The 144179-nt window shown below is 40.9% G+C and overlaps 5 protein-coding genes, 1 long non-coding RNA gene and 1 other non-coding gene across 9 annotated transcripts; 2 read left to right on the top strand and 5 right to left on the bottom strand.

Moving 5' to 3' along the window:
- Positions 1–37613: 37613 nt before the first annotated feature.
- Positions 37614–92767, top strand: LOC105691074. The gene is made up of 4 exons (XM_048657945.1): positions 37614–38228; positions 82064–82837; positions 87975–88396; positions 90726–92767. The coding sequence occupies exons 2-4, from the start codon at positions 82699–82701 to the stop codon at positions 90885–90887; spliced, it is 723 nt and encodes a 240-aa protein (XP_048513902.1). The 5' UTR covers positions 37614–38228; positions 82064–82698; the 3' UTR covers positions 90888–92767.
- On the bottom strand, positions 82033–86896 carry LOC125501647. The gene is made up of 3 exons (XR_007279246.1): positions 83203–86896; positions 82709–82788; positions 82033–82169 (listed from the first exon to the last, which is right to left on the bottom strand). It is a non-coding gene; the product is annotated as an uncharacterized LOC125501647 (long non-coding RNA).
- An 11661-nt stretch (positions 92768–104428) lies between the features above and the next one.
- On the bottom strand, positions 104429–112543 carry LOC125501644. Of its 3 annotated transcripts, XM_048657918.1 has the most exons (8): positions 111652–112543; positions 111411–111576; positions 110137–110375; positions 109606–109832; positions 109144–109535; positions 108891–109083; positions 105715–105806; positions 104684–104819 (listed from the first exon to the last, which is right to left on the bottom strand). In XM_048657918.1, exons 1-7 carry the CDS (start codon positions 111792–111794, stop codon positions 105724–105726), a joined length of 1443 nt encoding a protein of 480 aa, XP_048513875.1. In that variant the 5' UTR covers positions 111795–112543; the 3' UTR covers positions 104684–104819; positions 105715–105723. The 3 variants fall into 3 exon arrangements, with proteins under 3 accessions (XP_048513874.1, XP_048513876.1, XP_048513875.1); XM_048657917.1 differs by lacking the exon at positions 105715–105806 and having other exon boundaries at positions 104429–104819; XM_048657919.1 differs by lacking the exon at positions 105715–105806 and having other exon boundaries at positions 104436–104819; positions 109144–109457; positions 111652–112535.
- A 169-nt stretch (positions 112544–112712) lies between these two features.
- LOC105691094 lies at positions 112713–114544 on the bottom strand. Its single transcript, XM_048657920.1, has 4 exons — positions 113797–114544; positions 113484–113705; positions 113151–113364; positions 112713–113037 (listed from the first exon to the last, which is right to left on the bottom strand). Exons 2-4 carry the CDS (start codon positions 113671–113673, stop codon positions 112899–112901), a joined length of 543 nt encoding a protein of 180 aa, XP_048513877.1. The 5' UTR covers positions 113674–113705; positions 113797–114544; the 3' UTR covers positions 112713–112898.
- A 144-nt stretch (positions 114545–114688) lies between these two features.
- Positions 114689–121071, bottom strand: LOC105691123. Its single transcript, XM_012409408.3, has 3 exons — positions 120501–121071; positions 118835–118967; positions 114689–115359 (listed from the first exon to the last, which is right to left on the bottom strand). Exons 1-3 carry the CDS (start codon positions 120739–120741, stop codon positions 115188–115190), a joined length of 546 nt encoding a protein of 181 aa, XP_012264831.2. The 5' UTR covers positions 120742–121071; the 3' UTR covers positions 114689–115187.
- Positions 121072–121399: 328 nt separating this feature from the next.
- Positions 121400–124098, bottom strand: LOC105691121 (formin-like protein 2). Its single transcript, XM_012409404.2, has 8 exons — positions 122949–124098; positions 122755–122844; positions 122607–122669; positions 122456–122521; positions 122313–122354; positions 122149–122220; positions 121939–122049; positions 121400–121819 (listed from the first exon to the last, which is right to left on the bottom strand). Exons 1-8 carry the CDS (start codon positions 123030–123032, stop codon positions 121655–121657), a joined length of 693 nt encoding a protein of 230 aa, XP_012264827.1. The 5' UTR covers positions 123033–124098; the 3' UTR covers positions 121400–121654.
- A 15314-nt stretch (positions 124099–139412) lies between these two features.
- Positions 139413–139484, top strand: Trnaq-uug. The gene has a single exon. It is a non-coding gene; the product is annotated as a tRNA-Gln (tRNA).
- Positions 139485–144179: the final 4695 nt, after the last annotated feature.

Raw genomic sequence — 144179 nt, 5'->3', positions numbered from 1 at the left:
TACGTACAAACGCGGTCCCACTCTACGCAACGTAGGATTAAGGGGAATTACGAACGATCAACGAAATACGGACGCGAGTTTAGAGAACCGATAGAAACCGCGGGGATGGGAGAACGAGAAATTTAGTGAACCGTTTTCACCTGTGTCTGTAGTTGTTCATTTTCGAGAAGACGAAGCGATGCGTTTAATTTTTCTGGTTGCTGGGTCGGACTGGATTTGGTCGATCAGTAATTGCGTTTAGTGTTTTACTTCATTTATTTTCTCGGGGGGGGTTGTGACAAGGGTGACTTGGAGTGGAGTGCAGGGTTCGAAATTGTAGAATCAGAACGCGTCGTCGCCCCTCTCTCGGTGGATTTTTCTGTTGTCTGGATTAAAGTAAAAAAAAAACCAAGGAGGAGGAGATGTAAAATCGTCGTACGTATAGGCGAAAAAGGTATGGTGAATTGTGCGACTCTCGCTCAGTGAATAAGAAGGATATGGGTCCCATGGTGGCACTATAGAATCGCTATAGAATCGCAAAACTCACTACCGGTATTATAAATTCAGACTCAAATGTACCGCGTTCTAATTTCACCGTGATATCGCTTAATGGAATCTCCCTAAATATCTTTTACTTCTTCGCTTCTTTAGCGCGACCCGCAACGCGGCGGAAGGAAAAAAATAATGAAACAAAAAAAAAAATGATGGTTGAGTAAAAGTAAGAAAGGAAAGAAAGAAAGAAAAGGAAAAAGAAAGAAATCCAACGACTCAGATAAAATAAATATACAGGAGATGGAACTCTCCAGGGTATCGCAGATGAGGAATAAAAGTATAATAATTTACGGACAGATTTTTTGTTGTATGGTAAACTTTTGAATTGGTAGAAAAAAAGAAGCGGGACATTATAATTCAGATCACCTTTACGGAATACGGCGTAGTCTCGCCGGTTCGAAACGGCGGTGATCGAAAAATTGAAAAAGAGAAAACATCGGAAAAAAAACAAAAAAAAACTAAAATAAAATAAGGCAACGTCGAATGGAAAAAGAAGAGTAAAGAAAATGAAATGAAAAATACAAAAATGAAGGAGGGAGGTTGAGGGAGTCTAAATAGCCGGTAGCGCGAGCATAAAAATAAGCCCTTAAAGAGGTCTGATGAATTTTAAATCATGCCGAGGCATTGAAATCAGAAAACGTAAAACGTCTCCATGCTTAGGCCCCCGGAGGACTTTCAACTCCCCTTTGAGTTTCCATCTCTTAATAATACAGGACCTCTAATACCCTGATCACATATTCTTAGGATGAAAAGTAAATCTTACGCGCGTTCTCCATCCAGCAAAGACTCTCATCTCATATATGAGAAAAGAAGCATTAATTCTATTAGAAAAAAAGAAAAATAAGAAAAAAAAAAAGAAAGAAATTTCTCGATTCCAAATTTTCAATTCTTAATTCACCACCCCCCCCCCCCCCCCCCCCTTCCCCCCTCTCCCCTTATTTCTTATTTATACACGTGTGCGATGGATTCCATCTTTATTCTCTCCTCCGATATTAATACGGTATAATAAATACGTATGAAGAGAGACGGCGTCGGGTTCTCGTATTTTGGACCCGTCAAAATTTCATCCGAAAAAAAAGAAGTAAAATCCAGAGTAGAGAGAATTGAAAAAAAAAAAAAAAATGACCAAATTTTATTCTCTCTCAGCTTTTATTTCGATCTCCCTTCATACATATAACAAGCGTGAATATCCCGTCTAATAAATCTGAAGTTGGCCGCTAGGGTTTTGATCTTCGACATTCGACGTATTTATTGGTAGGGGTGAGTTTTGGACTAGCGGCGTACGTTTTTCACCCCATGGGAAATCTTTTTAAACCTTTTAAATTCAGAGAGAGAGAAGGTACGGGGGAAAATGTGAGGAAATAGAGAGAGAGAGAGCGAAAAGCGGCAGTTCTCAAGTACCTAGTTTTATAGGGTGGAGAAGAATCTGCGAGCAAGAAAAAGGCATACGTCGATGCCGCTGGGCTGGCACCAAGGCGAAAGTACATATATTTAAAGTGGCGCGAGTTGCATCGCTGCAGTTACACACCGTCGTTGCACCCCTACGCGCCGAAAACCCCCCATCCCCATAAATATACCTCGAGTGGAAAGAAATCTGTTTAAAATATGTTCGCTTAGCGGGTCCACGGTGTACGGTGTAGAGTATTTTTTGGGGAGAACGGTCGTTTGCGCCGAGTGAAATAGCTAAATGCTTTTTGCCAAAGAGATTTAAAGTCCGCTGAAACGCTTCACCGTAAGCGCTCCGTAGACCTAGCTTCCGAAGAAGAGCGAGAAAAATTGAAACGAAGCGGCGAGGAAAAAACAAGAAAAAAAAAAAAGAAAGAAAGATGGAAGATGGAAGATCTGATAAGAAAAAATAATATCGAGGGAGGTTTTCAAGGGTTGACTGAACTCCGTGACGTAAGACAAAAAAAAAAAAGAGTAAGTCAGTTTTCTGATTTGTTTGTTATCAATTCGCTTTTTTCTTAGTCGAGTTGCGTTTTTTTTTTTTTTTTTTTTGCCCCATCTTGCGAAGCTCTGTCAATATAACTGACGGATAAAATGTACGCGCGGCTACGGATATCTACTTTGGCATATGTGCAACGCGAGAGTTGATCAAACATTTTATTTCTGATTTGGGGCTGTTTTCCTTTCGCTTCTTTGCCGCGGCACCGACGTCGTCCTGATCCGGTATAGGTTCGTGAAGTTGTTTCGCTTCGTTCGTTTCGTCTTGGTAAAAAAGAATCCGCACCACTTCGGATAGAGCCGAGTTCCGTTCGCTCTGGAGAGATCTGAAAAGATCGAGGACCCGTCCCTCAGGAAATATACCGCTCTCTGAAAACCGAAAAAAGGTTCGCCGTGTTTACACACGTTTACAAACGATTGTTGCACGAGCAAATGTGGCCGCCTACGAAAAAAGATAAAAAAAAAAAAAAAAACAAAACAAAAACAACAAAAAAGCCACTCGCCAATCGAACATCTCACCGCCGCCAAAATTTTTATATTTCAAGTTCCGTTGTAGAATCCGAAGAACAAGCGAACCGCGTTTAAAAAGCTCTAACGAGAATGGGGATGATTTTATTTCGTCGTGTTCGAAAAGTGAGAAAAAATGAGAAAGTTCTACAAGATATTTTATTCATTTCGTTCCGCTCTCTATATTCTCATCTCTCACTTATCGGATTTCCCCTTTTCTATCTTCGATAGGAAATCGGTCACTTGTTTTCCCATAAAAAGACAAAAAAAAAAAAAAAAAGGGAGAGATAGAGCGGAGCTCTGATATCTTTCGCTTGTCGTTTTCGTAGTCGTGCGCCACTAAATGTACGAAAATAACGACGATACCCGCGCCCGCTGACCGTTTTGATCTCCCCCATGGAAAACCGATGTCCGGTCACTGGTCAGTTTCACCCTTGAGCTTGACTTCCCCCCCCCCCCTACACATCTCTCTCTCTCTCTCTCTCTCTCTCTCTCTCTCTCTCTCTGTGTACAGACAGAGCCGCTTTTACGACGCATAAATATCAAGGGCCTATCCACCCCCTCAGCTACCCTCTCTCTTTCTATATTTCTGTACTTCAGATTCCGGTCAAAAACCACCCTTCGCCACTTTTGCGGCGGGTGTATTATCGGTGATATCTTTCCTGGATTATCATCATTATTATACAGCTGTACTATTTCTCGTTTCTCTACAGTTCGGATATGCTTATCAAAGATCTGCATTAGAACAAAGGGGATGATTACTCCGCTTCACCCTTGAAAATCATCAAGGGATCCTCCTCCCCTCCCCCCTCCCCCCTCCACCCTCCACCCTCAGCCCCCTGACCCTCGAAAACTAAACGACAATTCGAGTGCAAATTGTCCACTCACCGGTACGGTACGGTGAGTTGACAAAACTCGTAGTTACGGAAACGATGTAAAAAAAAAAATAAAAAAATAAAAAACACCGCCCGAATTTCAAACCGGAAGAGAGAGAGAGCAAAAAAAAAAAAGAACAATTTTTCTCTATCGTATTTAAAAATACTTGGCAAAATTGAGTCGTTCGAGAGACCGGAGAATATCTCGATGGGGGGAAGGAAAGAAGAAGAAAAAAAAAAGGTCACCCTATGATAGTGAATGTAATTTTTTTTTTTTTTTCTCTCTCTTTGTCCCCCCGTTGGAAAAATATGATACGGTTATAATTCCGGTAACCTTTTCTTCGCCGTTATCGTCGTGGGGTCTATGAAGTAAAATTCAGCGAGTGAGAGTGGAATCGATGTGGATATCGCATATTGTCAGGCCATCATCGTCGTCCGGTAGTTGGTAGCACGGGGTCTTTGGGAGTAACTTCGATGAAAGAATCGAGGGAGAAGGGCGAGCGTTCCTCGTCTTCGTCTTTTTCGTGCGAGTGTCGTCGTCGTCGTCGTCGTCGTCGTCGTCGTCGTCGTCGGTCGGTCGGTGGTTCCAATAAAACAGAAAACCACTCACAGCCTTTGTGTCGTATATAGAGTCGCGAACGACTTGGAACGACTACGGGGCAAACTCGAAGAGCGTTCGTTCTTCTTACCTAGTGGGTTCTTATCGGCCATCAGGTTTTATATCCCTACGAACTGCCTCGGAGTGAACGAGTGACGAAGAAGAATATAAGAATAGGAAGGGGAGGAGGAGGAGGAGGAGGAAGAAGATCTGACGAAAATAAAGGGAGAGGAAAAGAGAAAGTGACATCTCGTCGCGGCCGATCCTCCTCCTCCTCCTCCTCTCTCTCCCCTTTACCGTATCCTCGCGCCGCACCACATGCTACACGGGACGTCACAGTGGCGAGGACTGCGGGTGATTTGAAGAAGGGAACCTTCCGAGGGGAAGCGATACTACCACTGAATACGATTCTCCTTTCCCCCTTCTTCTTCTTCTTCTTCTTCTTCTTCTTCTTCTTCATCTTCTTTTCTTCCGTAGCCGCATGTTTCACAAAGATTCTAAGAAGATTGCACGATGCCGGGCGTTTTATTGGCGCGGAAAATGTCGGTTAATAAAAAAATCTAGATCACGGATCGCTACCGTCGAGTGGCGGTCGGTCGCTGACAGCGAATAAAACGCCGACAGCTCATAACTTCGCATCAAAAAATCCAATCCGAACAGATCGGTAGATCCTGACGCGAGCGACAAAAAAAAAAATGAAAATTCTTACCGAAACTTTTCCGTCGACGTCTCCGCAAAAGAACTTGAAAAAAAAAAAAACAAAAAAAAAACGAAACGACAAAAAAACAGATTTCATTGGGGAAACCGTTTAGTTTCTAAACCGGAAGTTCGCGACGATCGTCTTTATTATTTTTCCAACGAACTTCTCGTTCGTCGCGTCCTCGTCGCGTCTTGTTCCCACTAGCACGACACATGGCGTTTTCTACGCGAGTCGTTTGCATGACGGTCCCTTCCGACCGCGAACTTGAACGCGCTCCGTACAACGACCGAGACTATATACCATGCAATTATTCACAATTGCCTCACCCGTAAATGACGGATACTTAAGAAACTGTTAATTATTGTCAATCCAGCGATAATAAGACAAGTAAGACGGGTACGAGGGGGGAAAAAAAAAACAAAAAAAAACAAAAAAAAAAACGAACACTTTTTACTACATTGTCTTGTTAATCATAGAGACGTTCGTTCGATAGGGTCTGTAAGGAAACTGAAAAAAAAAAACAAAAACAAAACAACGATATTTCCGTACCCACCGTTCAATTAAATTTCGCGTCGGACGATCGTGGGAAATTCGTATTAACTTCATCGCCGAGAGAAAGATTTGAAAGAAATAAAATAAAATACCGCGATGTTTGAAAGAGCCCCGGATCGCCATGTGTCTTACTTAAACTATGAAAAGGTTTGTTACCTTAACAGGCGAGGGTGAAGAAAAAGAGAAAAGAAAAAATATTGAGACATGTCAGTTCCGTACCTTTTCGGTTTCTCAGTTAGTCTTGTTTCTTTTTTATTTATTTTTATTTTCTTCTTTTTTTTTTTTCTCCGAGCGGGGAGAGGCCAAAATATTTCCAAAACTCCAGTACCTACCGTAACGAATGAAAATAGATCGTGAGGAAATCAGTCACACCGCGTATTTCGCTTTGGGAATAAGGAGAGATCTTTTGTCACGCGCCTAAACGACGACGGACGGACACCTGAAAGCGGACGTAATGTCCGAGCGGGTACGAGACACGGTGTAAACTTCTACCTATGCGCTCAGGTTGGACAACGTATAATGTGGTGGTCCCATAGTTTTCAAAGGAGATACGGCAGGACTGTTCGCGGCGACGATAAGTCATAACTTTCTGAGAATCGATGGGCTTCGAAAGTCGAATGAACGAGTAAAATGGAGTCAAAAATCGGGATCGGTTATCGAGTCGGAAAATAAAATCGTACGAAAAGTGACCCCCCCGACGATAACGAGGAGTTCGTGCGTAGGGTGGAAAAAGATATACACATCGGGACGGTGGATACAGGAATAAACTCGTGTGGAGGAAATTTTTTTTTTCTCCCTCTTTCTTCCTTCGCTTCTTTACTTTTCCTCGCATCGTCGTCTATTCGGACTATTCGGATGTCAGTCAACAAATGTCCCGTGCTTTTCACGTGACATTGAAACATCGAGGACGAAGAAAAATTGAAGAAGGAAACAAGCTGCCGCGCCGCTACTGCTCCCGTTTCTTCCAGTAGTAAAACTGGAGTAGAAGAAGAAGTGGAGTAAGAAATAGAAATGAGAACGAAGGGGGAAAGAGAGAAAGCAAAAAAAAAAGGGAAAAAATCCGCGTCAGCATAGTTGTAGGAATCTATCCATCCTACGGTAACCGTATACGAAGAGACAGTCTCTCTGTACTACGGAGAGATAGAAATCCGATGAAATTCTAAACTGGAAATGATGACGACGTAGTTCGCCGAGAAAAAGAGTTCGTGTTGTAGATTAAAGAACGACGACTGTATCCCGCGAGATGAATTCGTTTCGATTCGTTATTTGGAAACCGATTCTACCGCCGAACCGCTTCCTGCGTCACACGCACGCACGCACACACACACACACACACACACGCAATAGCTCGCGGCTGCTGCGATCTTCGCTCTTTTTTCTAGCCGTGTTCCCTGGCGGCACGCGAACGAATAATATCGGAAACTTATACCTCGCGTTACCTGTCTCTCTGTGTGTGCGTCTGTCTACGTGCACCGCGCGGCTTGATTTTATTTGATTTTCCAGACGAGGAAGCACGGACAGGTCTTCGGTTGTCGAATTATTATACACAGGGAACAAAAATAGTCCTATCCTCGCGCCGGGGGGAACACCCCTCACAATCAGTCGCTGTATAATTCGTGATTTTTCTATCAGTTCGCGATAAGCGGCCAGTCATCTCTTTTTGACGTCGATTTATTTCATTGGGAATACGAATCGCCGCGAACCAACCGACGATGGAATATTTCGATACCTGTTAATCCACACGTCGCCGAGACTACGTCAAAGTTGAATTTGAAAAAAAAAAAAAAAAATCATTGCTTTAATTGGGTTTAATATGCTTTTGTTACGTATTTTGATCTCAGAACGACGAATCTGAAAGAAAAAATGCTCTACCTTTGAAATTGACCGAGTTATCGCCCATTTTCAGCTTTTTGGGGATCAAAAATACAAAATGGATTTTTTCGTCTATCTTGGAGTAATTTGAGCTCAGCAATCCGACTCCGGAAGAAGAATTGATCTATCCGCAAAAATGACCGAGTTATCCGCATTAATTCGCATTTTTTGGCATAAAAATGGAGATATCTCGAGGGCAAAAAATACAAATTTTGGCCAAAAATTTTTATTCTTCAAAATGAATCATATGGCACTTTTTTTTTTGTGTTTTGACCTCAGGAAAACGAATCTGTTGTCCGAATTGAGCTACGATTCTTTCCCTTCGAGATATCCTCAAATTTGTACCAAAAAATGCGAAAAAATGGGGAAACCCAATTAAAACAATGATTTATTTTTTTGCTCAAAAATCGCATATATTTTTTCGGTTCTTCAAGAGTAATCTCACATATAATCAGCTCAGGAATGCGAATCTGAAAGCCAAAATCATCTGCTCATGCAATCGATCGACTAATCATTAGGTGGAAAAAAATTTTTACTTGATATTTTGAGGTAGCCCATTCGTTTTTTGAATAAATAATTAATCAAGTGGGGTACTTCCAGCGACAAAATTTTTTTTTGCTCAAAAATCATAGGAAACATCTAAAAATTGTCGATTGTGATTGTTCTTTACTCAAGTTCAATCCCAAGTCCAAAAAAAAGCATGTCATTTTTTAATTTTATACTAGGACAATGATTCACGAATTGAGAAACGAAGAAACTTGAAAAACAAACCGTCAGATATTGAATCTTTAAAAATTCGAAACTTGGAAATATATGATTGAAAAATATTGATTGATTGAAAAATGGTATGATAATATTCATGATTGAGATTATGCGCTATGAATGAGTATAATTTACGGATAGATGCTTTCCGGGTTTTTCATGTCTGCAGACAACCACGTCAATTACAATCTGAATATTCAAAATCTTCTCCCTTGCATTTGTTTCTGGTACAAGATTTTTTCATTCATGTAGAGGGACTCTATACTTGTCCACAGATCCGAGATACGACCTCATGGATCCATGTCGTCGATACGACGACTGGTTACGGTGGTTGATGCCTCGACTGGATCGTATCCGCATCGAATTACATAAGGTGAGGGGGCGGGCGGGCGGCCTCGGAGCACCCCCCTATTACGTTTCCTATTAAAACTATAATCTGACCTACGAAAATCAAGCAAAGCGTACGAATACAAAAGAAAAAAAAAAAAAAAGAACCGAAAGTTACGAGAGAAAAAAAATCACCACACACGAGATCGAGATGTATCAAATTTTTCACGGTAAAAATCGTGGCAAACGTCGATATTCTATGGCGCACCGCCACCTTTCCACTGTACCGAAACTTTTCGATGAATTTCAAAAATCCAAAACTCCGAACGCCTTCGTTTTTTCTTTTTTTTTTTCTCTCTCTCGGTTCTTTCAGACGTTTCGATGCTTGTCCTCGTTAACAAACGTGTGCCACGTTGTGGTAAAAGTAAGTGCACGCGGTGCGAGATAAGCGAGAATATTCTACGCTCATGAAATCCTTTGACAGTATAATAGTTAGTTAGAAGTCATTGTGTCGGTTAAACTTCAGGCGTCGTTTCTTTCGTCTTGGTTATAATATTACTAACTATGCATATAACCGCGCGTGGCCATACCGTACCCATATTATACGACGTGCAACAATCTATACACTTTAGTCGCTACTAAATAACAATGGAAAGATTTTTACTCCCGTCTACATACGTATACACGTATACGTACGTGAAAGTAGCCTGCACTTTGTTGTTCATAACGGACCTATAATGCAACCGAGGGTTCCCTGACGCTTCACGGTTTCGGTTTTTTATTTTTTATTTTTTTTTTTTTTGTTTCAATTTTTTCGTTTTCACTTCTGGATCCGTATCGCTCTCCCCTAATTTACCTTGAAGACGATAATTCAAATTGATTGCGACTTCTCGACGGAGGAGAAGAAGAAAACGTAGAGTAAAATGTGAAGAGAAAAAATGTTCCGACGCGTTTTTGACACGGAAGATACGTCAATGTTTGAATTTTTAATCAGAACTTTAGCGGCGCACCGCTTCGTTTCAGAGTTTTTTCTTATAGCTGGACTTTTTGTTTTGTAATTTTTGTATTTTTTCTTTTTTTTTGTTTTCGTTTTATCCGTTTTGGAATCGGCGGCGTGTATTCGGAAGAAGACCTCAGGGGTCGGAAGATATTTTACATTCTTCTTGCTTATGCCCTTTTTTTTTTCTTTTTTTCCTTTTTGGTAATGGCAGAGGAGGTGGTTTCAGTCCGCTTAAAGGCATAAATATTTTGCCTACAAAGCCAAATCCTTGTCCTTATGGTCGTACTAAGTCTTTTACAACCGTCTTAACGGTTTAAACGATCGCCTACCGTACGGATACATATGTATCTGTACATGTATATATATTAGTAATATACATGTAGATACGATAAATACATAGAAGATGTTACGAAGAAGTTACCAAGTTGAAAAGTTAAAGAACCTTTTCAACCATTATACCAACACCACCTGAATGCAAGATATTTACCTTATAGTAGTAATACTTTGTGTAACTACGAATAGATGAAAAGGTAGTAAAATTGTACGCCATTTACAAGCTCGAAAGTCACTTTTACACGCTACCTACTTTTCGTTCTCTCTCTATCTTCTGTCGTTTTTCAATACAATTCGGTAAATTTACTTTGAAGTTTGAAAATCGAACCGAAAATTTTCACCGTTGACGATTCAATTACCCGTTATCCTTTTCTATTTTTTTTTTTTTTGGAAAAATTTCGAACGGGAAACGCGGGATAAACAGCGTGAAAAATGAATCGGACACGGGACGGTAAGTTTTTGGGGGAAATGTTTTTTTCTTGCAAATTTTGCCGCCGTATCCTAAACGGCGTCCCCGACGACGTCCTTGGATGAGAAACTATCCGCCTGGGTGGTCGTGAAATATGGAGAGAATAATTGAAAAGTATCCGGTGAAGTATAATCGAGAGTCCGTATCAGGTGCATCCAGGATTCCGGCGGTTAAAAATTAATTGTTCAGTTGTTCGAGTTTTATCGCAGAAAACTATCGTAACACGTAATAACAGGAGGTATCACGAGGAGCGAATATTACCGGTCGATTGCGATGTGTTACTACTGTAACCACGTACGACTAATACGTACAAATGTAAATGTACATTTATGTACACTTGTGTAATTCATGCGATCTCCGTAGAAAAATTACAGGCCGACTGAAACGGCGCAGTAAGTCTAAAAGTCTGCTCGAAGGTACATTACGTTCGCGCGCTTGGAAAAACAGCTTTCCCCTTAATGCGCGGACATGCGGTAATAAAGCCGTAAATAAATTATCATCGGCCGTACCTGTCCTAGAAAATGTCTGTTGGGGAAAATCTGTAACGTAACGCGCGTGAAAAGTACGGGTGAAAAACAAAAAAAAAAAACAACGATCGTTCGACGAATCGATCGATGGGAAAATTTCCCACGAAAATTGTCAGCGGTAAAAAATTTCAGACAGTGTCAGGGTCGGGTCGGTCGCGAAAAATTAGCAACGTCGACCGTTTTGGAAGCGATCACATTCGAAATGAAACTGGTCTCGGTCCAGCGAAGTTTCCAAGTCGTATTTTCGTATCTCTCGACGCACCGCTGCAGTATACCCAGGTTGCGATTGCGCGGTATTACGTAGGAGTCGTTCCCGCGCGTTTATCCCCTTCTTTTTTTTTCCCATCTTCTTCGGATCTACGGAGTAAAACCACATAAAATGTCTGTTACTCAATACCGTGGAGCCACGCTACACCGTATTCAAACGACCGTCCGAAGACATTACGAACTGTGTCTTACGGTGCCCTGTAAATCACGCGTTTTGAGGACTGTGGTTTGAAAAAAAAAAAAAAAAAAAAGGGTGAAAGAAAAAAAAAGTTATCGTTTCGTTGGAGGGAAAATTTTTCATTCGATTCATGAACAATGCACCGCACTCCCGACGAACAATAATACGTGCGTTGAGATCGGAGGACGGGTTACAGTCGTGCAACGTGTAAGTCCAAGGCAATCCTCCTATGTCACAATTCTCACAACTGCAACGTGTGTTTCGAACGATAGACGTTTTCTTTGACTTTTAAAGACTCGCGGGGATATGCAACGCAGTCGTTGGAATTATTCGTCGATTATACGACGTTCGAAGGATCAACCGCGAAGGATACGGCGATATCGACGACGACGACGACGACGAAAAACGAGACGAGAACGTTTTTTTTCTCCCCCTTTCTCATCCCCTCGCTTACGCTATTTTTCGCTCTCATATTTTTTGGTTTTGTTTTTTTGTTTTTTTTTTGTTTTTTTTCGAAAGATTACACTCCTACGTACGGCTGTATACCTGCAACCGTCGATCGGGGCACGCGCGAGCGGAATCAATGAATGAATGAATGAAAGTAACGTGTCGTTTCTTTGGTAGTACAGAAACAGCGAGCAACGAGTCAACCGGAATGAAATATATATGTACGCGTTTATAGAGTATAACTCGTACGTACGTACACTACTGTATATATATATATATATAAATTACACGTACCGGTTTTCTGGTTACCCTACCTTAAACAGTTGGAACTGCGACGTTCTTCTCGTTCTTCTGTACGACATCGTCGTCGTCGTCTTCCGCTTCTCCGAATCCCGATAACTCGGTCAATCGATTCCGTTCCCCTGCGACGTAAGGAGAATAAACGTATAAAATTTACGGATCGCCAGATGAAAAGGAATCACTTATTTTCATCTAATTAATTGGATATGCAAAGGGTGAGTTTGAATTTCTAATGGAGTTTCGGTATAGCGCGTGCATTTTCGCCCGGTCGCACACTCTCCTTGTAATTCTCCGCCTCTCCTCGTCTCGCCGCATTTTCGCTCGGATCATTTCGTTTCCTCGTGACACGAGGCGGGCGGGGTAGAAAGAAAAGTTTACGAGGAGTAGGAATCCGGGGCGGGGGGGGCGGGGGGTGGGGGAAGGTTAATTCAATCGGGGGTAAATTCGCTCAGCGTCGAAACCTCGGGCGGCACGAAGAAGAAGCCCGGCCGCCCGAGGCCTCCGCGATTAGGAGACGCTATCCCAAACAATTTGATCTCGATAAAACAGCAGCTGGAAGTAAAAGCAAAAAAAAAGTAAAAGAGGAAAAGAACGAAACGCCGGGTTCCCGAGGCTCAGACAAATTGCCAGACGATTCCGGAACCGAATTACTTATAGAGAGGAACCCTGCGATCTAAACCTGACCTGAGAGACGACCCGATACATATATATATATATATAAACCGATAAGCGAACGACATAAACAAATCAACGTTTCTTTCAATTAGACTCGGGAATGAATAAAATCCATTGATTTCATGTACTCAACTTCTTCACCGTTTCTCGTATATGTAGTTACGTAGCTACCGCTTTTTTATTTTTCTCTCTTTCGTTTTCCCGTCTTTTTTTTTTTTTCTTCATTTTTTTTTTTTTTTTGTTCAAAAATACGTTCGATAGAAAGTGCAAGTTATTCGGGTCAACGGTGTTATTATTATCACTGATATTTTCGTGGAGTGTAATTATCGTTATCGGTCAGTTGTAAGTTCCAACGCATTAGGTACTATAAACGCTTGGATCGTTTAGGGCTTCTCTTCGTTTGTTGAACTATACCCGTGAGACAAAGACATTGTTCCCGAAGGAGAATTCGGTGCCAAAGACCCTTCGGCAACCGGACTCTCTTTGCACCTTGAACGCTACAAGATAAGGGAACGATAAATGAAAAGACAAAAATAAAAAAAAACAAAAAAAGAACGGTCATAGACGGCGTCGGTATCGCGTGTCTATGAAAATCACCGAAAATCCGTGCACTCTTTTCGAAGAGGGTTGAAAATCTGTTACGAAACGTCGGGCGATGTCAATGGACGTTGAGGGTATCGATCTTCCTGTTACACCCTACGGACAACACTGGTTCACCGGTATTCCGTATAGCTGTCGGTTAATTTCCGGGAATTGGCTTGAATTTCCGCGTAAACCAATTGTGCGGAATGAAGAAGGCGTTAGAAACTGGTTTTGTACGGTCAGCGGATACCTATCCAACTACCGGTTCAGTCGTACCTACCAAGCGTACACTCGAGACTCATCTCTTTTCTCGAATTACTTGGTCATCCGTGGCTAAAACGCACTGCCGAGCCCGTGCATCGCACCCGCTATAATACCGCCGCTATCTCTTCTTTGCCAAAGTGCCCCCGTCATACAGTTGCCCCAAAAAGTTTCTACCGAGCCGACGTCACGAACGTGAAACGCCTCGGAAAAATCCACGCGAAATCCCCGTACTCAGTTTTGCGGAATTTCGGCTCATCGTCAGAGACGAACGGGATGATCTTTGCGTTCGTCGGGGGTTTTTCGTGACCCCCGACGGAGATATCGTTGGGGAAAAAACGATCGATCGGTCGACCGTCACTTTTGGAGGTTACTGTATCGCGAGAGATGAATAAAAAAAAAAGGGCCCGAAGCTCCGTCTCGGTATTGGACGACTCGTCGATGATGTCGGGGTCGTATGAAACCATGTAACAGAAATAACTGTGTCATCCGTACGGACGGCGATGTTGTTACTTGTACGACTGGTGTGTACTACTACCGTACTCTCGATGCTTTTCTAGTACATATTCTCCACCTACATGAACAATACCGGGAGTAGCAACAACAACAGCCACCGAGTTGATTGGATCCACTTAACGGCGTGTATACGCCATGGAACGTTACCACCGTTGGCTGCTCTATGGTGTATGCCATGGCGGTACAAGTGTTGCATCGCACATTTGTAACGAGCGACGAACCAGAGCCAACCAAAAGCCGGATCAAATGTTACCGCTGTAAAATTCCCGAACTTTTCCGGTTCGCGGCCCCTTCAACGTTTCGCGAACGATCGTTTCTCGATAAATTTTCATCTTCTATTATCCAGCGAATTTCCGTTTCGCGATCTCATCGCCCGCCACTCGCGAGTACCGGAGTCTTGTTCGTCGGCCTCGTTGGTTCTAGTCCTTCGCTTTTTTCTGCCCAGAAATAGTGAGACGACCTTAAGTGGACTTTGCTAAGTAAGGTTGGGAGCGGGAGGGGTTATACTGCAGTGGCCTAATGACTCGAAAGGCCTAGATTATTTTATTATCACTCAGTCAGTGATTTTGGTACCCGTACGATCGTAAAATACTCCCCCTACTTTTCGGTTAATCAGATCCGTAGTAGAGGCGCCTACGCTCTTCTTTCGATCGGCGTTGAGTCGAGCGGAATTCACCGACTGAACGAACAAAAACGTTTCGCTGAAGGTTATTCGAATATCGAATAACCGGAGACGGATAAAGTGAAACGTCAAATTTATTATGAAAATTAGCTGATCGCTTTGCTCACGATTTTTGGTACGAGAATCAGACGTCGATAGACTGCGCCAAATATTTTTCAAATCGAATATAATAAAAATGATAAAATTTTCACTGTTTAGCATCAGGTGGTGCGCGTCCCGTGACGTATCCTGGGAATGGCGTCGGTCGCGTTACGCCGCATCGTCCTCGTAGTATAGTATTTCCCTCAATTAATTAAACCCTAACAAAGACTCAGGTGTTCCGTTGAATCTGACGACCCTTAGGAGGGTCGAAGGCGTCGTTTAACCCTTCAACGTTCCACCAATAATGCCAGGGCATTATCATACGGACGACCTACTTAGCGTTGAGAATAAGAATAAGGCTACACAGTAACCCCTTTTCCCCCAATGAAATTCTTCTTTTTTTTTTTTTCTTCCTTTTTTTTTCTTTCGCGCACACTGATTTCCTCCTCTTTTTTTTTTTTTTGTTTTTTATCGGGTCTCAGGTGTCGCGTGAAGGGGGTTCATCAGGCTCCTATTGTCGAACGAAATGAATTATCGTAAAAACCTAATTTACAATCGTGAAATTTTTTTTTCATTTTCACTTGATTGGACGATTATTTCGTGAGTTATTAAAAACGACGGTAAAATAAAAAAAAAAAAAACACAATAATCAAAAGTGGTACCAGAACTATTAAAATGTCAGCATCGTAGTTGGTTATCCTGTTTATCCTGTGGGAAAAATTACGCAGAACAGGATCTCCGAGTTACGAAATCAAAAAACTGAATTGCTCAGCTGATCGGAATTTTTGTAATCAAAAGCGGAAAATAAAGGAACGCGTCGTCGATGACGATCGCTATTTTATTCTCACGTTTCCGTCGAGATAAAGCACATCGGGGGATGTTGGTAATTGTCGTAACTGTCCTCGGAGCATACGATACATGAGATTGGTAAAGAAAGGAATAACGAAGCAAAAAAAAAAAAAAAATGAAAAAAAGAATTAAATTCTATGTCGCAACTTTATAAGAGGTAAAATTAAGTCGTTTGTATGCCGTTTGTACCATCGGGGTGCGCCCGGTAGTCGGTTCAGAGGATAGAAATGAATTATGAAAAAAGGAAAGAGAATGGAAAAAATATTGCGAGATCCGCAGTTATAAGAGGCGAGTTGACGGTGGTTGGGTTCGGTAGTAAGGAAGTGTGTTATATACGTTGACAATGAGATATACTCGACACACGCGACTCGATCGAGGCGTCATGATTTTTCTCTCCTCATTTTGTTATTTTTTTTTTTTTCGTTTTCTCTCGTCTTATTTTTCCTTTTTTTTTCCGCTCTCCACTATCGTTCGACAACAATCGATGATTGAGATCGTTTTGCTCTTGTGACAAAATTTATTTCGAACGATTCGCCGTTCGCGCGTTATACAGTGTTATATCATTATCATTATCGCGGTAGCCACCGTTATCTTGATGATATAATGAAATTATAAATTGTAATTCTATATCTGGGCCAAGGTTAAAATTACTCGACTAGATTAAATCAGAAACAATGCAGTAACTATCCAGGTAACGTACGAACACACCGAGTCATTGTGATACGTTCATAAATAGTTTATTATATATAGTTAAGGCAAGAAACTTGCAAATGGCATCATCTGCATATACAACGCGCACACGATATCGATACATGTGTTACATCCACGTACACGTACACGAGTACTAATAATCGTTGCGTGTAGTTTGCCGTACGAAGTTACTATGATAAATAAGAAAAAAGAAAAAAAAAAGAAAAAGAAAAAGAAAAAGAAAAAGATAAAAGGAAAAAGAAAAAATGTTAATTTTATTCGAGGTTATTGTTCCGGTTTGTTGGTGCGCGCCGCACTTTATACGTTGAGATTCTTACTCGGGTTAGATGTATTACATTTGTACAATCATATCACGTAAATCCCATCCTGCAACGGCACCTCACATCCAACACCGTTTTAATTTTTTTTTTCTCTATTTCTTTCTTCATGTCTCCTTCCGACTATTTATAAAGCCGCATAAATTGAACGCACGTATATATATGTGTATATTTTTTTCAATCGCTCTCTCCGTCTATCCATTTGTTTGGTTTTTTTTTTTTTTTTTTTTGTTTTTTTCTTTTTGTTTGTTAATTTGTTTCACACCGTTTTTCAACAACGAACATGTGTATCGGATGTATACACGTCTATACGTCGTAATTAACAATGAACATTCCGTCTAGTCTCTACCCGTATTTTGGTAACGTACTGTACGGTACAATGATGATTATTGTTAATGACATCTGACGCGCGGGTATCGTTGTCGAGGGTGTCGTACCTTGTCGAAATATTATTATTATTGTTATCGTTATTGTTATCGTTATAACGTAGACTCGTGGTGGATAGAGCGGGGGGGTTTCTGTCATTAGAAATTATATCTTAAATGATAATTGAGTTGGGTATAACGTATATGATATAACGTATCCTATACCGGCAGCGGAGTTATTCGGTTTTGGGCGGTCGTTGACTCGAAATAATTTTTCCATCGATCGATCGTAAATTGAAGATATATTTTGAATCTGAAAATTGCTAACTAGGAAATTTTAGTTTCGACAGTTTCTATCTATATTAGAGCAAAATTTCAACATCCAATTCGTAATGGTTACCGTCTTGGTTGAAATTTATAGCTCGCACTGTACGTAATACTATCGGCAATTTTTCATCCAGGGACACGTACGACGTGCACCCTTACTCACATGCAACTAGACGTTCGTAGATTAGATCGATTGCTAACATGGCTGGATAAAATTCAACAGAATTCGTTGTCCGTTCTATTTATTATCTGGAGATTTTTCGAGACGATTTTTCACGTTCTTCAGAGCCACGAACAAAAACGGTACGATGAAATAATTTCTTTGATTCGAGGTAAACCTTCGTTTCTATTTTTTTTTTTTCTTTTTTTTCTTCTTCAATTTTATTCGTTCAAATCGTCGACGAAAGTAGAGTGAAACGTTACGAGTTTTACAATTTTAACGGTACAAACGTCATGTGGTTTGTGTACGCGAAGTTTGATGTTAATTAAGGCCAAGGAGTGGAAAACCGCCTCGCTAGCTCTGCAAAGTGCACATTGAATAATGTTGCAATTCGCAACAAGAACTGTAATGATTTGTATACTACGGATATTGTAATAGGTGGATGTCGATTGATTTCAGAGAGAACGGCGGAGAAATTTTCTTCGAATTTTTTCGACGGTCTCGTACACCGACGTTGGACGTATTTGAGTTTTACTTTTCTGCGCTGTTCGTTAATCTCCGATTTGAATAATTTTTTTCTGCGTTACACGCGGATGAGGTCGAAGAACCCGTCGCGAGGGAGTATATTTGTATACACGTATCGGAGAAAGAGGAAGAAGAAGAAGACGCGGTGAAAATAGAGTAAAAAGGAGAGAAGCGAATAAATATCATGCAGTTTTCTTCTGTTCTCTCGAGAGTTTGTTGGGTCGGGTCGCGAGCTCCTATTATATGGAGAGGTAGCGAGTAACGTTATCACGCATTTATTATTGCCGCTGTTTCGTAGCCCGGGCTGCAATATATTCCGCGATACAGTTTACGAATTTTTCCTCTCTCATAGAAAAGGAAGCCGGGATAAGTTTGAGGAGAATTTTCGCCTCTTTTCTCTCTTACAGCTTCGCCGCTCGTCGTTTGGAGTCGCGAGAGTGCGGTGTGAATATTCTTGAAAATTGTGCAAACCGGGTCCTCGACCTCTTCGCTCTTTCTCATCCTTCTCGACTCCCCCCTCCCCTCCCCTCTCTCTCTCTCTCTCGCTCTCTCTCTCTCTGTATGTATTTCTCTTTCTCTCTTTCTCTTTCCCCCCCTCCCCTCGCTCTGCCTTTCTTTCTACTTCTTATTTTTATACTACTTCCAACGCCGCTATATTCTATTTGACTTGGTAATATCGGTGTTGGTATACCTTACGTATATCCACCGACACATTTTACGTTGCTCGGTGATATTTTACCATTGTGATTTTCCTCTTTTTTTTTTTTTTTCGATATTTCTTTTTTTTTTTAATGAGAAATGAAAATTTTAATCTCAACCGGTTAACAAGGGTGCAATGAATAATCGATTACGACGAAGCGTAATCATTTATAATCGATTCCAGACAGATGTTTTTCACGCGGAATGATGACAGTACATATCGTTCTTGCGGAGACTTCGATGCCCGCAATGATCGAAATCCTTGGTTGGTTCTTTTTCTTCTTCTTTGGTATCTTCTTTTCTTTTATTCAATAAGTATTCCTTGGCGAGAAGAGATACATATACATATATATATATATACATAAATCCATTTGTGATCGTGCAGTTCTCCGTACGTCCCCTCCCCCCTCCCCCCTCCCGCCCCCCGCCACCACCCCCTGATCAGCACGGTCAACCGTTTTTAATTGAAAAATCGATTATCGCGACGAATCGGTGATTGATAGTAGGTGTCGTTTCGACGGCAATTGCGCAGTGGTGCGAATTATCATTTTTGATACATGTGCGCGCGCGATGTTCTACGTACGTACATTATATATACTTGTATTGCAAATGATCGCGCTTGCTCCTGCCGTTGCCGTTGCTACTACCGCCGCCGCTGCTGCTGCCGCTGTTGCACTCCGACTCCAAGGTCACCTCAATCACCATCATCATCTCCCGAAGAAATCAGCCGACCGTGTCGTCCAGGTATACCTGCTACCTATACCTTTTTTTCCTCCTCCTTTTCCCTTTTCCTTTTTTCCCTCCCCCTCCCCCTCCCTTCCCCTCCTCCACCACCGCCCACCCCCACCCTATCTTCTCGACTCCACAATAAGGATTCTGCACAAGACGTGTGTACGGCGTGTGCAGGTTTATAAACCGTTAATCGTCGGGGATCCGAGGGAAATCAATTGCGGGGAGAAAAAAGGATGAGCCGACCGGCCGAATGGAAAAATGGAAAATCGGCGACACGAGCTGACCGACCCCTCGGTCGGGTCTCATTGCTGTGTCCTTGGAAAATTGACGAAGTGTTTCAAAGTGTCAATTTTCACCATCTTTGACCCAGGCTACCGGTTGCCCGAGCAGGCAGATAATCACGCGTGAAGAAGGATCGTACGGTGGGTGGAGGGTACTGTACAGTGTACACCTGGTAGCAACCTACCTACCTATCTACCTGCACTGGACCAACCGACAAATCCGATCTCTCGGTTCTTGTCTTTCGTAATGTTATGGTTCGAACTTCTTGAGGTGTTTGTACCGGCCCGTGCAGGCTGAGACACGTATTCCTCATCTCTCTCGATATTCCCTCATCTCGATCCTCCGACGTTATCCCTCGCCTACTCCTATCTCGCTCTCGCAGCGTACGCGCCTTCGGCTATCTGCTTCCTTATCTCCTCCTCCTCCGTTCGTTTTTCCTCTTTTTTTTTTTTTCTCTCTTCGGTCCTTTTTGTTTTTTGTCCCGTTCTTTTCTTCTTCTTCTTCTACTTCTTCTCTCGCTCCTCAGGTGCGGGATACGGGAGAGGCACGAGGCACACACGGGCAACGGGGAAACTATCCCTCCGTCGGGATTGACGGGCGGGAGGGAGAGGGGAGGAGGACCGAAGAAAAAAGAAAAAAGAAAAAGAAGAAAAAAAAAGAGAGAAAAAGGAAAAAGTAAAAAGGAAAAAAGAAGAGGGAGTGGAGTGCAGTGCTTCGAGTAAAACCGTCCTTGATCCCGGGCCACGCTTCGTACGTTAGCAGCCTCTCGTATCTCTCTTCTTCTATCTTATTTCTATCGCATAGTTTTCTATCTCGCTTTTCTCCACCTACCGCGACACGTGTTGCTCGATGACGTCATTATACGTATATACCCAGGGAGAAGACCCTGTGCAAGTTGGAAATCTCCCGCTGCAACGCAGCAATAGCAGCAGCGGCGGCAGCAGCAGCAGCAGCCACAACGGGCACCACCACCACCACCACCACCACCACCACCACCACCGCTACTGCAGGTAGTATATGATATGAAAGTTGTTACCCGCGATCTATGAGATCATGAGATAAACGTTCCGTAACGCGTTATTTCAACGTCGTTAATGCGTCGTACTTTGAAAACGGGGTTTCGATCGAAACTTTTGGAAGCTACAGCTTATGAGAAAGACGCCTCGTCGTTAAAATCCCACGTTATAAAGTCAGTCGAACTAACGGTAACTCGTATAAGAAGATTAGAAACTTTTTTAATTTTATACACACCCTTGCTCACCGAAACTTTGTGCTGTGAGGAGGAGAGAAAAAAAAAATAAAAACAAAAAACATGTCACGAGAAACGTGACGTAACGTGACTCGCCGGCAAATTTGAAAATCCGCCGGTCGGATCGAATCGTATTGAAATTTATCGGCGGTCGTAAGTTTCCCGTGGACATAGCTTAACAGTGTAAAACGTAAAACCGGTAGCGTTTGTAGGGATCGGTATGAAAAAAAAAAAGAGAGAGAGAGAGGGAGAGAAAGAGGCAGGCAGGCAGGCGTGGATTTATCTGTAGACCTTACCGAGGCATAACGTTATAAGCGTAATGCGTTAAACGCTCAACGTCGAGGTCACAGATTAACGTTATTATTTATTCTCATTAGTCCTGACGCCGTTTAGAAAAAAAAAAAAAAAAACAAAAAACAAAAAACAAAAAAAAAAACAAAGCAAACTACTCGACATCGTTGGAAAAGCAGCCGACTTAACCCGATGCAAATCGGCGACCGAAACTCCACTAACTCCTCGTGGATTACACCGTGTATCGTGTCTCTCACGGAATATATAATTCTAATGGTTTCACGCTTGGAGTGAACGAAAGAACAGAAGATGAACGAAAAACCAAGATCGGTACGTTCGACGTCGGATTTCTTCGACCCTAGAGCATCTCCGTTTAACACCGATCGGGTGGGTATTCTACCCTACTTGGTAAACCTCAGCAAAGAGTATAAGAAAAAATCAGAAGAAACCCCCGCGTGATTTTTACTCCGGACAAAGAATCGCCCGCCATGTCCCGTGCATACGAATACTTCACGGACGCCGCGCTACTCTTCGGTGACTATATTACCAACGAATAGTAGGGGGGTATTGGACTAACAAGAAGTGGCGAGGTACCCAGGGAGAGATTGTAACGTGGTGTGGCTCGGCGTACCGTTCAGCTTGTATTGGTTCTTAGGAGTCCAAGGCTAACACCTGCATCCAATCCTTCCACCACCGTCGCACGAACGGAGAAACATCGGCGAGACTTGGAGATTTCCAAAGAGAAACCCCCCCCCCCCCCCCCCCCCTCCCTTTACATACGAACGCGAAGAGATCCGATTTTCCTAACCACCGCGTGATAAAGAAAAACAAAATCGAAGACTCTTCGGGGTGGACTACGGAAATTATATTCAAAAGTACGACGGACTCCCAAGAGTATACAGGGTGAGTCTATTCTTCTCTACTAACAACAATGTCATCGTGAATAATCGGTGTTATAATCTCTCCTTCGTCTTCTTCTTCTTCTTCTTCTTCTTCTTCTTTGATATCCTCGCATTTTCTTTACCGCCCACGTACGGTACGGTACGGTACGGTACCTATATACGTATACGTGAGATGTCGTTCACTTCTGCTAACTACCATTTCCATTGGACGGGTGCGCGTGGGCCTCGTCAACTCTCGAGCGCCTCCAGCTGTTCGTTTAAAACCCACGCGCCTCCGCGAATGTGCGGTGCACCGCTTCCGAATAACGCTTTTTCTCGCTCCCCTTCAACCAACCAACCCAACCTAACCAACCAACCAACCAACCAACCAACCTACAACCGAGCGAACAAACCTACCTTCGGGTCGAGGGTACACACTTTCGGTGCCTTAGCTGATTGCGAGCGGTTGTACGGCTCTTGCGGGACGTTCGTTCTGGTTGACCAGTTCCTTATCTTTAACCGATCGTTAGTCTGCGCGGCGCTCACGCTGCATTCGGATCCAGCCGCCGGATCACGCTGCACACCACCGCTACCGCAGCACTCCACGGTTGCATTTATTGCTCCGGCTATGTTATGACGGTGAACAGTCGTGGCGGTGGTGGTGGCGGTGGCGGTGGCGGTGGTGGCATTGGACTCGACGAAGCACGCCCCGGCTGCTTTACACCGGGCGAAAGTAACGCAACCGGACCGACGATGCCGATGTCCATGTTCCCCTCCCCCCCCCCCCCCCCCTTCCTCGTACGTGTGCGCCGCCCGTGTTTCCTCGCCTGTACGTACGTACGTCGTAGTAAACGCTAATCTCTTCTACGTACTACCACGGGATAGTGGTTGGTCCCGGCGAGTAGTCGTTGTCTCTCTGTAGACGATGGCCGGCTTACTCTGAACGGTGTGTGTATATTGTCCGTACCACCCGACGACCACCGAGCAACGAACGACCGCCGGTGTGTGTGCGCGCACAGTGGTCACGGACTCACCTACTACCGTAGGTACGGTGGGGGGGGTGGGGGGTGGGTACCGAGAGTTTAACAGCTACCGAGAGGAGGCCGAGGCAAAACTCGTTTCTAGGTTACTACGAAACCGTAGTAACTCACTACCGAACCCCACGGTAAGAAAATTACGGGGTGACACCGCGAAACGTTTGCGCGACGCCGTGAGATATTCCTCCGTACAGTTTCGACACAGCTGGTACCGTTGCGGGACCAACTGTCTCTCCCCATGTTCGATGGGAGGGTATTGTCGCTCCGGATGTTGTTATTCGCCTGAATCGATTCAGGATGATCTCCGGAATCTCGTTTCGAAGAAGTATCTTCCGATGACGTGATTCCGTTGATCTCTCTTCTGGATTCGCGAAAGATAAAATTACAAGTTTCGCCTAACCCGAAGCGCGCTATAAGCTCATGCAGAAACGTTCGAAGTCCAGAGATTTCTACGGACGATCGTCCGTTTCCTTGGTGATTTTCACCGGTCTCTTTTCTACCAAATCCTTCGGGTTTTGTTTTTTGTTTTTTTTTCTTTCTTTTTCTTTTTCATCGTCATTTTTCATTCGGCTGTTCATCTTGTATTCTTACATACACTCGACCAGGTACCGGTGTATACGTGTCCCTAGATGCGCCTATGGTTACGATGACGACGATGTGTTCGTCCGTCTGTATGTGCCGCGAGTCTCTTTGGTTACGACAGAGGAGACTAACCGAGCTCCGTTATCGCTCGTTCCCTGGCTAGCTGACTGTACGTTCGACAAAGAAGTCCACCGTTGCCCTCGACGACGAGGAATAAAGAGGGAATATGAGAGAGGGAGAGAGAGAGAGAGAGAGAGAGAGAGGGACGATGAGAAGTAGGAGAGATTGTTCGTGATGAGGTGGTCAGACTGGTTCGTATCGCGGTGTGTGGAGAGCCCTGCCTCCGACGTACTTACACGAATGTCCACCCTCTCCGTCTCCCTCTAGCCCCTCCTCTCTCTCTCTCTCTCTCTAAGAGGTGTATAAGAGAGAGAGAGAGTCGCGTGTAGATGCGCACCGAAATTATAAGTGTGTGGAAAATAAGATAAAAAATTGAAGGAGGCGATGCAAAGATGCACACGCTTAAACCACTCGGCACGTCCGGACGTGTCTAGCTGATTGTGAGCTGCAGCGCGAAGGTTGTTGCAGCAGTAGAGAAGAAGAAGAAGACGAGGAGGCGGCGAGGAGAGGGGAGGGGAGGAGAGAGGATACCTTGTCGTGATTGTGTACACCAAAACGGCGTATGCGTGCATTTGATTCTCGAAGAAGTGTTCCTATTCGTTTTTCGAGTTTCTACTCGTTCCTTTTTTTTTTGTTTTTTATTTTATTTATTTTTTTTTCGTTTCTTTTTATCGTTATACTCTCCTTCTTCGTCTCCGTCTTTTCATCTTCTTTTCTTCGTCCGTCGATCGAGAGGAGGTCGACGTCGAGGAGGAGGGCGAGGAGGGCGGGGGGGGGGAGTCCGAGCGGGGAAACCTGGGAGAGTGGTGGCGAGTTTACTGGCGGCTTGTCGGTGTTGGTGGGTTTGTTTTGGTTCACCACGTCGAAGGAGACACTCTCGTGCGTGAGTCCCGTGGACCCGGTGCGTTATCCGTCGTCGGGTATCCCCCTCCGTTCGACCACGACGCCGCGTTAAAGTGGTAAAAAGATACGCGTGACAACCGCGTATACGTTCCGCGCGCTCTGTACCAACACGCCGTACAGCCGACGCTTTCGTACGATTTTTTTTGTTTTTTTGTTTTTCTTCTTTCCCTTCATCTTCATCGTCAAATTCGATCACACGTAGACTCCGCAACTTGGCGTACGACGATCGTCTTCGTACGATATTATTGATCAGATTCGATTCCCGAAATGACCTTCTTTCTCTGGCGACGCGAAAAAACGTAACGAGAACATGAGGGATCTGGTGAACGACGATATTCCGGTGTCAAAGGGCACGGGCGGGGCTCGGGGATGGAGCGACGATAAAAATGGTTGGGCGATTCCGAGCGTGACGTCGAGAGCCGGCGAAGAGAAGAAAAGGGGTTTTGTTTTGACAAATCTTTCAAGTCCTCCGTGTGCGCGAGACGTCTTTCGTCTGGGTCCCTCCGTGCCCACCACCAGTTGGCCGCAATGTTCTCTCGGTTTAGTCGTTTCATTCGTTTTGCTTGTTTCCATCGTTTTCTGTTTAATCTCTTTTAGTTCCCTACTCCCTCTTGTTCGCATCGCCCTCTTTACTTCCCTCGCAGCTTCTCCGTTGCTTAGCCCGTCGTACGCCTACCCCCGGGTAAAACTCTTCGGGCGAGTTCGTGTAAACACGAATGACGCGCGATACCACCGACGGTACCCCGAGGGCCCCCCCGAAGGGGGAGGGCACGGAGTACGCACTCGGCAACTGCACCGTGATCCGGGGGGAGGAGGGAGGGGACTCGTTGGGCCCGGGCCCCGAAAGGCCCCGGGGTATCTTCTGTTAGACGGAGTTTAACGAACCTCCCCGAACCTACGAGCGCGATACTCGAAATAAAAGTTTTGAAGAAAAAAAAATCGAACTGGAAGGAGACGGGGAATGGAACGAGAGGGAAGAGGAGACGGAGTAAAATGTAGCATGAGAAATTGGGGGAAAAAAAAAAAACAACAAAAGAACGAGTCGTCGAGGTCCCGATGTTCGCAAAGTTTAACCACAGAGACGTAGGAGCGAATTATATTTCTATTCGAAAAGCTTCTAAGGTGGTAGAGCGAAGCCAAAAATATGGAGGAGCGCTGAATCCGGAGTGAATTGAAATTTCATACTCCCATAGGGTAATGGAGACAGTTTCGATCATATGGGATCACCGAAGAACGAGGAGAAGAGGAGAGGAAAGATTTAGAAAGGACGAGCGGAGGCAAGGGAGGAAACTGGGTCACCGTGAGCTGGTTTGAATTGTGTTTTTTGTCGGACGGTTCCTTCGGTGTCGAGACGTCCCGCGCCTCCGCACCGACCACCCTCTCCCCTCCCCCGCTGTCCCGTTCCTTTTTTTCTCCCTCCTCACTGTTTTCGTTTTTTTTTTTCACGGGCTGCCCCCGAAGAGCTTAACTTAGCGTCTTCGTTTTTTTTTTTTTTTTTGTTTTTTTTCTTGCCCCCCTTTTATTTTTCAAGACTCTCCCGGTCTCCCGAGAGAAACGGAGGAGAGAAGAAGCGTAATTATGAAAATGATACCGTATGTGGGTATTATATCTATCTACCTGCCCGGGTCCCTCTTCTTCGGGGACGACAGCTGACCACAGACCATGGCAATTACTTGTAATGAAACGCCCGGAGCTCGATAGAAATCAAGAAATGAATTAGGGGAGAACAAGACGAAGCAGAAGTGAAAAAAAGGACCTCGTCATTCCGTCGCCTTTTACATCGTTCCCTCTTCAACCCCCTATTTCCACCTCCCGACCGCAAAAAGGGCTGTTCAATCCGCAATGGTACGCACGTGTAATTCGACTTCCGATACGTCGTCGTCGCACGCAGTCGGTGGTCGTATACGCGGTATTTACGGAACTATAGAAACTACATAACTAAAATTCTTCGACACGTGTACCAACCGGGGTTACACAATGTTAACTCTTTTGTTTGACGTGAATCATCATCATCATCGTCGTCGTCGTCGTCGTCGTCGTCGTCGTCCCACCGTCATCCACTGTAAACTCGTGTGTCAAACACACCTGAACCCTTCCGTTCCACCCACCTCTCGCCTCTCTTCCTACCGGCACCGCCGCGCATCCCCGACACATCGCACTTGCACTTCTCTCGATGTGTTCAACAGGTAAACGCGCTAGTACGCGAGTAAAGTGCCCGGCGTTGTACACGAAAGTCACGGGTGTGCTGATAGCGGCCCGTTGTATAGGTAGGTGGGTAGGTGTACGAAGGTACCGAAGCGGGCGTACGGGAAACTGCGTGCGTCGTTCGTTCGTTCGTTCGTTAGTTCGTTAGTTAGTATAGCTTCGCTGCCGGCACCCGTTCTCTTACCAACGACTACAGGCTACGCGAAGGGCTTCTGCACCATTGTCTCCCCGAGTCCAATGACTCACTCGACCAGATATACTGTTAAAACGTATAAAACATCGCGACACCGCTAATGGAGTGACGCCGGATTCCCCCCGTTTCATGGTTTGAAAACGTTCCGACGAACGAGGCACGTTTCGTTTACCATTCGTACGCGTTTGTTTTTTGTTTTTTTTTTCTGTTTTTCTGTTTTTCTGTTTTTTTATCAATTTCGCCGATCTTTTTGGACTTTACATCGTCCACGTTGCGACCGAGCTCTATAGACTCTGGGATCTCGATTCTCTCTTCCTTTCTCTCTCTCTCTCTCTCTCTCTCTCTTTATGTATCAAAGATTGACGTTCTGCCGTTTACAGAGGGTACTCGAAGTGCGCACTTGTTGTTGATGATGATGATGGTACGCGGTTGTTACGTATTTCGAACCGCGGTTAATCATTAGCGGAGTAAAACGTACGTGACCCAGTTATAAAGTGGCTGATAATTACTTGGCTGACGGGCGTACTGTGCTACCGTACTGTTCGAACCAACCCGTGCTACTATAACCGCAGCAAATCCGAACGCTGACTCCCTACCGACCGACCGAAAGAAAGAAGATGATCGTCGTCGTCGTATCCGTCGCGATCAACTTCGTCGGTTTTGAATGAGTTCGGAGAGTCGTTTTCGTCGCGGTCTCTCATCTGTACGTCAACAACGTCGCCGTTTTGACGTTCCCCGAATCCAGCGAGTCGTCTTTCTTCGGTAAGTTTGATGACGGAAAATCATTTTTCTTCGTCGCTCGAACCATTTTGCGGATCTACGAAAGACCCGTGATGCAACGGATCCGTGATGGATTCGCGTGGAACAACGTGAATCGTGGATCGATTTCAGCTCCGTTGGACGTGGAGACCCGACGCCTCGGGTCTTTTCTCTGTCCTCTCCGTACTCCGGAGTCGCGTAACTCTCCGTGACCGGACATAGAGCGTAGGGATTATCGAGGGGGTTTGTTTAAATTAAAAATGACCCATTTTTACTCCCGGCCAATGTGGAGAGCAAGGGGGTTGTCGGGGTGCACGTGGCTTATTACGCCGTTTAACGGTATTCTATGGGCTTACAAAACCACGCCGACGTACTACCTTCCTCTCGCCTCTGGAATAGGATGACGAAAAAAAAAAAAAAGCACAGAAAAAAAAAGAAAAAAAAGTCAGTCAGTCGAAGGTAGAGAGAGGTGGGGAGGAGCGAGAAGTGCGTTTCGTGCGAAGCGATTCGGAACGTCGACGACTATGACGAGGATGACGATCGCGTGAAAAGGGAAGGAGAAAAAATACACAGGTTTCCGATGCGCGTGATTCATCCTCGTATTTGCGGAGAGTGGAGAACGAGAACGAGAGGAGAAAAAGTGTGCGAGAAATAAAGACGGAAAGGAGGCGACGAGAGTAGGAAGAGGAAGAGGAAGAGGGAGTCTAGTTTGTCCTCTTTTCCCCTTTCCCCTTTTTCCATCCGTGAACACACCGGAGTAGCCCAGACCACGTAGTGTCGTGCTTTCTCTCTGTTTCTCCCGTACGTTCGGTTGCGACGACGACGACGACGACGACGACGACGACGACGACGTCGACTCATCGACCGTAGTGTGACATAATTACCCACCGGCCAGACACAGAGGTTACCGCACCTGACTCATTCATCACTTTCTTTTTGCTCGACTATTGCCCCCCTCCCCTCGCCCCGTTCTCTCTGATTTTTTGCTCATCGTACGTCGCCTTATAATCGATTACGATCATCGTCGTCTTTGTCGTCTTTGTCGTCGTCGTAGTCGTCGCTTTTTGGAATTCGTCGTTGCGCGTCATAGCGAAATGCAACCCTCCCGAAATAGAAGAGAAAAAAAAAAACAAAAAAAAAAAAAAAACGTCACGCGAACGAGGAACCCCCGTTCATCGTCGTCGTCGTCGTCGTCGTCGTCATCATCATCATCGTCGTCGCCATACCCCCTGGTCGAATTCCCGTGACTCGAGTTATACAAGCGTGTTTTGCGGCAGTCACGCAGCAACTGGTGGTGTCTGAAACTTAAACCTCCGTCACCGCCCGACTCTCGTATCCACATTTCAATACGGGGTGCACGCTGCGACCCCGTACGAGTTCGCAGGTGTACGCCGTACACCATTTCCATCCCCCTCATATCCCCCCCCCCCCCCATTCACACCGTTCGTACAATCGCTCTTGTAACACCGGCGTGTACGGTGGAATACATCGCCAGCAGGAGACAAGTGTGCTCTCGGTTGTTACGTTACTCTCGGCTTTAGGTACAGACGGTTATCCACCGTCCCGACCAATGACCGTGTTATTCTATTTTCCTTTTCCTTTTTTTTTTCTCCTACTTTTTGTTATTTTTTTGTCGGAAGCATAACTATACAGACCTCCGATCCTGACGGGGTATCTGCGAGAGTCCCCTCGTATACCAACGGGGGAACTCGGATCAAGGGGTCCCATTTTCCCCTCTTAACTCCCTCTTTTTATTCTTCTTCTTCTTTTTTTTTTTTCTTTCTCTTTTTGCTCGTACACCGCTTCGCCGTGCAACCGTGTTTGTTCTATGGGAATCTCGCAGGTGTTCGTACTCATGGGGTGAAAACGAGTGTATAACCTTTCCGACATGCGAGTTTTGATAGACAATCTCAAAAGGGGTCCCGGGGAAGGGGGTGTGTGTGTGTGTGCGTGTGTGTGTGTGTGTTTAAATTTCTTTCTCTTTTTGTTTTTTTGTTACTTGTTTTTTTTTTTTTTTCTCTCTTGCTTTTCTGCCATAAATTTTGCCGTAGACTAAAAAATTTTTGAAAACAGAAGAAGGGGAAACGGACCGCCGAACGAGGGCCAGTCGTTCGTAACGGACCTAAAATCCGGAGAATACGGGGAATAGAGAACTCGAACGGAACGACAAACGCATCTTCTCGATAGAGTTCGGGATAATACGGTTTTCTACATCGTTTTTGGGCACTGCTCCCGTGCAAGTATACCTACGAAACGAGGAGGGAATCGGGGGCCCGATGAGTCACGGACCATGCCTCACGGCGGAAAATGGAGGTTCTCATCCGAAACGTGGGATTTTCCCGAACGAGGTACTTTCCTCCCATAAATTCGTCCGAACAACCGGGAGCGACGAAACTCTTTCGGTTCTTCTGGGTCGCGAAACGGAGGCAATACATAGTTCGTTCGAATCCGTGGCACGATATCACGGCCACCGATGAGTCCGGATATAATGTTCCGTCGCGCTCGAATTGAGAACCGGGGCCTTGGGGTTCGGAGTTTGAGGTGGAGGCTACGTCAGGAACACGTGCAAAGAGAGTCCCTAGAGAGCGTTGGAAGTGAGTCCCCACAGTTCTCTTTGGTCCGAACGGTTTTGTGTTGGTCTTGGGGGTTTCGGGCCCCCCCCGTACCCCCTTCTTCTCCCTCCCGCCGCCGCTTCTCCCTTTCTCCCCGCAACTATACATAGTTTGTGTTTTTGTCTGTCGTAAGATTCCGGATACAGGAGAAGAGTCTGCCTTAAAGGCTTTGGTGGTAGGGCGGGGGGACGGGGGAGGGGGAGGGGAGAGGACTCCTCTGCTTCTACTTCTGGAGGGAGTCCCTGGTACACCAGACGACGGACTCCCTAAGTTATAACCTGGAAATAAAATAAGAAGAGGTAAAGAGAGGAGCGGGGGGGGGGGGGGGGGGGGATGATGAAGAAAAATAGAGGAGCACGGAAAAAGAGAGAAAGGGGAAATGGGATGGATGCGATGTGATGTTCAGGGATTTGTATTTGTGCATCACGGATCTTCTATCCCTTCTACGTTTTTATTGTTCGTGTGGGTTTGGCTCCCTTCGATGTTTCACCTCCTCCTTTTACCCTACTTCTTCGTCTTCTCCTTCTCGATCCGCTACTTCTTTTTTTCACTTCTTCCTCTTCTACTTCTACTTCTCCCGGCTACCACCTCTCCCTCCCTCCCTCCCTCCCTCTCTCTCTCTCTCTCTCTCTCCCCTACCCTCGCCTACGATCCGCAGGTTAGCCACCTGTTGACTAACCTGACCTGCTGCCGCCGCCGCCGCCGCCGCCGCTGCTTCTGGTGGTACTGCAGGCGGTTCGACAATGATGATGCTGCCGCGCTGCTGTGGCCGATGCAGACTGCACACTCTCTGCCCACACGAACCCCCTTCGGTTCGTTCTGACTGAACTCTGGTTTTTTAAACTAACCCCTTTCCCCGCTCGAACTCCTTTTCTCCCTCCCTCCCCATCGCCCATCGGCTCGCTTCTTCTATTCGATTTTAATCTTCATTTTACCTCATCTCTCTCTCTCTTTTCCACCTCACCGCAACGCGCGGGGTTAGAGACCTCGGACCACTCGAAGAACGTTCCAAATCTCCACGCCAGCATCTGAAATCAATGGATCCGATTAAATGTGCGACCGAGGAAATCGGAAACTTTCTTCTTTTTTCTTTTTTTTCTTCCACTTTTCGATAGGAAGTTAGAAATGGCGACCGACTCTTTTTTTTTTTTTTTTCTTTTTTTTTCGAAGGATTGAATCGCCGGTTTTGAATAGTTAAAAGGACCTTGACACGACTGGGAAATGTCAAGTGGATTATCGTAAGTAGATTCAATGATATTTAAAACTATTCCGGATACTATGAGGATAAAGTTTCAGTTATACCTACACGTGTATAACTCGCTTTCATAAATTATACATGCAAAAACCTATGTGTGTGACAAGTGCAACCGTTATTGCAACAACTCGTAACGTTTACTCGTACGGTTAACCGTACAACAACAACGCGTGAATCGTAAAAATTCGTTGAAAAGTCGAAAGTCGACGATGAGAAATTGGCGAATAAAAATAAAGGAAATAAATCCACCACCACCTCTTTCTTTCATCAATCTTTTGATCACCGGGGTTATCAAACGTCCGATTGCATAATCGCGAGAACTTAAAAGTGGATCGGGAATTACGCGTTCAGATTACGTCTGCGAAGAGCCCAGGTGGTTTTATCGCGGGGGATTATCGATAACTCCCGCGATCATCGATCGATCATCGCAATTAATCATCTCTCTATAGGTTCGGTGCAGGCTATTCAAAATAACCACCAATCTTATGACCGACGACTGTCGAGCATTTTGTCGTTTTTCCTCGATTTTTTCAACGCGTTTTCCTCCGCTCTTTCCTCTATTTTTCGTACCCGCAAGCCCCGTGTTGTGTATATATTTTCTTTTCCTAAACTCGTGTCCCCCGTGTGTAAGATCGTCGAACAGAAGCTACGCGTCGAGGCCACAAGTAAGTATAAGTAAAGTAGTGAGTAAGTTACAGTAAGTAAGTGAGTGAGAGTTTTCGTTATGGGTTCGAGAAGCAGAGGGAAGAAACGAGGAGAGATGAGAGCTGAGAGAAAAGAAGGAGGGATAAGAAAAGAAGAGAAAGAGAAAGAGAAAGAGAAAGAGGAGCACGTGTATTACGTTGGCCATGCGCGCTACACGCGACCCGAAACGTAAGCATGACCACGTGTTGTTGGGCTGGTCGCAACACGTGTCTTGGGTGCTAAAGAAAATAAATTACTGCACTCCGGCATACGTAGTAAGCTGGTGGGGTATATATACCTTATAACATCACCAGCCACTCCTACTCTTCAACTCTTTATACGCCATCGTCACCACATAGTTTCACCAGGGCGAACCGAATAACGATAACGTTAACGGAGAAATAAAGAAAACGAAAAAAAAAAAAAAAAACACCCACGAACATTTTCAAAGTCCGTTTTTTTTTTCCGTCATATTCTAGTTTTTTTTTTCTCTTTTTTTCTTCAAGGATCTCAATACGAGAAACGAAAAGAATGGGGGGGGGGGGGGGGGGGGGGCGGGGAAAAAAAAAAGAAGAAAATTACACTTTGAATCACGCGTCACGTGCCGAAGTAAGATGTGCTTGTTGTTGTTGTTGTTTTTTTTTTTTTTTTTTTTTTTTTTGGTTTTTTTCTCTTCTAATTTCTTCACGGTAAAAAGATCTTCAGGAATTCATGTGTGTGTACACGTCATAAAACAGATGAAAGATATGAAATGAATTTGGTCGTCTGTCTTTTTCCAAAGGGTTTACAGTCGTAGGAATTCTATGCACTTTACTGTTTATGGTGTTACGGAGAGTTATGTTATAAACTGTCATTTTGAAGAACTGTGGAGAAAAAGAGAGATGGAGATGAGAGAAAAAAAAAGGAATAGCGATAAATTGTCAGCTGTTTCTTTGAATCGCTCCATCTACGATCCAGGATCTTCCGCTCAGGTATTTCTGAACAATTAACAAGAGCCTCGGAAACTGAGGCATATATTTATTTATGATAATAACAACAATAGGCGACGGTGATAATAACGACGACGGTGAGTATTGTGCGGGACGAAGGAGCCGAGTTCTCACGGAAGTGGAGAGAAAAATATTACGACGATGATTACGTTGCGCTTACAGAACGCAGCGTCTTCCATAAGGATTCATACATATGAATCGGAGAATCCGTCGTCGTCTCCGTCTTCGTCGTCGTCGTCGTCGTCGTCGTCGTCTCATAGCCGAGAGTCTTCGTCAGATGCAGCTGCGTGCCGTGAAAAGCAAAGTTACTCACACTTCGGGTAGAGTCGGTGCGACAAGATACGGGAATATAAAACAAAATAATTGCGAAAAACAACGAGGGCGACGAAAAAAAAAACACATTCGTCCCAGCTTACATCTCGCGCGTCTCCGTCGGACGGTACCCCCACACTTCTTACGCTCCTAATTCTCACGGATTTATGGATAATAGGCACCTATGGTTTAACTTTTTTTTTTTGCTGCTTTTTTATTCTCTTTTTTTCTCTCTCTCTCTCTCTCTCTCTCTCTCTCTTTTCCCTTCAACCCTCCACGTCGATCGAAGATCAGAGGGAGTTCAGCGGAGACTCGGAGGGCGCCGATGAGTCATGACCGCAAAGGTGCATCGCTAACACCAGAAACGGAACCGTCGATGGACGCAGTGGTTCTCACGAGTGATGGCAAAAAAAAAAAAAATTAAAAATAAAAAATAAAAAAACAAAAAACAATTCGTAAGAAACTGAAAAATAATGTCTTTCGAAAAATAAAAATCGCAAGAGCGAAGAATCAGGAATCGAAAAGTCCGATTCGAAACATTGATTTTTTCCTGACCTTGGGGTGAGAAATCGGAAAAGAAAAACCAGGATCTGAACTTTCGGAAATGACAGCTGTCCTTCGAGATTCACGACGATCATCAACGTCGTCGTCATCGCATGCACATCGCATCGGTTTCCAGATACTGCAGTAACGGCTGCAGTCAAGGCCAGTTGTACTACGCTGTTGGTTCTGTAGTTCCTCGGTTATTTACTTATTGTACATATTCGTACATTCTATATACCTGGCTATGTATCAGTTTATCGTGTGTACATATCCCCCTCCTCCCCCCCCCCCTCACTCGCCTCTCCGTACATTAATTCTGCATGATCGGTTTGAAAACTCTTGGTGCAGTTCGAAACGATGCATTATCTCCGAGCGAATCATTGAAAAAGTATCGGTAAATACTCGGGCCCCCCCCCCCCCCCCCTCCTCCTTCCTCACCACTGTACACGTGAATAGCACGTATGTACACAGCTTATGTATTACATGTACAATGTGTACATACGAGATATAGCGTTAGCAACGTGAAATGTGCGCATAGATCTCTACACACCGCGCATAATTGCGTAATGACGTTAGCCGCGAGGCTGCAGTTCCAGTTGCAGTTGCAGTTGCATTTGCAGTTGCATTTGCTAAGTCGAAGTTGCAGTATATTACGTACGTATACGTATCGTAGGTGAACGTGTACGGTACGTACCTTCTCTAGTGTTGGTTAAAATAAAATCACAAAGTTTCAACGTTCTAGCGCGAGGCGCGCGCGCGCGTGCGACTGGTCTAGTATTATTCAAAGCAATGATCTCACTGCTAATGCCCCTCAGATCTCAAGATCTAGGATCTAGAATCTAGGATCTAGAATCTAGTATCTACATCTCCCGATGTCCAGTCTTTGCTTTCGCACGCACGTTACTTTACCCACACATTCGTGAAACGAGATATCAGCACCTCGTGCCTCGATATCCGCACTTTCGCACACCCCGACGAAAATAATAATCACCAACGGATAACAATTTTATAATAACTGCGGGAACTTATTACCTCATGCGCACACGCAACAAAGCTGCTCCTCGCACCGGGCGAGAACAAAGCTCGAATCAAGGCCCTATAATAATGCCTAGGTACGTACGTACAGTGAAATGCAATTGAAACTCCTTCGAGGCAAACTTGGATGATCGGGGGGGGGGGGAGGTGTTGGGTGAAAAATCATCTATTTGACTTTCTTTCCTTCTCTTCAATTTATTCACCTCCGTCGCATCGAGTTTCGCATATTTCGCGATCGATCGCTCTAGTCCGTCCAGAAAATAAAAGAAGCGAAAAAAAAAAAAAATTGATGTACGTTATAATGAATACAGTTTGTAGAAAAAAAAAAAAAAAAATACGGAAAAAAAATAGACGGCCGCGCGATGGCGGGGTATCCTGAAGGATGAGTAAAGAAAATAGGAAGAAAAGAAGAAGATCGTGATATCTTTCTATGGACTCCTCGTACCGTATGTATATACCATACGCGTTCGTGCGTAGCGAGATGATGACGACGACGACGACGACGACGACGACGACGATGATGATGATGATGCGTGAGCGTGTGTATTATACCTGCATCACGCATACGGAGATGAATATCAACGTCTCCGCGGTGTATCGCATGTATCGTACAGTACGTAATAACTTGTACAGAACAAATTCAGGGCAGAAACAATATTTCGTGCGAGACCCTGAATAGGGTGGATGGTAACGCTCCCGTTTCTTTTACGCCTATAAATATGGGAATCGTAATGGCGGTGGGGTATTAATATTACCGTAGTGTTAGTATTGCCACCACCCTATATATACAAATCTACGGAGTAAGGCAGCAGATCTTCTCCCGTGATGATAATAATAAACAAAGAAGAGACGAGGGAAAGTTTAAACTTGATAGAAGAAGAGGAGAATTTTTTTTTTTTTTTTTTTTTTTTCTTCTCTTTCAAAGTCTACATACATGTATAATGTATACGTACATATATACATGTACCATATAGTGTGTATATATTATATAGATATACGTATATATATACTGAAAGGGTCTCAGTAAAACAAGTTCTGGCAGAACCGGTTTCGTTTTATCTTATTTGCTAACTTGGTCGTTTTATTTTATTTATTTTTATTTATTTTCTCCCCTCTTTTTTTCTACTCTCTTTCTTTCTCTCTTTCGTTTTTTTTTTTTTTTTTTTCGCTTCGTAATATTTTTTTCAGTTTCCTTGTTTTTATTTCAACAATTCTTTTTTTCTCTCATTGGTTCGCGTAGCTCCAGCTTCGGTTGTTCTTCTTCTCATTCTTCTTTATACTTCGATCTTCTTTCTCTTACCATTTTCCCTCGGAGTTACCCTCGGGGTATACGCGGAGCCTCCGTCCTCGTCTTGATCTTCGTATTGGTAACCAACGACGACGACGACGGTTTTTCCTCTCTCTTCTTCGCGTCGCAGGTTCGAAACTCCGGTTATATTTATACCCCGACTCTCACTTGTCGTATGGTTTATATACAGCCGATATAAGAACACCTACCTACACCCATATCTGCCTCCTCTTCTTCTTCCTCTTCTTCTTTCTCCGCTTCTTTCTCTTCTTCTTTTCTTCTCCTACACAGAACACGAATTTCATATCGGAAGGGGGTGGGCAATGAGAAGGGAAGAGAAAAAAAAAGTCACCACTCTTCCCGAGAGTAAGACACACGTGCGATCGATATAATATTCTACAATTACGTTGTTTTTTTTTTTTTTTTTTTCTATTCTCATCATTTTTACTACCCGAATATGTTCGAAACTTTTTTCTTTATTCGTTCGTTTCTCTATCTTCGTCGCTTCTTCCACGATTTTTATTCATTATAATATACGTCTGTCGCTTCTGACCCCTCACAATTTGTCCCACCTTATACTTGATTCCTCTTTTAGTTTTTTCTGCGCTTCTTTTCTTTCAATTTATTTTCTCTTTACACAAGATCGGGTGTTTTTTTTTTCTTTCTTCTTTCCTCTCGTTTCTCTCGCTTTTCAACCACGTAAAATATTAACGTCGCGCGCAACGTGCAAAAATTCTTCTCAACAATTTTCAGAGCAGACCGGATCGCGTGGACCAATTGTGAAATTTTCTAATCATTCGGCCATTTTGTCCGTACAGTAAGAAAATGGTAAAATCGATCTTTCGATTGAATTACTGTAAATATGAATAGAGAGAGAGAGAGAGAGAGGAAAAAAAAAAAGAACGACAAGAAATTCATCTATCCGCGGCTATCTGCCAATATAAGCCTTTCTCTCGTCGTATGGTAATACCTACGTATACGTACGCGTGCACATAGGTATCGTGTACGTATACAGAGTCGGTTGGTTCGTTCGTTCGTTCGTTCGTTCGGTTGAGTTAGTTGGAAAACGTTCGTTCTTTTGCCGCGCTGCGGAGAGCCGAAGGCATATAATTTTCTCGGTGTTTTTATTGCAGGGTAACTTGTCTTCAGGTGAGCTGGTCCGGTCTCCCGGCGAAGAGGGGGAGGGAAAAGAGGGCGGCTGAACGGAGAGGGAAGAATCGGGGGAGCGTGGGCAAGGGGGAGGGAAAAGGCAGTCAGTCCGGTGTTGTGGCTCCGTTCGAAGCTAACCAACCAACCAACCTAAAGGCACGGCGACGCGGTGCAACGCAACGCGCAAGGTAAGGCAAGGTGAAGCAAAGCAAAAGCAAAAGCAAAAGCAAAAGCAAAAGCAAAAGCAGCGCCAACCCAACCGGCCCAACCGACCAACGAACAAGCGACGACGCAGGGAAGCTTAAGCGACCTGGCTGGCACCGGGCACGAGAGTACTACAGGCACAGCTAACGCGCAGTAGCTGGTTTTTCTCCCCCCCCCCCTCCCCCCCTCGTCCTCCACCCTCGTCCTCCCTGCTTCTTCATCTCCTTCTTCTTCTTCTTCTTCTTCTTCTTCATCTACGCTGCCTCATGACGCGCTCCGTCTTTTGCTCCTTTTGGACCCCTTCTTCGTCTCCTTCGTCCTCCTCTTCTTCTTCTTCTTCTTCTACTTCTTCTCGATACTCGCGCCGGCTTACCTCCGGACCTTTTCTACGCAAGGATTTTGACCCCCGCCACATACAGCGTATGCCCCGTACACCTTTCACCCTGTACCGATTTTTTTGACGAGCTTTTTTTACACCGTTCCCCTTTTTCCTCGTTTTTCTTCCTTTTCCTTCGTTGTTTTTTTTTTTTTGTTTTCTACATAGAATCGGCTGCCGATATCATCGCGTACGTTTCGCGTGAAGATTATAACGTGTTTCGAAATTTTCAAACTTATCGTATAGGTCGTTCGTTGTTGTTTTTCCGTCCTGTTTCAGTTTCAGTCTTCAATCTTATACTACTTACAATCTGACGAGATAACCCGAGTGAAATTATCTAATATGCGACCACAAAGGCTGTCCAGCTGCGGCCAATTATCTAAAGCGATATTGATATACGTTACGGAGCGTATGAACACTCACGAACACATTCGATCATCGTTGTACCAACACGCGTTTGAAATTATCTGAGAATCTATTCATCTTTTCATTTATCTATAGCGACCGAGTGTCTCACTCGGCGTAAGCGCTAGCTCGAGCTTACTGACTGTTCAGATAATTAGGCGATTGCCATTTTCCACCTCTTACTTCACTCGTATTCTGCACCTGCGTCAAATAATGACGTGTTTTGTATAATGTTGTACGTAATTGTTACAACCATTATATTATATTATCGCGTTGTGATATCCATTCTATTTCTGAATTCCGATGAAAAAATAATACCGTCGATATTTCGTTCATTTTTTGTACCCGTCGATTCGTTTGGCAAGAATTATTGTCATTTCCATCATCTATTCTATCGATTAAAATCAGGTCAAAATTACGCGCGTACTCCCATCAATGTATATCACTACGACGTTAAAAACTCCCTCATAACTTTACTAGGAAAAATTCACAGTAATAATAAATTTAACGATCCCACTCAATCGTCGACCGAATTGTTTGATGTATACTACTTATACGGATAATTTTTTTTTCTCCACGACGTGTACACGCCATAGGAATAAATTAACGACCGTTCACACCGCCGTGTTTTATATAGTATAATTATTTATTTATTCTTCCATTCATTCATTAGTTCGTCAAAGATTTACTCCTTTTTTTTTCTCTTCTTCTTCTTCTCTTTTTACCCCCATCGATTTTGTTTGTAATAAACCACTGTACGTATCGCATCGCGTCGGTTACATCGGCTGTACATTGCCAACGCGATGAACGTAAAATAAGTCGTATATATATGGATAATTAGTAAGTAAATAGATACGGTACATGGGTATTCGTACGTACGTACGTAGTACACACCACGAATCCGATTGCAAGTGCGCTTCCGTGGGTTCCGGATCCACGCAGAAAGAGGAAGAGAGACGAGGTGGAGAGAGAGAGAGAGAGAGGAACAAATGAGCTCATACTGTTGATCACTAATTACCCTAGCCACCGATTACATACAATTATCAGGTGCACAGTAGTTATGTGCATAGGTCTACACAAGGTATGGGTACATAGATACGTGTACATACATTATGTACAACACACATATATCTATGTATATTGTATATGTACTAAATCTAAACCTGTATCCACGTAGTTTCGTCTCTTTCTCTGTATCGCTCTTTCTCTCTATGGGTACGTGTTCTGGATTTACATGCACACCCGGTGCTTAGGTGTATATACGTATGCATAGGTTTACGCATGCACGTGTGTAAATGCATTTTACATATATATATATATATATACATATATATATATACGTGTATATTATATACATACGTGAAGCCAACGTGGATCGACCCGGAGGACAAGGTGAAACCGGTGTGTCCGACAGCATGACGCCAGTCGACGGGATATCTCGTCTCTTTGTCTCTCTCTCCTCCAGTTTTATCCCCCGCCTCCCTCCGGCTTCCCCTCATTTTTATCTCTTTTTCCTTCACTGTATTTATATGTACACGTATTTTTCCTTTTTCCTTTTTTTTCTCCTCAATTTCATTTCTATTTATTCATTTTTCGAATTCAACTCTCTCCACAGCCTTTTTATATCGTATCATTTTATACATCCTTTTTATTAATTCTTCCAGTTTAGTTTTTTTCTCCCCCCCGCCCCCCCCCCCAACCCTTTTTTTCATCGACACGAATTTTAGTTTCATAGACGAAACGGGGAGGAATGAAAAAATACGATGTCAACCAAAATTTGAAATTTTCATATCATCTTCGCCATTTCTGTTTCTCCATTCAACTTGAATGTATGGATTTCATCGCTTTCTTTCGAATCGGAGGGAAAACGAACGGAGACAAAAAAAGAGAAGGTAAATCGGAAAACTCGATCGAGAAGCGCGACGCGGGGTGAAAACAAGTAGGATATCATTTTCGCGCGGTCCTTGAAAAATTTTGAAACGAAAAGAGAAGAAAAAAAAAAAGACGACGACGACGACGACGGTTCGATTGATTTTCGCGAATGTCAACTCTTGCACCACTTTTCATCGTATATGAATTATATACCGAATCAAGGTATCCCAGAGTTTGCACGTAGCTTAGCTGCAACGCGCGCGCCAATTCTGCAGTCGCTCGATACGCTCGTTTGATTTCGTCATCGCGGATTATGACGCGCAGATATACACAAGGCATATAGGTATATATATATATATATATATGTTATACGTATTAAATTAGCGCGTACACACGTCTTATGGTGTTTGTACACGATGTTCAAACACCGATGTACCGCACGCGTGTACACACGTACAGATAGAGTAATCATAACGGGTAAAGTCGCGATAGCCGTAGAAATCAATTTATACCATCGGCATTAAAACAGTCGTACAACTGGATCGAACGTGAGCGGATAAAAAAAATTGAAGGAAACGAAGAGAAAAAAAAAAAAAGAGAAAGAATATCAGAACTGGAAAATATGGAGATAATTATTCCGATTTATTATCGTCGATCGATTTATGGATCTAAAGATACCGAAGGTTCGTCGTTATCTCCACATAATTTTGTTTTGTCGTAATTTTGTGATTTTCTTTTTTTTCTCTAATATCATTTTTGATTTCTTCTTATCGGGCCGAGTAAATTGAGACGGTGGCAGAAGAACGAGACACGTTTACGCGGTGGTTCTTCTCGTAAGTGTATATATATATATATATCTATATGATTCGGCGCAGTTTGATCAGCGGGCGTAGAACTCGTTGCGGAGGATCAGATCAAGGTGATACGAGATGACAACAAAGCTTCGTCTCACGTTGAGTGGAAGCGTCGTCCTCGTCGTCGTCGTTTTGAGTCTTGAGTCGCGAATCGCTAGTAGTAGTCGTAATAAGTAGCGGTAGCGACCCAGCCAACAAAAAAGTATCGAAAAATGAAGAGGAAACAAGAAAATGGAAAAAAACAAAACGGAGGGAAATAAAGGAGAGATTAACAAAAAAAAAAAAAAAAAAAACAGGAGGAGATAAAAGATGAAGACGCTTAAAACGACGCCTCTGCTACTACCACTTGCCTTCCTTCTTACCTTACAGCTTCTGCAGCTCACTCACTCAGCTGCTTACCACGTATTATAACCGTCCGAAGCGCCTCGTCCCGCAATTATTACGCCTAAGAGAAAAAGGAAGAAACGGAAGAAAAAACGAAAACGTTCCCTCGCATTTGTTCTTCAATTTTGCTTTTTTCTTCTTCATCTTTTTTTCCCTTCACTCCTTCTTTCTGATCATTTTCACAAATCTCTTTGGCAACTAACTCTTCGCGTCCGCTGTGACGCTATTACGCATATATATGTATATGTATATATCCGTGTAAGTCTAGAAAGAAAAACGAGATGAAAACGCTCCAACGATTACTTTCATTTTTACTTCTTTTTTTTTTATCTTTCTCTAGAATCACAAATTATGTACTCCGGTAAAAACGGAGGAACGAAAACAAAAAAATAAAAAACTAAAAAAAGGAAATGGAAATGGAAGTGCGTTCGAAGAAAAATTTTCACATCACGCGCGATTTTCAATTAAACGATGCAATTATATCGCTAATTTTGGTTTTTCGCCTTTTTTTCTTAATCAAATAAATTTCATCGATATCGGCGGATCACTCCGCCTCGGAGTCGGAGATGACTTTGGGAAAAAAAAAGAAAACCAAAAAACGAATACGTAGGAAGAAACGAAAAATTATCGAAGATCGAAGCGAAGGAGATAAAAAGGTCGACTACAAGAGATAGAGAAATAGTCGGTTTTTCAGCTGGAAAAAATCAAATTGCGAAGTATATAGTCGGTAGTTTTGTGTCGTTGACCCTGTTGAATGAACGACCGCTGAGGATATACAGGTATATTATATACGCGTATACATATTGTGTGAACACCAGGCGGTAGTGGCGGTGGTGGTGGTGGTGGTGGTGGTGAGTACTTGAGCTTTAAAGTCGAGGTGGAGAACTTTGTTGGCAAGGAACTGAACAAGGACCTCCTCAGCCACACTCAGCCGGGTCCTTCGCAGCAGCGGATCATTAACCAGGGTGAACCGCCAAATATTAAACTCGACAAATATATTATACCCATACCACGGTGAGTGTACCGCAAAACACATGTATATAAATGCATATACATATATATATACATATATATATATACGCATTGTACGTACGTCGTGATATTCCCGAGGTTCCAAAAAAAGGTAGAATTTTCTTTTAGTCCCAAGCAATTATAAATCCTCCCCCCCCCCCCCCCCCTCGCCCGAACGATTTCGATTTTTGTTATTTAGCTTTTCTTTTCGACGTAGAAAATGTATAAATGAAAAATTTCATTTTCAAAATGAATAGAATAACATTACACATATTCCAAGCGCGAGAGGTAGGTAACTGTGTGTGATGTTACGCGGGTATAATTAGCGTTTAGACAACGCGACGACGACGAGGAGCCAAATCGACGTGTCGAGACTTAGTTTAAGGCTTTGACAATTATGTGTAAGAGAGTTCGAATAGATACAGTGGCGACGATGAGCCGTTTAAGAATTTTCTCTTTTTTTCCCCCCCCCCCCCCCCCCCTCCCTCTCTCTCTCTATTCGTTTCTCTTTTCCTTCGTCCAACGATAAGAAACTAAATTATTATTATTTAAGCCGCATTTTTTTTTGACTAAATGCTTTCAGAGACGCGCATATATATGGGTATATAGATGCTATATATACGTGTGCATTAGCTAAGAGATTTTTCAAATAAAAGAAAATAAAAGAAACGGACACTTCATAATTCTTTGGACTCTCGCTGCACTTCATATTTTTTTTTTTTTTTTTTTCTTTGGTTTTGGCTTTTATTTTTTTTTTTTTCTTACTCTTTGAAGATATATTTCATTTAGTACGGATAACATATAATATTGTACAAGAACGGGGAGGAAACAAAAAAATAGAAAGAAAATCCAGGTACATACGTACAATGAGACATTTCACGTCAAACGGTTCACTTTTCTCAAAATTCACCACGTACTAATTTTTTTTTCAAATTCTCAATAATCAGTTTGTTTTTTTTTCTTCAAGTAATTTGTTATTTCAAAATGTGATGAAAAACGCGAACTTAAGCCAAAAGATAAAAAATCAAGGATACCTCGATGGGAAAAATTCGTAGCTCGATTTACTCGGGGGATTCGCGTTCCTGGGGTCGCGAGGGTTGTAGAAGTGGTCGAAGCATGGTTTCCGAGACCTCTCAAGACGTCGAAGAAGTTTCATCGAGTTCGAAAACTATTTTGAAAAATGTGGCCCGTTTGACCTGGAATGCCCCATATACATATCCGCTCGTAAGTCAAGACAATCTCGGACTGATTTCACTTCGTTTTATTGTTAGTTTATAAGATAGTTCGGAATATATCAAGCTTCACTTATATATTTCTTTTTACGATCGTTCGTTCGTTCGAGCGTGAACGAAATTACGCGCCAAAGTAATTATTACCCAATTATACAACCGACGGCAATTACTGTATAGGTATAGAAAATACACGTACACGTGTACAAATTAATACATACGTATATGTATGTATAACGTACCGCGCTCGTGTCTAAAGTGAAACAAACCTACATACGTACAGATATTTATTGGAATTATGGGACATTACGAAATTTCGCAGAAAACGAGCATAAGGATTTCACGATATCACCGCGATTTTTTTCTCTCTTCTTTTTTTCTCTCGTTTTTCGCGAATGAATCTTTACTGTCAAAAAAAAAATGAAAGGTGCAACGCGAAAGAATCGAGAAAATAAAATCGCGTGTTACGTGATATTTGGACTAGACTCTCTTCTTTTTTTTCCCTCTGCTTGAATTTTTGTCCCCCTCACTTTTGTTCCGTTTAATTATTACATTAGGTACAAAAGCCTCTGTACGTAACGTAGGTGTATCTGATCGGAGAAGAGCTTAAAATATGCCGTTTTACGGTTAAAACAAAAAAAAAAAAAAAAAATTAAAGGAAAAAAAGAAACTCGAATAAAACAAATTGAAATAAAAGTGAATTCAGAACCTGCGGACACCTGGGATGCGCGCATTGCGTGACGTGACAGAACGCCGCTACTTGTGTCCTCCGTACTGTACGAATGAAAAAGGAAAAGCTCGGGGTGGTCAATTCGGCCTGTGCTAGCGCGCGAGCGGCTGAAATAATGAAAGAATGAACAAAAAAAAATCGAAAGAAGAGAATTCAAAAAAGCAAGCAAGAAGAGCAACGCGGAGAACCGAAACACGCAATTTCCGGGCAAACGAATTGAACATGATATCGTAGGTGTAACTATACTATGAAAAATAATAGAATGGCTCGCCAGATACGATGGGCGTGTACATCGATTGAATCGTCATCCAGAATTGAAATAAGTAAGGCAATAGAAAAGTAGAATTCAGAAGAAGAAAAAAAAAAAAAAAAAAAAAGAAACAATTAACGAACGAAAATATCGTGGAACGGAATAAAACGTAGAGAAAGGGGTTGAAACCCCGATGAAAGGAACGGAAGTATCGAAAATAATACGGCGATATGGAGAAAAAAGAGAAGGAACCAAATATAATAAAAAACGATCGTCGAAAATAATTTTTCAGGAGAATGAAAACGATGGTATCATTAGAGGTATTCTATGCGCAGCTCGTATCGTTTCGGATCTAAACTGACGGGCGGATCAGATATACTATAAAGTTTTGGCGATTTAATGTTCAATTCCTTTTTTCCTCTCTTTAATCCTTTTCATTTTATTTTCAATTTTGTTGGTGGGTTTCAATAATTTTTTTTTTTTTTTTTTTTTTTACGGTGAGATTCGTCGGCGCAGATAGTATGGGGTGTACGTACACCGGGGGAAAATATAATTGTGAGCAACGTAGGGGGTTGACGGTATCAAGTATCAAGTATCGTGCAGGTAATTTAGAACGACCTATTACATACCGCATACCGTAGCTGCTTTTGTGCCCGATGGGAAACTAACGTAATTCAACAAAGATCAGATCAGATCCGATCCGATCGCTACCGATTTAATGCCAATTAGTGGAAAAAGGTTTGTAAGGCGGACAAATTGTAACAAATTACGATATCGCTGTACATACGTACACCCGAAGTTTAATTAAACAATACAACGTGTCGATCTCATTATTTTTTTGCCTCATCGGTTCTTCTTATTTTTCTACGTTCTTTTTTTTTTTTTCTCCCACATGCAAAAAATCTCTCCACCTGCTCCCGCTGCCGATGATGATGCGAAACGCGCAGTTTGTCGATACCGATTTATTTGATATTTTATTTTATTTTTTTTTTGCTTCGACGAAAGCTTTTTTTTTCTATTTTATCGTCCGGCGGTGTGTTCTGATTTTCGGTATACAGGTAAAATTATTCTTACGCGTATACGTACATATGTATGTGTTTAACGTACGTTCATGTGTGGGAAAAAAATTGATTCGCAAATTGCGAAAAACATCGCTAAAAACTTATACACTTGTACGCGATACATGGTGTGCTTTGGTGAAGGGGGAAAAAATATTTTTGAATCATTTCAAGGCCACCGATCATCGATATATATATATATATATATATGCCATTTCGGATCTTACCTTGAAATTCGCGAAATAAACGCGTTTACATAAAAAAAACTGCAAATCCGTCTTACGTATATTATATTGCGATCTTCACAGTTGCGTCACATCGCGCATCAATTTGCAACGAATCGAATTCTTTTTTTTTTTCCCCTTCTTTCGTCGTGTCTTTTTTTTTTGTTTTTTATGTTTTTTTTTTTTTTTTTTATTCAACATCTACTCTTACGTACGCAAATTTCGACGGTTTTCAAAGTTTGAGAGGGAAAAAAATAAAAAAAGAAACGGAAAAAACAAACTGACGAATTTCTTATCCCGTGGTTTACTCAAGTTTATGTACCGTACGTCGTGGTATAAATCTATTTACATTGGGATATAGGTACCCCCCCCCCCCTATCTGGATAGAGTTCGAGACACGCGCCTAGAATTATGATCTCGCCTCTGGCAGAGATCCAGAGAGCTGAGTTGGCATTTATCTGCAGCATTTTTAGTGCGGCGGGAGTCGCTCGCACTTTTCATAGAAACTCTTCTCCCGCATAACCGGCGTTGGTGGTGCGCCGCGACACGGTATAAGTGACGCGGTCTCTCCGTTGGGTGCGGACTTTGAGGGGAAAAAAAAAAAACGAATAAAAAAGAGAGAAAATTAAAACCGAAATAGTCGGAAAAGAATTGGGAAGAAGGAGTACGGAAAATGATGTGAAAATGAGCAAAAAAAAGGAGGAACAGAAATAGAAATGAGAATAACGCAGACGAGGAGATGAGAGAGAAGAGAGACGTGAGCGAAAGAGAAACGGATGGGAAGGGGGTGAGAGCTGCCCTTATAAACCAAGTATTACCCTATAGAGCGTTAAATTATGCGAGAGAAGTTTTTTACTACCGGGCGGTTCGCGGAAATCGCCCCTGGGTACCGGAAAATTCAGTCCCGGTTAAAAACCAGCTCTACCGCGCGCGCTGCTACGCTACGGGCTGCGGGCGTAAGTTGTAAGCCAGGAGTAGAAAAGGGTGCCCCTGTCTCGATCTGCACTTTATATAGCTCCAGATATAGAGGATTCGTAAATAAAACCAGAATCAAGGGGATTATTACCCGAAACTCCTTTCGAACAGAAAAGGAAGAATGGAAAAATTTAACATACAAAAACGAAGAACAAAAAATATCAACGAACGATCAAACCCATTGTCAGATTCTCCCCCCCCCCCCCCCCCTCCCCCTCCCCCTCCCCCTCCGCCGTCCCCTCCCACGCCTCTGTTTTTCCCAAATTTTTATAAAAAATAATTATACTCTCGCACATCGTTCGTTTTTCATCTTTCATGCAACGGTATTTATAGTCATCTAGGTACGTACGCGTCATATACACCGTATACGCGGTGTGCGGTGGATGAAAAAAAAAAAATTTCTTTCGTTTTTGTTTTTTTTTGGTCTCTTGTGTACGCGCGTCTTACCGATGGTTTGTCTTACGCTTCGTGTTTAAGAAAAATGGAGTGAGGAAGAGATGGAAAAAAATTGTGGGGCGGGGGGGGGGGGAAGGAGTTTCGGTGGCCCAATGATCCCCTTTTTTCGTACGAAGGGTTAAGAAACTTCTAGGGTTTTTTTTTTTTTCAACAAGGTATACAGTACTAATGTTGTTTTCTTTAATTTTTTTTTTCATATCGTCACCCGCATGACTATTTTTGGTGAGCAGTGCGTACCGTGAAAAAAATAGAAAAAAAAAACAAAAAAAAATTGAAGGTATAAGAAAGGAAGGAAAAAAATCGTTGTAGAGAAATAAAAAATAAATTTAAAGCCTCGACTCCGGGGTGCAACGTGAAATAAAACGAAAAAAAAAATGATCCTGTGTCTAGATAAGATTTTTGATACTTCGAATCGAGAATGATAGGGACGATGACGATGATTATTGTGATTATCGAGCGATAACGAAAGAAAGAGAGCTTTGTACGTAGTGAAATAATTAGGATTGGGCTTGCGGAGATGTTAGCGACCTTTAAACAGAAGAAACTTTATGGATTGCGTAACTCGGTGGACCGAACAGCTGACAGCTATACGACGGAGGCTGGTGGGGCCTCTCAGTCAGTTGTGGTCCCTATTTTCTTTCTTCATTTTAAACTTCTCATTCTCCTTCTCTTTTTTTTTTCCCCTCTCGAAAACTAATTATCATCCCATCAAATATAACTTAGGTTTGCTACCGTATTCTTAAGCCATCTCGGACGCCCATCTTTATTATTTCATGTTCCTCTTATTTTCTCGTTACTCGACCAGCAACGGCAGTAGCAGCTTCTCTTTTCTTCTCTTCGGCTTCTGATCCCCCCTACTCTCATTCTTCTTCTTCTTCTTCTTCTTCTTCTTCTCTGCCTCCTCCATCTTCTTCTTTACTGCTTCTGTTGCTGCCTGAGCTACGCGCTGCTTTTAATTGGACAACTATAGCCTCCTCGCGATCGTCGTTTTGGATTTTTAACTACCCAACTCTCGGCACCACGGGAGGGAGAAACGAAAAAAAAAAAACAAAAAAAACAAAAAAAAAAAAAAACAAACAAACGAGAGTCCCGCGGGGATAGAGACCGAAATTCGCGCGAAGCCGAGCCAACGAAATCGTAGAAGCGAAACGAACAATTTGCAAATCCAATAGGCCGAACTAGGAACGCTACTCGTAACAGTGCCGGAGTCTTTCCCCCAATCACCGTCGTCATCGCGATCATTATCCTCCGGCACTCGTCTTCGTGCTGCAAATGTGACGCTGTACATTCACCGACCAGTCACGCTGGTCCCTCTTCTCTTCGTTCTCTTTCTCTCATTTACTGTTTCCATCGCGAGCGCAAATGTTGCGCCGAGCGTATATACACCACGTTGGCTCTATAATATACACGGGGTACCGAGTATTGTGTTCATGTAGGAGAGACCAGTAACGCTGGTCTTTTTGTCCTCCTCCTCCTCCTCCTCCCTCTCCTCCCTCTCCTCCCTCTCCTCCTCATCTCTCTTCTGCTCCTCTCTTTCCATCCAACGCTTTTCACTCCGCAAACGTGACGCTATATTTAGACCAGTAAAGCTGGTCCCTCTTTCCTCTTTCCCTTTCTCCTCTCTCCTTCTTATCCTCATCTCTCGCTTCTTCTTCGGGGGTTTTTCGAAGCCGCATGCGTTGCAACGCACAGCGATCGCGGGCGGCTGCCAGCCTGGCTGGGCTGCTCTTCTGAGGGGCCCACGTGGCCCCCCTCCCCCCTCCAGCCCCCCTTTCCCTCCCTTCTCTTAAGAAAGGGACACCACAGTTCGTCACGCTTCTCTCTTCGTCTCTTTTTACTTTTTTCTTTTTTCTTTTTTTTTGTTTTATTCCACTCAACCCTTTTCCCCTCTCGAGCTCTCCGATCTGTTCTGTTGTTTGCAGGGCTTACAGGTCCGAATACTGTTGGTCATGTGGATGTGGGGAACCAGCGTAGTTCGTAATAAATTGATTCTTTTCTCCTCCTCCTCCTCCTTCATCTTCTTCTTCTTCTTCTGAGTTGTTTTTTTTTTTGTTGTTTTTTATTCTCTTCTTCTGTTACTCCACTTCCATCCACCCAGCCGATCATCATCGAGGTCACAAACATCAACGGTTGCGGTATCAAATCTGCCCCAGGAAACTAACCTATGCCTTACAAACGCAACGTCTTCGTCATCTTATCTGCGCGAGTTTCTTTTTCTTTTTTCATTTCTTTCTTCTTCTCCTTCTCCCTCTTCTTCTTCTTCTTCTTCGGGTTAAGGGAAACTAAAAATATGTACCAAACTACCGAAGAACGTGGTTATATCAATGCTCCGCGGAAAGAAAAAAAACAAAAAAAAAAAAAAAAAAAAAAAAAGAAGCACAAGAAGAAGAAGAAAATAGATGAAATAGTAAAAGTAGATTCGGATCAACTGGAACCCGCCCGTCTTGTGTCGGGGGCGTTATCGGTGCTGTCAGTTCGTCGTGGAACCGAAGTCGAAGTGACGAGTCTGACATACGCGGCGCGCAACGCTCAACTCGCGCGCTCCTTTTACACCGATTCACCACATCTCAACAAATTCAAATAACACATGTTACCCCCCATTCGTATTCGCTGGTACAGAGTGCACGTATAGATAGATAAGCCCAGATGCGTTTAACTTCGTTTCCCTAAGCCCGTGATGAAAATAAAAGTGGTCTTCAACTTTTTTCCGACCATACGGAAATGGTATCGAACGATTACAGTTTCTATGAACCGGCGTCGTTATTAGTGGAGAACTTGAGCGGGGGTGCGGGATTGCGTAGTACGCAAGGGTCATGCCACAGATAATGACACGGAGTCCTCACTATACGTATATATATATATATGAATACGTGACTCGGCCTCGTAAAGTAATTTTTCTCCGATACAAGACACGAGAATAGGAGAAGAATCGCCGTTGGACGAAAAACGAAAAAAAAAAAAACAAAAAAAAAAACAACCTAAAACCGTTGAAAAAATAAACAGCGAAACGCAAAAACTAACCCCACACTCTGGAAGGCTTACGAAAAGAAAAGAAAAGAAAAAACGAAGAAAAAAAAATATGCTACCGCACCGAGATCCTCCCGGTACAGTGTTGAAGAGGAGTCGGTCGGTTACTCCCAACAATATACAATATACGCAACTCTCGAAGACCTCGGTGCAGAGTATTAAAAATGAGAGCGCACCTGTACCGCACTCTATCCACCCGTACTGCGGTGCACGTCGTTTTTGTACGAGGTGTACGTACACAACGGGAGGTGCGAACTCGGTACGCGCTTACGCGTATCCCGTGTGTCCCGAGAGATTATGTAAACATAATCGCGCGTTTACCGGCGTAGCGTAATACGCGATCCGATGAAAGTGAGCTATCGAGAGTTTGCGATAGGCAAAAAAAAAAAAAAGGCGGAAAATCGCGAAACCGGAGCGGCTAGCGCGCTCTAGACTGCGGGGGTCGCTGAGGGGTGGCGGTCGACTCGGTACGACGACGTTGTTTCGCATCTCTTTGCCCCCCCCCCCCCTCCCCCCCGCCCCAACTCGATCCAATCCTCGAAATCGTCGGCTTCTTATTCCCTCCGTTATCCCGGAGGATCGGAGGACGTGTTCGTGTCACTGACCACTTCTGCGATCACGTATTACGCTCACGCTGTTACGACCGTGTGGAAAGAGTGCGCCGGGTGCAGTCGAGAGAGGAGTAGAAGGGCCGAGGGGAGGAGGAGGAGGAGGAGGGAAAGGAGGAGGAGGAGGAAGAGGAGGAGGAGGAGATATCGTAAACCGTAAACTTAGCGTACGATTATACGCATCGCGTAAACAAAATCGTAGACGTTCCAGCTAAAGAGAGTAACTCACTGACACGAGTGAGAGGGAGAAAAGGAGGAGGATAGGGGAGGGTGGTGTGACACTCGTATTATATCCATGTACTATACGTGTACATTGTACACGTATACACAGCATAGGAATCGTGAGACGGTGAGCGAAGATCGAAAGTCAGCGAGCGTGTCCATGTGGTAAGGAGTAAAAGAGAGACTCTCTCTCTTTCTCTCTCTCTCGACTCGAGTTAACTCGACTGCGCTCGGTCTTACGTTAGTCGGAGTCAGCTTCGCGAGGTGAAGTTCATTGGCTCCTCCGCGGGGACTCTGTTAAACCCGTAGAGAGGAGCGCGAGTTGCGAGCGGCCGAGGAACACGACGGACGACCCGCAACACCGTACCGTACGCACGACGGGGTCGTCGGGCACGCACCGCCCATACGTGTATGCGATCTTAATGTTTATACGCGTATTAACCGCGCGCCCGCTCGACCCGCTGCCAGCCAGCCAGCCAGCCTGCCCGACTCTTCCAGCCAGCCCAGCCCAGCCAGCCAGCCAGCCACCGGCAGCCGAAGGCTCGACATGTGCGTGTCCGTGTCCCGAGCCCGTGGGTCGCCTCGTATCCATCGCCCCATGTGTTGGGTAAGGGAGAGGAGTAGGCGCTCGCGAGAGTCGACCGTTCTCGGGACCCCGGGGACTCCGGTAGCCCAGCTGGACGAGGGATTCGCCTCGGCTGTTGTCTTCCTCGCCGCGCGATCGCCGAGATGAAGACGAAGCTCCGATCGTCGGATCGAAAAACGAGCCGTCGAAATATCCGAATGCGGCGAGCGGTGTCCAGATTTTGGCGTCCTCGGTACAACGATGAGAGCCGATAGCGATGGACAAAGAAACGACGAGGTATCGGCGGCAGCAGCGGTTGGAAAATCGCGGACTTAGCTGAGGTTCATCCTAGGCACGCTGTTGTATGGTAATACATGTTTATCTCTTCTCCGGAGAGAGGCGCGCGCGCGAGCTACCCGTTTCTTCATCTTCTCGTTCCGGTCACTCTTCCATCTCTCGAAGAGGTCGGATTGGTTTGTTTTGCCGTTATACTCGATGCAACGGTGCCCCCGAGAGGATCATACCTACGGTATAATTGCATCCTGCGCTTATTCTCCACCTTCCCAGTCAAGGAAACGAACGAGGAGAGAAACAAGCGGACTGCATATCGATAAAGCGACAATAATTTCTCAGATACACCGTTCCGCTTCTTACGTTGCAACGCACATGACGGGAGTGGGGGGGGGGGGACTCGGCGGGTCGTCGTCGTCGTCGTCACCTCAGCCACCCCTATTAGTTACAATAAGCCAATAAGTACGTAATAACGGATAATATAATAAAAGAGCAAAGGCTTGTTTAGTTGTACGTGACCGAGTAACAGAAGCACGCGCCACATTCAACGTCCAATTCTATCTCCTCAACTAGCCTTAACAACCATCGCCACATTCGGTTTACCACCACCACCACGACCACCACCACCACGACCACCAACACCGTCGTCGTCGTCGTCGTCGTCAACATCGTCATATCTTCATCATCGTGATCGTCATCGTCGTCGTAGTCGACATCGCCACTTGACATCGATGCGATGACATCCTAGTTGCGATCGACCGTTTCGCCGTCAACTCGTTGAAAAACAATCGTCAACCGATACGAGATAACGTCGAACGGTGGAGAGATACATTTCTATCTTTCGCGTCCCCGCATAGGTGTACCCTAAGATCGGTAGTACGACGACGAATGGGGAGGCACATGCCACAAGTGTAGTGTCTAGGCATGAATTTGTATCGAGTTACCGTACTCCTCACGGTGTACCATGCGATCGAGAATATTACGGATCGTACACCGATGACGGTGTACGTCATATGGGTTTAGGTTCCACCCAGCCCACCACCACCACCACCACCACCGCCACCACCACTGTTCGTGATTCTCTATGGTTGCATTTACTTTTCCATCTCATTCTGCCGCCGCCGCCTGTGAATCTGTTCGCTGCCGTTTCTCCCGGTTAACGACAAGGTCTAGGGTTTCCATAGGCGTTGGGTGACACGCCGCGTTCTACCTACTCCCTTTTTTGGCCACAATATCGACGACGACGACGACGACGACGACTAACTCAAAACACGGAATGTACGTACGTACGCACATATATAAGCGTGTGTACCCGGATGATATACGTACGAGGGAGGTTGGGACGGACACACGATCGCACGGTTATACGGTATAGATACCGCGTAGACCATCGTCGCCCGCCGATCATCGGTAACCCTCCCCCTTTATCCAGAGTTTCACAAGACTCGGATTTTCTATATGCTCTTTGTAAATTAATATACCTCCACGATGTACGCAACACGCCGCGGTGTAAGTCCACCGTACGCCTATCCGACTATTTTCGGTGTTGGAGAGAAAAACCGGGAAAAAAAAAAAAAAAAAACTATCCCCGTGACCACCGACACCGCAATTCTTATGTACATACATATATATCCCCATCCAACTTTATGCCATACGTCTTTTCTCAAAGGCGAAGTTTCTCCGTAAACAATTACAAAAAAAAAAAAAAAAACCACCGACGACAAAATTTCTACTCCGTCATCGATTGTTCAGATTTTCCCGTTTTCCGAATCATTCGAAGAAAAAAAAAAAAAAAAAAAAAAAAAAAAAAAAAAACTCGTAAACTCGCACGGCGTACTCCGTTCAACCCTTGCTCACGAAAAGCGTGCTGAGAAAGAGTAGGGGATACGAAATTGGAGAGATGGAGAGAGGAGGAAAAAAAATTTAAATAAAAAACAAAAACAAAGAAAAAAACAAAAAGGAGCGGGTTCGGAGGGGAAAAAAACCAGAAGGGTATAAAGAGAAGGATCGCGTGTCGTGAGGGCGGTTCGCGCGGCATGCATCCATGAGGCGAGGGCGGAGGGCGATTCTCGGTGACACACGCACGTCAACCGGTGCTCTTCTGGTCACGGTCAAAGCGTACGCGCTGCGGAACACGGGGATGAGGATACCTATATATATATATATATATATACGCGTACGTTATATATAGGTATACACTCACGTAACGTACGCGTTACATATATACCCAGTTTTCGACATGCTTCGATTGTCGCACTAACTATACATTAACTTATCGTACGCACAGGCTCTCTACGTTTTCAATGTCCATTTTCCGAAGGGTTTCATTATTTTGTTATTTTATTTTATTTTATTTTATTTTATTTTATTTTATTTTTTTTTTCTACTTCACCGAGCAAAAAGTCATTTTTTCGACGTTCCCATTTTATTCGGCGTGCGATTCTCTTTGTTTGTTCGTTTGTTTGTTTATTATTTTTTTTTTTTCTCCACTTTCGTTTCAATTCCGCGGAATTTGGTGAGCAATTACCAACTTCTTTTACCGAATTGAAATAAATAAAGCAGATAAAAGAGAAAGACGACCGACTACAGGTAAAACTCACGCGAAAAGAATGTCTTTCTTCTTATGTTCAGGTAGAGCTCACTTAGAATATGGGCGAAACTTCTCATACGACGACTGTCGTCCACTTTTCTTTGGGGGAGTGAAACGATATTAGCTGTAATTTTAAAGGAATGGTACACCCCGCCTACCTCAACTCCGCATTATATACGTACTACATTTTATCCGACCACATGTGTGTAACATCTGTGTACATATTTTGAATACATGTAAAGAATACGCGGGTATCTGAGTATATAATCTATGCCGACATGCCTACGAGGTTTGTCAAGACTTTATTTCTAATTTTATTCTCTTTTTGTACACTCTACTATAATCAAATGCGATGCAGCCCAGTCTTGACCTCGGGATACTTCGCTCCCAGCTTTGTTATATTTTTTTTTTTTTTTTCTATTTTGAGAATAGAAAATAAGTGAAGTGAAAAAAAAAAAAAAAAAAAAAATGAACTCGGATTCTCCACGTCGATTGTACCGATAAAAGGGATGATCGCGTCGTGAATATTTGACGATGTTTCCTCTCCTACTTTTCGCTTCTTCGTCACGAGCGTAACGAAGTTGGTTAGTTTCGATATCGATAACGTATTCAAGGGCGTTAATAAAATAGCTGTGTATTCCTATTACGATAGTAGAAACGTACGTTTTACCCGCAATCCAAAGTACAAGCGGCAACGACGAACTTTGTTCCCTCCGTTTCTCTCATCCCCTGTAATCAAATCGCACGTCCTCTTATAAATATGGATACACACCGTGGATACAACACACATCCTATTATTATACAACAGTGTAACGGGGTAGGTATAACTTTAAACAGTCGAACGCGAAGAGGAAACGCGCGCAAGATGGCGCGAATATAAATCTTTCACGATCTCTACCGCCCTAAAAGTAACGCGACGACACGGGGGCAGTTATATCCAACACCGAGGAGTTTGCGAAGCGAGTTCAATTTTCCTTTCGGATAAATATTAATTACCATAAACCCCCTTTTACCGCTACACAATACCAAAGTTCGGTAGATCCGTCTTCGCGTTGACAGATCATGATATATATATATATATATCCATCCCTTTATATGTACGGAAAACCTCCCGCTTCTTACTTCATTATATTCTTCAATTTTCTCTATTCTTCGGAACTCGGGTATAACGCTCCCCTCTTGAAAGGAGGAGGGTAAGAAAAAAAAAATTCGTTAATTAATTACCTGATTCATTCCGATGGTGTCCATATGGACACGCGGTGGTGCGCCACCGAGAACACCGTAAACGAATTAATTTCTTAACCCTAAATCCATCCGCGGTGATCGCTGTAATTTCCGAGGGGGTTGTTAAAACCACCGCCAATTCCTCAAATTAGAAGCGTGCTGCAGAATCTACTTATTTTCTAATAGCAACAGTTGCGTTTAATTTCACCATGACCTCACTCACCGCAATTCTAGTTTGTGATACTCCGACGCCGAGGGAGGCCGGGGGGAACGTTGAGGAATTTTTTTTTTTTTCTTTCTTTCTTTCTCTCTCTCTCGGTTTTTCTCTTCTCTTTTACCACGTTGCGGTTCGTAGACGGAAACATGGTGAAAAAATACCACAATTTTCACGGCATTATCGCACGTGCTGTTTAAATTCAAATTATAACGATCGAGAGAGGCGGTGGCGCGGAGGGGCGAGAGTGAAATGAAAATGAATCGTGGATCGTGGATCGTGCGGAGAAGAAGGGATGAAAAAAATTCATATTTTATTGGATAACTAGCTCCACACGCTTCGGTATAAAATTTAAACACAGTTATTATTGTCATATGGCGTCGTTATCCCCCGTATATATATACATATATATATATATACGTAGGATGGTGTACGCGATAATGTGAAACTGCAATAATTTTACTATAATAAATACACCGGTGCCATTAACTCGTCAAATGAATGCCGATGTGATGCCACTTAACCGGTTATCAACTCGGGATAGAAAACACCCACATGCGTCACTCGACGTACTCACCCCCCCCCCCCCTCCCTCCCCCCTTTTTTACGGTGAAACGGGAAACTTTTCTACTCAATTTAACCATTGAAGAATTATTTTTACCTTCTTTTTTTCTTCTCTCTCTCTCTCTCTCTCTCTCTCTCTTTACCCCCCACTCCGATGCAGAGGAATCAGCCGAGTGCCGTCACTGTGCTGAGAATCGAATTTCCGAAAATAATTTATTCGCCGTTCGAAGTCAGTCAAATTTGCCGATCGTATTTCCCGCTATACGCGTCAAATCTTATCTCATTTCACCTATTTTTCAGATCCGCATTTCTCGACCCACCCCTTCCACCGATTGATCCAGTTACCGTACTCTGGTATACGCCGCGTTGTATATATCGTCGCGTTTCTCCTTGTCGAGAACGAGGTAGGTGGTATCCCATCCATCTATATACCGATATACTCTTACCTATACGCGTGTATAACGCGAAAAATTTGCAAGTCCAATTTGCGAGTGGGGAAATACCGTACACCTATACATTCGTTCTTCTTTCTAAGCTCAATCTGCATTGAGAGGAGTAAAAACCGGCGTCAGACGTCGGATGAACGATGCCGCCCTTCTACCGGGGAGGTAAAAAACTTTCGTTCATTCTTTCGAAGGGAAATAGAAACGGCGGAAGGACGGTGGCGAGGGGGGGGGGGGGGGGGGGGCCATAGTCGGATAAATTGTGCTAGGGGTGGTAACGTGGTAAGGAAATAAAACAGAAAAATTTACACTCTTCGTGAAATCCTTCAACTCATCAGGAATACCGAGGATAATGTGTATGTATAGGTGTACGTGTGTACGTTGAGGTGCCCGAGTTTCGCCGGGTGTCAAGATTAGAGATGTACAACCGAGATGGGGGTAAAAGAGGATAAAAAAAGGTGGAGGAGAATAAGAATGAGGAGCGGGGAGTGGGGAGCGACGAGGAGAGGGAGGGGGGGGGGGGTGGAAGCCCGGTAGAAGCGAATGCGGAATCGCGGGGGGGGGGGGGGGATGAAAGAGGGAAATAACATCCCTGTAAAGAGGAGAAACTACCGAGCCTGTTATTTAAATTAGGCCAATAAACTTACGGGCGGTCGTGCACCGCCAACGGTTTCCAAGATAACAAGATGACGGCATTTAAACCAAAAGGCGCTAGATGTCGAAGACTGATTTAACAAAAGAATATACGTGTATATCCCGCAACCGACCAACCCCCTCCGCGAGTTCCTCCGCCATTTTGTTTTCTCCCGTTTTATTTTACTTCTTTTTTTTTTTCTCTGTTTCTAATCCCATGAATTTTTCGTCGACCCGATATTATTCTCCTATTACAGAAAATCGTGTAATAAATCTATAAATCGTCTCCGAGAGTGGCGCACGTGGCTAATCCTATTTCTTCATCTTCTTTATCTTTCTTTTTTTTCTTCTCTTACATTTTATTTCTTTCTTCTTCTTCTTCTTCTTCTTCTTCTTCTAACAGGGATTATGAAACATATAAACCGGCATGAAATTAAAATTATAATATGATAATAATTTGAATCAAAAAAAAAAAAAAATTTACATTCCGAATACCGTATTGAAGAAAAGTAACGACGGAATGAAAAACAATTTTCGACGTCGATGTCAAAAAATCGTTGATTATATAAAATTTTTTTATTTCCCTTAATTTCTTTCGTAAATCGTTGTTTCGCCCGGTCTTTGCGTCGCTCGATGCTTAGGAGGGTCGAAAACCAAAGGAAAACGTTCGGCTTATCGCCTAATTTTTTAACCCACCCCTTTACCACCCCCTAGGTAACGCACGTACGTGTGCTATATGCATATATGTTCTATGTTATATACACGTTGCGTACGACTCGTCGTTTCGGTAGACCGATTATATTCTTTCGTACGGCGTTGCATAAAACTCCGTAAAATCCAAGGCCTAAGCCACTAAACGAAGCTGCCGCGGACCCTTCCGAATTTTTATCTCCGTTTTACTTTCTCCCTCGCTCTCTCTCTCTCTCTCTCTCTCTCTCTCTCTCTCCCTCTCTCTGGGTTTCTTTCTTCACTTTTTATCTTATCTCCTCTCTCTCTTCTTTCCCCGCGTACGCTTCGGGAGTCGGGTTCTTGTATACGCAGAGCCAGGCGCTCGGCCGCAATCCTATCCGCATATTAAGCATCGAGAAAGCAAAGAGGAGAACAGTAGTAGTTGCGCACCCGGAGGGCACTACTTAACTTTACGACGTTCGCTCTGCAATAATACGTACGTACGTACGTACAGCCTGTGCTCGTCGTCGTATTCCTCGCTGTCGCTCTTTCACTCGACATTCTATCCGTTCTCTTCCACCCCCCGTCGGGGGTCATGTCGACGTCGAAACGGGACTGCGCGATAAATTAGAAGTAGGGGAGACCGGGGCAAGTTGGAGGCTGGGGCAAGATGACGAATTGATTGTTTTTAGAATATTTTGACCGATAGCGCCGGGTAAGTTATCAAAAAGTGTTGAACACTCTTCTACGCAATAATATTTGCGATGTAGCTAGTGTGGCAAGGTCATCCGGCTTTTTTACGGAGGCATTGTGGTTTCGGACGTGTTCAAAGTAACATCTGAAGCTTAAGAAAATAGTTGTATACAACTACAGGTAAGCAAGATCGGACTTGTGATTTAATACTTTATTTCTATACGCATATAGATCCTAGAGATCATAGAATCTCCGAATTTTCACCAATGTACTTTTTGTGGGGTTCTTTTTTCGCAAATAGTAGCAAATGGGGCAAGATGGTGGGAGCAAGTTGACGGATCGTCCTTATCGAGATCTTTGCATGTTGTTTAGTTAATTGATATTTAGGCTACATACGATTGTGCAGCTCATTGAATAATTCGATAAATAAATAAATGAATAAATTTATTCACGATTCATTGTTGGCATGTTCTAATGTCGAAGGAGCAGCTCAGTTCGTTTGCGACCAGTGTTAATTATCAGTATACGTATATCTAAGCTAAACTACATAAACTATGCGTATTTGTATTTTCATATCTTTTATGGATTTGAATAAACTGAAGTATATTTTGACGAAAAAAGTATTTTTTTAGGCCCATTAAACCAAAATCTATTATTCGTCAACTTGCCCCGTGGTCGGGGCAAGTTGACGAATTTGCAGAATCTCGGAAAAATGGAAATTACGTAGTTTGTGAATGACCGAATTCAATGTCAATTTTTTTTTTAATAGCCAACATCTCATACTTTTGAAAAATACCAAAAGATTTTGAAATTCGCTTACAATCGATTAAAAAACCGCACTTGAAGCTTAACGTCTCCAACTTGCCCCGGTCTCCCCTATTAGTTAAACTTTGAAGCGGATCGAGGTCTTTTGTAAACTGCGAATTGCCGTCGTTCGGAATTGACGAATAGAATTCTCGTTGTAACGGAGGAAACCAGGGGGTCGAGGAGAAGGAGAAGAAGAAAAAAGAAATTTTTCCATTTCCTCAACTCGATCGATTCACTAATTTAGTTTTTTTTTTTTTTTGTCAAAGAAAATCATCAGTCTTCTTCGCCGAACCGTTCGGTTCCGATGATTACAAATTTGCCCTTGCGATATTAGAAAGTCTACGGGTACAACGACGCGTAACGTTGTTTATTTTTTACAACCCCATAAACCGGCCGCAGGTGACGATGATAATGGCGACGAAGCGGCTCCTGCATGAACGACGATGATCCTTGACCCGAGTGAATTATCGATGACTAATTCTTTTCGTTAAATACACTTCCATAACGGTGTAATTATTGTCAGAGTTATAGCGGCAGGGCGGCTATAGGTATATACGTAATGTAAAAACGTACACCGTCGAACGACGTCCACCACGTGGATATGTGGGCATGATTTGTATCGGAACAGCGGCAACGTGATAGAGAATCGAAGTTCGCGATTAATTATTGCCGGCAATCCACCACCACCCGCCCTCCCCCCGACCCGCCCTCCCGTCCTCCCTCCTCCCCCCCGCCACCCCCGCGCGTATCAATAGGGCGTGCGCTGTGTGCGTTTCTAACGTACTGTCCACGCGTTTTTCGAGCGTATTGCATCGGTTTCATTATCGCCCCGCAATTTCGAATAACCCCTCTTTCGAATATACACGTACACAGATATATACATATGTGTATATAACAACGAAAAACGAGGAGGACAATATATACCGCGTAGCGAGGGAGATAGGACGAGTGCAGTTTCCAACCCCCGACATGCGTCCTCGAGTGATGACGTCGATTTGACGTTATCGTACCCCCATTTACATATAATGCATACCGTGTTCGCGCGTTATTGTTGTTGTTGTTGTTGTTGTTGTTGCTTTATACCGTTTCACCCGGTTTTCACCGGTCGCGTTGCACAGTTTTGATGACGCGACTCCTCTCCGTCTATATGGTCGGTCGGCGCAAACACACGCCCGCGTATATGCGCGCGCGCGCACACACACACACACACACGTATACGTATACATAGACACGCTGCCCAACTAATTACGGTAATTACCTAGACCTTTATTAATTAAAACTCGCACTGCAGTACCGACGAACTGCATACCGCGCACCGTATACCCCTGTACGTAACGCGAGCGTGGCAATAATTTCTGACAAATCATCGACGATATTTATTTATTTATTTTCTTTTTTTTTTTTTCTTTTTTCTGTTCGAATCTATCAAATCCGACGATATGGGAATGAAGAGTTTTCTATGTCGGGATAAAAAAGACAACAGAAATGATTCGTAACGGTGTACGAATTTGCATGCGCCATATAACTGGTAGATATCAATCGAAGCATGTACGCGGAAATGCGTCGGACTCGTCGTGGGGTTCGCGGCTTCAGTTTCAACGCCGAGAGGTACACGTGAACTGTACACTAGCGTGCGAAATGACGTACGATATAACTTACAATAGGAGGTTTCGCTTGGTCTGCTGGTCACGGATACGCGTACCCCATACGTGCGAAATACTCTCTATTAGCGAAAAGGAAAAGAAAGGAAAGAGAAGAGAAAAAAAAAAAACCCCAACGCAAAACGGAGAGGGGCAAACGAAAATACGACGAGGAAGACAAAGATGAAGAAGAAACGCATAAAACGCTCGATGACCTGCTGCAAGCGGACACGATTCAGGTTCTTCAGTCTTCAAAACTTCTCTTCTCCTATTTTATCTTCGTTTTCTCTTCTTCGCCGTACGTCGAGTGGTTTTTTTTTTTTTTTTTCTCGTTTTCTCGATCTCCTTCCTTTTTTGCGAAAGGACGAAAAACATTTTTCATTCCCGATATTTCGAAACTCCCCCCCCCCCGGTCGGTTCAAACGCGTTTCCATACCTAACCGACGTACCCACCTACTCTGCGTACGCCGGGCGTTTATCACCGAGCAAATAGATCAACGGTAACGGACATTCTGTGTACCCTTAATAACGCATTGTTTATGCAGCTAATGCACGGTCAGCCGTTCTTCGCAACGGATGCAGTTGCGTCCACGTCGAAACTGCTCCGCAAATTAGGAGGCATGTTTGCGAACCGAAGTCATCCGCCGCAGGGATCACGGCGGGGTTGGTGGGGGGGGGAGGGAGGGGGGGGGGAGGGGGATGATCACCATTTTGCCTTCGGCGTCATCGAGCATCGCCTCCGTGTAACACGCGCGAGGAAGTCGTCCGGGGAGAAAGAAAAACGGAAGCAAAAAAAAAAAACTAAGTAAATAAATAAAAACGGGGCGATCGGGCACGCGATTTTTCATCGCTCAGCCGCACCTGTTTTCTCAGGCGATTTTTGGAACACCGTCACCGGCAGGGTGTGGCGGAAATCCGCTCATCGATAATTTCGGAAAAAAACCGGACTCGAGCTGGAAGAAGAAGAAAAGTCTTCGGGGCGTCCACGGCGTACGTTACGGCCGCGGAGCGCGTCGCGGCCGCGGGGTGAGAAACCAATAAAGCGAAATGACGCGAGATACCTCGACAGGAGAGGAGAGAAACTATTGTATAACGTTGATAGTTGAGTGTGTGGGGGGGGGGGGGGCGAGTAGGGCGAAGCGGTGGCGAGGGGGCGACGGTGGTCCCAAATTGCATTCCGTTAAGCTCGATCCGGTGTTTGCTACCGCCTCGCACTCATCGCCGTTGTTGCACGGTTGTGTAGAAGCTGCGGAATTGCCGAGAATTTATCCTCCTCCTCATCCCGTATAGTCGTGCGACGCGAATGGTATCCCGGCGCGGCGGCTCCTGTAGAGCGGGTGCAACACCACCGGGAACGGGAACGGCAGCTCAACGTCGGCCATAACGGTGGTACCTCCCGCGGAATCCCTTGTTCCATTCCGTTTCCTCCTATTCTATTTTATTCCGTTCCACGCTCTTTTACTTTCTACGTATACGTAATGTGTCCTATACGCGAAACGAAACATTCTGAATAAAGCGGCTGAGAAGAAGAAAGGGGTGGGAGGGGGCGAGGAAGTCGAGGAAGGCAACGAGGACTCTCACGGAAATTGCGGAAAGGAAAAGCGTATAAGGAAAAAAAAAAAAAAAAAAAAAGAGAGAAAATAAAAATAAGGAGGAATTTCTTAACGAGGATTTTCCTGCGTGCGTAAAAAAAGGGAAGAAAAAGAGATCTTCCAATTAACTCGTACGGGCATTGTACGGGTGGGACATAAAACTTTCCTTTCCTTTTTTTTTTTTTTTTTTTTCTATTTTGGTTTCTTTCTCTCGCGCGATTCTTTACATCGTATGTCGGTCACAGGACGGAAGGACCGAAATTTATTTCCTCCTCCCCCCCCCCGTTTCTGCCCCTGTTCTTCTAGGGATACGAAAATTGAAAAAAGAAGAAAATAAAAATAACAAAGGGTTGAGAGATAAAGATAAAAGGGATATTGGATGCCTTGGTCAGAACAACATCTGTTACCACCCCCACCTCCCCCCCCCCGCCGATTTTCTGCAAGGATTCATTTTCGTCGAGTCGATTTTCTCTTTTTTACTTATTCTTTCACCTTGCGCGAAATTATTTCACTAACAGAAATTTTCTCAGTCAAATCTAACCGGGTGTGTGACGAAGGGATGAGGAAAAAAGAAAGAAAGAGAGAAGGAAAAGGGCAATCGGGACAGATGATATTAAGGGACGTGGAGAATGTCCAGAATTTCATTATCACAGGAATTACATTCATATCCTTTATCGGGACGTTTCGATTTTCCCGTCCTTCAGATTCACGTGAGCCAGTTTCGGAAATATTGGAACTTGGATTTGTGCGCTGACGAAAAAGGAGGATAACGAAAAATCCCGGAAGGACAGTGGAAGGATAAAAGAAAAAAAAAAACAACGTAAGAGTATCAAAGTTACAGTTTTCTCAACGTTCGATGATCGAGGATAGATTCAGGGCGGCCAACAGGTATCTCGACGTCACATTGGTGTAGCCGGGTAGGAAAAAAAAAGAAAAAAAACAAAAAAAAAAAACATACAGGACGTTCGAAAGGAAAAGGTGGGGGTTGTTAGGAAGCAACTTGTTAAAGTGGCTCAGGTATAATATAAGGTACTCGTGTTGTTTCTTACATCTTATACCATAACTTCTATATCGAAGCCCCGGAGCGAAGACCTTCCAGTTTTACAATCTCGTATGCACAGCTAGAAGTTCAGGTTTCAAAAACAGCTAAAACATCCATCCATCTATCCATCCGTATATCTGCCTCTCATCTCAATATCTCTTTTTATTCATATTTATTTATTTATTTATTTACATTTTCTTCTTCAAATCTATCTCTCTTCTCCGGCCCAAGAATAAAGATCCTCGCTTCGAGGATCTGCGAAGCTAATAGAAAGGATATTTCTTCAAAACATACAAGCTATACGATTCTCCGTCGGTTGGAATTTAGAAAAAAAAAAAAAAATAAATAAATAAACAGAATTATTTGAAAATTTTCAAGTTTCTTTTTTTCTTTTTATTCTTCTCTTATTCCGAACGGAGATGAATTTCTGGAAACCTAGATACGGTGTGTCACGTGAGGTGAATTCGGTGGAGTTTTAAAAGTCGTAATAAATAATGAGTAAAATCCCTCAGGTATAGGATTCTTTTTTCCTCCTTTTTTCCCATTCTTTATTTTTATTTTTATTTTTTTTATATTATAGATGAGATTCTCGGATAACGACAGGTAAGACTGACCTATGCAGGTGTGGGGTTCGAGAACTGGCTGCTACTGTGCTACGCGTACCACTTAAACGGCGTAGGCACCAGGAAATCCCCTCGTCGGTCCTCCTCCTCCTCCTCCTTCTTTTTCGACTCCTCGTTCTCTTTCCCATCGGCATTTTTCTCTCTCTTTACGCGTCGCGCCACGCGTAAAGAGGCAAAAAAAAAAAAAAGAACGGCGGAAGAGGAGATGAGAGAAGCGAACGAAAATTTTGAGGTGATGTAAAAGAATTTTTGAGAAAACTGCGACGATTGACGGCGATGAGAACGAAAGCACACGTTGGACTCGGGCGTTCGTACGCTTAATTATTCCTACGCGTGTGTGTCAGCGATCGTGAAAAAAGCTCCGCTCACCCCGACCTGCTGGAGTAATCGAAAATTTCAATCTAATAGATCGATCTATGCTAATTTCGAATCATTAATGCGTAACCCCCGAAAATAATTCAAATCGCGACTGCGATCTAACCGAATCGAAATTAACATTCAATATATTTCACGGCACAGGTGCTACCTGCTCCATCGAAAACCAACACTGCACCGATACCCGTTCATTCTTCGAACTGTTACTACAGGTGGCGATATATCGCTGTGGTAACGCACTCACCTTATTACCTAATTTTCGAACTGCGGCTCCAATTTTCTTTCTTCCTCTCTTTCCGCTTGATCCCTGCGCAGCGAAAGACCGGGGAGAGAGCGAAAAAACGAATTCCAAAAAACAAAAAAAGAGAAGTAAACTTGGAAAAAAAAATGTGGAGAAAAAAAAAAAAAAAAGGAAAAAAGAATCAGGGGATCCCCGGAGTTCGGGGGGGCATTAATGTAAATGAATTCAAGTAGTTCCTAATCGTTGTGTGGTACACCTGCATGACCATATGGCGTTTTTCTATTCCGTCGGTGGTCACCGTGCACCATGGAATGAATATAATAAGCGTAGGTAGTCGGAAAAGGGAGGAAGGAGAGAGGCACCCCTCGAGTCTTTTTCCCCTCGCTTCTGTCTTTTTTTTTTTCGTAGTTTTTTTTTTTTTTCTTTTTTTGTCTTTTTTTGCCCGTCTACGTCTCTCTTTCTCCCCCGCAACGAAACTACAACCCACTAGAAAGGTGAACTCTGCAGGCTCAGAAAAGCGTTCTGAACCCCAACCCCAATTATACAACACACTGTACATTATATACGTCTATACATATATATATATATGTATATATATACATATGTACCTTACCCTGACTAGACAGATTATGAGCTGTTATGACTCTGCTGCAGGGTGATGCCTATTTTTTTTTTTCTTTCTTTTTTTTTTTCACTTCTCTCATTTCTTCTACTCCGTCCGTATTTGGGGTGTCTGGATAAATCAAAAAAAAAAAAAAAAAAGAAAAAGAAGAAAATCGAGCATATGTCTAATAAGTTTGTTTGATTCGCGTTACACTTTGAAGAAACTGCTGAGCAATGGTAACTGGTATAATATACCGAAATCATTAACGTTCGATTGTTTCCACGACGATTTCAACCGGTGAAAATCGAATAGGGTGGCGGCGAAAGGGAGGGGAGAATGAAATTTGATTTTTAAGTGAACGTCAAATAAAAAGAAAAGAAAAGAAAAAAAAACAAAACAAAATTCGTGGTGAAGTTTATCTCTACGTTTCAAATATGTACACTTCGACGTACTTACCTGACCTATAACCCTTTCTCCCGCAGCGCGAATCGTCGTTGCCAATGATTAATACCGAATGAAAATGAACCAGCGAACGGGAAGATCAACAAAATCATTAATAATACAAAGTCGGAAATTGTCTGTGCGGTTTTGGTATCGTAATGGTGAAAATTGTTAGGATAACATAAGGCGGGGTTCATTGAATCGGTAGGAGGAGGACGATGTATAGGTGAAACAAAAAAGAAAAAGAGAAATCAAAGCCGAAGGATTATTATAGCATAGAGAGGATAACATGTTGAGGGTTACAGTCATAAACGGTCGGCTATTATATTCTTTGCACGCATACAGAAAACAGCGTGGTAAGGCTATCCAACGTTATGTATGTATAATATACGTTGCTTATACCTAGATACACATAGGTAATGGTATATTTACGTAACGGTTGATCGCCTACCTGCCTTAAATTTCCCCTAATTCGAACCCCTCATCTTTTTTTATTGTGCACAGTAATCAAAGTAGAAGTGTATATGTATATACACCGATGTATAGATTTCAGAGTTAGAGGGGCGAAGTCACAGTAACGGAGAATAAAAATGAGGGAGAGGGATGAGAAATAGGATGGAAAAAAGAAACGCGAGAATCGAAAATAGAAATAGAAAAACATTTAAGGGTTGTTTCGATCGAATAAGGGATGATAGGAAGGAAGAAAGACGACGGTCAGCTGTCAAGATTGACGCGTCCAACGGTCGGCGGTAGTCTAGCGTGTGGAGTAAGGGCCGAAGAAGGGATGAGGACGAGAAAGAAAACGAAAAAAAAAACGAAAAAAACGAAAAAAAAATGGGAAGAGTGGTCGAAAGAGGAAGTCGGAATCGGCGACATTTCGACGCCAGTCGTCTGCACAGTCTCTTCTATTCGGCACACCCGCCGTATGGATACTATAGAAAAAGGGAGAAACGCTCGATTTTATGTCCCGTAACTCCCCAGGGAATGTCCAGGTTTATATACCCCACTCACCCCTCTTTCCTTCCCGTACCGTATCGTCATCATCGTCATGATGTCCGCGCACTAAAACCGGAGAAAACCAAAAAAAAAAAGAAAGAAACAATACACGCGACAGCCCGTGCGAAACAATTCGATGGGTTGAAAAAAAAAAAAAAACAAAAAAGAATGTAAGAAAATGGCAGAAAAATCATTCAACGGAATATGCGCGTGTAATCACTGGAATCGTCCGAGTGATAATTAAGCCGCTTTTACTATACTTACTGTATCACGGTAGCATAATTATAAGCGAGACGTGCACCACCGCGAGTTACTTTCTTAATGCGTTACATCAATCAACGGTATAGCGGTCAGCCCGGAAGTTTGTTAGCCGAGGCGTGTAATACAAATAATTATCTCGTTATGTACGGAGCCGCGCTCGCACACACTCCTTCACTTTCGTGTAACGCTCGCAACGTTGTGTTATCTCGAGGAAATGTAAAACTACTTAGTTTTGCCAAATTTGGGTTTTCTTTTTTCTTTTTTTTTTTTTCTAATTTCCGATGTGCCGGATCGAAGAATCCGGCCACCCCACCCGTGAGATAACAATGGCGGAGTTTTAGCTTCTACTTATCGGATTGAGCGGGACGTAATTCGCCAATCTTCGGTTTTATGTATATATATATATATATGTATATATATAGGGTGTCACGCATCGTTGAACACAGGTGCGACCGGTGGATGTATCGAAACCGCCTCTCGTGCGCGACCACCTATACGAATACATCGAATGTTTTATAATTTCACTCTCGGTTAATAATGCGCAGCAGCCGCTTAATCCCGCGAGTTATAAAGTGAGCGCGCGCGGCTGAACGGCGCGCCGATTTTTTAACGATCTTTTAAGTCGAGATCGTTTTCATCCGTCTGTAAAATAGGTCAGATGTCACGGAGTTGCGATGTGAATGATAAAATATTATGAATGATCTACACCCTTTGCCGATCGATAAATCGGTTGTTCGTCGCGATCGACGTTCGAAATTGATTTGCCGATTGGATTAAATTTGAACTTAAATTTAAGATGTCCGTAAGGATTTTCTGTTCGGATCGCTGGTCGCTGGGGAAAAATACGGTAGGATCTTCCCGAGGTTTCGGCTAGCGATAATTCGTCCTTGACCTTGGAACGACTCCCGAAAATCGGCCGACCGAACAGCAACCGCCGTAGTGACCCTTTATTTTATTTTATATAATCTTTTTTCCTCCTTCTTCTTCTTTCGCTCTATCTCCCGGACTCGTCCGTCCGACGATTCTGTAGTGTTTTAAGAATTGAGATGCTTTTGTCTGTAGACCGGATGTGGTCGGGATGACCGGTTGAAATCCAAAGGCGCCCAACTCGAGAACGATAGGGGGAATCGTCCGAATCGAAAATTTTTAATTCGAAATACTGGAATGAATACGAGATTCGTCTATAGACTCGTATAAGTGTTCAGTTCTTTTTCTCCGTTGTGAATTTCACGGATTATTTGACCTCCCTCGATAAACTTTGGCGAACAATTTTACTCTATACATTTATTTGCAGGGTACGTGAAATTGCTCCTCCAACTTTCAAAGCTTGTTGGCCAATCATACGTAATTCAATTCCTGCAAAAAGGGAGGCAAAATGAATATTCAGTTCACCAATTACCCACTCTTCTGTCCGCCGCGCACGCACCGCGATACACGTACCGTTATACGTTCCCTAAAAAAACCCCACGATTTGCGAGACAAACTCTAGTTTACACCATTTGCTAAAAATGTTGCGGAAAAGTGGATCAAAAAATTATATTTTACGATACGCCGCGGCGGCCAGCAAACCAAAAAAAAAAAAAAAACAAAAACAAAAAACAAAAAGGAAAACAGAATCCTCTCGCGTTCGAGGACTGAGGACAAACGAAAATCTAATTGCGATCACGTGCCGCGTTTACATATCGCGTACGTTTCGTGGCCCACGTAACCTCGAAGAGAAAAGAAAAGCGGCATTTAGGGTACGCTGGGACGCGCGGGCGGGTGTATGAAAACTCGATATCAACCAGAACTTGGAGCGCGAATTCTGCTCCGGATGACTGCGGATCGAATAGCAGGGGCGACGAGACTAGACGCGCGACGAGAAAATCTCCCGTTTATATTGTTAGTCCCTAATTCAGAGTACTCCGCGGCCATGAATAGTTGTTGATTGTGGTCACCGACCGGAAATAATTCGGCATCAGTTACCCCCGACTAGGTGGTATAATCGCGCGGTGCAGCGTATTACCTTCGGACGCGGACGCGAAATTTGGCTATCTGGAAAGAGGAAAAAAATTTCGAAACATTTTTTCGAAATTTGTAGACCCTTGATACGACCATCGGCGACCCCTTCCCGCATTCGTCGTCGCATACATTTTGTTTGTTCTAATTTTTTGTTTCCTTTTCTCCTTCTCTCCTAATAGACGCGTTTGGATTATTTTTAGCGATAAAAATAATCGCCTCTCCCGGACAGTTTAAACTCGTATTAACGCGAGGCGCTTTCAAGGTGTATCTATATCGTGACGATCGGACGATACGTTAGAAATATGTAGCCCATTAGCCGCGGGACTATCGGTTCATCGAAAATCGCCAAGTGTTCCGATTCTCTTCGCGCTCAGGACGGAATCGAAGAAAACTGTATTAAATTTACCCCAAAATACCGGACATTAGCCGGATCAGGTTTTTTGATACCCGCCGACTTCCGGTGCCCTGTTGAAAAAAAGGAAAGGCAAAAAAAAAAAAAAGAATCAAACGGTGTGGAAGCTTCGTTTACTTTTTTTTTTCTTTTTTCTCTCTCTCTTGTATTTCGCTCTTCGGTCAAATTTGAAAATAAAAGAATCGCGGTTAATCTAACTGTGGGAATCTGAAGCTCATCCGCTCTTTGTTTCGATATAAAGTATATAGCGTGTTTTACGGTGGAGAAGATTGCTATTAAAATTAGCCCTCTTAATTACGTAGTCGTAAAGAGCAGCGCGCGGTATAGAAGTGAAGATGCGGAGAAACAACCGACGTACGTACGTACGGTATACCTATGTACCACATAGTATAAAACGAGAAAGAGATTGCGAATTACGAATTGCGAATTGCGAGCTTGTTAGTGAGCCGGTAAAAGTGTACCGAAATTAAACCCAGGTAGTACACCGTTCTAAACGTAATTCCCCTTACCCCCCTCGCCTAATTACCTCTACACATGCTAATTTAGCGATTTCCTTACTAATTACCCTATACTCCCCCTCAGCCCCCCCCCCCCCCCCCCCCCCCGACTCTACGTATAGCCCCCATGTACGCGCACATGAAATTAGCATCGCGACGACGCTACCGATTTTCCCTACAGCTTCAACGCGAAGGAAAGAAAAAAAAACTAATATTAATCACAATTTGGATTTATACGTTTCCACTGTTTCCTTTTTTTTTTCTTCTTCTTCTTTTTCTTCTTCGTCTTCCCGTCGACCCCGACCCCCGTGGCCCCGACGGCACCGGGTTTCGTCAAATTCATCCGATAATCACGAGAGTAGAAAGTAGAAAAAATATTCAACGTGAAAAATGGAGACGGGTTCATTTTTTTTTCACCGTCGGGGAGTTCGATGCTTTCGACGCGCATCTCCCCAGGGATAATATCGCATCTTTGCCCGCATAAAACCTGCCCCTTGATATTATTTCGTTTCGCCCCTTTCCCCTTTCCCCCTCCCCCCCCCCTCCACCGGTTTTTTTTCCACTTCTCTTTTTGGCGTTAGTTTTTCCCTTTTTTTTTGCTTTTCATCCGCACGTGAATTTAAATAAAACAAATGACACGTCGTAAGGATAATCATATTAGTAGACAGTTGAAGAGCTTTTTTTTTTTCTCGTTTTCTTATCCGCGCAAGGATGATGCCATTCATTCCTTACAGCCCCGATGCTGGTGGCGCAGCTTTTCAGGGTATCCGGGAGCGCTTTAATCTCGTAAAGTCGCCGCTGCAGGCGCTCCTATTGCTCGTCATTAGTCAACCTGTCATATTGATATTAATAGTAGGTACTACCAAACTATATCGACCCTTCCCTATGGAAATATTTATATCCATTTCATTTATTCTCCCATATACATATATATATACACACCACTCCAGATTCTCAGCTAAAACTGAGCTTGCTGCACACCGAAATATATCCTCACTCGATCGTCGCTCACCTGAGTTTCGAAATAATTTTCGACATTCTTTTATCTAGATTTATCTTTTTCTTATTCGTCTCAGCATGCGCAAGATGACAATCTTTTTTACTTCGGTTCGGTTACTCTAAAGGTTTACTTGTTTTTTATTTTATTTATTTATTTTTTTTTTGGTTACCTAGAGCGCAAGGGGTGCGGGGGAGGAAGGGGGGAAGGGAGGGGGGGGGGGGGGCGCGTTATGTACGTCGTCGTTTCGACTCAATTTACCCGCACCGATTAGCACCGGGGTGCAAGGCGTACGCGAGGTCTAACAAGGTTAGCTAGTCTGGCCCTAGAATTGGGCCTCGGGCTAAGAGGCGCCGGTTTGAAACGCACGCACTTCAAGATACTATGGAGTAACGTGTGACTCACTGACCGCGAGATTCGTAAAGTAGCCTTATTATAATATGTATTTTTCTCCACTTGCGCGACGTTTCACTTTTTCGCGCAACCGTAGTATATCGAGGTGTGGATCGACGATTCCGTTCCGCGATAAAAGAAAGAGACGAGGAAACCGATCCTTTTCTTTTTTTTTGTTGTTTTTTTTGTTTTTTTTCTTTCTCAAATCGGGAACGGCGTCTCTTGTCTCGTCTTGTGTTTTATTTTATTCATCATCATCGGCTCGTGGTGAATAACGTACTCGTGATCACCCCACGCCAAAGGGACACTTCAGATAAATTTTTGCAGACCGTCGTATACTTGGTGGGAATTATAATCGTGATTCCCACGCCGTTGCAACGCACGTTTTACGTTACTAACGGCCGAAGTGCTGTGTTCACTGATAAATTTCCTCTTCTTTTGAGAAGCTCAATAACCGCCGCGGGCGTCGAGACGCCGCGACGACAAAATTACCCGGCGCCCTCCGAGTAGGTATTACAGATAACACGCCTGATGAGAGTAACGGACGTATTTTTGAACGCTCTCCGCACCGCACTCCGTTCGGACCGATCGATTCTTTCGATTTTTCTTTCATTTTCTTCGAATTTTTGAAGAAGATTGTCAGGAACAAATTTTTCTTTTCCCTCAAATTCGTATTTTCAAAATCGAAAGTTTTTTTTTTCATTTTTTAGTGTTCAGATTTTCTTGTCGCGAATAATTTTTTGGAAAATGATCGATTTCGTTGTGAGGAATTTAGTTCGAATTATTGAGACGTTGGCAAAATTTCTGCCAACGAAATATATAGGCGCGTATTTCCCGTACGATTTTCGATAGGAGAATAATTAATCCCATGTATAATGATGATTCCCCATAAAATAATCTCTGCTGCTAACGCCCACCTATTATAATAGAATAAAAGTGGGCAGGTATATACCTGCGTGTGCGAGGTATTAAATTTTTAGTCACCGCTCGAGGCTATTTCCCATATATACTCCACGATATTCGGGCTGCGGATTTTCTGCCCTTCGCGTATACAATTTACCTGCAATATAATACCGAGGGAAGAACCGAAAAACGATGTTTGAAAAAATGAAAAATCGAAAGGAGGCGAAATGAAATTGAAAAAAAAAAAACAACAAAAAACAGAAACAACAAAAAACAAAAAGAAGGAAAGAAAAAAGCCCGTGAGCAAAAATGACCAAATAAACGTCCGAAAATTCGACGTATACTAATGGAAGCTGTGCAGTAGGCAGCCCACCGACGCCCCCTTTATAACTGACTCCCTTAAAGCCTGAGCCCCGTAACCCCGGCTCCGACAGCAACTGAATTACTGTGATTAACTCACGCCGCGCCGAAGTAGGTGGACGTTACCGTCCAGTATCCATACCGTATTCCATATCCTCCCACGTCGACCGCCACGTTTCACCTCGATACCCTAATTTTACGACCCTTACCTCCACTTTTCGCTATTCCCCTCCCCCGATGATACGAGACGCTAAATTCTTCACACGCTACGCCATTTTTGTTTAAAATGATCTAATTTTCTCCTCGTTTTTTACCCTTCGCTAGTTTTTTTTCCGTCCCCAACGTACGTCAATTAATTTCCGCGGTCGCGAAAAAAATACCATAATTATTCGATAATTATATCCGCGCGTTAAGAAACAACATATTTTGATTAACGCATAATTTAGATTGAAATGAAGAAGCATTTTTGATTTTGGTTGCATACACGTGTACAGGGATGAGTTTTTTTTTCACTTTGTGTTTACTGTATAACGTATTCAGCGACCTGGGGAAAGACCCCGTCCCAGAAACGGGGTCTTCCAATATCTGAGAAAAGTCTTGGAACTTCCGAGAAACGTTCTGTCCCAAAGAGGACGGAGAGAAAGGGGGGGAGGGAAACAGAAAAATAAAAAGGGCAAGGGCGAGGGGATGGCTGGACCTGGGCTACGAGACCCAAACGTGGTGCAGCCCTCTTTTGTGTCCCAAACCCAAAAACCCAAAAAGGTCCAACTCCAAGAGGGTTGCAGTGTGATCCCATAAAGAAGATAAACGTGGCGACCGTGAAGCGCGCAGTGGAAGCGAAAAAGTATACGAGGGGCGGAGAGGGGGCTGTTTTTCCTTCAACTTTTTTTCAACTTTTCATTTTTTTTTCTCTCTCTTTTTTCTCCTACTTTGCTCTACCAGTTTTTGACCTGTCGCGACCCTCCGCGTGTTTATTATGGCGCGGTGGTCACTGCAGAGTTGCAGGCGGACAGCTGGTTTTCATTTTATCCGTCTCTTTTTTTTCTCTCTCATTTTCTCTTCGAACACGAAATGCCAAAAATGAGAAGTCGACCATTCGAAACTCTGCACCACGGCGCAATAAGATCCGTCGGCCAAATGTTTCGAGATATGGATATTCGAAAAACGAACGAAAAAAAAGAAAAAAAAGGCGAGCGAAAATATTACAAATTCAGTTCTCGCGATATCCCGTAAAAAAAAAAAAAAAAAAATTCTTCCATGAAAGCTGGAAAATATTATATTAAGAATAATGGATTATATACGTGTAAAGCAGAGAACGGGATGAAATGGGAAATGAGTATACACGCGTCTGGGGGTACTGTGCGGCGGGTACCCGTAAGGGGTGGAAAAGAAAAAAAGGAAATAATAGAAAACAGAAAAAAGAGAAAGAAAAAATCAAAAAGGGACCCCAGCAGTATATGTGTGTAGGCACATTATAAATGGGGATCGGAGTCTCTGACCTGCGGGGATCTGTTCTAACCTGTTTGATATAGTCCCCCCTCTTTTTTTTTTTATTTTTTTCATTTTTTTTTTCTCTCCGAAAAGCACACAGGTGCACATCTCACTCGTCAGGTTGGCTAGACGGTAGAGTTTCCTTCCCCCTTGCGCATTGTAAATTGACGAAGAGAAAAATAAAAAAATTTCAAAAATTGTGAAAAAACGTGCAAGAAACACGAGTAAAAAAAATCCCATCCGACGTAACGGCTAACGAATATTGCAATGTTAATTATACTGATAATTATAATGATTTGTTTTTCGATTTTTTTATTTTCGGTTTTTCTTCCTATTCCCATTCCTCTCTCCCGAGATAAGATATAATTTAATGCTTGTACTCGTTTACGAGAATACTGCATCAGCACGCTGCACTGCGGGCCGGTTAACAATGAAAGATTTTCACGAAAGATTAGCTATTTTATGACGAGCACATACACCTATGTATACATACCCAACTAATCTATGTATACCTCGTCTGCACTGACTGTGTGCGCAGTACTCCGCTAACATATTTGGCAGAAGAAAAATGAAAAATAAAATAACAACGTATCGTATCCTCTTTAGTTTTTCCCCCTTTTTTTTTCTTCACACCCCCCTTACATTCAACTCGCGCAGGTACGTAGGTCTGTCTATACGGGTACGTAAATATTTCGATTATAATAAATCACGGTTGAAAAAAATTTTCAAAGTAAAATTAAGAACGATGGAAAAATATTAAACCCCTTGACTAACGATCGGACTCGCCATCGTCTCGCGGTACGTTATTTACGTTTTTCCGGGATGGAGTGCATTATTTTTATTATTTTATTTTTTTTTCTTTTTTGCTCGAAGTTTGTCGTTATCGCGTAAAGTCTCAATTTGGTACAATCGCACGTGTACGAAATATATTGACAAGTTATTCGCTGATAATTTTTACGAAAATATCATATACATGTATATATATATATACATGTATTGCGGTGAGTAATTAGAGAGCTCGCAAGGATTTTGTGCGTTAGAAATAATGTTTAAAAATAAATGGTGTTTTCGCGGTGACGCATCCCCACAGCTGAGAGAAAGTAAAAGGGTCGTCAGGTGTATCTGTGCGTTACGCGTACTCGACGCGCACACGCTTGAATATATATATATATATATATATATATATATATATATATATATATATATATTTAAGTAAAATCGTTTTTCCCTCAAATCAGGAATACGATCGGTGCATACGGTACACGGTGCATATCGATATCGATAATTTTAATGGGTATTTATACGTTTTATTCGACGTGTATATCTACTCGTTATCGCCTCAGATATGAACCGGTACACGTGTACGTGTACGCGACGCGCGCGAACATACGCATATGAATATATTTACACTTGTGTATCGTACGATACGACGATTATTGAAAACCAAGGCAACGGACGGAATACCTAGCGAGCTTTTATATTATATATATATATATATATGTATATCGTGTTATGCACGTACATACATATGTATACAGGAATATTACACGGAGCGTCGCGACGCGCACTTCGGTTTCGCTTGTCGCAATTACGCGGTCATCCACATCCCGCCATTTTCATTTCCAGACTACATCACTCCGCGCGTTTGTTGATATAATAGCTTTTCCTTTCACGCACCTACGGTATATGTATACGCGAACTGTGAAGTGAAAAAAGGAAATCCGACGAGGCGACACTGTATCACCCTTCGACACTTCTCACCCAGATTCTTCGTTAGCGACGATTCTTTTCTTTTTCTTTTTATTTTTTTTTTTTTTCTTCAAACAAATTTTTCAAACCATACGTAAGGTACGGGCGCATGTATATGTTTATGTGTAAATACACACAAATATATTTAGTACAAAGTGTTTGTCTTTGATCCGAATCACCGATGACTCATGATCGGTTTACACGCAGGTCGAATTCCTTCATGGCCGTAGACCTCCTCCTATCCGCTCACAATTTAAGGAGCAAAAATATATTTGTAATATCGTCATTTTTTATCACCTCGCGTACACTTGCTTAGATAAAATAATAAAGAAATAACGAAGAAAGAGAGAAGAAGTGTGTTGTGGCGTTGAAACGAACACGTAAAATTCATTCGCTTTAAATCACTCGAAATCCCGGCAAATGTTGATGAAATTTTTCGAAAATTCTTCGATATAAATTTATCTGCCGGATCGCGTCCGATCGATTCATATCATCGTAATGTGTAGCGTAGATGCGAAAAATGAAGGAATAAAAAAATCTTGTTTTAAAAAATTCACAGACAGTGACTCACCTCGCACTATACTCAGTCAGTTAAGTAGGTAGGTATGTCGTTTTATGTCGAATCCCCGCGAAGTTCTTACTAACGAGTGCTGGAGAGATTACTTCAATTTTTTTCCCTTTCAATATTAACGCGAAAATTTCCGCATTCTTTTACTCATAATAATTTCATGGATTTTATAATAATTCACAAAAATCAAAATTTGGAATTCCGTTACGTCGGATGTACGTGTTACGCGCAATGTGGTGTTGCGAAGAAAGAGACACGTGTCCTAGAGTTATTTTATTTATTTTACTTTTTTCTCTCCTGTATAGTCTATCGGTAGGTAGTGTATATATGTATTAACTATGCGTTATGTATATAATTTTTAACGTTCGTCTGATTCATCATTCCCTGCAGCAGCAACGGCATACTTACATAGCTTTACCTGATCAGGTGTGATTCAACATTTAGAAGTTCCTGCAGAGGTCTCTGATCTGATTCTGATGCATTACACCGTGTAAGGAGAAAGAAAAAGAAAGAAGTTGAAAAAAAAGGATAGCATTTTTTTTTTTTTTAAATCACTCACACGCGTATTACGACGCGATGACGAAGATCGTTGTCCGTTTAAATCTCTTTTATGAGGTTGCGCAAGAGGACGGAGAGGAAAAAATTTTATGCAAAATCAAAAAATTCATGATATTACGTCAGGAATGAAAATTTCGCTAATGTCGAGTTATTTGTCGATGAAGGAATTTTGAGAGAAAAAAAAAAAAAACCAATCATTCGATTCAGGACATCGTGGAACCCGTTGAAAAAAGAGGTCGACTTCACGATCTCGACGTTCGTCTAAACGGGCCTCGGAGCAAAATTTCTGAAGAAAAAAAAAGGAACGAAAAAAAAAAAAATTAGAAAATGGTATGGAGAACGGTTCCTTCTTATCGAAATTATCAGTTTCCGACGGTGACGAGCATTCGCCAGCAGCGTTGCGGTGGTCACCTGTTCCCGCAAAGGTTTTTCTCTTCGTGGTCTCTTGTCCGAGGTCATTTACCAAAACAATAGTTTAAACAACGTAATACCGTTTGGAAAGAGAAAAAAGAAAAAAAAAATTGATGGAAAAGAAAAGGAAAAAAAAAAGGAAAGATAGACCTAATCAAGTTATCGATTGACCTTTGGTCACCAAGGTACTCATATATACATACATCACGTGTACATACCTTCACCCCCTCCCCCCTTCCTCCCCACCTACAGCTGTCATTGGTAGTTCACTATTAGTCAGTTCCATATTACAAGAATTTACTGCGCAAAATGAATAAAAAAATAGGAAAAATAATAAAACGAATAAAAGGAGAATAATAAAATAACGATCGATATGGATAATCGGATATTATTGTTTAAGGATATTTTTTTTCCAAGATATAAATGTTATTTGTTAATGGGATATACAAATTATGATATTATACGTTCCATTATCGTCGCGTTAATAATGTAGATTAACCATCTGTGTAAATGAACAATATTTTCATTGAACGATTTATTTCTTTCTTTTTTTTTCCGTATATTCTAAATTTATTTATTTATTGACTTTCTCGGCCTGGTAATAATTATTTTATCTCATTGTTCGACCGCGGATTTGCCCATCCTGATTTCTTTTTTCTCGCTTCACATTTGATGAAATTGAGGTTCGAAAACGAATGGAGAAATCGAAACTAGAATCAGTACGGATAATTTGAAAGGGAAATGATACCGAGAAAAATGGCGACGCAAATCTACGGGGAATAATACGATGATTTGAAAGAAACAAAATAAGAGTAGATTGCAGTCAGAGGTAAGACGTATCCGCAGAGAGCGTTAAATGACGTATTATTTGTACGTACGTATCGTACAATCGTGCAATTCAATACGTGAATGTAATTCAACACCCTATATTATAATACTACAATATAGCATGTTCCGTATAGACTATATAACCCATAGAGCTTGTGTCTTATCTTAATTTTCTCAGTTGTGTTTTAATTATCTGCAACGTATACAATATTTATCAAAAACTTCATTTATAAACCGTGTCTGAATTTCTTATCGCCATAAACTCTCTCGCTCGACGTTCGTATGTATACGTGCAAGTATAGGTACCCATATACATACGATGCGCGAGTAACTATGTATTTCCCTACATAGGTATACGTGTTCACACGTAATGTATACAGGGTGAGTTTTTCCAAACTCCGAGATTGGGAGGAGCCTAATTCGGATGATTCGCGGTGGGGCGCCGATCGGCTTCCTCATTCGTTGGGCGCGCTGCAATCCTGACTCGTCTTTATTCGTTCTTTCAATTTTTTTTCGTGCTCGGCGCGCTGATTGGACAAGGAAGTCGAACGAGACTCCTCCCATCTTCGGAGTTTGAAACGACTCACTCTGTATATATTGGAGTACATAAATGGTTTTTTTTATCCTTAATATTCTTTATTTTTTTTCCGACGACGGATGCAGGACGAACGGATGGACGTTATATGTTAATAAGCGAAAGAACTGATACCTCGTATCTATTGTCAGTCGTATGAAATAACAAAGAAAGAATAAAACATTCAACAAAAATTCAAACAACAAAAACGAACTCGTTGATACGATCGTCCTATCTTTCTTCGGACTCCACTGATTTTTCAAAATCGAAAGACGCACCGATTCTGTATTACAATTTCGTCGAATGGGATCATCGGAAAGTTTGAGGGAGAAAAAATCGTTGGAAAAATTAGCTGATATCTACGGCAAACGATGCTAAAGCGGAATTAATAACGGAGCACAGGCTCACACGTGTTCTTCGGGCAAAAGGGACATCGCATCTCCCTGAAAAAATACATCGCATGTAGCGCGGCGTTAGCAGGGTAGAGAAAAAGTCAAAGTTGGCAGGAGAGCGCGTCAGCGGCATCGACGACGGCCGAGTTGCAGTTGCATCGGGCCGGTGATGCGGTGCCCGTGCAGTTCCTCGGCTGGGGTTTCACGGTTCGCGGATGCGCGCGCATTTTCTTGTCTCTCCCACCCCATCACGTGCAGTAGGTTCGTTTTCAACCCCCTCCCTATACCACCAGCGCGTTATAGGACGACATGGTCATGTGCGAGGCAACCCAGCGTGAGGAGACCGAGATCCAAGCACAGCTAGTAAAATCATTGCCACACCAGACCTCGAGGAGGATAGTCTTGTTTTTCGTTTGACACACAACTCACTAAACTCAGTCGAGATTATTATATAAAAGTATATGAACATAATTGTATTAAATATATGTTAAAGGAAATATTATAAAATAATAATTGAAAATAACGTAATATACGCGCATAAAATAATTCGCAATCTTATGCAGCATAATATTAGTTATATTTTATAAAAATATCGTTTATTCGAATAATCGCGTATGAGAATATTCGACATCTTATTTCGTTGGTCGTTTTTGGAAAAAAAAAAAACTGAACGCAAAATAAACAAAAAAAAAAAATTAAATTTTCTTCGCAATTCGTGATTGCCGATATCGTTTCTGTTTTATTTTCATTTTTTACCATTGAGGTAACGTAAAATTATTCGTACATTGCGCATGTGCTTCGTAAACGAGTTAACTGAAAGTAAAATTTTGAATAAAACGCGCGCCGATAAACAACTGATTAACGAAACAAAGAAACGTCGATCGTCGATCGAACTTGTGATTGGTAAAAAAGTTTGGCGCCAAAAAACAAAAAACTTAATCGCAATAACGCAAGACCTCGTGAATCTGATTCGTTCAGATTTTTGAATACTGTGTTACATTGATAATTGTTCCGACTGATCGAAGACACGAAGATAATATTTTCAAGCAACACATGTACATCGTTTTTTGTTCTATCTTGTTATAAACAATTGCTATTGATTGAAAAACAATAAAATAAAGAGCGAACTGTATTGTGCGACGAATCGATTTATCGTATGAACTTTCACGGTGAAATTGATCGAAGAACCGAAAAAAAAAATAAATAAATAATAACAGAAAAGAAAACCAACAACGACAGGGACAACACAAAAGGAAAATTTGTGAATTGAAGCCCGAAGTTATATTTTTATCATTGATTTTTTCGTTCAAATTGCGATACGTTAATTTTGTAAAATAAATCATCGGTTAGAAGAGAGAGAGAAAGAAATTTTTTCGAATAAAATTACATCAGATAATCAATATTTTTGAACGAAAGGAATTAGAAAAGGAAATAAGAAAGCGAGCAGATTGAAATATATTGGGAAGAGAGAAAAAATTTATTTTTTGACTCCACAGATTTTGCGCGCGAAAATCCTGCGAAGAAAGCTTATTTGCATCTATGGACAAATCACCGTTCGAAGATCCACCCTACGCTAGACCGAAGAGAAGATCGTTGAAGAAGCTGTGATTTAGTCCAAAAATAAAAAAAAGAAGAATTGAATAAAATAATATATATACATAACAATTTTGATAACATTAATCTATTCGTGAATAATCTCCGAAAGGCGATTATGAGAGAACAAAATTTTTACGATTTGTTTTCTCCGTCGAATGATAAGTAAAGTAATAAAATAGTGCGCCGAATAAAACTGTTGACGTTAAAAGAGAAAATAAGTAACGAGAAAAGTGATCTTATAACTCTGGACATCTGCGGTACAACGAGAGACTAAAACAAAACAAAAGAACCGAAATATCCAAAACCAAGTGCGGGCTCTGCAAGAGAAGAACTATTTTTTTTCTCAATCGTTCGGAGGCGCGCGAATTATTTGCCGTACGTGAAATCGTTGTTTGGTTTTTTATTCTTCTGAACAGAAGTAAATAGACTTCGTAAACAGTACAGCGTGAAAACCAAAAACCAAAATAGACGAAAGAAAGTTTATCTATTGAAGAAGAGAAAAATCAAGACCACAACGTCTTGAACGTCGTCGAAGATGGCGATACCTTTCGCTCTTCCTACCGAAGACGAAGCGGAGGCGCAAGAAAGACGCCTTCAGGGTCTCCTCTTGGACGTTTACGGTATCCTGCAACAGGTCATCAGGATGAGAAGCTACCAAAATCCATCTCAAAATCGTGAGTTCGTTATAAAAACAAATAATGATTTTCTCTCATTCATTTATCCAACCATCCCTTAGCATGTCATTCGATCGTTCGTCGCAACGCCGTTTTTTGTTTCTTCGTTGAAATTTTTGTTTGTCGCTCAATTGCCAAGACCATCATTGCTGAAATTTGAAAAATTCAAACAAAATCGAATGTTCCCGTAAAAAGGAAGACTAGAATTATGAAAAGATGGTAACGTGTAAATTTTCGGTTGAAAGAGCAAAATATGAAAGCAAAATCGAATAGGTTGATGGAGAGTGGACGACGGGTTAACGGTATCGTCGGACGATGACGCGTTTATCCTTGAATCATTGATTAAAAATAATATCTATACTCACCTTCGGGGAATTATTTGTAAATAACGAATTTTCAAGTCATTATTGCGTCATTTTTTTGGAAAAGAAACCGTTAAGCGGACCCCCACGTGGTCGTCGTACACGTCGGTACAAAACGTAGGAAGAAATTGGACAAGATCGCGCAATCTATCGAATCTGAATCACCTGTGAAAAAATTTTCATATGACACTTAGATCCGATACGATCATCGTAGATACCAAACTACATACCTGCACCCATCGAATATATTATATCTACGAGAAGACTGAGTGAGATAAGATTAAAAGTACGGTGCAATTAAACTTGAACGATAATAATTAATTAGCTGCGATTACCACCGTTTCAATTTTTTCGCCTCGCGCATCACGTCCGATGACTCTGACGATAAGTGAACGTGGAAAAGAAATGTGGAAAAACAAAATAAAATCGAAAGATTCGAGAGAAAAAAATTGAGATCCGGTAAAGGGGTATTGACGGGATTTGTATATTAAATGTGGGCGTATTACAGCCGAAACTGGAGAACCGTCGTCGGTCGTATGAACCGCTTTGCAGCGGCAGCAGACGTTGTCCGACCATGACCCTCGCTCTGGTCTCTCTCTCTCTCTCTCTCCGTCTCTCTTAACTTCCCTCCCTTTCTCTTTTTATCTCTTTTTCTTTCTTTTTTCGTTTCTCCAAAGCAACGAAAATAAAAAATAAAAAGTACTACAAAATCGGAGGGAGGGACTAAGAGAGAGAGAGAGAGAGAGAGAGAATGAAAAAATGAAAGTTGGTCGTCGTCTGTTGGTAGGACAAGAAAGAGAGGGATTGTGTTAAGCTCTGCTTCTACTGTATCTGATGAAGAACGAACGAACCTTAATATACCTTGTACCGCGACCTTCAAAGGTCACTGACCTCTTACTCCGCGAAATGCAATGACGCGTAATAATACGTACACGCATACGGACCCACGTTGCGTCTACGTACACGAAACACATTTGTGGGAAAAAAAAAGAAAAGAAGAGGAAAAAAAAAAAGACGCATAAGATGTTGCAAAAACGGATGAAGATTACCGCGAGCGTTTGCGTGTTGGGAAGAAAAAGGGGAAAAAAATGGACAATTTCGAGAGATAAAAAAATATCCCTTCGATCATACGTACGACCTCTGTCGCACACTCTGTACATATTTTCCCGCGCGATTTATGTTACGCGCCACGGTGCAGCAGCAGCCGCAGCAGCAGCAGCAGCAGCAAAGCGTAATTGTTATATTATGTTACATGTGTGTTACACGTAAAGTGTGATTTCTTATTGTTTTTTTTTTTTTTTTTTTTTTTTCCCCTATCATCATCGTTTTTCTCAAGCGTGTATGCGCGTACCACACGCGTAGCGTATGATACGCTCGCAATCGTTGGCGATTTTTGAAATGCGCAGGTTTTAAGGTTTTCCGCGCTTCCGTTTGCGGTGCATCATCGTTATCATCATCGTCGTCGTCGTCGTCGTCGTCGTCGTCGTCGTCGTCGTCGTGGATTGTAGGACGTTACACGCAGTATAGTAAAGTTAGTTCATCGTCACCGCAAAACTCACTACAGATATATAATTTAATACGCGTGTGCGAGACACGTGCACACGGATACGCGATGATTTGTATTTATAGAAACAGCTGTGCCACAACGCGACATACACTGCAGTAGAATCGAACCGAGTTTTTTTTCTCTTCTTTGCTTTTTTTGTTGTCTCTTTTTTTTTTTTCTTTCATTACATTGTGCACATAATGTAGAAAATCACTTACGTTTACATTTATATATATATATATATGTATATGATGTAGTGTGAAATTTGCACAAGTGCCGCACCTCCTTCTCTCACGTTTCATTTCCTCTGTTCTCTCTTCTCTCCGATTTTCATTCGCGTCTTTTCATCGCCCTTACGTATGCGCGGGAAATTCGGATGAGTAATTTCGTAATATTACAATTACACGAATCAATTTGTTTTTTTTTTTTTTCCTTTTTTCTTCAAATTTCTACCAACGTAAATTCAGGTAACTCAGTTCCGTCGAACAAATAAATTAAATTTAATGAAAATGAATAAATACGATTGTGTGCGTGTGTGCTCAGATAAATGTGTACACATTAGTACGTGTATGTATGTAAATATTTTTATGTATATACACACAACTGTGATAATGATATTATTATATAGAAACAGGAAATACGAAACGCGCGAGTCTCGCACGCTTTTATATTTAATCATCGCGTTCCGTTTAATCACATATCGTATTGTATGTATGTATATAATATTTATATGTCACGCAATTTGCCTACATATGTGTTATATGTACAAAAGATCTAAATCACGTGCGTATACAAACGATCCACCGTAGAAAATATTTCTTCACGCATACCGAGCACCAAACCACTTGCAACTTTTCCATGTACAGTACATACGTACACAGGCGTATCTAACGCAACGTAAAAGTCTCCCGTGCAGCACCTAATAGTTTAATTATTTAATGACTCGAATTAAGGTGAATACATACATACGCACATGTACGCATTACACGCACTCTTCATGTAAACCGCATTGAATTTTTCTCTCCTTTTTATCGTTACGTCATTGATGCGACTCGCATTCGCGTTTTTCAAAATTTTCGACATCTGCAGTTACATACGTATACGACGTATACATGGAAAATATACAAATTTGGCACAGTATGTATCGACTGCGGTGTGTAATGTATTTTACATTGAAGTAGTATATATCGCGATGATAATGATGATAATACGTTTGTAATCTGATGACGTATTTAGTCGAGTCGAGTCGACTCGAATTGTGAGTTGAGTTGCATGGCTTCTAAATGGCCTTGAAGTTTGTTCTTTGTGCAGTCAGTTTACTGCGCTCTTTTATATCCACCATAATATACACTCTCCACTCCTTCCTCTTTTCCCTTTTTATTATTATTGTTATTATTTTGTTTTTTAGTTTTTTTGTTTGTTTGTTTTTTTTTTTTTTTTTATCATTCAATTCGTGTGCACACGTACGCGCATCGATGTACCGAATACGTACATTTATTTTTCATCTACTCGCCTCTCTCGCCTTCTTCTCATCACTGCGTATACATATATTTTTGTGTTATGCGCCCGTTTAGTAGACGCTTAAAAAGCCCAAACGAACGATCTTAAATACTTTCGACTTAATCTCATCTCTACATTTTTGGTCTTTCTTCTTTCTTTTGAATTTTTTTTTTTTTCCTGTTTTGCGCGTGCTTTTCACATTTCGTCTTTCTATGCAGAGATAATATTAGGGGGTCGTTCAACACTCACTCCCTCCGTCTGCATTTTCTCGATGCACATGCAACACTTTTACTCACAATCGATCACGTAGCACTCTGCAATTTCGCGACGTTTCTTCCGAAACGACGCAAAATAGAAGACGAAAAAAAAAAGGAAAGAAAAGAAGAGCCGTGCGTTGCACAGGTAAAAAGCATACAGACGAATCGTTGCGGATGATGGGTCGTGTAATTGATGGAATTTGAAAAACTTCGCTTTTTTTGTTTTTTTTTTGGTTTTTTCCCCATTTTTACAAAGTGTTGACATACACACATGTAGATCGTATTTTTATAGGTATACTTGTATGAAATACATACAAAGGGCCGCGTACACGTGACTCACTACCCCGTTTTCCCCTAATCCATTTACTTATAACCTCATACGTGTCTATATAATATATATGTATATATATAGGTATTGTACGTATAAAAGCAAAGTGCATGCGGGTGCCTGCCACGTGCGCTGCTGCTGCACTTTTTTGCTCGATTTGCCTTCGCTACGTACGTGTACTTTACATACACATATGCGTGTATCCACTACCTACACATACCCACCGCGGTTGCTTGCCTCTTTTCTTTTTTTTTCTTTTTTTTTTTTTTTTTTTTTTTTTTGCGGTCAACTCGTTGGTTCTGCAGAGGCTAAAAATGCGATAATGAGAATACAACAAAGAATAGAGAGTTAGAGAACTGTAACAAATTGCGAGGTAATAAAAATTAAATAAAATTATTAATACTTGAAAATGGAAATTTGATTGCGAATTTTGCGCGCTTTTTATTTAATGATGAATATTTAGAGACAGAAAATGCGAGAGCGGTGATTTGTTTATAAATTGCACAATGTCGTAACGACACGTATCGCGTACTGCACGTTCGCTTATACATACCTGTTTTCATTATACATGTGGTGCAGTTGCAATGGCGAAAGACGGTCGTCGTCGCCCGTACGTTCAGAGGCCACAGCCTCCGCCGAGTCTTACCATTTTACAATATACATACCCACTCTGGTATAATTCTCTGATACCCGCGTACGTACGTAGTGTACGTAGTGTACGGTGCACGAAACACGTTGTTAACGTCGATGGAGTTCTCAACTGTTGATTTTTTTTCTTTTTTTCTTTATTTTTTCTTTTTTTTTTCACTCTCTCCGACTGTTTTTCTTATTTTTCTTTTTCCTCGTTTCTATCCACAGCTCGTATTACTCTCTAAATGTCAAGGATGCATTTACCATATGCTGTTACTCTTGGTGCACATTGTGCAGACAATAGCTTTGTAATATCAACGGTTATGCAACATGGTGTATATACGCATGTGTATACAACAACTTCGCACACTTCTAAAATTCATATTTGAAAATTTTTGAAAAACAACATTTGCTGTTCCCCGTTTCGATTCTTCATTGTCGGGGGTTTTTGTTTCGATTTTAGAAATGCGAAAATAATCGTAGGAATTTGTTTTTTTTCAAATCTTTGTTCCAGATCGAGTTCACCGTCGCTCCGGAGACGCTCCCGTATCGCGGGATCACCCGTTGGTCCTAGTCGATTCGGATTTGTCACGTCTGCCGCTTCCCGATCTGGTTTCTTCCGCCATCGAGCAACTACCCCCGCCGATGCCACAGGTCACGGCGTCGGCACCGAGCAGTCCGACGCGGGACGTCGCCTTTCAATTCCCGGAATTCAACCCCCAGGTACCGACACCGAGTCCGAGACCGCGTCCCCGGAGACGGCTGGTATCCGAAAATTCGGCCCTAAAAAAAGAACAACCCGGTACCAGCTACTCCTCCATACATCACAGTTCGCAAAACTGCTGCAGCTCGACATCGAACGAGGAAAACGAGTGGGCCAGCGTCGGCGCTAATCTGAGGAACATCGCCGACGATTTTCACGCATCCAAAAACAAGGTGAGCGAATTTAGCTCTTCCGTTTCTCCGTCGGTACATATCCGATCGAAATGGGATATATACATCCGTCAAAAAAAACGCGTTGTCGCCATAATCTCCTTGTATGTAGTTAATCTCTCGCCTGGTCTCGGTTTTCCTTCTTTTTTTTTCTTTTTTTTTTTCCCTCCTTTTTTTTTTTTCTTTCACTCTCCCGGTGAAATAGATTAGAAAGGGAGAGAAATGAGTGAGTTAGCGAGGGAGTCGAGGTAGGGGAGGGCGTGAAGTGGATACCATAAATGGGAATTTAGTTATCACCCCTGATCCCAGGGGCGCAATAAATATCGGCGGCGGTTATACACGTGCATTATAACATCCGTACACCCGGTAACTGGACAGAGAAGAATAAGGAAAAAGAAGGAAGACGACGGCGACAACGAGGATTTTATACCACCACCTCGCATTGTACGAAGGCGGAGCGGCGGAGGGGGGGGGGGCGGGGGGGAGGGTGTACACGAAACTCCGCAGACTCGCGAATCCCACAGTTCGTCAAACAAGTTCTTCATTTTCTCTATACCTATATACGTATACCTATGTATATATCTTGATCAAATATGTATCGCTGCTCGCACCCCCGACCGAACCGTCTCTGTACATATGTACGCGTACATAAAGACGTCGTTCGTCGGCTCTCCGTTCCCCTTTCTTTTTTTTTTTTTTTCCTCTCATTCATTTCTCCCTTGTTTGTTTCGCGTCGCGACGATGATAGCGCGCGCGGGGCGAGGGGAGGGGGGGGGGGGGGGCGCGTCTCTTGATCAAAAACTTCTACTTCCCTTTGGGACGAATGGGACGCACTCCGCGGATTTTTCGAGCCGCCGCAGCTATCATCGCAGGTATTACGAAACCTATAGTCTTTTCCGCGGTTTATATCCGCTTCATCCCCGGCAAACAGGAATTACTAATGAATCGCTGTATTTCTTCTTTTTTTTTTCCCCTTTATCGTCTCTTCGTCTCGCGTCGTTCGCCTCGCGTAACTCGCCGCGCGTTAAAATTTAAATCGTTTTCCATCGCCCACTGAACAATTTCACTCGAATTATAGGAAGAACGAGGAGATTCTTCCGATTGCCAATCTCATCCTCTAATTCCTTCACCGTTCATCTGTATCTTTTCCGTACTCGCGACTTGTTCGGTTTCATTTGAACTTAATTTTATACACTCCTCCTTCGAGGAGGGTGTCGCGGAATTTCCCTATCGTTGCATATCGGCTGCATAATTCAATTGCAATTTTTTTTTAATTAGAAAAAAACCGATCGATTCGAATGTCTCCGTACTTAATTGGCTGGAATTTTAATTGATATCAATTTATCGATTCGCAGCAAACCTGAGAGATGAGAGATAATACCGACGTCTCTCGTCCCGATGCGACGAATGAAAGAAATTTTAATCGCGTATACAGTTTTATCCCACATCGGCATATGACACGAGCATTTCGAGAGAACGCGCGAACGGGACACGGATGGGGGATGTTATGTACCGTAATAATTCTCCGTTAATGGGAATCGCTGACGATTGTGTACGCGGTGGAGTCGAATTAAGGGCGGCATGCGATAATCTCTTCTCGAGGCGTCGTTCGTTCGTTCGTTCGTTCGCGAAATCGTTCGTTTTCCAGGCAATCTTTCGGTCGTGCGGGAGGGACGGAAAAAAAGAAAATAGAAAACTGGGCCCCGCGCTCATCGTCGGTGATCGGAAAGTTTTCTTATAATCCCGCGATGGGAAACACCGTGGCAGGATATTGCGTGGGTTGCCCCATAAAATCTCACCACCGGAGATTGCTCTTTCTTATTTATATATTTATTTATTTTTTTCTTCCACTGACCACGTATCTTCGCCCATGTGATATACGTACACGTATATATATATTATATATATATACGACGTAATCGTGTATTTCTCGCTCGCAGTTTTCTCCCTTAATTCCTCCCTTACGCAATTCTTTTATTCCTCGAGATTCTTCCTTGTTTCTGTATTTATTATATCCCTTATACTCGTATAGATTAAGAGTTGCCCGCCCGATAGAATGGACATCGGAAACTAAGAATGGGGTCAAGGGGGTGGAATAAAATACGTACGTAGTCCCGCCAAGGAGAATGACAAAGGAATGAATATCATGCCTATTCTCATTCTCATTATTATTGTCGCGATAGAATCCGATGGCCCGTTTAATTACTCTGAGATAATTCAAACGCCCGTATATACATATGTATATATATATACATATGTACCTGTGTATGCGATTCATTTGATTTGTCGATTATTTAATTTAATTTTTTGTTCTTTCCTTTGTTTGTTTCAGGACGATTCGGACGCGGAGAAATCGAGTCTTCCGGTAATCGGTACGGGAGATTCACCAGCGGATAGTTTCCTGTCGTTGTTGATCGACGCTCCTGTACGTGAAACTCTGTGGACCACGGTAGCGTTGTACCTCGGCTGGCGGTTGGTTTCTCACCTTCGATAGAAAGAACGAAAATGAAAGAACAATCAGGTAAAACAAAATGATAATGCGAAAGCGAAAGCGAGAGGGAGAGAGAGCGAGAGAGAGAGAGAGAGAGAAATAAATGAGTAACTGGAACCGCAAACGAAACCTGCGACGAAATTCGGGAAAAAATACTTTTTTTTTTTTTGCGTCAAACGTTCTCCGGTATCCGGGACTGCGGCCGACTTCGATTTGTCGATACGAGGAAAACCAAAAAAAAATACGGACGAAGATGACGAGAGGAGTGTAGGAATGGCGGAAGAGAAGCTGTAGAAATTACGGGAATCGGAACACTGTGACGTCGGAGTTTCGTTGATTTTTTTTTCTTCTGCTCCGCGCGTTCCTAAAGAGAAATATAGTACGTGTTTGTGTGGAATCGTTATCAGCAGCTGCAGATTCCTCGTCCTTAAGGATATTCGGTTATCGACGAAAACGACGGATAAAAAAAAGAAGAAGAACAGGAAGAGGGAAGAGGAAGTTCAATATAACAAAACAACGATGAGAGTAAAAAAATATACACACGATAAATAATAACGAATAATTTAATCGTAAACAATAGTAGCCAGCCTTGCGGGTCAGTTGCACGCTAATTTTTCACGGTGTGCTTCGGAAAGTTTTGTGCTGCTAAAAATTATGTATATTGAATTTATAATGACGAATATAATGATTATGACATCATTGAAAAAGGTCATTAATTGAATATTATTGATTTACGTCTAATAGAAGATAAGGGCACAATCGCGTATTATCTGCCATTTTATACTTTTTTTCTTTTTCATAAACTCTTTTTGAATTTTTTTTCTTTTTCCAATCTTTTCTACTTATTAATCATCATTACATTATTATTCGTATTCACGTATACATAAATATATATACAAGCAAACGAACGAATAAATAAATTAATACATAGGTATATATTAAATATATATATACGTATATATGTATAGGCGTATTGTATGATATTTAATAAACGAATTAGGGAACATCGACAAAAATTAGTCGAGAAAATATTTAATTTAATCCGAGGGATAATTCTCATTTTCCTCTTACTTTCTCATTTTCATCGTTCTCGCCTGCTCTTGATCTTTGTTTCATTTCAATCCTTTGATTTCTTTGCTCTTCTACGTGTTTCTCGTAATTGATAATACAATTATTATTCAATCACCGCCATCTTTGTATATTTCATCTGTCTATACATGCATATTTGTGTATATCTCTGAATTTCTGAAAATTGAAAAAAATAAAATAAAAGAAGTTGGAAAAATAACGAAGAAACTTATTTTTAATTTTTCAAAAGTTTTTTCTTCAATTCGTTTATTAAAATGATAACAATCATAACATTTATACATTAATAACAATAATGGCAAGATCCAAAGAGGACTAAGCTAATAATCAAACGATGATCTCATTATGAATATCTCAATATATTATACATAAAATAAATAGATATAAACATATAGTATAATTAAAATATTGAATATTTCTATTTTGACTTTCATTATTATTATTATTATTATTATTATTATTATTATTATTATTACTATGCCAATTAAGAAAACATTAAAGAGCCAATTTGATATTGAGTTGATACGCATTCGTGTTGATGGATTTTTTTTTTTCTCCGATTGAATTTTTTTCAATTTATTTCAATTTTTCATTTGAAATCGATTAATAATTATACACGTGTCACGTTCGAGTATCATAATTTTTCTCTCTTTGTGAGTATACAGAATGTTCTTGGATTGTGAGCTAGAAATTTATTTTTTAGTGAATAATTTAACCGATAATTTTAAAGTTCGAATAATATTACACAGTACACGTTATTTCCAATACATAATAATAGATACTCGTGATAAATACACACCTAAATATATACAGTATATGTATATATGTATATGTATGTATATACATATACCTAGTAGCAGTAAGTAATGAATAGTAAATGGATAAATTTAATTGAAAGAATGGGGGCGAGTGCGAGCGCGAGAGTTTCAGAATGAATGCAGAGGAGGGTGTAAGAGGGAGAGAGAGAGAGAGAAAGAGAATTTAAAATTTAATGAAAAATAAGAATAAAATGGATAGATAATTGATTTATGTAAAGATATATAGAACCGAGGATCGCAGCCTCTCTGATTGGCTAGCTGCGAGTCCCGTGGACAGTTTTCAAATGATCTCCGGTAGATTAGCTATATTATGCATACCTATATATTAAAAAGGAAAAAAAAATTACAAAATATTATGTAATTTTGACGTGAAACGTTGATCTCGAATCAACGTTTGAATTCTTTTTTTTAATTTATTTATTACTACGTTTTTTCCTCTATTCTCATTTATACTTCATTTTTATCGATAGAATATTTCGAGATGAAAGAAAAAAGAAAAAATTTGATGGAAAATTTTTAAAAAAAGAATTTTTTACTTACCCATGATTATTAGGAGATTGTCTCCGTCTTATTACTATATGATACCTATATCTGTAATTTGTATAATACGAGTAATTTTTAAGATTGTGAAAAAAAAACCAATACATACCATAAAAAAAACAAATATATATATATATATATATATATATTATATATATTATATATTATATATATATATATATTTATGTAATTACATAACGCATCAATTTTTGTATTTTTTTTACAATATCATTACATCGTTCGTTGCAGGCTATTATCATTATTATTATTATTATTATTATTATTGTTATTATTATTATTTTATTATCTTTGCCTTTTTTTTAATTTTGTTATCATAAGAGTGTGATGTTTTTCATATTTGTTTTTTTTTATGTGCCTATTTTATAAATTATGATTGTATAATTTTTTAAGTAACAAGTCTGACTATATATTTCCAATGAGGGAAATGATTTCTTTTGTCGTACGACGTAAGTTTTTTCGAATTGATTTATTTTTTTTGTTTTTTATTCTGCATGGCAATTTTGCTGTAGGCTTTTATTCCAAACTGCAAGTGAACCCTGAGGTGAAAGAAAAGACTATTATTTTATTATTCCAGAGCGTCGATTGACTGTGATGGTGTGTTTTAAAGGAAAGAAAAATACAAAAAGAAAGAAAGAAAAATTATTAATTAATAATATTTTAAGATTATGAAATTAAAAAATCATTTCTCTCATTTTGCTGCAGCTGTGATTCTGTACCTATAAATATTTGTGTAAATATACATAATGACTATACATAGTACATAAATATATACAAATATTACCTAACGAGTAAATTTTTGCGAAAAAAAATAGTTGACAGTGATGAAAAGAGAAACGAAAAAGAAAAAGCAGTGAAACGTGGAAAACGTTTTGAAAAAAATTTATTCGTAATGATGTGTGCGTGTGCGTTTCGGATTTTTTTTTTTTTTATATGATATATATTATGTAGACGAATATACCTGTATTCAAAAAATTTCTTTTTCAAATACTACTTGAGAATCGGAGAATCCCTGGAAAAATAGAAAAAAGGATACAAAAGCGAACAAAATTAATTTTTTTTTCTTCTGATTTCTTCGCGTATCATCGGCGGATTTCCGGGGAAAGAAGTGAAGAATTTTCTCTCTTCACGTATATGTAAATAGAAATATACCGATACTGATTATTATTATAAAAAAATTTAATAAATAAATGAATAAAACAATTGGAAGCAATTCAAAATGACTGTGTTCATCACGCGACAATCAGCGTTCAAAAGTCGCGGTAAAACCAACAAAAAAAAAATTAAAAAAAAAAAAACAGAAAGTAAAGCGGAGCAAATAAAAAAAAGTAATCGAGAAATCGTTGTCATAAGTAATAAATTAACAGATGACGGAGTCGAGAGAATCAAACTGAATATTGAGGCACGGTATTGTGAGAAAAAATGAGCAAACATAGTGAAAAAATCGACGGAAATTTTAAAAAATTTCTGCATAAATACTGTCACAAGATTCTCTATAAAAAATTGCCTAGCATTCAAAATCCTCGTTGAATTATTAAATTAAGGAATCAAGTGAAAAATTTATTGAAAATCGATCGATAGTGTAGTAATAGTAATAGGGTAACAATAATAGTAATGATTATGTTGAGTACGTAAAAATTTATTCTCAGATTTTGATTTTGTTATGCGTCTTTCTTTTTCTTTTTTTCATGATTTCGGGCTAGTTTTCATTTTACACTTTTTCACTCAAAATTTTTCCATGCGATTCATCACGTGAACATTGCGATATGTTCCTGCAAACATGTTGAGGGTTTTTTCTTCGGTTTTTTTCTCTCAATTGGTTTTTCTTTCTGTTTGTTTTGCCAAAATTTTTTCGTAATCGCTCACTTCTCTGGTATTAGTAACCATTGATAATGTAATTATGAAAAAAACACATAAATATATTTGCATAAAATAAGAATAATAATAATATAACAAGCGTATTAATAATTAAACCATACAAGATATAATAATAATAGTAATTGTAATTATTTGATAATAAACAATGATAATGATTGTACGATGGATCGTAACGATACAACGATTCGATTTATTTATATTTTTTTTTCGCTTCTGTTTTCACAATTTTTCATTATTAAATTGTTAAATGGAAAAACTAACGGAGAAAAATCCGAATAAAACTCAAGAAAATAGAACTAATAAATAGTTATTTTACAAAAAACAAAATACAAAAACAAACCGCCATTACTGAATAATACTATAACCTACTATATATGAATGGACGAATAATTTTTTTATTCATTTTATACATAATATTTTCATAATTATACATTTGCAACAAAAGAGAGAGGGAGAGAGAGAGAGAGGAACAAAAATAAGATAAAAGTAAAATAAAATACAGAATAAAGTAACTAAATGAAAGGCGAAGAGAAAAAAAATCTAAGTACAACACGAACAAAATGTCGATGATTCCAATATATAATTTTTATGATAAGATGAAACAGAGATAAGATAATAATACGATATAAATAAATGAATAAATAAACGAATAAACAATATTTGAATTTTAAACAAATAATTCGTAATCAGCTAATTAAATACGAGTACCGGTAGGCCTAATTTGAAAATATTTCGATAATAGATATAAAATATTATATGTGCTCGTAAATTTACTCAATAATAACAATATTAATGATGATAGTAATAATATTCATAATAATAATAATAATATTAACGGCAATAGTCGCTGTACACCAGGTATAAAATAATTACATTACTTGACGTGGTCGTTTTTTTCTTCAATCTCGTTTTCGTTTTATATTTGCTTTCAATGAGTTCTCATATACACTATAATTTTTTCGCATTATTCTTTTTCACGTACAACCATATAAATACTAATCATGTAACTAATTATGTAGAATTAATACACTTATAATATTAATGATAATGATAATAATAATAACAACAATAATAATTTTAATACGTAGTTGAAGCATTATAGACGTTAGTCAGCCATATTGAAAAATGTATCTCTCATTGTAATCGAATAACAATATTAATAATGACAATTGTAACGGTAAAGTAGAAATGGTAGAAGCAACAATAGTTGTAATAATAATAATAATAATGATAATAATAATACGATGCAAGTAATAATGTTATTAACAATATAATAACGAAGTATAAATATTATATATATATATTTTTAAGTGTATACACGTGAAAAAAATTCAATAAAAAAAAGAAAGAAGATATGGCTGCTTTTTGAAAGAAATAAGGAAATTTAAAAAAGTCGAGGAAAAAATGAAAGTCGAAAAAAAAAGGGGGAGAAAATTAAAGTGGAATGGCGTAAATATCATTTTAACGATTGTATAACTTTGATGTATTGAGGTATTTGGCATGTGTATAATATTTACATACCGATTAAATGTTTGATTGATTCGATTGATCGTTGAAACGATAATTCATGTATCGTTCGAATCGATTCAAGCCAACTGAGGAGAGTTCGGAGAAGGGTTGGAGAAGGTGGTTGTTTCTAAAATTATTTTTGAGATTTTTTCATCAAAATAAATAAATAAATGAATAAGAAAGAATGACAAAATATTAACAAATCAAATAGAATACAGTGTTGTTTTTTTTTTTTTTTTACATTTTCTAGCGTAAAAGTTCCACGGATGATTAATGAAACATTCGATATACTGCGCAAGCCAATTATTAATTAAAAATATTATAAAAAACGATTAATATATGTATATTGTATATTAAAAAATAGTCACTTATGCGCTGACGGTGATGATGGTAACGAATGAAATTACGATGAATTAAAAACGAAAGATAAAGAAAGAGAAACGAAAATTTATTTCATATTTAGGAATCACCGAGTCCAATCGGAGCGCAAAAAAACAAATTAACAAATTATTGGATATGAATTCAAGAGAGATAAAGAGAAAGAGGGAGAGAAGAAAACAGAACGAAAAAAACAGAGATGGCAAAGGTGCGGGGGAAAATAATTGGAACGAAACGTGGAAAATTTTTAAATTAAAAAAAAAGGAGAGAAATTTTCGAAGATGAAAACGAGTGCAAGGGTGTATAAGCTGTAACTGTGACATTGTGGATCGTGGGGGGCAGGCTGTAAATAATTATTGTTTCGTTAAATCTTCCTTATTTCGTTTGAAAAAATTCGAAGAGCAAATTGGAAATGAAAAAAAAAAGTTAAAAGCTAGATCAAAAAATCATCTCACTCATTTCACTATGATGATAATACAGAGAAGACAAAAAAAAAAAACAATCAATACAATTAAATGAAAAGAAATGCAATTTAGAAAATAAAAGTAGCCAAATTATATTGAATAAAGTCGTGAATAGACTTTTATGCATCTACGACTCATGAAAAAAGAAAAAGAAATGAAAGACAAAAATTTACAAAACAGCCCGCCCGCCCGAGATCCCCGCGCGTCAAAGCGTCACTGTGATCTCATACAATTTTATATATATTATTATTATATAAATATATATATAAATAAATTAGATAACAAGTGGAAGAATAGGAAAAAAAAGAAAATGAAAAAAAAAGAAAATAGAAAATGAGGGAAAAAAGTTAATAATTACGAACAAACAATACCTAATATCAATAAGAATCATGATTACATTGGTAGTAATAATAATAATAATAACGATAATGATAATAATAATATTAATAATAATTGTAATTATGACTAGTGATCTTATACTAATTATATACATATATATATATATATAAATTGTAATAACATGCAAATTTATTGTCATTATATAATTCTTCACAAACATTCATCAGAAAAGTTGCAGCTGTGTTTTTCCCTTCCCTCATATAATATATATATATATATACCATATTTTTCAAACAGAAAATCAAACCATGATTATTTGAAAAAAAAATACGTATATATATTCATTTGAATTTATTATTTAATAAATTTTCTTTTTCTGCACATGATTTTGTCTCGCATCGGTACCCCAAAAAAAAAACAACAAAATCATCGTTCGTATGATAGTTGATATACGTTTTTTCACCATTGATATTATTGCTACAAATATTGCTATTGTTATAATAATTGTTTTTAATGTTATTACCGTTATTATTATTATTATTATTATTATTATTATTATTATTCATGTTGTTATTATGATTATGATTATTATTATTGCTGTCGTTGTTGTCGTTTTTTCTTTAATCATTTTTATAAGTATCGATACCGATTTTGATTAATATATTTACGACTAATGATTTATTCGGAGAAAAAAAAAAGAAGAGAAAAAAATTCCGATGATCTCAAATCGAAGGGGGAAAAAAAAACAAAAATGAAAAAGAATAGAAAATCTTCTGTGGTGGCAAACTAGGTTATAATTTTTTTAGTTCATTCTCATCTCACTCACACTGTGATTGATCAATCGAATAGTTTGCCCTGTGGTTTATTGATTATAAAAATTATACACACACGTATAAATATATATGTCTAGATAATATAAAAAATATTTCGTTAGTTATAGTTGCGGCAATAGTTAATATAGTAGTGATAGGTAGTAGCAGTAGTAATAATACTAGTAGTAACTATATACTAATAGCGTAATGGTAACAGGGCAGATGACGACGATTATAAAAAGTTACGCGAAAGATAAAGGGGAAAATAAAAAACATAAAGAAAAATAATAATAACAAAAATGATAGTATAATAAACGGATAAAATAAATTGTGAACTAAACAAAAATATATACATAATAAATTGAAATTATCAAAAGTATTAATGATAATGATATAATGAAATTATTAATTTTAATAAAACATGAGGATAATTGACTAGTCTTTTATAATGGACCAAGCATATTATTATAATTGTACGATATACCACAATACCCTATATGAATGTATAGTATGAGCGATTTTGTTTATTTGTATGTTCTAATTAATTGTGTTTCAATTTTTCGTTTTTTTTTTAATGGTTTTGTAACGAATATTTATGAATAATTATACATACCATGAGATTATATTTTCTTTTAATATTTCTTCCTTTTACATGCTATTTCGTGCTCAATATATACATATACACCGTGCGTGTCTAGTGAAAGTGCCAGCGATTCGCGCATGAGTCGAAATATTCGAATTTTTCGGTCTCCGAGCGAGCCCGAACCTCGCCGAAGTCAGCGTAGTCAGCAGCGTAGGCGCTTTGTTGCTACGTGTCACATCGAGGCCTGTAGATTACAATAAGACGCCTACGCCTGTGGCTACGCTGCTCGGCCTCGCTCGTAAGCCGAGGAATTCGAATATTTCGACGTATGCGTGGTTCGCAGCCACTTTCAGGAGACGTTCACGGTATATATGTATATGGATACCCATATGCACTCGATATACATAATTAATACTACACATTACGTAAAAGTTAGTCCAAATATCTAGTAACGATGATGATGATAATAACAATAATAATTATGATAATAATAATGCTATAATAACGATAACAACCATATGATTTTACGCGATTAATGGATTAGATTTCCTTTTTGGGAAGAATAAAATGATTTACGAATAATGTATGTGTGACACATATATCGTTGATTACTTTATCGGAAATTATAAGAAACAGAAATTAACGAACAACAAATTTTCGTGACGCACCGTTCGAATCATCTTTTAGCAAAAATCTAAAGAAAGTTAGAAAAAAAAGAAAAGATAATCGCAATATATGTATTGCGTGAATAAATAAATATCGCATTTCGTCCAGATGACCAATCCAAAGAAACGACCAAATATAAAAACGAAAAGGAAATTTTTTTTTATGTATGAACAGTAGAAACAACGATTGATTATTTCAATTTTACCACTTTATTTTTTATAATTAATATACATTGAAATAATATATTTTGTATCCAAGAACTATACTGCGTTACACGTAATAATTTCGTTGCTTTTTTGTTTTTTGTTTTATTGTTATAATCAACCAAATAGCGGTTTCGACGATTAATTTTCTCTTTTTTTTAAAATTCTTTATGAAAAAAAATATATTAGAGAATATTCTCACATATGCGGTCACGTGATAAATGATATATATATATATATATATATATATATATATATCTACATGAAGTATATATACGTAGAAATATTCACACGTAATGTAATATGAATAATGAATAAATAATATATTGAAAAAAAAAGAATAAAAAAATTACACACTCAAACAATTTAAAATGAATTTGAAACGATCATTACTAATTTCACTGTAGTATTGTTATTTTATATTCTGCTTCCACAATTATTATTTTCTTTTATATATTTTTTGTTATTTCCATACCATCGTGCGATTATTATTATCATCATAATTATTGTAAAAATGAAGCTGCGATTTTCCGTCGAGAATAATTCAAATTAACGATACGAGAGTGTTTCTCTTTGATCTTTGTCATGAAAAAATCTGCGGTCTGACAAATGTCTCAGTACACACTCTCCGATTGTGTCATGATTATTCAATTATTATTAGTATTAATATCATTATTATCGCTATTTTTTTATTTGCATACCATACAGAATAAATAATTCCATTGTAACATCAATTGTAATAATTTTATAATGAAATTGATACGATAATAAGATTATTTTTATGTGAATTCATTGTGATTTTAATGGTATATACCAGTTACATGATATATGTATATATATATATGTATGTGATGGGTACATAGAAATATTAGTTACATCATTTTTTCATGTATATCTCGTGAATTATTTGAATAATTAGTTTTTTAATTATAATTAATACTATTAATATTACTGATAACACTACTACTGTATGTACGACGACGAATGTACTTCATTTTTATTATTTTTATATTGTTGTTGTTATTATTATAATTGTAATTACGATCATAATTATTGAACTATATATACCATGAATGTGAACACGAGAAGAAAAAGAAAAGAAAAGAAACTGCCTGCATACAAATATGAAAAATATACGTGTCTTTTATATACTATATACATAAATATATGGAATTAATGAAACATTTATTTATCAGATTTCCCACAATTTTTCTCTATTCTACGTATAACCACTGCAAGGTGTAGTGCGAATTAATGAGATCTCATCAACCGTCGTAATGAAAATCATTAGCGTCAAGGAAATAAAAATTCTCTATATCGGAAACGAATTACGGCCTAACGAAACGAGAATGTTAAAGATTGATCTGTCGTACATATTGTATGCAGATTCATCTTATACGTGCAATCATTTACTTCGGCTCATTCGCGAATTAACATATTCGGCGTGTGTATGTGTCTCCCGAACATCCATATGCATATTTTGGTAGGATATGATAACATTTCCATAGTTATAATGCAGACGTTTCTCGATTTCAATAATACATGTGGATGTTGAAATGTATACGTGGATGTGATGTATAATCCATACCAGTTCCACTCTTCGTTGACAAAATCTATGGTGATCTGTGCGCGCCTGTGTGTGGGCACGGTGTGCAGTGACACTAGGGTATTACGGTACAGTGCATTTCTATCGACGTTGGCTGACCCTCTGAGGGGTTTGAAAATTGCCGCAAACTGCTGCTGCTATCCCTCCATCGATGCACCAGCGGCAACAGCCACACGGTTGATTGACGTTATTGGTCCCACCGCTGACACCAGATTACGTTTCCATTTGCATACGTACCTACCTACCTTGTAACACTAGAACGAGACGTGTGTACGTACCGGTGGATTTCGATATGGAGCGACAGATCGGTTAGTATGACGGAATATTTCGTTGTTCGCGAAAAAAAATTCGTGGCGTATTGAGATTCGAGGAATATTAACGAACCCGAGGATATTTGATTAGCGAACGGAGTGCTTGAATTGGAACTTGATTTATATCGGCTAATCAGTTTGAAACGGCGGTACGGAATCGTCACGTAAATAGACCTGATAAAACTTCTGATCTTCATTGAGCTGGAAGACCAAAATCTGCGATCTACATCGATCTATTGATGCCAGAATAATCGCCAAGTTGGCGATAACTCGATCGCTCAATAATTCTGCGAAATGATTTTTTCCTGATCGTTGACTTTGATTTCTTCTGTTACGGAAGAGATATTACAAGCCTCGGAGCGAATTTGCCCAACATCTTGAACACAAGCCTCATCGATATATATGCATGATTATTCATTCTATTCGTGAACGGAATATAAGTAACATACGATATTGACCGTGTGACCATGTATCATGTACTTTCTGAAATGCTTGATGTGTTAGTTTGATGAAAAGCCTTTATCGATTTCATTCTAACACATTTATTGTAGAGAAAGATTTTCTGAGGAAATAAATTCATAACATACGTGATGATAAGACACAATTGATGTGTTTCCCTACATTTCCATCCCCAGAAAGACTTCTTGAATTGAGTGTTTTTTCGACATGAAACATGTACATCGATAACATTCTTTGACAGAAAAAAACCACGACATCAGGCCCTAAATGAAAATAAATTGTCGCGAGCATGAGTATAATGAGGCATACATGCATGCATGAGATATACCAGAATGTTTTGTCGCCTGTCATGTTCTCCTAATACTTGAGTAAACTATTGGCCATAGTTTACCTTTGCATTCTTGGTGTTAGTATTCTAGAGCTCTAAATCATCAGCTCCGGGTTGTGTAAAAGCATAAGTAAATGATTGAATGCACAGGCAGGCATTCAATGAGTCCTGCAAGGAACAAGTTGCTCTCCTTATCATGATAGAATTGAATACATAGGATTGAAGGCATGCACATGATGAAGCGCCCGGATTCGGAATACCTCCTCGAGTATCCTGTTCTCCTAATACGAATCTCCACTTTCGCACAAACTTTCGATTTTCAGGGCCGGCATTCTAGAGCTCTCCATCATCGATCCCGGTTTGGAGCTTCATTGAACGAGCAAAGACACAGGCATGCATGCAGTCAGTCGTGCAATGCATCAGTCGCTCTCTCTTTCATACTAGTAATAAATAAGCAGGATGGAACGCATCCACCCGAACAGGCACCAGGTCTCGGAATACCTCCTCGGGATTCCTGTTCTCCTAATACAAAATTTCGATTTCTGCCGAAATTTTTATTTCCGGATTTGAAATACCTCCTCAGGTATCCTGATCTCCTGATACAAAAGAAAAAAATTTCAAAAGAGATTCTATACACAGGATCGATTGCATACACAGAATGAGGCACCCAGTCTCGAAATACCTCCTCAGGATTTCTGTTCTCTTGATACAAAATTTGGTTTCCAGCCAAAATTTTTATTTCCGGATTTGGAATACCTTCTCAGATATCCTGTTCTCCTGGTACAGAAGAGAAAAAAAAAAAATTTTGAATGCGATACAAAACACAGGATCAAATGCATACACGGGATCAGGCACCCGGTCTCGAAATACCTCCTCATGATTTCTGTTTTCCTGATACAAAATTTCGTTTCCAGCCAAAATTTTGATTTCCGGATTTGGAATACCTCCTCAGGTATCCTGTTCTCCTGATACAAGAAAAAAAAAAAAAAATTTGAAAGAGATTCTATACACAGAATCAAATGCATACACAGGATCAGGCACCCGGTCTCCGAATACCTCCTCGGGTTTCCTGTTTCCCTGATACAAAAATTTCATATTCGGTGAAAATTTTTATCCCTAGGATCTACATCCAAAAGCTTGGAATTATTCTCTTTTCTTCGTACGGAAGACTTATTGAATAAACAGACAGGCATATAGTCAGTCTTGCAAGAAACCATTCGCTCTTTTCATCACACCAGGATTGAATAAACAGGATTGCAGGCATCCACATGATGAGGCATCCGGATTCGGAATACCTCCTCGGGTTTCCTGTTCTGCTGATACAAATTTTCATTTTCGCGCAAACTTTCTAGTTTCCGGGCCGGTATTCTAAAGATCTACATTATCAGTTCCAGGTTGTGTGAAAGCATGAGTGAATGATTGATTGCACAGGTAGAGATATGCTGAGGCCTGCAAGCAACTAGGCGATTCAGCTCACTAGTTGAGGAGGGTTGTAATGGATAGTAAATCAACAATTGTCTTTCAGTTGTAGTTTAGGTTTATTGATCAATTCACATCAAAAAATACATGTTGGGACATTGTCATGCCTCATACGGCTGCATTTCGACAAAGCCATTCACCTATCTATGATCATAATGACTTCGAATGGTGTGCTCACACTACTCGCAATATTACTTACGATACTTCTACATCGATCAACATTGGATCAATAATTTGATCGAACTTCATAGAGTCGAAACTCGCAATTAAAAATTAAAATCTTTACAGCATGTTCATACATTTATCATAAAAATAAATAGATCACTCATTTACACAAATTTTTTGCACCAAACTCATGATGATAGGCTTCGCAGACTTTTCGAGGACAGTCCTGTATTTTGGATAAGTGGCCATATTGTTCCGTAGGTTCCATATATCTACGGCAACATGTTCGTCATCTGAAAAACAAAATTGAACGGAGGTGAGTATACGTGGTGGATGAAAATGCAGCTGCGGAAAAATTCAGTAATCTTTAAAAATTCATTTCTCAGTGTAACTCATTGTGAATCGGCAGATTCTTATTTTTTACGTCGGACGACTCATTGAACAATCGCACAATCGATTTCAAGCATATCGATTTCTTCACGATCTGATCATATAGAACGCAAAAAATCTGAAACCTACAACCTGCGATCTTCTTTGATTGTGGTGAAAAATCAATTAACAAATTATTTTATCACCTCTAGTGTATTTCCCTTCGTCTCGTTCTCAACAACATTCTTGAACATTGTTGAACTTTGTCGCGGAAATCTTAACGCAAAGCTCTCAAGATATTCTTCGCCGCATATCACAAGCGTTAACCGGAAGAATAAACTCCCAAAACGCATTTCACTAATAGTTTCAACGAAATTGAACCCGCGAAATTTCATTATCCCTTCGCTCCCTAATTGGGTTTATTGTATTCCCAACGAGTATAGGTGTCTCCCAAGCATTCCTTCGTACAATACATGCCTCAATAACAGAAAGTAGAAAGCGGGGATTGTCGGGGTAAAACTGATAAAATTCCTGATTAGATGTCGGCGTAAAAGAACAATGAACTGGTAGTGGCACAAAGAACCTAATGCCACGCTGCAGGAGCGATACTTATTCTTATAGGTACGTATATAACGGTATATAGGGTGCGCGTGCCTGCATTCTGCAATGTATTATAGTAAAACTTTAACTCCATTTTATCACCGTGGATCGCAACCACCAATCTATTTCAAGAAGATCGTTCAATCGTGACGAATTGCCTCCTCCGAAGATCATCGGTATTATAACTATTCGATATATTACATATTTTCAAACACGAACCTCCGAGGATCAAAATGGAAGGCTAGTCGTGGTTAATATTTCCTCTTTTTTTTCCCCCGTTTTCCACATCACCGTCACCAAAACGGCTGGGTCTGAAAATTTGCATATCCTTACATTAACATAAAACCGCGAGTCACGCCTTAAATAATATTCCATTACCATATATACCGAAGCAAATTATTCTCTCTCTTTCTGTTCGTGCAGAAATGAGTTATACCGCGAGTCAAAAGGGTTAAATTACGAGCTATGCTACAATAATTAATTAATACCATGCGGGATGTCAAACACCGTTTTGTCGTCCTACGATTCAAGTGATATTAATTACATACCCCATTACTCCCCGCAAGGAACGACACACCCCCGTCGAACCAAAGCCCTCCCCCCCCCACCCGTTCCACTACCCCCCGCAAAAGAAAGAGAAAAAAAAAAAAACTGGACGTCAGCTTACAAATAATGAAAATCAAATTTTCTCTTCCCTATTTTATCCGATTCATTTCACATATCGGTTTTTTTTTTCATCCCTATTTTTCGCTTATCCGATTCCGAAAGATGAAAATTCAACACATCCCATCCGATAAGAGATAATAGAACATGGAAAAGCATGAAAGAATCGAATTTGAGAATGAAAGGGAAGAGACTTTGCATATTTTGAAATAATCTTCACCTTATAATGACAAAGTCAACATCGCAATGATAATGATAATAACGCATCGCGCACACGCGAATGAAAACGCATCACCCGTATATATCGGAGTTTTTGATTCACCTATAAATTGATGGGGTGGGTACGTATGCGCGGATATATTGTACTTGGTGAACGTAAAAAAAATCCCCGCGGGCCGTATACGTTTTACATGTAGATATATAAGTATGGGGGTAGGTAGGTACGTACGTATATACGCGTAGAAGGAAAATATGGACACGCGACTGCACCCGTCGTAAGCGTACGGCGACGGTAACTACGGAACTATCGCTGATCCCCGACACGTGCCTTGAATGCTGCAATCAACGCGGATGAGTGACGTCCCATTGGGCATTCGACGATACCAAACGCGATATTTATAGCCGATTTTTCAAATCAACGGGTATATAGAGTAGATTAGTTTTTTCAACCATAGGAAAAAAAAAAAAAGAAAAAAAACGTAGGAGAGGAAAAAAAATCACGTGCGTATGCTATCTGTGTGCATAACCACCTCTCGCTAAGCTTTACGTGTTACACGTCCGCGCGACGATCGACGGAAATAAGAAAATAAAGGAGGTAAAGTGCTTTCCGGATCACAAGGGGAGACGGAGACAAAAATCACGATTAAAATCGATAATCGAGGAAAATAGAAAAACTGCGTCGAGCAAAGATATACATATATATACATATATGTATATGTATATACCTATGTATATGTATATATATATATATTTTTTTTTTTTGTCTCTCAACTACGCGGGGAAATAATGAAAATTGTCGCTGATTTTGAGGGGGTATTAATATTATCGGAAGCTTCTTCCAGCTTCTGGTTCACCGCAAGTATACGTACCGTATAGATTTTGTGTGTGTGTGTGTGTGTGGGTGTGTAATAGTAGATGTACGCCTATATTATATATACACATAACTATAACTACCCGCGGGTGGTGCGAATTCAATTGAAAAGGATTTTACCCAGGAGCACTTTGGGGTGTGGTAAGCCGACATGAAACCGTCAGAGGATCCTAATAACAGGGAATTATTACGGTAATACGATATCCAGCCTACTCTTTGATGGCCGTATGTACGTCGTCTGCACAACAAAACGTACGTATTCAAAACCACCCTAAATGGAATAAGATTATATTCATATTCAAGGTTTTACCATCGCCCCGCGCCTCGACCGAAAGCGCGACGTCCTCATCATATCACGTGATGCACTTTTTCGGTTAATTATCAGTCCCCCACCCGGAAGGGATTATCTCGGTACCACTCGTAACGGGGACTCGTTCGTATCGTCGACTCTTCGTCACCCAATTTCGAGGTACACCGCGATTTTCTTTTTTTTTTCTTTCATTCAACAAGGTTTCCACATAAATTTCGAAAAAATAATTCCCAGTTCAGATCGTCGCATGAGATATCTGTATGGATCAGACTGGTTGCCTACCAGATCGTTAAATTATACAATCGTCGATAACGCACCAGAGTTCAATTCTTTTCATAAAATATACTTTTCCGTAAGTGAATCCGCAGTAACGCGCTAAATAAATAGCTACAAAATGACTTGAAATATTTTCGTTCCCTCATCTTATGGGGTGGAAAGAAGTCGAATTATTTATAGAAAGTGATTCCCAGTGGTTTAGTTTAGTTTGGTTTGGTTTGGTTTCGCTCGGTATTATGGTATGGGGTGTGTATTGGAAGGCCAATTGTCTCCTGCTGTCAGTAGCACACCCCTTGTCGCTGTCCGACCCACACGCCCTTCGGGCGACCCCCGAGAGAAAGAGCCCACGCGTGACATAGAGAGAGAAGCGCGGAGAAATAGAGAGAGAGAGAGAGAAGTGGTAAAGGAGCGACGGACAAAAAATATTATATACCTTTATCAAAGAGGGGGGGTGAATTACACGGAAGAATGGATGAAATAATTACACGTATAGTAACTGCTTTTTACCTCTTATACTCATAGCTGCACTAGACTCGATTATTATTATATACCTACGGTGTTCGATCTAATCGTTAACTTCGGGCCGGTCAACGTCGCCTTTACTTATACCGTCGGATATTCCTTTTTCTTTTTTCCTTTTTTACCTTACTTCCCTTTTTTTCAACGCTGTACGACTCGAATAGAACTAACTAAAAGTGACCTGACAATTAGGGAACGGGATGATCCTGTGAACTGAACACGTGCCCGAAGGGTAGAAACGACAGCTAAATCACACCTTTTATACCTGGCTGTCAGTTATCTGTACGATCTTTACTTCTTTTTTTTTTTTTTTTCTCTCTCTTCTTACCTTATTTTTTATCATTTTTAATGTTCCGTGCGAAGGGTATAATTATTCATATCGGAAGGGTTATTAAACTGCGTAACTTGATGTGTTCGGTTTTTTTTTTTTTGTTTTTTTTTCATCATTAATGCGAATAGTTTATTTTTTATTTCACGTATCTTCGACGGGCGGTGATTTTTTATACTGTTTAGATCGGGGAAGAAGTTTCGACAGACCATCGTCGAAATTTTCGGAATATCCTGACTCGGGAAATTTGAAGAGAGACGTCGAAGATAACGACGATGACGACGGCAGAGGTTCTTCTTCCCGACTACCGAAGTCCACCAGACGTCCTTTCTTTGACACCGAGGAATTTTCGAAAATTACAATGTTCGCTTTTTCCGTATCCCGATCGTAGTCGTATTCCCGCTGGCGATAAATATCAAAATCAATATCGCAACAACGAACACCTTTGCTTCATCGACTTACCGAGGGAAAATGGAACCTGTGATTTTCCGAAGACGAGGCTGCAACGGAGTCGTCGGGAAAAAATCCCGGAACCCTAACGGCACCAGATACCAGAGATTTCGACACCCTCGTACCTCTGACCGCCTCTTCGTCGTCCTTCGGAAAAACGACCTTGGAAAATGAATCTCGATACGCGGGAATGTCCTGCTCCTCATCCGGGACGTCGAATTTTAGTTTTCCGGTGCCCGTCCGATCGGATTCTGGACCAGAAAGTCCCGGAGGCGGTGCTGGTCGCTTACCAACGAAACTGATCCTCTTCATCCCCTTAGCGTAGACTGAACCAAATGAATAAAAGCCCCTTTGAAAATGTGAGTGATTTCGGGTCGCTGGTTTTTCCAAAAACCAAGTTTCCTCTAAGCTATAAGTGTTTTCTGCATAATCTATGATTTGTTTTTTTTTTTTTTTCTCAGGATTTCTACATACCCGACGACTTCCGTCTCCTCCCTGTCCCGTGGCCATTTCTAAAAAACCTGAAGAATCCTCCGTTGTGGTTGTTCAAATAATGTACGAGATCCCTCGGGTCATTTGGACACCTAACGTATTCGTTGTAGCAAATCGAAGGATCGCCTCTGTTCGTGTAGCCCAATAGAGCCGCCTTTCCAAATCCCAAGACCGGGGAAGCCGCCTCCAAGTTATAAGCGGTCAAAAGTCTGTTTGACAAAAGGAGAGAAAAAAGAAAACAAAAAACCACTAATTTAAACAAACGAAGATATATTGTAATTTATGTATAATACATATGTAACACAAAATACACGCGAAATCCCACGTAGGATATATCAACGTGTAGATCGAATTCTCACTTTCACCTCATAACTAGGTACGGGTTATTCAGTTATTAGTCATAGCGATCGAAAGACAAAAATTTAGCCCACGTACGACGTACGTGAAAATATGTGTAGAAACTTATAATTACTTATTCGAAAATGTATCTATACGTATTCTCAAAACACTTACCCTAGTAAAGTGTTCTTCCCAAACTCTGCGAAACCCGAAGCTTTGTAATCACCATTTCCTGGGCTAGACCCCGTTGCTATTTCGCACAATAATCTCGGCACGCATTTCAAATCATCGTGTTGACTGATGGAATTCAGGGCGTCGATTAGTCCGAAACCACCCGAGTCCAATCCCTGCTGATATCCGGGAGGTAAAGCTGGAGGGGGATAAAATCCTCCGGGATAACCGAAATTCGGGTTCTGAGTAACCAAAAAATAAATAAAACGATGATACAATTTAGGTAATTACTCGAGTAGGGGAGACCGGGGCAAGTTGGAGGCTGGGGCAAGATGACGAATTGATTGTTTTTAGAATATTTTGACAGATAGCGCCGGGTAAGTTATCAAAAAGTGTTAAACACTCTTCTACGCAATAATATTTGCGATATAGCTAGCGTGGCAAGGTCATCCGGCTTTTTTACGGAGGCATTGTGGTTTCAGACGTGTGCGAAGTAATATCTGGAGCTCAAGAAAATAGTTGTATGCAACTACAGATAAGCAAGATCGGACTTGTGAATTAATACTTTATTTCTACACGCATATAGATCCTAGAGATCATAGAATCTCCGAATTTTCACCAATGTACTTTTTGTGGGGTTCTTTTTTTGCAAATAGTGGCAAATGGGGCAAGATGGTGGGGGCAAGTTGACGGATCGTCCTTATCGAGAACTTTGCATGTTGTTTAGTTAATTGATATTTAGGCTACATACGATTGTGCAGCTCATTGAATAAATTGATAAATAAATAAATGAATAAATTTATTCACGATTCAATGTTGGCATGTTCTAATGTCGAAGGAGCAGCTCAGTTCGTTTGCGACCAGTGTTAATTATCAGTATATGTATATCTAAGCTAAACTACATAAACTATGCGTATTTGTATTTTCATATCTTTTATGGATTTGAATAAACTGAAGTATATTTTGACGAAAAAAGTATTTTTTTCGGCCCATTAAACCAAAATCTAATATTCGCCATCTTGCCCCGTGGTCGGGGCAAGTTGACGAATTTGCAGAATTTCGGAAAAATGGAAATTACGTAGTTTGTGAATGACCGAATTCAATGTCAATTTTTTTTTTAATAGCTAACATCTCATACTTTTGAAAAATACCAACAGATTTTGAAATTCGCTTACAATCGATTAAAAAACCGCACTTGAAGCTTAACGTCTCCAACTTGCCCCGGTCTCCCCTACGTTCATTTTTGAATGATTGATTTTTTTTATTTTTATCCCAACCTGTCCAAACGTTCCATAATTAGCAGGATTGTAAAATCCAGCGGGTCGTTGTCTCGGTTTGGAATTTGTGAATGATTTTTCGCTGACTATTTTAAAAAGATTTTCAAGATCCTCGGCGGCGTTTGCAGGAATTTTTGAGTCATTAGTTGCGAGATCGTCCAGCCCTCTTGGAAAAAAAGTCACATGGAGAGTTGAAAAAAAAAAAAATAAATAAATAACAAAGTAAAAAAATAAAACTCACTTGAACAGATCCGAGACGGTGTGAAGATTTTTATTTTCCCCTGCAGGGGCAGTTTCGACAATTTTTAATCGCTCGACTTTGAAAACAATCAAAGTGAGAAAGAATATCTTCGGAAATAATCGCAAGTTCGAAAATACTTCCATAATATTTTCGGCGTTTATTAAATAGGGGAAAAATGAATTATCTCCAATAATTTTTCAATCGAACCACTGGGATCTATACGTTTCACATTTTACCGAACACGCGTAACTGGCGATGAAAACGCGAAGAGAAAAAAAAAGATGAGAGACGGTAAGAAAGTAGAAAATTATTTTCTTCGCTAGATGGTAATGACAAACGATGCAAACGGTCCACCGGATTCTTTCCGACTGTTTCAATATAAACTCTTGTACTCATTTCGAGACTTGTTTTGCGAATTATCCGCGTACGTATGAGCGTAGGTTGACAGATTGTATACGTGCACATAATATACACAGGTATGTATGGAAGGCGCACGTCAAGAGGTTCGAAAACTCTCTCTCTCTCTCAACGAACCTGGATTTGGACATCGCGCGTCACAAGTCGCTGCGAATTCGCAGTGCTGATGTATACTTCGTTTTTTCTCCCGCCTATGTTGGATGTTGCAAAATTACCTGTGCAAACTTATTATTCAGAGGCACATATTCTATGTATGTACGGTACCTATAATTTGCAGAAGAATCGATTTTGCCATCATAGACGCGTCGCGCCTGTTAAACCGAAGTGGGTACATAGGTGCATACAAATTATATACCTTCTCTACGAGCGACACCCCTCGTTAAATATTTCTGCGATTCTAGTCTTCCTCTTTTTCTGGTTTTCCATTATTATTTGTTTCTGTTTTTTTTTTTTTTTTTCATTTTTCCTATTCTTAATGGTTTTTTTTTTTTTTTTATACTTCTGCGCCGGAGACATCGTTCCCCTGGATATGAGGAGAGTTCGACGACCGATGTGTAATGAATTTTTCGCAGAGGGTTGATAAATTTGAAAACAAAAGAAACGAAGATTAGAAAATAAAATCAACAATTTTTTATAATCAATTTTCATACATTATACACATATATGTATATACACAATTCTGTACTCTGTACAAAATTTCTTTTTCACATTGCTGTACATAGGTTAATTAATATTTATTTGGCGTACGTTACTCCTTTTCTACATCTTCTTCTTTGATTTTATTATTTTTGTCTTTCTTTTCTTTTTCCTATTCGGTCGCAAGTAATTTATTACGCTGTCAAAGTTTCTGCGCAAGTTTTTCCTCGTTTGGACAATTGATGACATAATTTAGGACTGGCTATAATATCGCCAATGAAAACGCTGAGCAGATAATTTTCCTTCATACGATCCGTCGACGATCTGTACTGGCTATAAAATCAAATCGAAAACAAAATTTGGAAGAAAAAATTTCATGCCAAATAGAACAATAGAATTTCAATGGAACGGCGATGATTCAATGTCTGTTCATTTTTTATTCTCACCTGAAAACGTCGTCCCAATCCAAAACCCTCTCGCCGCTCTGTCTTTGGAGAGCCTTAGTCGCGTGTTTCGAGCAAACTTTCTCGTAGATGCAAACATTTTTGCCAAATTCTTTGACCAGACGCTTTTCCACTTCGATAACATCCAGGGGGAGTTGCTCGTGCGCTGGATCGCCAACGAAAGACGTCGAGCGTCGGGAACGACTGACGTAAGTCTCTGCACCGGACAACGACGAGTAAGACGGTATCGTATTTTACGAGAAGAGAGAAAAATTGAAAAATTGAAAAATTGAAGAAAAAAAAAAAAAAAAAACACTGAAACGAAATGTCACTTACCTGGATTTATCGAGTAGGCTAATTTTTTCACAAAATTCGTCACTCTGACCGCAGCTATTATGAACGGAAATCCGATGAGTTGTACCGGAACTTCAAACGCCGGCTCCTGAGGACTCGGCGCACCCGATACCGTTCCCATAATTATAACGAGACAAATTCCCAGCGTCAATATAATCCTGAGTAACTCCATTTTTCAATGAATAATCCAAAGGTATCGACGATCTGTGCGCACGGAAACGAAGAAATGAACGAATCGTAGAAAGACAGAAAAAAAAACAAAAAAAAAAACGAAGAATCAAAACGATCCACTCACTCGGCTAACGAAATTCTCTCCCGATCGCCTCGACGGCTTCGTTATAAATTTTTAATTGTCAATTTGCGGAACGTAAAAAATCGTGGGCGTTTCGGCGGGCGACTAGGAGCGCGTGGGTTTAAAAAATCGATCGAACGCTCTTTGGTTTTCGCAATGGAAGAGGTTTTTTAATTAGAATTTATTTTTTCTTCACTAAAGTAAAACAAGAAATACACTTCCACGAAGAGATACGGAATACCGAGTGGTATAGAACCGGTGCAAAGCTGAGAGTCGAAACTCTTCGTCTACAACCTCTACGTGGTTTCAATAAGAGAAAGTAAATTTCCCCCTACGCCGTCGCAACCGATGGCACGGCCGTAGCCGTCGTTCGCTACGCTGCAGCAGCAAGCGATTCGACGCAACCTAATCGCCACCTCGAAAAAGAAAAAAAAAAAAAAAAAATACCCGCGAGGCAAAACCGTGTCGGTCCACACGTTACGCGGTGTCGCAATATAACGCACATACCGACAAACTTCACTCTCACGATTGACGCACGGCACACCTATTGAAATGAAATCGAAATCTTTACCATTAATATTTTATTGGATATAAACTATAAGACGAGGCGTAATCTATGCTAAACGCTATTTAACAATAAGTGAATACGAATTCAAATCTTTATATTTAGGTGTGTATGTATGTACATGTATGTGGCATTTCTTGAACATGTTTCTTCTTTCTTCACTTTCGCGAGATGAAGATTTGAAATGTAAAAGAACGAAACAATTTTTGTTTTTTACGATTACATAAAGCGAGTATATGATACAATTATTTATACAATGTGTAAATTAAATGCGGCTACATAATTAGATTAATGAAAAATTGATGCTTAAATTAATTTTTTTTTTTCTCTAATATGCATATTTTATATGTAGAGGGTGTGATTTTCTTTTCTTCTTTTTTTCGAATGCTTTCCGAATGAATAATATATACCTACGCTATATTCTAACGAATTATTACAAATTTACTATACAAAATATACAATGAAAATTCGAAACTTGTTACAAATTTTTTTTTTTTCTCCTTTCCTTAAAGTTGACGTTGATCGTTTTTTTATTATTATTCATTTTCATCGTACTCGTCGTTGATTCCTTTGCTCTTTTTCTCTGCACTCCGCGTTGTCAGAGAATTGATTTTGTCGCGTCCGATCCGCGCGTCATAATATACATTTTTATTTATCAGACTAGCTTCACATTGAAATATCACTTTGGACATATTAAAATATCGACACTAACCGAAGCAAGAACGAAATAAAAAAAATAAAACAAAAAAAAAAAAAAAAAAAAGGAAAAGAAAAAGAAAAAGGAAGGGGGGAGAAGAAATGGTACGGGTAAAAAATTGGCCGTTCATATTTAACGCAGTCTGACTTTTTTCATCATACTCAACACGCTTGATCCTGGAAATGGGCAAGTAGGATAAAAATTGTGACATCCTTGTCCTTCGAGACCGGATATGAGCTGTCCCATATGTGCAGCGAAATGATATCTCGACGCTACTTCCGCCGTTGTACTGAGACTGGTATCCCTGCGAAACGAAAAGATGAGGGAATCAAAAATTTTGCAAATGGGAATGCGAAAATTGTAGAAAATAAAAACGATAACAACGACGGCGATAACTGATCGGGAAAAGGAAACGAAAATAAAGAAACTCGGTATTCCAAACGAACCGAGGAATCAATGCGTGGGGATTCTTTCGTGGAGTTTAACATGGTAAAAGTAGGTATTAAGCTTCTATGGATTTTTCCCATAATAATCCGCTTACATTCGCGACCGAGTTCGTAAACGTATGTACAGAGTATGTATGTGGAGAAGATATAGGTGAATACGATTCAGCGATTGCTCGACTACGTAGGAGAAAAAGAACGGCGGAAAATTCAAAAAGCTGGAAAACAAACACCCAACTTGTATACGGGAAGGAGATAACGCTCCGAAACTATTCTCCTGGCTGTATATCATCGTTCTTTTTATTTTCAAATTTCTTTTCTCACTCATTTTTATCTCTCGTTCGACTACCACTCCCGTTTCTAGGATAAATTTCGAATACGGGTCAATCGATAAGTCCGAACAAAAACCTACGTTTCACGTGGTCATAGGCGACTTTATTTTCTCCCAACGTTCTATAATATCGAGACAATATCCGCCATCGCGAAAGATTGAACTCAAGAGGCAAAAAAAAATTCAAAACTTTTAAGTAAAATCCAAATTTAACTTGACCGACGTCGTGTGAATCGCAATGAAAAATTCATACGATCTATAATAAGCTCATCCTTGACGAATTCTGTAAACATATATGTATACATATATATATTTTTTTCCCATTTTTTCAACCAAAAAATATCGCTTCGAAACACCGCAAAGTTTTTCCCCAATGACTGAAACGACAATAAGGACACAAGCTTCCGAATTTTAAGGACGACGGTTTAACGTCTTATCTTATCTCAAGTTTACTTTAAAACCGGATAGGATTTAAAGTAGCGCAAATAGCGAGGATACAAGTATAGGTAAAGTTGTGTATACACGTGTACATAGAGACACACCGTACGTACACACACACACACATGTACATTTTATACTCGCGAGGCAGGCGAATGGTAAGAGAGCAAAGTCCGCACCTACATTTATATCTCGTGCTAACCGTTATCTGATAGCTATTGCAGCTCAATTCCAACTCTATAGGTTTGTACCGCAACGGTATTATCATTATTATTATTATTGTTACTATTATCATTATTATTATCATACAGAACAGAAAACTGCGTTGTACCGCAGAAACAACTGGAAAATCAGATAGCTATCCAGGTATACCCATGTATCGTTACATAGCTGCACATATCCTATGTATATGTATGTATACCTGCTGCTGTTTTATTACAACATTTCGCGTAACACGCGTACGTGATGTATGGGAACAACGTCCTTATATGTAGCGGGTGGCATAGGTACCGTACCTCTTGAATAAATGGACGGTACGTTCTATCTGCGTTCGTATACCGAGGGATCAAGATAAGGGTAGGAAGGATGTAGGATATCCGAAAAGAGAAAAAAAAAAAAAAAATCACGGGAGGGGCATAAAAATTGAATAATAATTACGTCGAAAAGAAATTGGTGCTGATAAAACTGAAATAGAACAAAGAATCGGAGGAAGAGAAAAACAAAAAAAAAAAAAAAACGGATCGACAGTGAAATTCGAGGATTAGGGGGTGTTCACGAATTGTGAAAGACGACGTGACCCGCACGTGTGTAGTAAACCGCTTTTTTTCTTTTCTCTCTTTTTCCATCCGACGAGAAAATACATATGGTATCGATATGAATATAACGTGACGTACGCTATACAACTTGGCGGAGAAAGTTCGTTTATAATAACGAGAGAAGCGTTACAATATTCGTTACGTAACAGAAATTTTCAGACGAAAATGAAAGGTATTTTTACGCAACATCTGCGATTCCGCATCCACTTAATATATAGATATTTTGTAAAATAAGATCGAACGATGATTCGCTTGTACATACGATTATCGAGAGAGGAAAATTCACCCAATTTCATAAATAGTAGTCGAAACAAACGAAGCGTGCTTAGAAATATTTGAAACTGCAACAAAACGAGGATAGAAAAATCGAAACGAAAAACGCCACTTCCTTTTCACGCAGAGTTTTCGATTAATTAGCCCTTCACCGCCTCGTTCATTTGAAATACCTGTACTACCCCAAGACATGTGCCGACACATTGTACACTGTAAAATTGATTACCCTAATTAGAAAATTCTTTATCCGAAATACATTAATTTATACGTATAGCGAAGTAATTAGCTATAGTTTCCCAGTGAAAAACGGCCTCGCGCGACACTGCAATTATTTATATACTACCGCACACGTACACAGCGTTCGAAAGACCCGAATGAAAGTTGTTCGGTGAAAGTTGCCTGCTTATGTATTAAACGTGTTCACGGGTGTATATATATATATGGATGTATATATATATGGATGTATATTATGTACAGAACATTTAACCGACGATTTTTATTACAGACTTTGAAAGAGGAAAGTAAAAGTTAAAGGGAAAGGGAAAGGGAAGAAAATAAGGTGAAATGGAAATTACTTGAGTGTTGAAAACTTGGCGAAAGCATTTCTTCAATTAGCGTTACATACCCAAGTGTATGTACGTGTGCATGACGGGGACGTTAAAATATCCAAATATAAATTACACACGCACACACAACACGCACACATTTTACAGCGTCCTGGGTTTTTCGCGTCTATTACGCGAACGGGATATCGGCTCGTACGCTCCTGGCGATCCCTATATTACCGTCATTATTTCATATCGTTGGACAATTGTAGTTTGAATATATTTATTCGCAATTTTCCGGATCACTCAGCCGATTTATATTCATTACATCTATGCCACCGGAAACACCTTGAAACTATAGCATTTAGCAAAACGTACATTAATATATGTGTCGATGAGGTTATTGGTTGTTGCGGTTGTTGTTATCATTATTCTTGTTGTTATTATACATCAGCCACGATATTTTTAAGTTCATAGCGTTCGTCCGGCGAAGGTCAATAACCAACACAATCGCGAGATCGTAAATCCGTCGCACACGTACGCTTATTGTGAAAAGATCATTTCGAGAGAGCGAGAATAATGAAATAAATGAAAAATTAACAAAGAAGGGAATACAACGAGGACTGCACTTGTTGGTTCTGTCCTCGCGGGATGATCGACGCGTGCGAAATGCGCGTTTTATCCTTGCTATTTCAATCTTCGTTACGCGGTGATTCATTTTTTCGTATTTTGTTTTTTTTTTTTTTTTTTTGTCATATTTGTTTTGCCCACGACATCGGGGTGACCGAAGCGAGAGAACGATGCCCGATGAAAATCGGAGGCTGCGGTGAGTCCGGAGTTTCTATTTTTCGTAACTCGTGGAAATGAATTTTCGATTACCTTCGAACGACGCAAAGTGTGGTTGTTAATTTATGGTGATTTCATAGATTCTTACCTGATAAGATTTAGCAACGACCTTTCCGTTTCACTTAGCTGATCCTGATTCGTCGACGCTGTTAACTCGCAAATTAATTTCGGAAGACAAGCAGTTTTTATCGTGGACATTAGCTTAGCCTTAGCCGAAATTCCTGTAAAAAAAAAAAGAAGAAGAATCGGATGAGCCGATGAATTGTATCGTTATACAGCTTCTGGATTCTTATATTATCGGAATTTTTCTCCGAATCGAAAATAACAAAATCTGCACGCACGAATGTGCTGCAGCACACGTTACAGCATGCGCTTTGAGATCGTTCTGTGTAAGTACATAACCGTGTAGGTAATACTATTTGATGTATATGATGTACATAAATTTACGTACATGTTACATTATTCAAGAGTAAGCAGCTTAGTTAAGTACAAAATTACGTCAGTAACGTTCGAATCACGTACAAATGAACACACTGTAAACACATATATCTGCTATACATGTTACATACACATTGTACATTAATAAATGAATATACATATATACTATGTATATGTAATATCTATGTACCTATATACGTTGTTGTATTTATTATTACGTATTTATATGTGTCACGGGCTTTTTACTTTTTTTCACTTTTCTTTTTTTAAATGACGTCTTTCAATGCCGAAACGTCTCAAAACCATGCAGTGTATTTATATAAAAAAAAAAAAAAAAAAGAATCTCACTTCAGTGCATGTATTGTGTGATGAAAAAGAAAAAGTTCTTTTTTATTTTTTTGAATCACGATTCTTGTCGAAATATATTTATTTTTTCAATGTTATAATAAAGGTAAAATAATTCCGAGGTGACGACGTGCGTGGGCTATTTAAAAAAAAAAAAAAAAGAAAAAATGTTTGAATCGAGGAAATCCGCAAATCTAAGATCACGATGAAAGATGAATATTTTTTTTTTTTCTTCTAAAATAATTCACATTCGAAAAAACACTTGATGAATATTATCATGAATATTACCTATGTAGCTAAATTATGTAAGAGAATTTTTTTTGCAACGTAACAATATTTATTATTACTGCAAAATCAAAAAAATGTATAACCCATGTACTAGATTTTAATGCATAACCACGAAGTTCGAAGACTCTTGTCGGTCGCGATGTCAGTTTTATTGGCAGTTTATTCATTTTTTTTTTTCTTCTCTCTTTTTTACCTTGTGCTCAAGATCAAGATTCGTATAATATACATACATATAGAATCCTTCCGTATATATTGTAAATGTAATTAAGACAAAATTATTCCCGCTCGGTTACCTTGAACTTAGTTAACTATACACGACGGATTGGTTACTTTTTTAGTTTATTCACTTCCTTTTTTTCTTTTCATTCCGTTTTCATAAATTTTAATCGCCTCGATCGGCGCGTTTGTTACGTAGGTTGTTCAGGTGTGTTACGTTAGAAACGCTTTTCATTATTCAAAAACGGCGATAATAAGTTTTTCATAGTGAGAAAAACAAGAAGCAAAAAAAAAAAAAAAAAAATACCGACAAACAATCCAAGTTGTGATTAAACGCCATTTGAGTATATTTCTTCCCAGACAATTTCGTTATTCCTTTTCTCATTTTGTTCATCCAATGAAATATCGATGCGCCACAAAGTACGTGCGTATTTTTTTATTTTTTTTTATTTTTTATTTTCTCTTACCATTTTCCTTGAAAAATTGATCGGCGATTATCTCATCGCTCGGAGGTACGTCGTTCTCCGACGAATCCTGACTCTTCTGGGGAACGACTCCAGGTCCGGATAATTGGCGACGTTTCAATGCGGTGGTATCGTTCTTATCCGCATTAGTTCCGAAAATTGTTGACATCAGAGATGTGTAATCACCGGCAAACACGAGAAACATACCAACAAATATTACAAGTCTCACCGTCCCCGTATCCATTTTCCCCCTTTCTTTTCTAATTTTTTCTTATTTCTTTTTTTTTTTTCAACACGAAAAATTGTCCAACGATCTTATTTATCGAATTATCAGAATTTTCTTCGGAAAACACACTTCGAAGAAAACATCAGATCGCAGGGAAGTTGCGCACGTGATCGTTGTTACGTATACTTCCGGTTTTCGTGACCCCGGGGGGGCGAGGGGGGACGGGAGAAAACAAAAAGTTTCTTTGATAACGGGGGTGTTTAATTTTTGCGGGGATTTATAGCGAAATAAGGCGAGAACAACCGGCGAGTCTCGGAGGCAGAGTATGACTGGGATGTGAAATGAATGAGCTGAAAACACCAGTTCGCCTTCTCTCGCTTTGCGAACCAAACACACGAATACATAATGTTTATGTATTACTTTAGACGGGTGTACGTATTTACACAGGTAGTTTTACGTGTGTGTGTGTGTGTGGGTAAAACGTATAATACGAAACCACTGCGATCGGTATGCCCCATGCCGATCGGAGGCGAATAAATATGAGAGTAGAGACAGTGAAAGTTTAAAACCAAACGGTAACGCAAACCTTCGTAATAGAGTAGGTACACTTACGCATGTATACACCTATGTGCACGGATATGTACCCAAGCGCGCACCAAAAAAAATGGCTAAGATATGAAATTTTATCGATAATTTTTATTTTCGAAATTACTGCGAGGTGAAAGAAGAAGAAGAAAGAATCGTTCGATTCCTAGAAATATCTCGCCACTAATCTTCCGTGAGAAAAATCGGCGCGATGTTCAATAGAGCTTTTGTGAACGCGGAAAGATTTTGAAAATCGTTAAATTTACGCCGATGGTTGATCCGATCCCGGAGACCGTTTGAAATTTTGATATCGTTGACGGCGAGGTGGTCGGAAATTTCGCTGCAGTCAGCCGACGCTTGATAACTTGAATCCGATTTTTGGAGGGGCGGGGGGAGGCGGAAGTGGAGATCTCGGTGTGACTCGATGTCCGGGTGGCCTGGCGGCGAAGGTTCCGTACTTCCGTGGCGGAGGTTCCGGCGGCAACGGCGGTGGGAACGAAGGCTCCAGGATCTGAGGATAACGCGTTGATCGGGATTTTTCAGTTTTCGAATGAAATTTTTCACTTTGCAGGCGTAAATGAGTTATTGGATTTTTTAAATCTTAGAAAAAAAAAAAAAAGAACAAGCAACCTTAACGTCTTCCGGCTTTTCTTCCGTCCGCATTTCACCACCTTCGATAAATAATTCGCCTCCGTCGGGGGCGGAATTAGCTGGGGGGACGACGAGTGAACCGGATTTGCACTGAAAATAAACTGAGGCGTGTAAATAGCGGACGCGAAATTTCGTAGAGATTGTCAGAAACGGAAATAGTCACGCGTACGCGAATTTCAGGACACTCACATTTTTGAATACCTTCTCAAGCTCGCCGATTTTTTTCTCGGTAGTCGTCAACGCTATCCCTAATTTATCCAACTATGGTGGAAGAAAATTTACATGATAACGAGAAATTAAAATCGATGGTAAAAATCCAAATTTCACTTGATTTTTTATCAACGTCAACTCACTTCGTTCACTAAATATTTTTCCGTCTGACGTTGGATTCCTTTCTGTGAAAATATTGTTTTATTATTTTCTAAAATTTAGTTCGAGACGATTGATTTTTTTTTCTTTTTTTTTTTTCGTTTTTTCACGCCGATCATCTACTCACAGTTTTTATAACGACTTCCTCGTACTCGACACGTTTTTTCTTGAGTGTAATCAAGTCCTCTAGTTTCTAAATTCATCCAATGGTCATTAATTGTATTGAATAAAATGACAATTTTCATTTTACAAATTCCATTCGATCTAGGGGAACTCACAGCTTTATTGTCCGCCACGGCGGAACACATTTGTTCGTTGATTTTTACGATCCGTTTGATAACCTGATGCACAGACAGGGAAAATAGGTTAAAAAAAGAAAAAAAAGAAAAAATGCCCAAAACTAGTTTTGTAGAATAATTATATTACCCTGTCCGCGTACCAGATCCCGATATAAAACAGGCAATAAACGAGCATGCAGACGACCAGATTGTCCAAAACATTTTCGCGAATGAATGACTGTTGAAGGTTAGAAAAAAAAAACAAAAAAAACGACGGATTTTAATCCAGTAATCGCATGTCAGGGAAACAAGGACGTTCTTTCATTCTGTTTTAATAATTACCTGGGGATCGTAGAGATCAATGTATCTGAGCAACGGGAAAGATTTCGTCAGTCTGTAAAAATAGTCTTGTCTTCTGTAGAACATTTTGTCCGAAAATAGGAAGAAAAAAAAAAAAAAAAAAAACCCTAACCGATAAGCGAATGAAAAAAAGAGACGGAACCGACCGGACAAACGACTTTTCAAAATATCCAACTGATAATTTTTTTCCTTATCATTTCGTCGGGCATTTTGTTCGGTGTTTTTTTTATTTTTATTTTATTTTATTTTATTTTATTTTGTTACTTTTTCTTTTCTTTACACGGGCGAAAAAAATTAATAACGAAAATTGACGTCCCCGTCGAAAGTTGAACGCGTTTTTCACGAAAAAACTATAGCGGTACGGTCCGAAGTTGCGAACGATGCGAAAAATATTCGATACTCGAGCGCGTGCGGCGTGATGTTTATTTATTCGGTTTTTCTTTCTTTCTTTCTTTTTTTTTTCTATTTTTTCATATTCCACCCCACCTCCGAAGTCGGGCCATTTACAAAGCGATAATTATTCCGAGTGTCGCGTTTATGCCGAATTTCCAGTGTTTAGACAGTTGACTCGACTGCGCGCGGATGCCCGTTAACGGAGAGCTCAAGCACGGTAGCGTTAGAATCGTAGGAGGATTCGCATCTAGATTTAAGCTTGGATTTGGTCGTAGGGGTGGTTTCGGTTGAGGTTTAGCTCCGGGTTTGGGTTTCGGTTCGGGAACAACTCGGTATTTAGTTAGTCAACCCTGCCCCCGGGGCATCATGGGAGCTGGCAAGTGCCCCCGTACGTCCTGTACCTCCGTATATATATATATATGTATAGTATATAATAATAACGCGTGTGTCGCCGAGATCGTAGATCCAAGAGATAAACTTTGGGGTGAGATCCAGAATTTCAAGAGAACTTCCCTTTCATGTGCTAATCTATATTGATTCAATCAAACGCCAATGCGACAATAATTGTTTTCATTGAATTTATTATATCGTGTATAATATTATTATCATCGTCATCGGGATCGCGCTACGTTAAAACGTCCGATGATAAATAAGGGACGGTGGATGATGAACCCAACCCGAAATAGGAGCGGGAATAAAAATGTACATAAATAACCGAGTATGAGCTTCGAACGTCTCGACAATTTGTTCGACCTGAGTGCGCGTGCGAGCGCGCGTCGCGTTCGCGGCACGAATTTTTTCTTCGCCCCCGAAGAGTAAGACCGCAAAATCGACTCGTGAAAACTACGGCGATTACCACCCCCCCCCTCCCCCTTAATTTTGCGGTGGCGAGTTCGCGGCGCACACCGAATAAATAAAATATAGAGCTAATTTATTCGAATTTGTTTCATGCGTTATTATATAATGGTAAGAAAATACTTGGGAATTGTTGTTCGCTTCTCGAATGGGTATACATATATATGTGTATGTATATATATATATAATAACCACGTCGTATCCCGCGACGATAATTAACTAAACGATCGTTGTTCTCAGTTTAGTTTATTATAGGAGCAAGTTGACGACGCCCGATCGTAAAAGTTGCGGTTAAGTTCGTTAACTCAATTTTAGAGTCTTGACGTAGAAATTCTACCGTAAGAATATTCGCGCTTTTCTCCCGTTTGTGTATGAATAATATTTTCTACACAGAAGGTATGTGTGTGTGTGTGTGTGTGTTAAAATTATATTGTCACTTACCCTCGTTCTCATCAACCCTTTCGGTTTTACGGCCCCGGTGTAAAATTATTATTATTATTATATATACACATAACGAATGTTACCGTACAGTTAAAAAACATCTGGCCGACTGCCACCCCCCTGCGGATATCCTCGAATGAAAAAATTATTACGAAAAAACGACCGCGAATTCCGTCAATTTTCAAAAATAACCACAGCGAATCTGATTCGCTTTGAAAATTCTCACGTAACACGATTCGCAGATCTTTTCTCTCCGCTAATATACATATATTTTATAAGTTATTAAATTCGTTCTTCGGATTATGAAATTAACCGTGGGCGCGGCGAGAGGCCTAAAAATCAAATAAAGATACGGGAGTAGGTAAAAAAGAGAAAAACATGAAAGACAAAAGAAAAAGAGAGAAAAAAGAGAAAATGAAAAACCACCCCCTGCGGAGTAGATATTGTCTGCCCACACGTAGAGAAGGTATGAGGCATAACTGCAATAATCGTGAACGTGAAATTTCATGTTTGCTCGATGCAATCCATTAGATATTGCTCGTAAAGGGACCGCCCCTATCTCTCATATGTACACAACAAGAGCAGCAGCAGCAGCAGCGGCAGCAGCGGCATCAACAGCAACAGCCGCGAATTTAAATGCACCCGCGTCGAACGCGCTCTTTTTTTTCTTGTTTTTTTTTTTTCTTTTTGGCTCTGTTTCCTCCTCTTCTTTTTCGCGTTCTTCTCTTTTTCTTTTTGGTTTAATTCACTTCGATTTTGTAACCGGGTCCCTATGAATTTCAATTGAATTCGCCGCAAATCGATGAAAATCTTTTATCTTTTCGATTTTCTTTTTTTTTTTTTTTCTTGCACGCAACGCGTATTTTCAAAAATGATTGAATTCAAGACGCGGAATACGATGTGTTTTAATTTTTTTCCTCTACCTCGCCACTGTACACCGATTACAGAAGATTGTGGGGTGTACTTATCGTTAGCTACGATGCGCGTATACCTACGACGTACGTAAAAACATGATCGTGTGTATAATTTTTGTTTCTCTGTTTTTCCTCTATTTTTCCGATCCCGACAATATTATCTACTAATTCTACACCACGTTAACGGTAGCTTGACAATCGCCTTTCTCTACCCATAATAATTTCTGGTGCAATATAAACGTTGGAAATTACATTTAAAGTACATAGACGTTAACGAGGTTTCATGGGGAATCGCGCGGGTGCGTAGACTCCACGGAGAAACGATGGCGTAGCGCGAGTACTAAACACAGGTATCGCGCCCTTTCCCCCCCCCCCCCGCCCCCCCCCTCTTTCCCTCTTTTCCCTCTTTTCCCCTAACCACCGATCCACACCCACCCGCCCAGCGCGTTTACCAGATACATATGTAATATCATTGCTCGCGAAGTATACATACATATTATATACGTATGTACGTACGTGCGTAGTAAACACATTTACGTTGCATACATGCAATTGCCGCCGATGCAGCATAGACGTACGTACATAGTTGGCAATAGATACATCGCGTATGTTATACTACACATATATACGAAGTAGAGAGGGTGATATGCGAAAATTTTACTCGTTTCTCCGTATCGCGGGCGGCAATCGACATCCCACTCATATCTAACTGGACAAACATCATCAACGAACCATCCCCCCCCCCCCCAACCCCTGTAGTGCGCAATAATAATGATGATGATGATAATAATAATAGCGACAACGCTAGGCATCAAGTTGAGAGGAGAAAATAAGGGAGAGAGAGAGAGAGAGAGAGAGAGAGAGAGAAAAAGGGAGTGAGAAAAAATAGGATTTTTCAATTTTCGATTCTCTCCGTATACGCGGACTGCGCGCATCGTAAAATCAAACGGAATTCGTATCATAGATTTAGAAAAAAAAAACCGATAAAAACAAAAAAAAAAAAGAAAACCAGGGTTCTGCAGGCTCAAAGTGATGAGAAAAAGATTGGAAACAAAAAGAGATAGGAGAAGAGAGAAAAAAAAAAAAAAAAGAGCGAAAGGAAAATGGAAACAACCCGCGCAGTCGTGTTAAATTGATCGTAGAACCCCATCAATCCGGAGGGTTTTTTTTTTTTTTTTTGTTTACGTAAAGGGTTGAAAAATAGAAAAATCGAAAAAAAAAACAAAAAAAGTAGAAACAAAAAAAGGTGAACGAACGGACGCTGCATGCACGAACGAGCGCGAAAGTTTTAACTGAATTTTCCCAGGATGCAATACGAGAGCCATATCCTCGCCGGTTATTTTGTTTTTTTTTTTCTCTCGTTTTTTTGTCAAACACGTACGCGTACGCGTACACGCATTCCACCGATATAGTGTACATCCCTATCCTCGACGTACGAGCACACCTATAAGTATGTATATATATATATATATATAGAGAGAGAGAGAGAGAGATGCGCAACGGGTTGATGTTTTATGTGCGGTGCGATGTGTAAAATCCTGACAACTCGCGTAATCACGTGTAGGGAAGGGGATTTTATCCGCGGGTATATACATGTATACGGATATATGCATACATCTATCCTAGGACGGGGGGGGGGGTGCAGCGGAAGGGCAACAGAATCGGCGTGTTTCGTATGCGTTATAACGCTGTTAACACCCGCGATTGCTTTCAATCCTCCTAGTTCATCATTCGCTCTGTTGTACGCCTACGTGCGCTACCGTATATTGGCCGTACAAGGTTTAAATCGTGTGTGTGCGTGTGTGTATGAAACGCGCGCCGCCGTACAGGTGGCCGCGTTTGCAATACCTGCCTTCATTTTCGAATACCGCGATAATCTGCGGAGGTGTAGACGATATATATTTAAATCCTTCGTTTCGAACGCCACCCCCTCCCGCCACCCACCCCCCAGTTGCGAACGTTCTAAGTCGTCCGTACCGTGCGATAATCAACGAATGAAACGAAACATTTTGGGAAAATAATCGCCGTTAACAAATCCCGCGGATGCAGATCAAAATTAACGCTCGGAGTGGGTGTAATTTGAAAGGAAAAAGAAGAAAAATAAAAAAAAAAAATGAAAAAACTTGGAAAAAATAGAGGGTCGAAAATCAAATGAAACGGAACGATACGAAGTTCGGAAAATTTCAGCTGGTTTCGGAACACGCGTGTGCTGCTGCGGTCGAACGATTAAATCCAGCGGCACACGGTGGTGTCGAGTGGTCCGATGAATGCGGTTATATTATTCGCTTTATTTCGACAACGACGCCGAGGGGGCGAAGAGGGAGGAGTGGGGGGGGGGGGGGGGGTAGAATTTTCCTCGCGTATTACATCCGTACGAGCGTGGATAGGTATAGAGATATGGGTATATATACATATATCTAGGGCTGATTGTCGATTGAACGGTGGCAGTTTATGGTCGTGGTGGTGCAATCAAGTAGATGAGTATCAGAGAATCGAAATCACCCGAATCGGAATCGGAATCAAAATCGGCGCGCGTATATATATATATATATATATATATGACTGTACACACGCGTACATATACCGCACGCGATACCCATATCCGCGGCAAACTGCATGAATGGTATAGAAACTGGAGACACCAATTTCACAGGGCATGAAACACTGACTTCATTATTCGGTTGTTAATTCACCACCCCCCTCTCTCCCTCTGCCCTCCCCTCTGGCCACCCCGCCTATACTCCGAACGATCAACCATCGTGTCGAGAATTAAACCGGACTACTTTCCCGGAGTATTAAAATATTAATCGTTTCATCGCTATGTACCCGCGCTGCTATACCCACTACCCCCTCCCCGTACGTATACGTACCTAATTCCTCTATTTTCACGTTTCGTTCTAATTTTAATTCCTTAATTAAAAGTTATTTTTGTCTCTTTACAATGAAACATGACGATGACGACGACGACGACGACGAGTCGATGTTCTCTTGTCTGGTGAATCGGAAGAAGAGGGAAAAACAAAAAAAAAAAGAATAAGAAAAACCGTACGAGGGATGAAATTCCAATATCCGATGTAAAATCAACGGGGAAGAGAATAATAAAAATCGGGTCGCATACGTACGGTTGTTGTTTCGCCTCTTTTCCACATTGTACCCTGCCTAATTATGACGTTCGCATATAGGTTAACAAAGAAGAAATTATTGCCGCGTAATCTTCTTCTCTCGTACATCCGTCCGCGTTGTTACTCGCGAAAACAAAAAAAAAACGAAAAAAAAAAAAAGAAAGAAAGAAAGAGAAACTGAAATGCAGCAAGGAGAAAAATTGAAAACGAAAAGGTCCGAGATGAAAGGCAAGGAAGGAAGAAAAAGTGGAGAGATAACGGAGCGCAGCCAAACGTTGTATCTCCCGTTACAATTAAAAACCAATGGATGATATGCAAGTAGAATGAATCCGCATGCAAGCGATACATCGCAACATCCCTTGTGTACGCGGTGTTTTTCGATTCTTTATTTCTCTCATTTCTCCTTATCCTCGTACGTTTTTTTTTTTTTTTTTATTTTTTTCGTTTAAGAGGACACACATAATTATGCGTAGAGTACGCGCGTGTACCGAGAGGCGAGAGGAAATAGGGAGGTGGAGTTGGGTGTATACCGAAGGCATCATCCCCTATAAATATTACCGCCGCAGAAAGGAGGAGGAGGAGGACGACGACGACGAGGACGTAGTTTTTTAATTACAAACCGTGCAGCAGGCGGGATGATAACGTGCGTGTTATTTCTGATCTTTAGAAGCACGAATGTGTTACGCGTTGTATGTACGCTTACGTACACTTGCGCATGATTATAATGTATATATATATATATCTCTTCACGTGTATAACCGAGCGATATTTACGCACGTATTCAGTTTTCACCTCCGCTCGCCGTTATTCTTCTCCTTTCCTTCGTTTTTGTATTTTTATGATTTTTGTTCGACTTCGGATTCCGTTTACCTTTTTTCATCCTCCTGCTCCTCCTCCTCCTCCTCCTCCTCCTCCTCTTTAGTCTTCCTCTCCTCATCCACCAACCACCGGCGCAGCTCTTACCGACGATCCCTTTCGTCCCTGGATTCTCCTTTATAATTCCCTCGCTCTACTTTTACCCTCCCTCTACGCACCAGGGGGCGGGCGTAAATGATCACTTTGTGCTCGTGACACGAACGGAGAAAATTGTTAGACCGGAAACGACCGAGGATAGAAAAAACCGACGGGTTAAAAAAATCAGGGGGATTTTTCTCGATCGAGAAAACAAAATTGTCGGCCTGACTTCGTACCACGTGAACGCGTGGAATTTTGAATTTACACGTTAATTTTTACCAATAAATGCCCAAGATCTGTTCGAAGATCCTCGGGGCGCATCTACGGAACGTACAATACCCGTTTCCCGTTTCCAAGGCATTGACGATGATGACGATGATGATGATGATTATGACGGGGTTGCCATGGCGATCCCTAAGAGCCCATTGTTGCACCCTGCGGGGTGCACCTAGGGATACCTATATACCTCATGTACGTACGTACATACTTGTCTATAATACACGCACGCGGTATATACACACACGCGTTTACGCACATCGGCCATAACACACGTGGATTATCGCGCAAATACGCACGTAACGTAGGCGCGTCGCACGGTCAGGTATACCTATACGTACATATTACCATTCGTCGGAGTGCGATGTGGATATTGTGGACAAGGTTTACAAGGAGGGGGGGGGGGATCCGTTGCGGGTACGGTAATACGGCGAACGAAAGGCGAGGCGACGCGCGTCTTCCAAGGGGTGTGCCAGGTGGTGCAAATGGAAAGGGTAAATCGCACGGGTGCCTTATATAGGTGTATGTATACCTCGTGGCAGCCCTGTGCCTCGCAGCTCGTGGGGTAGCCGCGGTAAGTGTGCGTTTTCAATGGCGGTTGTAACGCTGGTGCAATTCCAGCATCTATGCCAGTGGTATCAAGCCCCTCGAAGCGTTCGCTCTTCCTTATTCTTCATCTCTCTTTTTTCGCCGAGCTCTACCAACCGACGCTACCGTTGCCGCTGCACCGACGCTCGGCTCTGGGCTGCCGATGCGGAATTTCAGGGTGCAACGTCCTCCCTTAAAGACGAGGGATGCGTTTAGGAATTTAACAGACCTGGTTAAAGGATTGCTCTGTTTTTTTTTTGTTTTTGTTTTCGTTTTTTTTTTTTTGGCTTTTTCGAGGCCACGGAGAGGCTGAAGTCGAACGAGGATAGGGCTGGATTTTGAATTTCTCCGGTTCACGGTCGATCGGTGTCGAATGAAATTTTCAATTTCATTCGACGAAGAATCGTCGTTACACCGACATATGGCGTGTATCGCACCCCCCCCCCCGTACGATGCGGTACACAAACCGTAACTAATCTCAAATTTCACCCCATATAATTTTACCATCAACATATCCAACTGAAAGTATTACATATATATATGTATATATTTAAGTATGAGAAATAATATAAATTGATTTAAAAACCGACGAATGTCAACACCTGCTTTGTTCGTATAGGAAACACAGTTCGATCTGTAACTTTTCCATTGATCATTATAAATGTACGTTGTTCGTTCGGTCGATTTTTCTTTTTTTTTTTTTTTTTTAATTTCTTCGCCCTCCACCTGGCGACTACTCGACGCGCAAATATAATTTTCTCAACCAGAGAAAAATAAGAAGAAATCAAATAATTTAATACCGAGAAAACTGTGGGGAATTACACGCGCTGGAGAAGAAAGATTATCGCTTGGAAAATAATTAAATATTTTCTCACACGATATTCGAATATTAAGGTATAGCAAGAGTGATTCGCAGTCGACTCGGCACTTTTCGAAGAGTCGTTAAGTTACCGCGAATCGAAACAACGAATCGTACAAATCGTGTGATTTCAGTGCGCAATTCGTTTTCTCGTGTTTTTTTTTTTTTTTTTTTTTTCTCTTGGAAAATTGATTTTGCGACGTATTGTTTTGTTTTTGTTTTTGTTTTGTTTTTTTTTTTTTTCTCTCTTTTCGTCGAATAGAAATAATTTCTCTAGGCGTACCGCGGCGTTACGGTATATTCGGACGCCCGAGTATACCGTAATATGAATGGATGGACGCGGTGAGAGAGGAGGAGCCCACACGGCCCAAATAGACAAAAACTGCATCGCTGCTATACATGCATTATACATTGTCCGCGTTCAATGGTAGCGATATTGGTTAGAGTTTGGCATTGGTCATCGCGGGCATACACATTTCGGGCATTGATTAATGACACGCCTGTTGCAGTTTGGTAACAATGCAATTTGCTTTACGTACGATGCACATGCGCACGCACATATATATATGTATGTATATATATATCTATATATATGTTTATATATATATATATAGATATATAGGTATGTATGTATTTACGGTGGACCCGCGCTCGCACACCCTCGCGCCGCCGCCGCGAACCCAAAATTCGTGGAGAGCGAGCGGAGCCGCCGCGGATATATACGGGATAGTAAAAGGGTGGCGACGGGTGTGGGTGGGCTAGTCGAACGTATAGTGTTTGTACGAAGTGACAAAGCCCTGACAAGTGTGACACGGTGACATGCAACGCGCTTCGACCGACGACAACCAATTAATCACTACGCTCAAACTAAATACGTGCTACCCAGGGGTAGGTAAAGGCTACGCGATATATACATATATATATAGATAGATAGATAGGTTTATACATACCTACGACACATATGTAGCTACGGTACATAGACGCATTGTTTGCATAGATAGGGATTCGCACAGGTATATATTGTATAGTGTACGGTACGGATGACCCCTCCCCCGGACGCGTTTAGCGCGACCGATAACGAATATCGCCTATATATATATTTATACTTTGAGCACAAGTACGCGCAATCCTTTTCTATTTAAATTTTCTTCCACGGTTTTTGGGCGGTATGTTTGTTTTTTTTTCTTCGTCGAGGATGTATTTCTCGCGGTGCCCGATCGTGCCGCACTCGGAAGAGAGCAAGACGAATACGTTTCTCTCGTATTTAATTTGATTCCGTTTTTTCTTTTTTTTTTTCTTTTCTCTTCTGTTTTCTACACTTTTTAGTTTTGTTTCTTCGGTATTTCTTCCGCTTCTCGCGCGAGTCCGGCGTTGATACGGTGTTTTATTTAGCGCAGAGAGTATGGGGGGCGGGGCGGGGGGGGGGGGGGGAAGGGGTGGAAGAAAATTCGTATTTCCGATAAACTATTGATACCGATTGTCCCCGTGGGAATGAACTGTTTCGTCGGAACGGCGGCCATTACTTTATATATTCTTCACCGTGTTCTCCAAAAACTACACGTATATACCATAGGTATGTGCAGGGTGCGTATGCCCATGTATCCCTAATTCTCTTCTCTTCGTTTTTTTTTTTTTTTTCTTCTTTTTTTTTGTTCCCTCCCGCTTTCCTCTCGTTCATTTATTCAGATATTAATCACGTTTTATCTACGTCAAATCACCGGAGGTTACCGCGATCTGAAAATCCACCGAATTGGCGATAAATAAATAAATGTGAAACGGAAAAAAAAAAAAAGGTCGGATAAAATTCAAAACGAATCGTACGAGATAATCGAAACGGCGTTCCGAAGAGATTAGAAGGAATAGAAAAAAAAAAAAAAAAAACCGAGGAAGATGTAGAGTAAAAAAGAAGGAGCATCAGCTAAAAAAATAAAAGGAAACGCGGAATTAAATGAGATGAGATCCCGCATACCTACGTACGTACATACTGGATAGGATGCGTGCGTATACGCTATATAACTGGAAGAGGAAGACATCGGCTTCCACTCAATGATTACCGGTTGCCGAACGAATTAGCATATACTACAGCGCTACGGAGTTTAGAGGAGTTTCGACGAGTTCGTGTACGCGAAACGGCGCACGTGTATATATATAAAAGCTGAGGAAGAGAGGAATCCAATTTGAATTTTATTTTAATCGCAGTAATCGATCGTTGTACGCAAAGTTTCGTCGGTATAGGTTTTTGCCCGGTCGGTGGTTAGAAGGCCCATATAATGCACATCGACGCGATGAATTAAACCTCCGCAACGACGACGACCCCCGCACGTCGACGGACGGACAAAAAAAAAAAAAAAAAAAAAAAAAAAAAAAACCATCCAAATTCGATCGAACGGATACACGACGCTGCAGTCCATGTATCTATCGCTTTATTTTTTCATCCGAACTACACCCCCCAAGCCTCGGACTCTTTTTTTCTGATTTTGTTTTTGTTTTTTTTTTTTCTCTTTCCTTTGTTCTTTTTCACCACTCAGGGGTCGCGCGCCACTGCATTCGCTCATCCAGTTCGGAAAATTTCGTTTAAAACTGGAGGCAAATTAACCGATTATCTCGCGGATTGAAAAAAAAAAAAAACAAAAAAAAACGTTTTATATCTCGTTCGTTCGAACGTCAAGGGATTATTCCGACGCACGTAAAGTGGCTCTGAGGGATACAAAAAAAAAAAAAAAGAAAAAAGAAAAGCAGATGCTCAGACGACGAAGGGCGATGAGCAAAAACCGTGAGCATCTTTGAATTTTTTTCTTCAAAATAATTTGTAAAAACTCGCCACCCCGTAGAACGTCTGCATACACGGCAATGTACTCGATTTCGATAACGGCAATGGTGATTAGTATAATAACTATAATTGCGGATATAATTGGGCCACTTTGAGTAAGCACTGTGGACACGTATCGGACGAATTCGCACACATGTGTATCCACATATATATGTATATACGTACATAATGTATGTAGAGGCGCGTGTGCGGCGGTATATCTCGAATATACAGCAGGCGTGTACGTACAGAGGTAGGTGGGTAGGTGGGTAGGTGGGTAGGTGGGTAGGTGGGTAGGTAGTCAGTCATCGGTATAGCGGGGCTGCAAGGGGTTGCGTTTGGTTCCCCAGGGTGTTGGTCCGGTCCTCCAGTTCACCGGCGATGCATCACACTGTCCACAGTCCCGTAATTCACCGAGAAACGCCACACGGAGGTATCCCGGTCAATAAATACACCGGTTCCTCCGAGTCGGTGGGACTCCTCGCGATCCGGACGTTGTACGACGTAGAGATAAAGGACCGCGTAGCTTTCAGGGGTGATACCTGCACCGTAGTACCATTCGACGTGCCCGATCGACCCTCCGATCGTTTGTTTTTTTTTTTTTGCTTTTCGCTTTTCTCTTCTTTCGCTCCCGCGTGTCGCCAAAATTTCGTGAATCGGGATAATCCTGCGTCTTACGACGAAACTTTCGACCGAGAAAAAAAATTCATTCGATCGAACGGCGAAGTGGAGGAGAAAAACTTCCGTTCCCTTTTTTCGCCAACCGGTTCAAAAGGAGTGCGCGTAAAGGCGTCGCGCAAGATCCATGCGGCGATCCGATACATATTTTCGACCGATTGTCGCTTTCTATCGTTCGTTTTGGTTTTGGGTTTTTTCTTTTTTTTTTCTTTTTTTTTGTATCGGTAGAATTTTTTTCGCACCCGGGGCGTCGAGGAGTAGGTTGTAGAGTCGCCGCAGCGGGAGTCCCCGCGTGGAATTAGAATATTATAAAGGGCGTGATGATCGCGGTGAGGCCCAACCCTTTTGTATTATATTACTGAAAGTATACGGTGCAGTACGACCCTCGACTGTTGCGCGTTATCGCGATCTCGATCTCCTTCCACCGGATTCTAACCAGCGACGATGGTTAAACTTGTGAAATGATATAATAAAATACACGGTGGAGCGAGCGCGCGCGCGCGCCCGTTCACACGCACACACACGAACGAACGGTTAGCTCATTTCTACCCCGTTGACGATCGCTACGCTACAGGCGACTCGCAACGGGTTAATAATAATCTAGAAAACGAGTAACGCCGCCGCCGCCGCCGCCGCCGCCACCGCCGCCGTCGAGGCGCGAAGATTTCATTCCAGGATAAAACCCGCATTTCTAGCATCTGGTGCAGGGGGTACGTAGGACCGTACACCGTACGCCTATTAAACACGCATCAAACACCTTGTAATACGCGTATCGTATGTGCGTATATATACCCGAACGCGTTCCTTCATATTTTTTATAATTTATAAATAACTGTAACAATTTTTTCCATATTACAGACGCAGGTAGTAGGTATGCGAGTACGCGTCACGGCACGTGGGACACGTGTCTGCGAAATGTGTGAAAAGAGAAAAAAAAAACTCGAGAAAAGACAAAAAAAAAAAAAAAAAAGAAAGAATTTCGCTTGCGCGTAATACATGCGGAGAAAACCGTGGAGTTCAGCAGTATTTTGAGTCCCGGAGGGAGTAACGCGCGCTCCCTCCCCCCCCCCCCCCCCCCTCCCCCCCCACTGCAGCCCGAGGTCATACGATACGTTATGTAGTTGAAGATTTTGAGATAAGCGTACGTGAAATATGTACAGTGTATACATACAGATAGGTATGTACAACCGCACACCTATATGTATATATACATATATACCACATTACGCAGGGGTAGGCGATGTTCGCCTACGTGACACGTGAGAAATACGCGTGCAGACGGGACAAACGGCCGCGAGCTTGTATTACACTAATTTCATTTGCTCTGAAATGTTGGTTTTTTTTTTCCCCCCTTTTTCTTACCCCGAAAATTTATGTGGGTCAGGTGAATCCGGGGCGTCGGTGCACTTTCGACGGCCTTCGATTTTTTTTCGTCATGAATTCGAAGACTTCAAAATTCCTGCAAAGTCCCATGTACATTTGAATGGAGAGTCCGGGGGGGGGGGGGGGGGAGGGGGATCGGGTCCGAAGCGAAATTCCGCAATGGAGGAATTCGAGAGTGGAGAGAAAAAAGTTGAAGAAAAAGGAAAAAGTTTCGCGAAAACTTGCGAAGTCCTATCAACGTGGATCCCTCGAATTCCCGCTAACGACAAGTCGAAGTCCCGTTCACGGTATATTTCCGAGGTACTTCACCCCTCGCGTACGCACTTAAATTCCCCTTGAAACGTAGCAAAATTATCGAACGCGCTTACGCGCACTTGACCTGCCTCAACCTTAATTGTCGCGCTGGTCTTTTTCGACCGCGTGTGGTTTTGCGCTGTCCCTCGCAGTAGTGTGTGTAGTGTACAAATATACATATGAAAGCGTGTATGGGTGCATCGGACACGTTACACGTAGAGACACGTGTAGAGCGAAACCGCACCCCATTTAGCGACATGTTTGAAAACGAATAAATCAATCGTATTCGCGAATGATAATCGGGGGCTGCGGGTTGAAAGGAATGAGAAGAAAACGATCACATCTGTACCCCCCCCCCCCCCCCCCCCCGATTTTTCGAATTCTTAAGATCTTCTTTTCTTTATTCTAATTTTATTTACTCTCTGTTTTTTTGTTTTTTTTTCATCTACTCTTCTCCTTTCGTCGCCCCGCCGCTTAAGGGGCTGAAAAACTAAGAACGGCGTCGTATATTAGTCACACACAATTTTGCCACCAGGCGTGACGTACGATATTATACAGATACACGTATGTACGTACGTAAATATAATACGTTCATCGCCGCGCGGGTATCTCGATCATATTCCTTTCCCTTTCTATTTCCCTCTCCCTGCCAAGGGTGGACTTGTCGTGTACGATTTTTCTCTCTTTTACTTTTTTGCGATCGTTAATTCAACGATCCCATCGTGAGCCCCCCTCTTTCCCTCCGCCCTTTCCTCTTCCCCTCGTTCGTTTCCTTCCCCCCCCCCCGCCCTCCCCCCCCCTCCCGTACCCCGCCGATTTTCCGTTCACGGAGAATCTTCGCGCTTACGTGTAAAAGCTCGCTTATAGTTAACGTGGAGATACACAAGCGCACGCACACATGCCAACCGTTAGCATGTGACTCCCCGACTTTTAGAATGCGCACGGATACACTGTGTAGGTGTGTAGGTGCGTGCACGTACGACAAGCGTGTACGCGTAGAACCGACCCCTATTTTCCCGCGCGTTTTAAAATAAATAGAAAATGGCCGGTGACACATGCAACGTTATACGGGGAAGGCGTTTGGACGCAGGTTCGATGGTTGATGGTTGACGGTCACGTGGCCGCATAGGGGCCCCCGTCCCCTCTATTTCTTTTTTTTCTTTTCTTTCTTTTCCCTCCACTTTTTTTCTACCCCGTCGCTCTTCTTATTCCGACGCAGTTTTGCACCCTGTGAGACCCTAATGCATTCATTGTCGCATTGTTCAACTTGAACACTTTGACATATGAGAATATAAAACCCCTCAACGTATATTATATCTATTATGTTCTTCCTACTCGAATCACGCGCGTATATAATAACCTCGCATCGCGCGTCAGGTAAAATCAAAATAATTCATCGATATCTCCGATTCGGTGAATTTCAACGTGAATTCTTGTGACGAGGTAGGAGGTGTGCTCGTAGAGATCATATCTTCGACCTTTGAAAAAAATATCACAGTTTATATACAAGAGATGAAAAATTAATTGATTAATTGCGAATAAATTTGAAAAATAAAAACCAAGGTCTCCATTTTCCACGCACAAACCCCCCGCGCTGAGTTACGCGTATCCTTCCGTTTCCGGTACGGTATAGTTTCGGTACATAGGCTCCGAGTATATATGTATATACATGGGGTAATGATAGTGATAATAATTGAAGGGGAATAATGATAATATAAATGATAATTTATGTGTTTTACCCTTCTTCGGAGTGACACGGACGGGGGTGGGAGGCACGTTTCAATTGTATTTATGAATAGCACGTATACACACATCCATACGTAGTTAACATCCGTTCGTTTGTTCACGATTGTATATTATACGTAACTCTCTCTCTATTTTTTATTATGTATATAATGTAGGATACCGGGATGCGATACACCGTGTGTGTGTGTGTGTGGACTAGAATCATTGTAAAATGACATCCTCCCTTCGCCCCCTCTGATATATACACGTTTCTCTTGTTTCTTTACTTTTATTTCATCGGCTCGATGATTTTACGCGGTTTCAATTCGACGGGAAATGGTTATGAAGCATCCCCACCTATACGCAACGCGTACATACATATAGTATACTTATATACGTTCGATGCACACCGGTTGATTTATCGCAACGACATACGTTCAATTAGGGGGCTATTTGATCCAGCGCGATTCACGCGCGTAGAAAGCAAATAAATCTTTACACCGTATCCGTATATATATATGTATATATACGTACTCGCACACGCGTGTATTCGAAGAGGGTGTAACGGATATCGCGTGATATTCGATACACGTATCGAACAAGGGTGTTAGAATACCATTCGCGTTAAATTTTATAAATTAACGACAAATTAAAAAGTGGAAAAAATTAATCACGAAAATTGAAAATTTAACGAACGAATCGAATCACCTGGGTGATTCGAGTTTTTTTTATTGAAAAAAAATCTGCGAGAACGAGCATTGAAAATAAAAAGAAAATACGAGGCAAAGTTAAATGAAAAATCCTCTGAATAAAATGTTGATTACTTAAATCTCTGTAATTCTGAATAAAATTAAAATTAAAAAAAAAAAAAAAAAAACAAAGATGGTTGAGAAGATGAGGAAATTATACATATTTATGCACGTATTATATAAGTACATGTGTGTATGGAAAAATGGTTATCTGATAAAGGTCATCAAGCGCGAATTAGAATGTATTGAATCATAGAGATTCAGCGGAATTCATCTCTATCAATCGTAAACAAATTATTGTCAATATCATTATCTTATCGATGGAAGGAAGAAAAATGAACCGTTGGATGACAAGACTATGTATTTCATTAATTGATATACAGCACATTCTGACAGTTGAATATCGGGTCCCATGGTGTAATGGTTAGCACTCTGGACTTTGAATCCAGCGATCCGAGTTCAAATCTCGGTGGGACCTTCAGTGCTGATATTTTTTTTTTTTTCAAATCATTTTTGGATATCGTCATTTCTCCCCCCCGTTATCCACGATTGGCACTTTTTGATTGTACGCGAAAAAAAAATCATGGCTTCAAAACCCCGTGTTAATAGATGTTGAGAAAAGAACATTTTTCTCTCTCTTCCGCCGAAAAAAAGCGAAAAACAAAAGGTGATTTTTCCCTTAATGTCAGCATCATTACTCAACCCCATCTAATAGCTTTCGCCAAAAAGTTAGTTAGTTTAATCAAGATGTGACAACAACCCCATAAAAATCTTCAAATCCTATGGGTTGATCGTAAAATACTTTCTCAATTTAAATTTAAACGTCGTATCTTATATCTACACGCGGCACACGATCTTCTCTTCTGGCTCATTCGCGGGCTTGAGTCGTTAATAAAATTTGCAAAGAAAAAAAAAGTATAAATTGGAAATTCTCTTTTTATGCCCCTCTCTCTCTCTCTCTCTCTCTCTCTCTCTCTTTCTCTTTGAACCGGACGATTCGACTCGGTTATGAAAAAAATCGAAAAAAAATGATCTCGGTGGCAAAATTTTTGACATTTATCGAGGAGATAGAAGTCGTTTCGATGGTTTTTGAATTTGATAGAAGGGCGAGGAGGGGGGGGGGAGGACAGGTGGGGTGTGTGCGTGCGTGCGATTCGTTTTTAGTTCAGACGTATTGTATATAAGAAGCGAAGGGATGAAAATTACGATAGGGCATAACTAATTTAGAGCCCTTGAAGTTGTAAAAGGTATACGAGGCTAGGCTGCACATAAGAAGAAGGAGAGAAGGGAGAAAGGGCGAGTCGACAGGTATAAATGTTGCAATGGAAAGCCATATTATGGCCTCGTCCCTCAGATGATACGACTGCGGGGTGGGGTTAAAGGGCCCGTTCTGTTGAATGAACGATGAAAAGCGAAAGGGAACTTCCTAAGATCGCTTTCTACAAATTCAAAGACATTAAACCCCCGCGAAACTTGATTGGATAACAAACATTTTATTGAGTTTAATTTTCACAAAGTTAACTGTATAAACGAACAGCTTATAACCGAATGTGTATGTGAATATATATATATAGGTATATACGCGTCTATATGTATGTAAAAGAGAGATGAGCGCGTTAAACTTTAACAGCTTCTTCGACTATAAATAATATTATGCACACGGACGTACCCCGGGCCATAGTCTCGAAGTGAAAAAAAAGAAAAAAGAAAAAAGAAAAAAAAAAAAGGAATACCGAAGAAAGAGACGAAAAATAAAAATTTCCCTCCCCTCAGGGGCAATTAAATAAAATGTGATACGTTCAAGTTATGACTCTGCATCTTTATTGTTTATTGCAGGGGAGACAAAATCACCTATTCTTTCTAAAACACTCGGGACAAAGAATTGCGAAAAATATAGGAGATACAGAATGAAAATTTAAAAAACAATTGAAGAACATTTTTTCGAACTGACAGTGAAAAAATCTTTTTTCTTTTGCTTGTTCCAGGTCCTTCGAACGAAGGGGTGCCACGGGGAGGGATGAAGGAGCGCGAACGGGAGAACGTTTGATAAAATTTGAGTCGAGCTTAATCTGGAGCCAATTTCGCTTTGAAGAGTATACATGTATAGAGTGGAGTAGAGTAGAGGAGGGTTAAGTTATGGTGGTTGGTCGTAAAAGCAGCTGTCTGATATTTAAGATTTACGTCCGTCACGGCAATTATAATGTCTTTTATTATATCTACGGGTGCAGCTAGAGTACGAAGAGAGACGCGCGCCCTTCGGAAGTTTGACCGTAAAAATGTTATTAGGGCTTCCCACTTCCCATTTTCCACTTTACATCGACGAATAGGCGATCTCCATTTAAACAAGCGAAGTAAGAACGCGACATTTTTATGCCTCATCTCTACGGCCGCGCGCGCTACAGTCTGAGGAGGATCTTCGGGGTGGAAAAACGATCGCGTTCATTTTTTTATTATGACGTTTTTCTATTTTTTTTTTTGTATTTTTTTTTTTTCGTATTTTTATTTTCTTTATTCGCACGGAGAATATGTGCAGATATTTACAATGGACGACGACGACGACTCTTTCGTCTGAGAGCAAAATATATCGCCGGAAACGAGACGATGGAAAAACGTCATTTCCGATCCATCGTCTTCTTCAGACAATGTTTCGATTTACAATCTGGACTATTCCACGGATTCAAACTACCCCTAAAACGGGTATCTTGGGCATTCGAGTTTACGAAGTCGTATTTAAATATACGGTGATCTCTGGCATCTCCAAATACATATTTACTTTCGCAAATTAACGTGCATTCGTGTGATATATTTTTTTTTTAATTGAAATTAAAAAACTCAAAATCGTCATCGCTTTCCTCGTCTATACGCACGAGTAACCCACGTAACTTTGAATGTAGGTTGTACGACGTTGTAGATTCAATTTTACAGGTCACCCTGAAATTATTCTTCCTTATATTTGCTCCGGTCATTATACTTCGCCGACAATTCGTGTTTCCTATTGTTAATAATTTATCGAGACGTAAAGACGCGCGGCGCTTTACCTTTTTTTCTATTCGTTTTTACTACTAGCGCGCGTCGCGGTAATTCGACCTCTGTTTACGGTAGTTTGATAGCTGTTTACCCGCGTTTATATTTTCCCTAACAATAATACCCCATATAATACCCTTTAATTCGACAATCGTGAGCTCGTGAGGTCATTTCTATGTATGCGCAAATATCAATTATTCAATCATCGTACCCCTCTTATATTCTTCTAATGTGCCAAAGAATCACACGGAGAAAAAAAATATATTCCAAAAGTCGTTCCGGTGTTTCTTTTTATTTTTATTTTTTTACTATTTCTCCAAGCGAAGTGGAATTATACATGCGTATCTCATAACGGAAAAAACTGTGATTGTATTTTTGAACAAAAAATAAAAAAAAAAGGGAACAAAAAATTACACGAAATTTTGTGAAATTTTCTTCCCCTTTTCATTTTTGGTATACGTACTCTGAATTCTTTTATTTCTATTTGCGATCGTTGAACGTTAGAATCAATTATAGCAAAGCCACTCAAATTAATTTCAGTTCATCCGGGGGAACGCGATCACCATCTCCTTTTCATCTCTCCTTCTACTTGCGTATATATATATACGTCCAAAGTTGACATGCAATCAGATCACCCCAACGGCGTTCGTCACGGCCTCGCCGCTCGTCGTTTCTCTCCTGTCCTCGTGGTAGAAATTTCGGCGAAGGAACGTTGAGGGGTGTGCGCGATGACTACCCCCCCCCCCCCCCCCCCTCGAAGCGGCAGATTTCGCTCGACGGCAACAGTTTCTCTATTTCTATCTCCAATTTCGATTTTTCCCCGGTACAATGGTCCTCTTATGGTTGGTTAACCTTTGACTGACACCTTCCACCCTACGGACCCCCGAAATCCCATCGCATAATATATCCAGTGGAACGATTCTTACGGCGCCCCTCGAAGAGCGAGCGACCGACCGTCCGACCGCCGATACCCGATCATCGTCCCAGACGGCGAACGGCCGCACCCCCTCGCACCCCCGCCCCGCACATCTCGCCGCGCACCAAACGCACTTCAACTTCCAAAACACCAATTTCTACTCTCCACATATTTTCGACATCCCTTACTCGATTCATTCCACCCCTAATGGAACACCGTACTACGATGATACATATAAGCCCGCCCCAGTTCTTCGTATATTAATTTTTCTATATCTATTTATTTTTCTTCCGCAACCCTTCGCACGGGGTAGCGCCTACGCACGTCGCCCACCCCAAGTGGCACTTGTCGACAAGAATTTTGAAAAATTTACCCAATTTAATTTAATTTTTTATTTTTTTTCCCTCCGGTTTTCCGCACGACCTCGCTACGGTTTTTGTATTATATGTATACCACAGGTGCAGAGCGCGGTGCGTTCTGATTCGTGGCCGCGAGGATGAAAATTTTCAGGATGAGCTGCCGGTGCGGTCGGAGATGGAAAATAATGGTGTGGGAATAAAATGTATATATATATATATATATATAGAGAGAGAGAGAGGTTACGTGGCTATAGTATATGAGGTATAGCTTGCGTAATCGATTCGGCAGGAAGCCGAGCGGAAATCTCCCTTGTCGTGACGTTTACCGGAGCGAGAAATTACTCATCGTTTCGATTGAGGTTAATTAATTAGATAATTAAGGTGCTCCAGGTTACGCGGAGAAAATAAGACGGGGCGAAGAACCCTCCCCCTCCCCCCCCCCCTCACCCCCCTCGCCCCTCGCGCTATACGAAATCTCACAAATTTCGGCGCTTTCCTCCCTTGCTCCCCCCTCTCGTGTTTGGAAAAACGTTACACGTTTTTTCTTTTCGCGAAGAAAATTTCCATTATTTATTCCCGTTTATTTTTACATTTTATTTCCCCGTTTCCCCGCACGAGGCGTCTTTAAAATCGGATAAAAAAAAATCACGGAGCGACTCCTGTACATGCTCTGCACTCGTCGTGAATTTCATTTTCGGGGAAAAAAACAAAGTTATTAAAAACACGTTTTAAAATAATACGTCGATCTCGCAAACATTATGCAGACAGCATACATCGCGCGGAAGAGAAGGAATGAGGAGAAAAAATTTTTTGCACGTCTCATCTTGTTTTTCCCATGCGCAGCAGTCCTCGCTACTTTTGTATTATCTATCTT

Source organism: Athalia rosae, chromosome 7 (genome assembly GCF_917208135.1).
Source record: "Athalia rosae chromosome 7, iyAthRosa1.1, whole genome shotgun sequence".
Taxonomy (NCBI): Eukaryota; Metazoa; Arthropoda; class Insecta; order Hymenoptera; family Athaliidae; genus Athalia; species Athalia rosae.
This window is presented reverse-complemented; position numbering and strand designations above follow the sequence as displayed.

Bases quoted from the DNA above. Each gene is read 5' to 3' on its own strand.
- LOC105691121 (XM_012409404.2), bottom strand. From the start codon at position 123,032: ATGTTCTACAGAAGACAAGACTATTTTTACAGACTGACGAAATCTTTC. The intron at 122,670-122,754 runs GTAATATAATTA...TCTGTGCATCAG, and splicing joins GGATCTGGTACGCGGACAGG to GTTATCAAACGGATCGTAAA. The intron at 122,522-122,606 runs GTGAGTTCCCCT...GGATGAATTTAG, and splicing joins CCGTGGCGGACAATAAAGCT to AAACTAGAGGACTTGATTAC.
- LOC105691123 (XM_012409408.3), bottom strand. From the start codon at position 120,741: ATGGATACGGGGACGGTGAGACTTGTAATATTTGTTGGTATGTTTCTC. The intron at 118,968-120,500 runs GTAAGAGAAAAT...TTTTTTTTACAG, and splicing joins TCAATTTTTCAAGGAAAATG to GAATTTCGGCTAAGGCTAAG. The intron at 115,360-118,834 runs GTAAGAATCTAT...TTCGTTTCGCAG, and splicing joins TCGTTGCTAAATCTTATCAG to GGATACCAGTCTCAGTACAA.
- LOC105691094 (XM_048657920.1), bottom strand. From the start codon at position 113,673: ATGGAGTTACTCAGGATTATATTGACGCTGGGAATTTGTCTCGTTATA. The intron at 113,365-113,483 runs GTAAGTGACATT...TGTCCGGTGCAG, and splicing joins AGCCTACTCGATAAATCCAG to AGACTTACGTCAGTCGTTCC. The intron at 113,038-113,150 runs GTGAGAATAAAA...TTGATTTTATAG, and splicing joins GATTGGGACGACGTTTTCAG to CCAGTACAGATCGTCGACGG.
- LOC105691074 (XM_048657945.1), top strand. From the start codon at position 82,699: ATGGCGATACCTTTCGCTCTTCCTACCGAAGACGAAGCGGAGGCGCAA. The intron at 82,838-87,974 runs GTGAGTTCGTTA...TCTTTGTTCCAG, and splicing joins CCAAAATCCATCTCAAAATC to ATCGAGTTCACCGTCGCTCC. The intron at 88,397-90,725 runs GTGAGCGAATTT...TGTTTGTTTCAG, and splicing joins TTCACGCATCCAAAAACAAG to GACGATTCGGACGCGGAGAA.
- LOC125501644 (XM_048657917.1), bottom strand. From the start codon at position 111,794: ATGGAAGTATTTTCGAACTTGCGATTATTTCCGAAGATATTCTTTCTC. The intron at 111,577-111,651 runs GTGAGTTTTATT...TTTTTTTCCAAG, and splicing joins ACCGTCTCGGATCTGTTCAA to AGGGCTGGACGATCTCGCAA. The intron at 110,376-111,410 runs GTTGGGATAAAA...TTGGTTACTCAG, and splicing joins ATTATGGAACGTTTGGACAG to AACCCGAATTTCGGTTATCC.